Source organism: Sparus aurata, chromosome 8 (genome assembly GCF_900880675.1).
Source record: "Sparus aurata chromosome 8, fSpaAur1.1, whole genome shotgun sequence".
Lineage (NCBI taxonomy): Eukaryota > Metazoa > Chordata > Actinopteri > Spariformes > Sparidae > Sparus > Sparus aurata.
In genome coordinates this window covers 36,821,376-36,959,192 of record NC_044194.1, presented here as the reverse complement: position 1 = coordinate 36,959,192, position 137,817 = coordinate 36,821,376, and the positions used below count along the sequence as shown (strand labels likewise).

The window sequence follows — 137,817 nt, the reverse complement described above, 5'->3', positions numbered from 1 at the left end:
CTCTCCCTCCATAGTCATAAGCTAAGTTAAGCAACCCTGGCCCCTATTCTTACCCCACCTCATTGGACTTGGCCCTAAACCCAACCCAATTTGATTTGGCCCTAAACCCAACCCAAGTTGATCTGGCCCTGATCCCAATTTGATTCCTAACTCCAATCTTGGCCCCCAAACCCTAGTCTTGGCCCGTAGAACGACCCTAGAGGTCCCTTAGCTACCGTATATAGCCACCCAAAAACCCAATGAAGGCAAAATATATACGTGGTACGAAAGTTTAGGTTAAATAAATCAAACACCGGTCAAAGAAAAAGGATGGAAGTCAAGTAAAGGGAAAGGAAACAAAGAGGGAAAAAGGAAAAGAAAGGAGGGTTCATAAATTATTATAAATACAATAAATACAAATTCATGATTAAAACTATTATAAATACTATAAATATATAATAAAATTCATGGGGTAATACAATACAGTTCATTTGGATTAAAAACAAGTAGTTTAAAAACAAGTCAGTTCATAAAAGTAAATACACTAATTCTAAAACCTAAATTTGATGGATAAAAACAGAGTATAAAAAGGAGATACACAACAGAGTTCATTCAGTTTGGCGGGGAACTTCGAGGGAGCAACATCTCCCCAAATTATCAGAAGAACACTTACCTGTATGTCGGCCTAGCCTGAAGAAGTCCAAATCCGGACGAAACGTCGTGAGCGCCACCTAGGACATACAGAGAAAAGAACAAATAGGTTAACCAACTAAAACTAAGGGAGGGAATTAGAAACTATACCAAATTAAGCCAAACAATAAAAAATAAACCCTATGGCATTGTTGCCAAATTTTTGGAAGCCCCACCACTTTTGGGTGGGGAACATTTCATCATAAATAAATAGACTAAAAACAACTATGTTATATTATACTTAAAACCAATTATCGGACACCAAATTCATCATAAACTAAATACATTAAAAACAATTATTATACTTGATATAAATTTTAATTTCATGATATATAACTCAACTAGATTAAAAAACAATTATTATATAAATACACCGCTTAGCCTAAATAGAAGAAGATGGAGATGAGGAAGTGGCCATCCATATGGAGGACAGTGCATCGGGGGACAGGTAGCTAACCTGTCTCCTTTTTTCTTTCCTAACCTAACTCGCCAGTGCCCCTATGGGTATATGGCTAGTCCTCTCCCTCCATAGTCATAAGCTAAGTTAAGCTAACCCTGGCCCCTATTCTTACCCCAACCTCATTGGACTTGGCCCTAAACCCAACCCAATTTGATTTGGCCCTAAACCCAACCCAAGTTGATCTGGCCCTGATCCCAATTTGATTCCTAACTCCAATCTTGGCCCCCAAACCCTAGTCTTGGCCCGTAGAACGACCCTAGAGGTCCCTTAGCTACCGTATATAGCCACCCAAAAACCCAATGAAGGCAAAATATATACGTGGTACGAAAGTTTAGGTTAAATAAATCAAACACCGGTCAAAGAAAAAGGATGGAAGTCAAGTAAAGGGAAAGGAAACAAAGAGGGAAAAAGGAAAAGAAAGGAGGGTTCATAAATTATTATAAATACAATAAATACAAATTCATGATTAAAACTATTATAAATACTATAAATATATAATAAAATTCATGGGGTAATACAATACAGTTCATTTGGATTAAAAACAAGTAGTTTAAAAACAAGTCAGTTCATAAAAGTAAATACACTAATTCTAAAACCTAAATTTGATGGATAAAAACAGAGTATAAAAAGGAGATACACAACAGAGTTCATTCAGTTTGGCGGGGAACTTCGAGGGAGCAACATCTCCCCAAATTATCAGAAGAACACTTACCTGTATGTCGGCCTAGCCTGAAGAAGTCCAAATCCGGACGAAACGTCGTGAGCGCCACCTAGGACATACAGAGAAAAGAACAAATAGGTTAACCAACTAAAACTAAGGGAGGGAATTAGAAACTATACCAAATTAAGCCAAACAATAAAAAATAAACCCTATGGCATTGTTGCCAAATTTTTGGAAGCCCCACCACTTTTGGGTGGGGAACATTTCATCATAAATAAATAGACTAAAAACAACTATGTTATATTATACTTAAAACCAATTATCGGACACCAAATTCATCATAAACAAATACATTAAAAACAATTATTATACTTGATATAAATTTTAATTTCATGATATATAACTCAACTAGATTAAAAAACAATTATTATATAAATACACCGCTTAGCCTAAATAGAAGAAGATGGAGATGAGGAAGTGGCCATCCATATGGAGGACAGTGCATCGGGGGACAGGTAGCTAACCTGTCTCCTTTTTTCTTTCCTAACCTAACTCGCCAGTGCCCCTATGGGTATATGGCTAGTCCTCTCCCTCCATAGTCATAAGCTAAGTTAAGCCAACCCTGGCCCCTATTCTTACCCCAACCTCATTGGACTTGGCCCTAAACCCAACCCAATTTGATTTGGCCCTAAACCCAACCCAAGTTGATCTGGCCCTGATCCCAATTTGATTCCTAACTCCAATCTTGGCCCCCAAACCCTAGTCTTGGCCCGTAGAACGACCCTAGAGGTCCCTTAGCTACCGTATATAGCCACCCAAAAACCCAATGAAGGCAAAATATATACGTGGTACGAAAGTTTAGGTTAAATAAATCAAACACCGGTCAAAGAAAAAGGATGGAAGTCAAGTAAAGGGAAAGGAAACAAAGAGGGAAAAAGGAAAAGAAAGGAGGGTTCATAAATTATTATAAATACAATAAATACAAATTCATGATTAAAACTATTATAAATACTATAAATATATAATAAAATTCATGGGGTAATACAATACAGTTCATTTGGATTAAAAACAAGTAGTTTAAAAACAAGTCAGTTCATAAAAGTAAATACACTAATTCTAAAACCTAAATTTGATGGATAAAAACAGAGTATAAAAAGGAGATACACAACAGAGTTCATTCAGTTTGGCGGGGAACTTCGAGGGAGCAACATCTCCCCAAATTATCAGAAGAACACTTACCTGTATGTCGGCCTAGCCTGAAGAAGTCCAAATCCGGACGAAACGTCGTGAGCGCCACCTAGGACATACAGAGAAAAGAACAAATAGGTTAACCAACTAAAACTAAGGGAGGGAATTAGAAACTATACCAAATTAAGCCAAACAATAAAAAATAAACCCTATGGCATTGTTGCCAAATTTTTGGAAGCCCCACCACTTTTGGGTGGGGAACATTTCATCATAAATAAATAGACTAAAAACAACTATGTTATATTATACTTAAAACCAATTATCGGACACCAAATTCATCATAAACAAATACATTAAAAACAATTATTATACTTGATATAAATTTTAATTTCATGATATATAACTCAACTAGATTAAAAAACAATTATTATATAAATACACCGCTTAGCCTAAATAGAAGAAGATGGAGATGAGGAAGTGGCCATCCATATGGAGGACAGTGCATCGGGGGACAGGTAGCTAACCTGTCTCCTTTTTTCTTTCCTAACCTAACCCCCTAACCCTAACCCTAACCCTAACCCCCTAACCCTAACCCTAACCCTAACCCTATTGAAAACAAAGCTAAATTATGCTAACCAACCCCTTACTCTAGCCCTAAACTTAACCCCAGTGGAAATATAGCCCCCAAACTTAACCCCAATTGAAATATAGCCCTAATCTCAACCCAATTTGGAATATAACCCAAATTCTAATTGGTTTTAATGTCTAGCCCCATTGTGGCCCATACCCCAACCCCAAAACTTATCCTAATTTGGTTCTGGATCCTGATCCTGATGCCAAACCCTGGCCCCAGCCCGTTATTGGCCCTAGAGGCCCTAAATTGATTTGCCGTATATGGCCTGAAAATAAACACAAGTAGGAAAGGCAAAAGAAATATACGAGGTACGCTAATTTGGACACCGGTTGTGGGAAAAGGATGGAATACAGGAAAGGGAAAAGGAAATGAAGAAGGAGAAGGAATAGGGATAGTAGGGTAATTAAATTGATAGGGTGGATAAATTCATTAAAAACACAAATTGATAGGATAAATAAATTCATTTATTAAGACAAACATGATCAATACATAAATACAAATTCATGGGGTAAACAGATTCATTAAAAACAAATTGATAAGACAAATAGATTCATTTATTAAGACAAACATGATCAAAATATAAAAACAAATTGATAGGATAAACAATTCATTGATTACATTAATATAAATAAATTCATAAGCTAAATACAAGTTAAAAACAAATATGTTAAAAAACAAATTAGCTAAAAACAAATAAGTTCATATACAAGTCTAAAAATTAGTTAAATAACAAGTCAGTTTAAAAACAAGTAAGTTAAAAATGATTGACAAAGGCAGAGTATAAAAGGAAGAACAAGGCAAGAAATACATCAGTTTGGCACAGACTTTCGGAGGAGCAACATCTCCCCAGAGAACTTAAGCAAAGAGGGAACTTACCTGTATGATGGCAGCCTGAGGAAGTATAAATAAATACGAAACGTCGCGACGCCACATACAGAAGAAAAAGAAAAAGAAAACAAAGAAAGGTTAACCAACTCAAACAAGGGAGGGAATTAAAAAAACAAGATGAAAGCCAAACAAAAAAAGCAAAAAACAACAAAAAAATAGAAAATAGAAATAAAAACAACAAAAACTGATTGGTGTAAAATAAACAAACCTAACTAAAGAGGATGGGGATGGAGGGCTGGCCATCCCCATGTTAAAGAAGGACCGTGCACTTGGGGAGACGGGTGTTTCACCTGTCTCTCTATTCTTTCCCCTTCACTTAACCCCTACCCTCCAATTATCCTAAACCCAACCCCTAGTACTCCCAACCCTAACCCCTTCACATTAATAAATTAAAGGCAAACTAGCCGCTCTAAATTAAGGACAATAAAGTAAAACCCAATAAAGGGAACTTATAAAAAACAATACTAATAGGGAACAACAAGATGTGTAAGGGAGAAGGAAAAGGAACATGGGAGGGGAAGGATCTAAAATAATAGGCCAATTAAGGTAAACAAAACTCAAACAGGAGAAGTTAAAAAACAATAAGGCTAATTATAGAGGAAAAAACCTAAATATAGGACTAGACAAACATAAATAATGGATCACAAAAAATATAAATGAGGGGGGAATAATGATATAAATACATAAGTCTAATTATAGAATACAAACCTAAATAATGGGACAAAATAAACCTAAATTAGGGAAAACAAAAATCAAGTTCGGATAAAAAACAAACATAGAGGGAAGGGAAAGGAAAACAAAACGGGCCAGTGTGTCCTAAGGCCAATTCGGGCAAGGAGCACTTAATTTTGCAGCTCAGTGCGCCTGAGGAAGGCCAATAAAGGCCGAAACGTTGCGCCAAAACTGAGCATGGCTACGGCATTGTTGCCTAATTTTTTGAAACCCCACCACTTTTGGGTGGGGAACATTTATAGTGGCTTGCGGGGGCCACCGCCCTCTGGTCGAGGAGAGTGCATCCCCATGCCAAGGCTAGCCCTTGGTATGGCTTTTTTCCCCTCACGCCCCATAACACAGTTTCATGGTGTGTTAGACCATGGATTAAATTGGCTAACTAGTTAGCTCCACTTCGGTCCGCTATGCAATGGCATTTGAAGCGAGTTTAATGTTAATAATATCAGAATTTTATCTCAAAAACTGAATTTTTGAGAACATTTTGAATTCTGCTCTCATGGGAACAACTGGAGTCAATGTAAGAGTGGCATTTTTAAACATCAGATTTCCTCTTATGAAGCATAACACACACAGCAAGCCTCTAAATTAGCTAAAAACAAATAGCTTGGACTGAACCATGGGTGAAAGCTAACCACTTTTTGCATATAGGTTCAGTCTCATGCCAGATTACCTCAGCTGTAAACCCAAGCCAATAGTCCTGATGGTGGTGCTACAGCAAGCATCTAAAGTTCAAAACATTGAAAATTCATAATAAATCAACCCGCTAGAACTTCACACTTTCATCAAACTGTAGCCCCAATACTAAAGAAATTTTGTACATTTAAACCTATTAAAAATTATGAAGTCCATCACTCTGTTTTTTTTAAACTGTAAAACTTAAAACCTATCTCCTCCCACAATTTTTGCCTACAGTGCATGAAAATGTTTGATTGTGAACATTACTGTAAACATATACCTGCAAATTGATAAATAAATCTTCAATGTTCATGAAAAATTTAACATTTTTTAGAGTCATGGTAGATGATGTTTGACAAATATCAGAATTTTACCTAAAAAACAGAATTTTTGAGAACATTTTGAATTCTGCTCTCATGTGAACAATTGCAGTCAATGCAAGCAGCATTTTTAAACATCAGTTATTCACTTATGGAGCAAATCAATCATTTTTAAAAACAAATTACCAACATCTCCATGCGGCAATATGTGTATTTTCAGATTTTTGTCTTGATAACTGAATTTTTACAGTGGTTTCAAATCTGCCTGCACAACAGTGAATGGCTTACTCAATTTGTGAAGCCACTGTTGTATTGCCACTTGCCAATTAGCTCAGAGCGATAGATGACAGTCTTTGGTTCCAGAAGTTGTGAGTTCAAGCCTCAAGTGGTCCAAAATGAACATTGTTGTCAACTGTCTTGTCTTCCTATTCTCCTGTTTGTTGCTCAGAATTGCCTAAATTTGCCAAAAATAGCCCAGACCCGACCCATCGCTGCGCAGCAGCTATAATTTCAGTCTTATCTTTGTTTAACTGAAGAAAACTCTGACATATCCAAGCACTGATTTGTTTGATGCATCTACTCAGGGTTTGTATGGGATTATAGTCCCATGGTGATATGGTTATATACATTTGTGTGTCATCTGCATGACTAGGGTAACATATCTTGTTGTTTTCCATTATCTAAGCTAGAGGAAACATGTAAATGTTGAATAGTAGAGGCCCCAGAATGGAGCCCTGGGGTGCTCTGCTTGTTATTTTCATCCACTCAGGTGTGTAATTACCAAAAGAAACAATGTTCTCTATCATTTACATAGGATTTAAACCAATTTAGTGCTGTACTAGAGAGTCCCATCTGCTTTTCCAGTCGGTCCAGTAGTATATTGTGGCCTACCGTGTCACTGAGATCCAGTAATACTAAGACTGAATTTTTTTCATTGTCTGTGTTTAATGAATGTCATTGAGGACATTGACGAGAGTGGTCTCAGTGCTGTGATATGGTCGAAATCCTGATTGGAAAACCAGGGCCGGCCCAAGCCTCCATGGGACCCTAAGCAAAATTTGATTTTGGGGGCCCCTATTACTGCCAATAACAATGATTACTGTCATTATTATCATTACGAATACACTTGTAAAGCTAAATGTGAGAACTTTTTGTTATAGTTAGATTGTAATCCACAGTGATTAATGCCATGGAAGCAGACACAAGATTTGCAAATTTACAGAAAAATCTTTCAATTAATATTTGGCAAAGTCAGAAACTCCCCCTACTGGCGACACAGTAGTAGTCAATACATAAAACCTTAAAGAGCAGCCAAACATGTTTTACCCATCTATGGTTTTTAATCTGAAATGGTAGCAAATTCAGCTACAAGAGCAGCCTGGGGTTGATTTATTAATTCAAAGTGATATAGTACTAAGTGGGATACTGAATGTCATCTAGGCCAATTAAAAGTAACAAAATAAACTAATCGTTTAGTCAACTTGCATTGTTTGCATTTAATTTAGCTGTAAAAAGGCCACTATCTATTGCCCCTGTAACATAAACCAATGAAAATAATGGTGGTAACAGTATATACATTTTAGAGATGGACTTTAACATTTATTGTGCTCTTTAACGGCATCAGCCTGCTAGCAGAGCCACAGCACTGACACAAAACTGCCCACACTATATCTGATAAGACAAGACATGTATGTACTGACATTAACTGATGTTAACAGTCCAAAAAATATCTGAACTGAATTCTTTTCTCATACTTGTTTGCCTTGATAGTAGTTGTAATATTGTATTGCATTATATAGCATACTGTTTATGTATATGAACATATATACACACAGCACATACATATTCACAGATATATACATGTATATATACAACATCATAATTAATGTTCATGTATATACATATATATATATATATACATACATACATACATACATACATAGAGAGAGAGAGACTGAAGTGAAGGACAGTGGAGTCAGTACTTTGCCAGGGATATCGCTTGGCAAAGTACTTAATAAAACTTCTGTACTTAAAACAACTACTATCTGTCTGTCTGTCTGTGAACACATTTTGTCATTGGCATAGCACCATAACTGTGCAAGATTCAGTCATTAAACTTTACATGTGTATTTGAGAACGATGAAGGCCAAGCTTGAAGATGGGTGTGGGCTGACCCATGATTACTGATAATTCATATAATGGTGTGGTATTGACTACTGAGTACTGGGTACACATGGGTAAACATGTTAATGATCATTATGGCTGGTGTGTTTCTATTGCAAGATGGTCTTTAGAATTCCTTCTCGCAGTGTAACAGAATTCACTATTAACTGTTCTCCTGAACAATTTATGATTTATGTTTGGGACTCCAAACTGTAAAATATCATGCTTTGCAGAAAGGGTGAAAGATTTCGACACATATCACCTGGATTATTCAGTTTCCTCCTCATAAAGTACCAGAATTCACGATTAACTGTTAATCTGAACAATTTATTATGTAGCATATAGCATCTTTGTAATTCTTGACCATCAAAACAGGTTGGTTCAGGAAATATGATGCAAAATACATAATTCAGTTATGGTGGAAGGTGAAATGGTCGCCATGTGGCGTTGTTGCAATAGCTCCAATCTGAAAATGCTCTGGGCCCTAAAATGTACAACTGTACCAAGTTTTATGCTTTGATGAATTTTTTTGTTGTTGTTTTTTTTACATATCACCTGGACCACACATGTTTAATGATTTGAAAGGGTCAAACAAGTATTTTTGCTCCCTAATCCCAAACATTGACAGACAGCTAAATAGAAATGGAAACTTTGTCTAAAAATCTGTGACCAGTATTATAAATTGTTTAAATTGGGATGTAAACCAGTCTTCTGAGTGATGAAGGCTATGACAACTTTGTGTTGAAGTGGACTTCGCTTTTTGCAGAGTTGAAATGAAGGGGTCCTGGAACTACAACCCCACTCCAGCAATGTGAGATAGACTATTCTAAAAACAAAGAAAACTAAAATTATAATGAAAAACAGGGCCTTTGTAAAAACGTTTTTAAAAACAAATATAGAACCATTTAATTTTGTCCTGAAAATTGAATTTTCTGTTGTTATCTGTTTTCAATGCAAGCAAATCAAACACACACACATGTGCACACACATACACACACACACACACAATCCAGTTTCCTTACTACAATATGCAACATTAGGTTGATTATAAATGGTCTCTGTCCCTAAAAGGTGAACTGAAAGCTTTCATGATTGTTGAGCTTCATTGGTGACTGAGGAGGAGACCTGCATTAAATGTCTCTCTGTTGGCATGAGGGGGCAACAGCGCCTGTCCTCATATGGACTATGTTTCATTGCAGAAACCTGAGTGCATTGACTAATACTACACCACAACAGGAAACAAAACATATAAACAGGACCTATTGTACCTACTATAACCTCCAAACATTAACTTTGTTGACCTATTAGCATGCTATAATGAAATAAAATAAAATAATAAAAATGAGGGGGTGGCTTCTAAAAATCACTTTTCGTTATTTGTCACACATATCTGTATTCTTCGCAGTACTTTGTGTCACTAGGTGACTGACACCCTTAATGGAACTTGGCAGCACTTGACAACGGAAGGTGGTTGTGGGAAGGGGGTGTTGAAGCACATCTGTGCCTTGGGAAACAGAAAGTCAGACAAGCTTGACGACATTCCAGACTTAGATGTTTTGAGTGAATGGAATGTATCTGAATCACATGACCAGCTGGTGTAAATGGTAAATTGCTTCATCTTTCAAAAGCATAGCCACCACCACCACTGGCCAAGCTAAATATGTGTTTTACATAAGTAAATAACTTGTCAAGTGGAACTAAATGAGTAACTTGATGTGGAAAATGTAAGAAAACAATACAAAGAATTGAACCTCAGAGCTCACAAGTGTAACGATTATGTAAAAACACACCCACACAGGGTTTTAAAGCCTGCAACTCCCTTCCAGTTAGTAAGAACTAAAGAAGCCTCTTGGATGAGAGGTGAAAAGTCTTCAAGAAACTGAAACAAGTCCAGTTGCTGACAACACAGCACCTAGATTTACCATGAATTGGATGACTGAGAAACTTCATCAACAATACAAAGAACTGTGTTCTGATAATGTTGTTACGGTAAGAGGTGTTCCACAAGCTTATGATCCGAGAAATGAAACTAAAGAGTTATACTTATTTTTGGAAAATATTAACATCTAACTGACAACTATGTCTAACAATATTGAAAATTACTATTTGTGCAAAAATGGGGCTAGTATACTTCTACCTCATATGAAATCAGGTTATTGTGTGTATTACATCGTCTATTAAAAGACAGACGGACAGCAGAAACAATAACTCATTAAATGTGCGTATGGGCATGTTGTATTAAAAAAAAGAGAAATATGATTAACTGAAAATAGAGATTGTTGGCAGGTTATTCTGTATATTGGAGTTGTAACTGGGGAACACTGATGATACACATCGGTCTGCACATTTCATACTGGTCTATAGTTGTTTTGGGTGAACAGATTATAAATATGGGTTTTACTGGGTTTTTTCCACAATTGCCAACAATTCTATTGTATTGTTGTTCACTGTTTAAAAACTCTAACAAAAGTTAATGGTGACTAAACTGTTGATCAGAACTTCCCCACTTTCAGTGACATTATTTTGTCAAAAATCATAAATGGTTAAACCTAGGGTTTTAAAAACTTTTCCATGTTTGTAATATAAGGACCATGGGGATGTAAAACATTTACACAATGAACGTATTAAATATACATTCAAGATACATATAAGAATAAAGAATCTCACCACAGAGCATCTACCTACGTGATTTTTATTTTCAATTTCATGCCATAAATATGTAAACATTTTCAGAGAGCATTTTTTTGGTAAACAACACACAGACAGACTTAAAGACTTCATAGGGGGCCCTGAACCCTGTAGAAAAGGGTTCCCTAAACTTTTTCCCCTTGGAGGGCCAAAGCCAAAACCTGATGGTAGGCCATGTGCCAACAGCAACCAACTATTGCAATGCAATGTGTTATGAACACATGCAAAGAGTTACTAGGATCCCAAGCTCCCTCAACCGACTAACTTCCTGCATAGTGTTATTGTAATGATGTAATTAATAATCACTGACTTACATTTTAAAAGAGCATTTTTACCTCACAAAAATAAAATGGAATACAATTCTTGAGCTAATCTGAAGGCCACATGAAGTTTGGAGGTCTGTAACGATTGACTCTGCAGAAAATTGGTGACCTCTGTGCACTATGCGCCTCAGCATCAGCCGACCCCGTTACGTCATTTTACGTGGCCTACCACTTCATGGCTGAGTTGCTGTCGTTCCCAATCGCTTCCACTTTGTTATAATACCACTGACAGTTGACTGTGGAATATTTAGGAGCAAGGAAATTTCATGACTAGACTTGTTGCACAGGTGGCATCCTATCACAGTACCACGCTGGAATTCACTGAGCTCCTGAGAGCGACCCATTCTGTCACAAATGTTTGTAGAAACAGTCTGCATGCCTAGGTGCTTGCTTTTATACACCTGTGGCCATGGAAGTGATTGGAACACCTGATTTCAATTAGTTGGGTGGGTGAGCGAATCCTTTTGGCAATATAATGTATATTATATAAATTGGATCAGAGATTCTGTCAATGCAAATTGTTGTTCTGTTCTGTACATGCAACTATTGCATGTCTGTCTGTCCTGGACGAGGAATACCTCCTCTGTGGCTCTTCCTGAGGTTGTATTACTTTTTTCCCCTGTTGAAAGGTTTTTTTTTACTTTATGGCAAAATTTTCCTCACTCTTATCAAGGTTCTAAGGACAGAGGATGTCATTCACTGTACAGATTGTAAAGCCCACTGAGGCACTTTGATTGTGATTTTGGGCTACATAAATACAATTGATTTGATTTGTTTTGAACAGAGGAGGTTGCCTACGACATTACATATCACCCACCTACAACTCAGTTCCCTCCCCAGACAGCTTAACAACATTCATACCTGAGCTCACCAAGCCCTAGCAACCCAATCAAGAAACTGAAACACAGCAGCTCCTGACTGAGAACCTTCATCAGCATGTTAGCCCTAAAACATTTCCTCCACATTACACTGGGGAAGCAGGTCATGGTAAAGTCGGACCGAACAACTTTGGTGTCATATATAAACCTTGGTAGATTGAGGTCTCCATCCCTGCATGCAAGAGTCCGATGGATAATTTTGTGAGCTCAGTCCAAGGTCATGGTCCTGAGGGCATTTTATCTTCAGGTGGCCTGAATGCAGCAGCAGATCTACTGTCACAACGAGGTCCCCATCCTAGTGGGTGGCACCTTCACCTACAGATAGTGGAACAGATATGGTTTCACTTTGACCGCCTGGATGTAGACCTTTTTTGCAACAGAGGAGAACACGTAGAGTCCTCTGTGGGCATATATGCCCCTCGGGACAGATGGGCCTTTCATGGCCTCATTTCAGGCTCTATGTTGACTGCACGAAGTCTTCTGCACTTCAGACAAGCTTTTTGTGTCATATGAAGGATCCACATTGGACAGGCTTATTTCAAAGCAGCATCCGGCCCATTGGTTAATGGATCTAATGGCCCTGGCTTATGTACATGCGGGAGTGGATCCCCTTTGAGGACTGTGTTGCATTCTACAGGGGGAATGGCTGCGGTCTTGGGTGCTGTTTCAGGACGCTTCCTTAAAGAGTGTGTGATGCTACCGGTTGGACATCCTCGTCTTCTCTTGCCAGGTTGTATTGCCTGAACCTGGCTTCATCCACTGTTCCCTCGTTTGTGAGGATAATTTAATTTTTTGTTTGTTGCCCTGTCTGGGCTCCTTTTTTGTTTACACATTCTAGTCTGCCAGCATGGACTCATGATCCAGGATGTATTTTTCTTTTGCCATTTGACCTGAAGTCTCATCTGTTTACCTTTTGGTTGCTGGCAATAAAATGCATGATCTCACTGTATGTGTTATTGTTTCACTTATTCTACCTTACAGATTGTGCCAACTCACTCTCCTAGTGGCTGAAAATGTCAAACATTGTGTAGTTTCAGCTTCTCAAATTTGATGACTTGCTGCTTTTCATTTTCAGTCTTTGGTTTTGGACTGTTGCTTGGACAAAAGAAAAATTTGAAAATGTCATTTGGGGGGATTTCAGGATAGTTGCATTTCTTGTTTATCTTGTACATTTTCTCGTTGATGAGTAGTCTTTTTTTTTAGTAGTTTTGTCAGTGTTTGAATATAGCACAATTAAACATCTTTAGTATATTTCCCCAAGGCTATAAGTTGAGCACAATTATTTTGATTGAGTAAAGGATAGTCAGTTGAATTGAATTGAATTGAATTTATTAAAGTATCATTGTATAATTATGATTTGGTATGCTGAACTTAGATGTATTAGACTAAGACTAAGATCTAGAATGCAGATATTAGAAAATGTAAGCAATACATACAAGTTCAGATTTTTTTTTTAATTGTCATAAAGGAGTGAAATCAATTGAGTGAACTGAAAAAAAAGTTTAACTTATATTTTACAATTATTACAGTTACTTAAATATTCTTGTGTAATCAATTACGACAAACATTTTGAATACTTTCAACTTATTTGGTTTTACAGTAAGATTGGCAGCCTTGTCGCCCCTGCCCCTATCATCTTTCAATATTAAAGTCACAATGTTACTTGAAAGTGATAAGACACGTTTCGTAGAAATGTAAGCCCATTCCATCTATTTTGTCCTTGCAGCTGGGCTGTTTAGTAGAGAAGAGAACTGTGTAAAGAAAAGAGAAAGAAAAGTCAAACTCACTTCAGAGTAATGTTTACTACCAATTGAAAAAAGTTTCATTATTGCTCCACAAAACTAAAAGAGCAGTCATTGAATCATCTGGTTTAGACAGACACACTGGTATGTAGATCCTACTGTGACAAGGGGGGCTGATTCAACCCTTTTGTTTGTCAGAGTGTGTGTGTGTGTGTGTGTGTGTGTGTGTGTGTGTGTGTTCATGCGCATGTGTACGTGCGTGCATGTGTGCAAGAGAAAGAAAGAGAGAGAGAGAGAGAGAGAGAGAGATCCACCCTGTATTGTTACACTGGAGGCCAGCCAAAAGTGAATGAAAACACCTGACACAGATAAAAACCTGTCCTTCAGTGTCACCACCTGTCACACCCCAACACACAAAACAAACCTACCCTTACTGCAGGCCAGGACATACCACACATAACAGGCATACATGAGCTGGACTTGACTGAGCGCACCTTCCTGAGAGACGCTTGTGACTCACAGGACTATATAAAGTCTTGCCTTGCTCAAGTATGCAAGATATCTTTGCAATGGAAAAGTGTTTTCCATTTTGAGCTGTCACAGTATCAGCTTCAATACGTAAGAGAAGTTTGGTGTTGGAGTAATTACAAGGCAGGCCAAAGTGATAAAAAATACATAAAATTGTCATGATACCATGTAAAGGTTGAAGTTTGAAAGACAAGACAAGAAATGGACACGAAAAAGACAAAAGAAGATATGACACAGGTCAAACAGAAAATTATTTATTTTATATATACATGGAAATGAGAGAAACAGTGGCGCAGATAAACTCAGATATGAAAGGTCTTGTGCATTTTGGAACTAAAGCATGAAACTATCTTCAGTCTTTCTACAAACAATTAAGCTTATTTTTTGATGTAGAAGCATTTGGGAACTGACAGAGGCATTTGCTCTGCTGATTCCAGCAGGGCAGAGGCTGAAAACTCAGGTGAGCACAAATTAAACTTTTGGCACAGGGCAACCTCCAGCCCTTCCATTTTATATTTAACAGATGAGGTAGGATGCAGATAGGTAGCCAGTTGACAGAGGACTTTGTTATGGTGACAATAGATGCAGCACAAGGGCAACCACTAACTAGCCAACCACAGCCTCCATGGAGGAACATGGACAGGAAAAGGCAACAGGCAAAGGGCCCAGGCGACCATGGATTTACACTCATAGGACTGCATCCACTGCACAGAGGCAATCCCCATACTGATAACAATCGAGACAAGAGGCTACGAGCAAGACCAACAGTGTGTGCCCTCTTTGTTTGAACCCATTATCCTCCTCATTACAGTAAATCTAACACGCACAAAAAAACAGAAATCTTTTCTTAAATGACATCAACCATATGCAGCCTTGACACTATCCTTTGCAAATTTCCCAAAGAAATTTTGGCACAGTTTGGCTCAGTATTTATGATTATAAAAGCTCACTTTTACATGGTCATTTTCAATCTATTTTTAAATGATTTGTGATCCTTTTAAAGAAACCAAACTTTGAACCCACTGTTCTTAACATTTTCAGGCCAATTTCAACTCCCATTTTTATGCAAGGTCTTAGAGAACATCCCAGCTTTTAGCATTTATGTGTCATAATAACATATTTGAGAAGTTCAAGTCAGGTTTTAGAGCATAACATTGCATAGAATCAGCCCTCCTAACGGTAACAAATGACCTATTTTTAGCAGCTGACAGAGGAGAGAGCGCTGCTTTTGACATGGGAGACCATGCCATTTTAATTGAATGTCTTAGAACCTGTGTGGGCACTAAGGGCACTGCACTTACATAGTTGATTTTATTCCTACCTTTTAGAAAGAACCTATGCAGTCACCAATGTTGGGGGTTACTTGTTACAAGGTATTCCATTAGAGTACTGTATTGTTCTTGAGTACTTTTTTTCTGTAACAAGTAACATAACACGTTAGTTCCGCAATTAAAGCAATCTGTTTAGTTTATTTAGTTCGTTTTTCATAAAAGTAATCCATTACTGGAAGAAATTGCTGGCTTTTGAACTCATAATGGTAGGTTATGGTTAGTCGATATGTAATTTTGAAGATCAGAAGCACCAAAATGAGGAAGCATTCAAGTATTTGTAAAACATATGCTAAAAAAATGATTTACGAGATGCTCCACATTCATCTTATACAGAACGGAGCTGGCTGCTCCCCTAAAATAACATGAAGACTAACTGTGGCGGGAAATTCCAATTTTTAAATCCTAAAATCAGAGCTGTTTCTTACTATCTGTGGACTATGTGGCTGCATAGGGCCTCCGCACCATTAGGAGGACCCCTGAAGTTGCAATTCCAGTCTCAATATCTGAGGAGTGACCCAATGGAAAAGGTGTGAAAAGTACCTGGCAGGTGGTCTGCTGACCGCTAGAGGAGGCCGGCCTATGATAATGACTCCTTTCGTTACGTAACGAAAGGAGTCATTATCATAGGCCGGCCTCCTCTGAGCGGTGATAGGAGATATCTGAGAGGGGAGCGTTCATCCCCGAGGTGAAGTTCGGTGTGTCCAGCGGTGAGACAGCAGTGTTTCGCAACATTGTCGCTCAGAGTTAGACACACAAATTGCTCTGTTGTTGGTTGTAATAATCAACATAAGTGCCTCTATTTTGTCCAAGCTACAGAAAAACAGAGGAGACCGTGGTTGTGTTTCATTTTTAATGACAATGGGCCGGCTGCGGTTCGTGTTAGCTTGTATGTGTGTGCTAACGACTTCACATCGGACTGCTTCAGTAACGAGAGTCAGTACAAAGCTGGCTTTGCCTCGACACTGACCCTTGTAAAAGGATCAGTCCCAACCATACCGGACCCAGCAACTGCACCTGAGCCACCGATAAGTGTCGCTGCGGTTTGATAGTATTTACAGTTGCCGACGAGTACGGTGAAGTCAGCTGGAAATTGGCTAACTAGTTAGCTCCACTAAGGTCTGCTATGCAATGGCGTTTGAAGCAAGTTTAACGTTAATAATATTACAATGGAGCTTGGTTGTCACAGTAAAAAGTCTGGAAACATGTGCAGACTGGAGACAGAGACGATGTGAACAGTGTCCAAGAGTTTGGAGACTGTGTTGGAGACAAACACAGCTTTCGCTAGCTGTTAGCCATTAGCTACATGGTAGTAACTGTAACAACACATACAAACAAACTAACATTATTAAGACACACTAACCATTCTGAAAAGTCTGGCTGCAGCCGCAGAGTCTGTACTACTTCAGGAGCCTCTCCTTCTGGGTCCGATCCTGGGTCAAACTGGTTCGGTTGAACGAAAAAATCTCTGCGAGCCATAGTGTTACATCCACCGTAAACATTAGCGAGTGCTACCGTTAGCATAAGGGGCTTCCTCTCCCTGAGAGTGACGTAGCAGGAAGGGCTCCCCAAGAAGGCGTTGACAGACGGAGCTTATCAGCATTTAAAGGTGCAGGCACAGAAACAGACTGCTGAACAGAGCTCAGCAGAGCGACTTTTAGACAGCTGGAATTCAGGACCACAGATGTGTTTGGGGCAATACATATAGAATACAGAGTTGTTGGACCTCTGACAGCTGTGTGAAATTGATGAAAAACAGGATAATATGGGACCTTTAAAAGTGACAGATTTGAAATTGGGTGCATGCTTTAAAGGGACACTGCACTGTATATTGCAATGTTTGATATAAAAACATTATTAATTTCTGCATTAGTATAACATAACTCAACTATATAGTATGAATATTTGCTTAGGATAGGGTTAGTTTTGTCTATGCAGGAGCAATTCTGAAATATTTTGGAGCCGCAGACCAGGAAGCAGCACGGCCGCCTTCCGCACCACTGAACCAAGATGTTTAAGTTTGAAAATGTTTTATATTTTAAATTCCACACAATTCCACATTTTTGAGGAACACTGCATCAGTTTAATTTATCAACCTATAGAGGATCCCCATTGTTTACCTTGTATTATCATGTTCTATTAGTTTAACTTGCTTGGGTGGGTCAACTTAAGATGTTTGATTTTAATTTGAGAGAGGTTTTCACGACTCTTGCCTGTTTTCCTCTGAAAATGCAATAGATTGTTGCATCTTTGTGGATCACCTAAAAGGGCATAGTTTGATAAAATAGGGGCCCCCGAACAGCATCTTGCATAGGGCCCCCAAAAAGACAGAAATGGCCCTGCATAAAACTATGACTTTATTATTGTCAGATTTTGGCAGTGAAAGAGGACTCAGATGCAGGTTGGCAACGGTAAAGACAGGCTTTATTTTCTGATCAGTGTTTTCTGCAGACAGAGTGACAAAACAAGAGGCTATGGAAATCTTTTTGTCCACAAGACAAAAACACCTAACAAACAATGCACAACAAAAGAACAGAAAACGCTCCCGCAGGAGGAAAAGGAGATATAACTACTCTACTCTAGTATCAACAAGTTCTATGAAAATTATCCAACCAAAATCACTCAGCGAGGAAAAGCACACAGGCTATAAACTTAACTACACTATCTATGCTGAAAAAGGTACAAACCAAAAGCGCTCCAAATGGAGGAAAAACTCAACGCTATGAAATTAAACTGACCTGAAACAAACAAAAGACTGACCAAAAATTGATTAAATCAAAATCGCTCTTCTTCAGAGGAATACTATGAACAAAAAACAAAAGCTTTGCAATACTTAACTCGATCAAGACAAGGCTGTGAAATAAGGCTGGATGTACTCGACGGGACGAACGAAATACTCTAGCAACGAGGACAGGGGAAGACAAAGACTAAATAGACATGAGGAGGGGAACACAGGTGGAAACAGTCAGGGTTGAGGGATGACGTCAGACCGGTGACACAAGAGGAAGGGCAAGTGACCTGAAACGAGAGGAGAGTTAACTTTCAAAATAAAACACAAAATCCATCCATCCATCCATCCATCCATTTTCATCCGCTTATCCGGGGACGGGTCGCGGGGGCAGCTGCCTGAGCAGGGACACCCAGACTTCCCTCTCCCCGGACACTGCCCCCAGCTCTTCCGGGAGGATCCCAAGGTGTTCCCAGGCCAGCTGAGTGACATAGTCACACCAGCGTGTCCTGGGTCTTCCTCGGGGTCTCCTCCCGGCGGGACATGCCAGGAACACCTCCCGAGGGATGCGTCCCGGGGGCATCCAAAACAGATGCCCTAGCCACCTCAGCTGGCTCCTCTTGATGTGGAGGAGCAGCGGCTCTACTCAGAGCTCCTCCCGGGTGACAGAGCTCTTCACCCTATCTCTAAGGGAGCGCCCTGCCACCCTGCGGAGGAAACTCATTTCGGCTGCTTGTATCCGGGATGTTATTCTTTCGGTCATGACCCAAAGTTCATGGCCATAGGTGAGGGTAGGAACGTAGATTGACTGGTAAATCGAGAGCTTTGCCTTTAGGCTCAGCTCTCTCTTCACCACGACAGACCGATACAACGACCGCATTACTGCGGCCGCTGCACCGATCCGCCTGTCAGTCTCATGCTCCATCCTTCCCTCACTCGTGAACAAGACCCCAAGATACTTAAACTCCTCCACTTGAGGCAGGAACTCTCCCCTAACCTGGAGGGAGCAAGCCACCTTTTTCCGGTCGAGAACCATGGCCTCGGATTTGGAGGTGCTGATTCTCATCCCAGCGGCTTCACACTCGGCCGCCCCAGGACATGCTGGAGGTCCTGGCTCGAAGCAGCCAACAAGACCACATCATCTGCGAAAAGCAGAGATGAGATCCAGTGGCTCCCGAACATGATCCCCTCTGGCCCGTGGCTGCGCCTAGAAATTCTGTCCATAAAAATAATAAACAGGGCAGCCCTGCTGGAGTCCAACATGCACTGGGAACAGGTCTGACTTACTGCCGGCAATGCGAACCAAGCTCCTGCTCCGTTCGTACAAGGACCGTACAGCCCTTAACAGAGGGCCTCCGACCCCGTACTCCCGGAGCACCCTCCACAGAATGCCACGAGGGACACGGTCGAATGCTTTCTCCAAGTCCACAAAACACATGTGGACTGGTTGGGCAAACTCCCATGAACCCTCGAGCACCCTGCGGAGGGTATAGAGCTGGTCCAGTGTTCCAAGGCCAGGACGAAAACCGCATTGTTCCTCCTGGATCCGAGGTTCGACTATCAGCCGAATTCTCCTCTCCAGTACCCTGGAATAGACTTTCCCAGGGAGGCTGAGGAGTGTGATCCCCCAATAGTTGGAACACACCCTCCGGTCCCCCTTTTTAAATAGGGGGACCACCACCCCGGTCTGCCAGTCTATAGGCACGGTCCCCGACTGCCACGCGATGCTGCAGAGACGTGTCAGCCAAGACAGCCCCACAACATCCAGAGACTTGAGGTACTCAGGGCGGATCTCATCCACCCCCGGTGCTTTGCCACCGAGGAGCTTCCAGATTACCTCAGTGACTTCGGCTTGGGTGATAGATGGGTCAACCTCTGAGTCCCCAGCCTCTGCTTCCTCTATGAAAGGCGTGTCAGTGGGATTGAGGAGATCCTCGAAGCATTCCTTCCACCGCCCGACGATGTCCCCAGTTGAGGTCAACAGCTCCCCACCTCCACCGTAAACAGTGTTGGTGGAGATCTGCTTCCCCCTCCTGAGGCGCCGGATGGTTTGCCAGAATTTCTTCGAGGCCGACCGGTAGTCCTCCTCCATGGCCTCCCCGAACTCTTCCCAGACCCGAGTTTTTGCTGCCGCGACTGCCCGTGCTGCCGCACGCTTGGCCTGCCGGTACCCATCAGCTGCCTCAGGAGTCCCCCGGGCCAGCCAGGCTCGGTAGGACTCCTTCTTCAACTTGACAGCAACCCTTACTTCCGGGGTCCACCACCAGGTTCGGGGATTGCCGCCGCGACAGGCACCGGAGACCTTGCGGCCACAGCTCCGGACAGCCGCGTCAACAATGGAAGTGGAGAACATGGTCCATTCGGACTCAATATCCCCAGCCTCCCTCGGGATCTGGTCAAAGCTCTCGTGGAGGTGGGAGTTAAAGATCTCCCTGGAAGAGGGTTCCGCCAGACGTTCCCAGCAGATCCTCACAATACGTTTGGGTCTGCCAGGTCTGTCCAGCTTCCTCCCCCGCCAGCGGATCCAACTCACCACCAGGTGGTGATCAGTTGACAGCTCAGCCCCTCTCTTCACCCGAGTGTCCAAGACATACGGCCGGAGGTCAGATGACACGACCACAAAGTCAATCATTGACCTCTGGCCTAGGGTGTCCTGGTGCCACGTGCACATATGGACACCCTTATGCTTGAACATGGTGTTTGTTATGGACAAACTGTGACTAGCACAGAAGTCCAGTAACAAAACACCACTCGGGTTCAGATCGGGGAGGCCGTTCCTCCAAATCACACCCCTCCAGGTAACACTGTCGCCGCCCACGTGGGCGTTGAAGTCCCCCAGTAGAACGACGGAGTCCCCGGTTGGAGCACTCTCCAGTACCCCTCCCAGGGACTCCAAGAAGGCCGGGTACTCTGCACCGCTGTTCGGCCCATAAGCCGAGACAACGGTGAGAGTCCTATCCCTGACCTGAAGGCGCAGGGAAGTGACCCTCTCGTTCACTGGGGAAAACTCCAACACATGGCGGCTGAGCTGAGGGGCTATAAGCAAGCCCACACCAGCTCGCCGCCTCTCACCGCGGGCAACTCCAGACTAGAAGAGAGTCCAGCCTCTCTCAAGGAGTTGGGTTCCAGAGCCCAGACTGTGCGTGGAGGTGAGCCCGACTATTTCTAGCCAGTACGCTCAACCTCCCACAACAGTTCAGGCTCTTTCCCCCCCAGCGAGGTGACATTCCATGTTCCCACGGCTAGAGTCACCATCCGGGGATGGGGCCGCCGGGGCCCCCGCCCACGACTGCCACCCATATCCCACTGCACACAAAATCACGAGACAAAAAACTCCAGACAGGACACCCCTCACCGCGGTGTGACAATTATTGGAACATTCATTTTAACTCTATGGCCGTGATATTAAGAATTTTTTATCAAAATTGTTATCTACTGTATGCATGCAACATTACTACTTAGTTTTCAGATTTTAATATAGCCCTAAATCTCTGTTTTTGTTTTAAATGCACTTTAAACATTTGTATGTAGGTATGTGTTGTTTTTAAGATTTCTATGAGGAGGAAGCTAGAGGGAGTGGACAGTGAGAGAGCAACACAGTTTGCAGCTTGTGGGAACAGAAAACAAAACAAAAGTTGCAGTGTTAATCAGAACAAACACTTTCATCATATTTGTGTTTTTATTGTTTCTGAGTAAGCACTCACAGTTTATGGGTTCATTATTTGCATTTTTTACAATATATACTAGGCTGGGTTGTATTGTTTTAATTGAAACAGCTGTGCCAATACTGTTTGCCTCTGCTCAGTTCAGTGTTAGCAAAATAAAGAGGTGTAGCTATTATATTGCGTCTGTCATTACTATTATTAGGCTGCAGTGTTTCTGATGGTGAGCCGTAAAGAAAGCTACAAAATGACTGTAAAATCAATATATGCAAAGGTACATGCACTACATGCCGTCTGGACAATATAACCAGCATGGGCAATGAGTGGCAAAGAGCTTTTATTGTAATTTATGATAACTGTAAAGTGCTGTAACTTGTTACTTTTAGTATCTACTCAGTAGATAACGCAGTGACACAACAGGTTACTTTCCAATGGCAGTCATTTTGTAGCGTAATAAGTTACATTACTAATAACGTTACCCAACACTGGTAGTCACCATAAGTAATAACATACCATCTACAACTCACATTACCTTTGGTGTACCGCAAGGTTCAATTTTAGGTCAGATTCTTATTTTTGATCTATATGCTCATATCATTGAATGTCACAATGTTTCTTTTCATTGCTATACGGACAACACACAAATAAAGTTATTATTATTATTTGTCAGGCCTGGGCTGAAGATAGGACTCAGACGCAGAATTAAAGCAACCCTAACCCTAACCCAATCAAGTTTTATTGCGAAATATATTTCCTTCACTTGAACTCTTTTAAGCAATGTGACTTAAATAAATAGGCTATAAACCACAATCTCTAAACTGCCTAAGCAAGGAACATGAAACAAAACACAAAACAGACTGAGGCAAAAGACCTCCAAAAAAAAGGAAAAAATGTAACAATAATCGCTCACTGCGGAGGGAAAATAAAATAGCAATAAACTAAACTACTCTGGCACTCAGGCAATAAAAAATTTACAACAAAAATTCGCTCCAAGGAGGAGGAAGACAAAGGCTATAAACAAAACTACTTTATCAATATCTATGAAAGTTAAGAAACAAAAAGAGGCACTCCACCGGAGGCAAACAAAAGGGCTATAAGCTTAAACTTCACTTTACTGAAAAAAACTACAAACAAAAAGTCACTCACTTAAGAGGATCAAGAAAACAGAAATACATACACAGTATCTTGGTGTGGTCGTGGCTTGGGACAAGGGCTGGAGATGCAGGACGAACACAAACACTCTGGCACAAGACAAAGGAAGACGCAGACTATTTAACACATGAGGGAGAGGGGAACAGGTGGAAACAATCAGGGATCAGGGATGATGTCAGACCAGGGACACCACAAGACAAAAACCCAGATGAGACAAAACCTCACCACTGTGTGACATTATTAGGGCCCGAGCACTGACAAGTGTGAGGACCTATTGAATCTGTAGGGATTATTATTATTTTTCTTCCACGCATATAAACGCACTTTTGGAGACCTGAACATACCCCAAACCTCACAAAACTTGATACGTCACATCTGGTGAAAATGTGTATTATTCAACATGATTGGTGTGAATGTGGCCAGGGGACTCTATAGCGCCTCCTACTGTAAATCCCCGCCTCCTACATGCACATAAATTTTCGAAATTCAGTATGCATATGTATCATTGCTCACATATGTAGAAGGTGTTGCCCTGAATACGTCTATGCATCAATAACGTTTCATATCCATAGCACCACTCACTCGAAACAGGAAGTCAGACAAACATCATCCGATTTACATGACAGTTACAGATTGTGTTCTCCACATCATACACTACAACATGACATGCAAGTAACAGGTGAGCAGACATGGAGGTGAGCGCCCTCCGGCGGTGCCGCAGCCCGACGTGCGTGGAGTGAGGGCCCATTCATTGCTGCTTGCAGCTTTAATTAATACTATTAATATTATTATCATTAAGTTGCAGCAAATTAAGCCTTCCACACAAGTGCAACCACTGACTCACGAGCCTCCATAGATAATGATAGATGAAGACATGTGACAGGCAAGAAGCCCAGGCAACAATGGACATATAAACACAGAGCTGTACACACCACATAGAGCCAACTTTCATCCTGCCGACTGCAGCCTCCTTGGACAATGGACAGTCAGGGGACAAAAGGACAAGTCTAAAGAAGTTGCCATTCTGTTTAAAGCCCTTCCTTATCCCAGCATGCTGCCAATTCTTTTGAACACTTTACATATATCAACCAGGTACAAAATGGATATCCTACTTGGAAGCTTGGAGAATCATATTGTCTGGGTGCCTCTAACACAGAGTTTTCTGATAATCCCCTCATTTATCTTATAAATGGACCACCAATAGAGAAGCCACTGACCATTCACAATGACTGAGAATGACACATACTTGTCAGCATTTTCTTTTTCCAAGTCCCTGAAAGAAAAAGTCAACTATCGTTATATGTAAATGTATCAATATACTTTATACTATGGTTTGACCGATTATCTGCCTTGCCGATTGTCAGATCATATAATCAGCATTTCTGTTTTTTTTGAATCACATTTCTTCAAAATCAGATTGCTGATAAATTACATTCATCAATATGCCCTTTTGTGGCTGTGATGCACCATGTAATCTCTCAAGTAGTAAGTAAAGTCAACAAATAAATTCAGCAGAATTTTTTCTCTGGTGAAAATGTAAAATTGTTAAATATCATGTTGTATGCTGCACGCCTTTCAATCCTGCAGGTTTGGCTTGATGTACATCCTCCTACAATATCTATATGGTATGATAAACTACTATCACTTCTTCCATATGAACGGTTATCTCGGTTATGTACCGCAAGCAACCCTAGAGGATTTTGAGTGGTCCCCCCTTAGTAGATTCTTTAGCAGTGCCTGGCCAGCAATAATAAGTATTGGAGTAAATTAAGACTAAGCCCCCCCCCCCCCCCCCCCCCCCCCCTCAATTATAATTGAGAGAGATGGGGAAAATACTGGAAATATGAAATTGAGGTAAATGACCTCTCAAGGTCTCCAGAGGTTGGATACAAATTGCCTTCACATCTGAAATAAAACCTTGGGGTATGAAGATAATATGCTCAAACTTTCATGCATTAGTCACATAATGACCCACTAAAGATAAGAAATAATATAATGAGAACTAAAAAGAAGAGAAGAAATTAGATATGAAAAAGAGATTAAATTAAGAAGAGAGAGAATTGAGAGATACAAAGCCATGAGACACAAAAACGGACAGCAGACAAGACATGACACAGAGAAGAGAAAGAGAAATAAAGAAATAAGAAAAGGATAGACAAGAAGCAATTATGCCTGACAGAAGAGAACAAACACTGTACACTGAAATGAGAAAACATGATAGGAGAAATGAAAAGAGAGTGATGAGGCATGGTAAAGGAAAGAGAACATAAGCAGATTGGCTCACTAACTTGACTGGTTTACATGGCTGACATTCCTGCTCACATACATACTTTTCTTTGTCCCAATCTCATCTTTCAGTCAGGTGTGCCCAAAGGAAGAAAAAGGAAAGCAGATGGGTTAAGTTGGGAGGCAGGTTTGAATTAAATAAGCCTGTGTTAGCTGGTTTCCTGGTTGTGGCTGCAGTTTAGTAGAGTCAGTACCTCTCTGTGTCATTACACATACATCAATTATAGACCTACTTAATGGTTCTAGCAGTTGGCATGGTATACGGGTTTGAATTGTGTTCATGAGAGTAGTGAAAACGTATTTCTTTAATTTAATTTAATGGTCCTATCATTAAATGGGCCAAAATCTAATTTCACTGGAAAAAAAATTAGCTAGTTGCCCCTACTGATCCCCCTATTCCCCTAATGCCCTGCGTGCATTGCGCATGTATCCCATCACCTTTAAAAAGACACTCTACCAATGTTACATGCCAAATATATGAAAAAATGAACTTGATGTCTAAATGAATTGTCTAAGTTGTATCAAGCATATCACACATGTCCAAACAAGCAGAATCATTCCTTAACAGTCCATTGGATTTCAGGTATTTTCAGAGAAATGTTGAAGCATCACAGTAAATCATAAGTGACTTAGTGCTGTAACTGAATTGTCACTGTCATTTCTTATGTTGCACACATGTACACTACGCACACACACTCACACAAACAGACAGTTTAGGCAAAGTTCTGGTTGACATCACACTGTCAATCCATGCCCTCCCTTTTCTAACCATCCTTGAATTCCTACATTCTACCATCACTGGGAGAAGAGGAGGAGTAGGAGGGGTGATTGTAAGATGGTGGCTTAGGCATAAGCGAGTAGAGAGAGGGAGAAAAAAGAGGAGATGCAGGAGAGGAAGAGTATCAAGGTAAAGAGTAGAGGGGGAGAAGAAGTGAGGACAAGAGAGAAAGAAGTGTGAAAGAGGTGTTCAACAGAAGACCCTGCCCTGAAAAAGCTGTAGACAGTTCACAATTTCAAAAATTAACTTTTTTCATTTTGTGCTCTCTCCTCTTTGGAATGCATCCTTATCTAAAAGGCTTACATGTTGTAGTATATTACAGCTGCTTGCATAATCATGAAGGACTCCTGCCATAGAATACACTCACGCTCACGTGTGCACAGGCCCCAGTACAGGCTGGTACTGAAATGATTAGGTCGGGTTACCACAGGGTATATATCTGGTGGAGGAAGAAAAAAGGGGAAAACAAATTGTAACAATTTGTAGCAATTTGCATGTATTAATCACCTTTCTATTGGCCATATGTCAGCAAATTAAAAATGAGTCCACTAAGATAAACTAATGACACATTTTTTGAAATCGGTTTGCTCCATACACATATGGAGAATCTTCAGTTATTCTTCTCTCTCATTTTAAACTTGTAAACACTAAAAGACCTTTGTTTGAAATTATGGGGGTGGCCCTGAAGAGTGTGCCCTAACCCACTTCTAAGGGGAGGCGCCAAGGAGGCATCCTAACAAGATGCCTAAACCACCTAAGATGGCTCCTTTAGGAGCAGCATCTCTATTCTGATCTCCCCACAGATGTATGAACTCCTCATCTCTAAGGCTGAGTCCTGCCACCCTACGAAGGAGATCATTTCAGATGCTTGTACCCACAATCTCGCCCTTTCGGTCACTACCCACAGCTCATGGCCACAGATGGACCGGAAAATCCTGTAGTACTGCTGACTCCACACCACTCCGCCTGTCCATCTCAAGCTCCATTTTCCCATCACTTGTGAAAACATGAGCCCGATGTACTTAAACTCCTTTGCTTGGGGCAGGAGTTCACCCCCCAGACAGGAGCAATCCACCATTTTCTAGCAGAGAACCATGGCCTCAGACATAGCGGTGCGGCTCCTCGTCCCAACATCTTAACACTCAGCTGCAAACCGTCCAAGTGCCTGCTGGAAATCAGGGCTGAAGAAGCCAGCAAAACCACATTATCTGCAAAGAGCAGCGATGCAAATTGTACCAGTATTTCATTGGAACCAGTCGTTGGCCTTCTCCAAGTCTACAATTGGTTGGGTTAACTCACATGACCCCCCCAACAAGACCGCAAGGGTAAAAAGTTTGTCTGTTGTTCCATGACCAGGACAGAATCTATATTTTTCCTCTTGAATCCAAGGTTTGACACTTGGCCGAAGCTTTCTTTTCAGCACCCTGAAATACAATTCTGGAACAGTCCAGACCTCCACACGACACTGAAGAGGCGTGTAAACCAAGACAGCATAACAATGTCATCTACGCCTTGCTGCTAAGGAGCTTCTTGACCACTGCAGTGACCTTTGCCAGTAATATGGACAAGTTTCAGTTGTGTGAAACCTCTGCACAACTGAGGGGTAACAACTGTATGTAGGTGCAGTGGGTTGTTTGTATTGCCAAAGCAACACACACACACACACACCCACACACACACACATACACATGCACACAGAGCTTGGTCGGTCCGAAGGTCTGCCCAGATTATCTGATATTGAGAGGGTATCTAGGCTTAAACCTCCCGAATTGCTCCAGACCCATTGGGTCCACCCAGATAAATATCAACATGTTTGACCTCTCCCTTGTCCAACTGATGGTGTAACTTCACTACTCATATCTAAAATAGCAAGCAGGTAGGTCCACGCCATTTAAATCATGTAGGAACACCCTTGATGCAGTACAAGTCACCACTATGACTATGACCTCCGTAAAAACTCAAAATGATTATTGTCAAATCTGGGCATTGTTAGCTTCATACAGGTAGATTTTATAGCAGGGTTGTTGGTAGTTTTGTGAAGGTTGGCTATTTTAATTCATTTTTTTTATGCAGCTGCTTTTCTGGAACAGGTCTTTGGATACTGCTGCAGGAAAGGAAAGAGATGACCTTACAGAAATGCCACAAATTGTGGAGAACGACAATAATGGTGATCCAGATGTCAAGGGCAAAGACGCAAAGCATGGTGAACCATGTTCAGGACATCCAGGACTATGGCACGCTTTGTTGTTGTGCTGGCTGGTCCTTGGTTTATTTGTATGAGTATGAGTAAAGAAAAAAAATCCCACTTGCTATAAATTCTTTAAAAATTGTGATTTATTCAAAATGTTATGTATCTTGAAAGACTAAACATGGTGTTTCCATTCTGCATATACTTGATTGGTAATTCAATGAGATGAGACATTTTGTTTGTTGTGTTTATGAGGATGTCATGCACAAGTGTGCATAACTGTATGTGTGGTGGACCCCAGGAAGAACACCTAATGCTTATGCCGGTGCTAACTGGGATCCTTAAAAAGAAGGAAAGGAAGACATACTGCTATGGTAAATTTCCCAGATAGTCTCAGGAGTTGCTTGGATTGTTATTTTACAAAGGGGATGCAACACACCAATTTGTACTGAAGTAGATGATGGGTATCTATATTGACAAATTGTGTTTTGAGAATGAACAGCTATTTTTTAGATAAAAAGTAAAAACACATGATGTACACAAATACTGTTATGTTTTTAAACGTCAGTTGCACAGCAGTGGTGATATCTTTATGGGTAAAAGCAAAAGCAGACACCAAGGGTGTATCCGTGTGCTTGTGTTCAGTTTTGCCTCTAAGTTGCCACTCATCAGAGAGTCCGGGGCCTCTGTTATCTTTTTATTTCCCTGTCACATCTGTGTATGTACATGATTACATTTACCCTCCATTTAGCAATCATATAAGAGAGTATCAACTTTACAGTAGGTTACAGTAGATTTCAGCAGCTTCACTGCTCGTTGAGAAGCAAGAGTGAAGATTATTCCAAGTATTAATCTCAAATGTTTAAAACATTTGTTCCTCCAAAAAGCTCTGGGCTCTGCCTATGGCTGTTTCCTACAGAACTCCAGCAGCTACACTAACACTTACAGGATCACTCGTTAAGTGGAAACACTGATGTCTCTCCCTCCGCTCTGGCCTGTCAGTACAATTAGCCACACAGCTAATGGTAGTATTTTTTGCCTGATATTTGCATGAGAAATTCACCAAAATGCACCAACAGCCTGCTGCGAGGCAGAAATCAGTGACTGGAATTAGCTGAGGTGAAGCCGAACAGCTTGCTGTCACTCAAAGTGGCCAACCCTTGATATAGCTGAAAGCCATAATATGATTCAAATGAGTGAGTTAGACAAAAATTTACCAACACATTTTTTGAGACTATTAAGGTGATTCACTCAATTTTGGGGCGAGACTCAAGTGGCCATTCTAGGAACTGCACTTTTTGGCACTTCCATATTGGCTTTATTTTTCTGCCTCTGGGTTTGCTGCAGGAGTAGGCTACACAGCACCGCCACTGGATTTGTAATCCACTTTCAAATGAAAGTTAAAAGTAACATTAGATACATTTCTGAAGTAACTTACCCAGCACTGCTAGTGTATGCACTGACACTGTTAATTGGTACAGTATTTTGTACCCTAAATGGGTGGGTTCCTGCTGGAAGCAGTATTTAGCAGAAGCAATGGAGATGTGATATTAAGCTAGTAGGCTGGGTTAGTGGGTAGGTAACAGCATAGTATTAAGGCCACTAATGCAAATAGCACAACTGTGGGGGACCACAACACTACCACTGTATTGTGGGAATACTACTGTAGGGTGAAATGTTAAGTAGTCCTCCATTTATGGCGTTATGTTAACCGTCACGTCACGCCCCTCGTAGTATTCTCCAGTCCCGTCAGGTTGGAGGAGGAGAAGCAGGACGAGTTACACTCGCAGCTCAAGTCCCATACTGGATTTACCGGAATCCACCTGCCGCAAGCGCTTTTTTTGTCAGTGTCGTAAGAGAATGATAACAATGCGAGCTGACACAGGACGGCACGGGAAACAACCACAGGAGTGAGACCGACTTTCGTTGAAAAACAGAGAATAACAGACAGTTGAAAGCACGGCTTTGTTTTGAATCATTTTTCTCTCTCTCGGCGCAGAGGAGGAAAACAACAACCATAATTCCGGTGGATGGTTTTATCCGCAGTGCCTCAGCCAGCCAGCCAACCGGGGAGCAGAATGTCAAGACAGCAGCAGCAGCGGACGCCGTTAAAACACAGCGACAACGTGGTGGAGGTGAAAAGCAAAGTGAGTAGCAGACTAAACGGGATATTAAGCTTTTTAGTGATAACGAGAGGGAGTCTGGTTGATGCTGTCGCTCGGCCGGTGCACTGACAACATCGACCTTGTGAAGTCGTTGAGACATGCCTCTCTCTCTTTCGCTCTCTAACCTTCAAGCAAATCGTTTTACCGTTCAGCATTCGTTAAATATTCTGTGTAAATGACAGGCGAGCAGGGTTCGACGACTGAACACTACAAGCAGGCTGCCAGAGCCGAACCTGCTGTCACAGCGCCGTTTGGTTCCGCATTGATTCCGTTATTATATCCCTCTGTGTCAAAGCACCGATTATGCTCCTCAGGCTCTTCGTCTCTTCCTCTTTCTGCTGTGTTTCATTGTCATTCAGTCTATCTCTTCAGTTTCATTCAATTAGAATACTTGTCCCGCTAGACTGTGTTCCTGTAATACTGTAATACAATACAGTATTAGGCTACTGATAGTATCGTAGCGTTGTTGTCGACACTACACTAGGCTACAGAGTGTCTTAACAGACTATATTTACTATGCAAGTAAGGTACGTAGTTTATGTGCTTCGGTATCCTACAGGTACGACGGAGTGGTAGGTTTATTTTATTGAGTGCTGCTATTTTGGGAGGCGGCTCATTTTTTCAGTAGTGGAGGAAATAGGTGTTAACTTCATAAAGCTTGTGAGTTACATTCATTACATCCAAAACGTGGATAAGTTGTTTGTGATAACAATTTTTACATGATGATATACACTTAAAGTACTGAATTGAATTGCCAGTTTGGGTAATGCTTATTTTAACCTTCTCTCAGCTAATAATTGGCGTCCAAATCAGACTGGACAAATGCATCGAGTCCATGTTTTCTTGATTATTATTCCCCCCTTGTAAATCCTTAACAACACAATGTAGAGTTTTCAGTACCTATGACACTAATAAACTGTGCTTATTACAGAATACTAATGCATTAATCAAGTAACACTGTGGAAGGACACATTATTTCCTGTAATCAGGCTCACATGAACTTTTCAGCAAACATTCCAATTACTTTTCCACTTCTGTTTCTGAGCGAGGAGAGATTGCAGTGTTAGACCTTTACTGTCCTGCAGATCATTTGCAAGCACTTGACAAAAATATTGAAGTGGATCTTAGATAACAAATAAATTAAATGTGTCTGTTAAGAGACAACCTGCATTACTTCCTGCCAACCATGGCCAAAAATGACAAATGTGATCACATTTGTACAACAGTACAAGTGGCTGCTACTAGATGGTTAGTATGGCTACCAGTTTTTGTTCACCTTCGAAAGGGACACAGTTTAGTTATAAGTTAGTTTTAAGGGCCTGTAAAACAAGAACAGGGGTCGAAGGCAATACCTATTGCAGTGTAGTTTAAGAATGAGAAAGCAATGACAGATAGAGGCTCATGTATTTTTAACAGAAGAAAATCCTGTTTTAAACAACCTTCCAGGCCATTTGATAAGTCCCTGCCCCAATGCTGTGTGTTTGTGAAACATAGACAAGGGCCTAACCAATATGGATATTTTGGGGCCGATACTGATATTTGGTAGTAATGAATTCTGATAACCGATATATTGGCAGATAACATTTTTAAATAGAAAAAATATATAAAAACATATAACTTATTTTTTTAACCCCTGAAACATAATTCAGGCACTTGTGACAAATTATATGAATTGTAGGCAGAACATTTCACAGTTTTAGAATACTTTTGTCAAAAATGAGTGCAGGAATTCTTTTGACAAGCCCCTTTTAGTATTTTTACTTTTCAACAATGGAGAACTTAAATATGCATTGGCTAAAAAAAAAATAAAGTGGTACAAATGTATCACATTTGTTACCTGGGGCATTTTGAAACACAGACATTGCGCATTTTTCTATAACTTATATTCTTACAAATTAATTCATTATTATTTTTTATAAGGTAATGGTAGGTGTATAAACAGCAGAACAAGTAAAGTTACTGGCAAACCATTATTTGAAATGCACCACTCTGATAACTGTCTAAATGTTAATTCTATTGTATCATTCTGAACCATTTAGTCAATATGATCAGAAACACCTGCTTCTGCTTAACGTTATCAAGATAAGTCATCTTTTGCAATCTTTATTTTTTGGTGTGTAATAGTCACAAACAGGTAAGGGATGACCAATGCCTCTGCTCTTGGTTGCATGGAGACATCTGAACGTGATGTAAATGAATACAATGTCAAGAGAAAATCAACAAAACAAACATCTGGTGCGCTGCTGTGAATATACGATTGTGTATCTCTCACGGGATATTTAATATATCAGTCTGAAGTATCAGTCTCATATATTAAAAATGTAAGCATGACAGACACAACAAAGCACGTCATGACACATGGACAAGTGGGAAATTGAAGCTGGAAATTTATGGACTAATATTTTAGTTCACAAACTAGTTACCATGGAGGCAAACTCTGTGGTCCCCACAGTAAGAGATAGTGAGGTGAGTGTGACTGAGAAACTCTCCTGGGTAAGAATAAAATCGGAGCGCACTCTACTGGACAAATAACGCAAGAACGCAATTTCAAGAAAAAAAAAAAAATCAAGTCATACTCCCTGCACTTTATCAGGAAAAGTGTTAATATCGGTGTCTGGACAATAATGATTATTCTCAGATAGTCATGTGCTCAGATTATATAGCAGGCTAATCTGGGCACAAGAGGTTAGAGGTTGTAAACTCTAGAAGACTCTGAATTAGTCATTGGTGTGTTTTGGGTGTAACATAAATTATACCAACCAGGGTGTTTGGGGTCATTCTCTTTAAGAACCAGACGTGCCTGTTGGAGGAGCAGTGCTGCTGCATGTCCCTGTGTGTGTGTAGATCTCAGTCTGTGGATAAGGCAGGATAGGCCATAAAATCATTATGTTATCATTCTGATCAATAGTGGGCAGGATGCAGATGTATGAAATATGTTTTTAAATGAGGAAAATATTAATGACATTATTAGCAGCGATCCTCCATCAACACAAACAATATGTGTATCTCAACATTAGAATGCCAATTGGTTCTGTGTTCTTAGCACACAGTTCAGGTTCATACAGTAAAAAAGTTTTAAGTGAAGTAGCCATCCTCCTGATAAATTCTGAGATCCCATCTAAAAATGTTTATTACAAAAGCTAGTTAATTTTGATTTCACTGCAGTGTTTCCTCTTAAGCTTTTAGTTATGACAGTTAAATGTGCCAATATATTTGCTGCAATGATATTACCGTGCATGGAAACATTCAAAATACCTAAAAGCAAACTTTATGAAATCAGAGTGTACGCGTGTTGTCAACACGCCTGTGTAGGCGCATCTTAGTGTCTGAATAATGTGCTCTTTAAATAGCAGTAAACACACAGCGTGTCACAATTTTGAGACAAGGTGATGATCCAAATGCACAAACACAAGGGAGACAGGCAGGATAAGTAAATAAAGATAAGCTTTTAATGAAAAGCAAAACAAAAAAAGCTTTGTTTGAACAAATACATGTACGTGTGGACAGGGCATTTATTTCACTGTTCACAATGACAAAATAGCTCAACTGGCTTTTAGACGTACAAGTGCCTGGTAGAGTGGGATGGATTGTCTGGGACCAGAGAAGTTTGAGTCAATCAGCACAGCCTGAACTCTTCGAAACTTTTAAATTTCTCATGTAGACTGCTTGGGGCAAGCAAAGGTTAAAGAAAATGTTTTCTTTTTCAATATATACATATTTTATTTTAAATGCTTTCGATACAAACACACAGTAGACAATAAAACAAAAAACAACAATCAAGAAACACACAAACAAAATACACAAAGGTGGGTGGCAGCCAGAGTATCAATCACAATGCAAAATCAGAGTTTAGTTCATATTTGGGATATAGCATAGCAGCAAGACATAAGTCTCATCGAGCAATAACAAAAATGGTTTTCACACCCTCAGGAAGTAGTTATGAATCTGTTCCATTTCAGCAATAGAAAGCATTTCGTTGAGCCACCCTCTGAAAAATAGGGAGAATGGAGACTTCCAATTCAACAATATTAATTTCTTAGCCGCAACCATGCCCGTTCTAAGAATCTGCTTCTGATAGGAAGGAAGGGCCCTTTTACTGCCAGAGCAGCCAAAAATAGCCAGATTACAATGTTTAGGCATACAGTTGAACATCTCGCTCCAGAAATGACTCAATACCGGACAGTACCAGAATAAATGTGATAGTGATCCCTCTGCAGTACCATACCTCTCACACAGGGAGGAAACTGATTAAAAAATCTTGTTAAGTTTTATATTCGATTAGTGAAGTCTGTGTAAGACTTTGAACTGGATCAATCTGTATCTAGAGCTGAATGAGCAACTCTGTATAAAAACCCTCCTCCCACAGCTCGTCAACCGAGGCCATCCTGAGATGACCAGCCTCTACTGACAGCGACGAAGTGGGAGATTAAATGTTTAGAGTCAGGCTGAGAAAGAAGTAAATCATAAAAAAGTTGATTCTTTGGTTTGCTGTGAATTCCGGGATAGACTCCAGTAGGGCTGTAATCTCCTAGTCGACTGCTCGATTTATTGGTCGATACGTTCCGGCTTGACCAAAATTCGGATTGGTCGATTTTTGGCGTGTTGATTACATGCTGCTATGGCAGTGCGTAAACACACAGCGGGTCCTCTCCATCCCAATGCTGTGTGTCCTGCATATGGCATATCTGACTTCATCAAGAGGAAAGTACCAAGTGCTAATGGGGGTGTTTTCAGAGCACCCCTGTTTCACAGGTAACAGTGTGTCTTCAGAACACCCCCCTTGTTTTCACTATTTTTGGATTAGCCAAACCCCCAGAAGGCCTCGGTCCGGTGGTTTTTTAAATATTTATTTATTTTTAAGCATTTCATTTACAGTCATTCCTATTCTACCATGTCAAAGACATCAACAGTGTGGCAGCATTTTATAAAATAGAAAATGGAAAAAAAGTCGAATGCAAAGTTTGCAAGCAACAGTTTGTATCTCACAGCTCGACTACAAACATGCCATATCACCTAAAAACGGTAAGCTAACTCGTCTGCGTTAGGTTGCTCCATCCGTTTTAAGTATATGAACAATTGTTTTTCTTAAATTGGACTTGCCGTTTGTGTTTAAGAGTAAAAGTTTTAGGTTAATAGTTCGTGTCTCAGCCACGGAGCTGAGCTCCTGTGTTCAGTCTCGCTCTGTGCGAGGACACGCACAGAGCGAAATGATAGTGTCTGTAAAATATTATAACATGACAAAAACAATTGTCTAAATATTCCTCAATAGTTCTTGTGCTGATATCACTAGTTGACATAGTAGGCTATATTTTTGTAAATCATGGGCTATGATTTTGCGCAGATGCACGAGATGCAAAACGCTGTCAGAGCCAGACTCGAGTGTGTTTATTAACTAATTGATTTTTATTAATTAATTTCAGTGCAAAATAATAGGGTCAAAAACGATTTTATCTAAAGCAAATACACTACTAGTCTTCATGTTTATTTTTAAAGAATTAGGCGGAAGGCTACCAGGACTACCAAGTTTAGTGTCGGATACCGTATTTGAATAAATTATTTCAACCTACTCTATGACGTTCATCTCAATCTCATCTTCACCCAAATCGTTTCAGTGTCTCTAATATGTATGGCCACTTGATCTGATTGAATGCCTTCTGGGCATCAAGAGATGCAATGACTGTGTAATGACTGTCCAATTCAGTCACTTGGTAGGTGAGAGGCGGATTCTTGACATGTTTCCATCGAACAGAAATGAGAGTTAGTCTTAGGTTTCTTTTAGAGATGCACCGATCCAGTTTTTTCCGATCCAATCACGATACCGATACCTGAGCTGAGCATATCGGCCGATACCCGATACCGATCGGATACCATTGTTGAATTAATAATAAACTGTATACCTTCCACCATGTGAAAGGGACTAAAGGCACCAGACTTTCCTAACTATGACAAAATAATCAAACAGTTACTGAACATTGTAAACGTGTAAAATTAATAATAATAATAATAATACATTTAATTTATATAGCGCCTGTCAGGGTACCCAAGGACACACGTAACAAAGTGGAACAAACAAAACAAAGAATAAATGGAGCGCCTGTCAGTCAGCACGGAAGGAATATTGGCACCGAAGTCAGTAGCACCGTCCGTGTACAAACTAGCGTCTGGAGGCTCCGTGCACACAGCGGGCGACGCAGGAGACCAAGAGATCCAATCCAAGCGATGAAGCCTGGGGTGAAGTGACAGCAGAGGTCCAGGTGCTCCTGTGCTGAACACCTGAAGACCCCGCCAGCAACGGCGAAGTAGTGACCATCCAGCATCGCTGCGAGCCGGGGAGGCCGCAGCAGCAGAGGAGGAGACAAAGCAGCCCGGCGGTGAATAACCCTGAGGTTGTGGTGGAAGGAGGACCAACGGAGCAACGATGGACAGCCCACATATTATTGAGTACGTTGGTTTGAAAGTTAGCGTTGCTAGGCTAACAGCTGATCGGTGAGGCTAACAACTGATGGTGGGGCTTCTAGCTAATCAGCGGAGAAATGTGACGTGAGTAAGTGTAACGTCCTGCAAACAGGAAAACAAAATAAAACATAGCAGCTGAACCTGAGAATAAACTAATAAAGAGTTGGTCAAACAACAACTTGTGGAACAAGATGGAAAAAAGGGAATGTCGAAAAGCTGAGCGCAGGTGGCGAAAAACAAATCTCCAGGTTCATTTTGACATTTATAAAGAGAGACTTTACATTTTTAATTTAGAATTAAAAAAGTCAAGGCAGTCCTTCTTCTCAGACATTATCACCAAGAACAAAAATAATGCTCATGCCTTGTTTGCTACTGTCGACAGGTTAACAAACCCTCCTGTGCCAGTAGCAGCTGAACATCTGTCTACCAGGGCCTGTAATGAATTTGCATCATTCTTCACTGCCAAAATTCAGAACATTAGACAAGCGGTCAGTGCCACTCTACCAGGTACTGGAGGTGTGTTGTCGTTTTGTCCACCTAAACCCAACTCTAATACCCTGACACAATTTGATCCAATTAATGACAAAAACCTTCAAGACATTATACAGCATTTGAAGTCTTCCTCCTGCAGCCTGGATATTTTACCAGCAGGGTTCTTCAAAAAAGTTTCAGACTGCATGATTCCAGACCTGCTACAGATTGTTAACACATCTCTTCTCTCAGGTGTCTTCCCCCAAGCCATTAAGACAGCAGTCATTAAACCACTCCTGAAGAAGAGAACTCTAGACACATTAGTAATGAATAACTATAGGCCCATTTCAAACCTCCCAATTTTAAGTAAAATAATTGAAAAAGCTGTCTTTCAACAGCTGAACAATTACTTAATAACAAATGGCTGTTTTGATGCTTTCCAATCAGGATTTCGACCACATCACAGCACTGAGACGGCCCTTGTTAAGGTCTTCAACGACATTCATTCAAACACAGACAGCGGAAAAATCTCAGTCTTAGTATTACTGGATCTCAGTGCTGCGTTTGACACAGTCGACCATAATATACTACTGGACCGACTGGAAAACTGGGTTGGACTCTCTGGTACAACACTAAAGTGGTTTAAATCTTATCTAAATGAGAGAGGTTACTTTGTGTCTATTGGTGACTACACATCTGAACGGATGAAAATGACAAGCGGAGTACCCCAGGGCTCCATTCTGGGGCCTCTACTATTCAACATTTACATGCTCCCTCTAGCTCAAATAATGGAAAACAATGAAATTTGCTACCATAGTTATGCAGATGACACACAAATTTACATAACCATATCACCAGGGGACTATAATCCCATACATACCCTGAGTAGATGCATTGAACAAATCAATGATTGGATGTGTCAGAGTTTTCTTCAGTTAAACAAAGATAAGACTGAAATAATTGTTTTTGGATCCAAGGAAGAACGACTTAAAGTCTCTGCTCAGCTTCAGTCTGTAATGTTGAAAACTACAGACCAAGTCAGAAACCTTGGTGTGACTGTGGACTCAGACATGAATTTCAGCAGCCATATTAAGACAGTTACAAAGTCAGCCTACTATCACCTTAAGAATATATCCAGGATAAGAGGGCTTATGTCTCGGCAGGATTTGGAGAAACTTGTTCACGCATTTATCTTCAGCAGACTCGACTACTGTAATGGTGTCCTTACAGGACTCCCTCAAAACTCCATCAGACAGCTGCAGCTGATTCAGAACGCTGCTGCTCGAGTCCTAACAAGAACCAAAAAAGTAGATCACATCACTCCAGTTCTTAGATCTTTACACTGGCTTCCTGTCTATCAAAGAATAGATTTCAAAGTCCTGTTGTTGGTTTATAAAGCATTGAATGGTTTCGGGCCAAAATACATTTCTGATCTGCTGCCGCGTTATGAACCATCCAGACCTCTGAGATCGTCAGGTACCGGTCTGCTTTCAGTCCCCAGAGTCAGAAGTAAACATGGAGAAGCAGCTTTCAGTTACTATGCGCCACATATTTGGAACAAACTCCCTGAAAATTGCAGGTCTGCTCCAACACTCACCTCTTTTAAATCAAGACTTAAAACATTTCTTTTTGCCACTGCTTTTAACTGAAGCAATTCAAGTCTTTGAACTGCATTATTACTCTGAGTTTTTTTTTTTTTTTATAATGCAATTTTTAATGTCTTTTAAATGAAATGTTTGTCTTTTAATGTAATTTGTGTGTGCCTGTAAAGCACTTTGAGTTGCCTTGTGTCTGAATTGTGCTATACAAATAAACTTGCCTTGCCTTGCCTTGCCTTGCCTTGTGCTCTTCCAGTATGCGACACACTAACGCTGACGAATGACGTAGGATCTGCTGCGACGGAGAAAAAAAAAAACTGGCCCGTGGATCTGTTCATTTTATCGATCCCCGATCCAGCCGTTTTGTCAATATCGGGGCCGATATCCGATCTTAATATCGGATCGGTGCACCCCTAGTTTCTTTGTTGTCGTTTATTGAAATTTGCACATGAATACTGGTACTTACATTTTAGGACTTTGAGGTATATGGTGATATTTCTATTCTTATGGCTTAATGATGGCTTAACGAGGGCTTAACGGTAGAAATCCTGTACTCCCTTCACCTACTACCTAAAACTAACCTAAAATGATCTATATACACTAGGGGTGTGACGAGATCTCGTGCCACGATATTTCTCGTCGCGTTAAAAATCTGTCTCGCGAGATTTGTGAGCTATCCAAACTTCTATTTGTGACCTATGGGGGCAGTAATGCGCCTTTGCTACATCTAGCCTGCCAGAACCTAAAGAAGGAGAAGGAAAAGAAGAAGAAGAAGAGGAGAAGGAGGGGAAGCAGCAAGCAGCCAGAATGACGTCGGAAAATACCGGTATTACCATTGAAGATGCCCCCGCCACTTTCAAATCGTTTGTTTGGCAGCACTTTGGGTACTCTGCGGAAATGATAAATGGCAGTAGAGTGACTGATAAGACACGGACAATATGCAAGCATTGTATAAAAATAATGCCGTACACCGTGGCAAATACGAGCATGATGCAGAGACATATTCAGCACCACCAGAGCTCGGTACTCAAATCAACAACTGCACCAGTGAAGAAAACACTAACAAACCAGACAACGCTGAAAAACGCATTCGGACCTCAACTTCCACAGTCAAGCGCCAGAGCCACAACAATAACAAGAGACATAGGTGTTTTCATCGCAGCAGATATGAGGCCATTTTCTGTGGTAGAAAATCAAGGATTTCGGTGACTTCTCCACACACTGGAACCGAAGTACACCATCCCATCACGCACGCATTTTACCCGCACAGTGATCCCGAACCTCTATGGAGAGTCCAAGAGCAAGGTTGTACAGATCCTGAAAGACGCAGAAAGCATCGCCATAACAACAGATGGTTGGACATCGAGAGGTACACAAAGCTACGTCACAATTACAGCCCACACAATCAACAATGACTGGAAAATGGAAAGTGTTGTGCTACAGACTCGTCCACTTTCGAGTCCCACACAGGGGCAAACATAGCTGAGGTTTTACAGACAGCTTTTACTGACTTGGAGCTTAAAAAACCCAACCACGGCATCGCTATTGTTACTGACAATGCACGTAATATGGACGTGGCCGTGCGCGAGGCGGGATTGAAGCCTCACATTAAGTGTTTTGCGCACACCATAAATCTTGCAACCCAAGCTAGCCTCGGTGTTCCCCGCGTCGCTCGTTTGCTCGGGCGGGTGAGACGTGTGGCTGCTTTTTTAATGTCCAAGCAGAAACAACTACAATTGCCATCACACAAGTTAATCGTGGACGTTGCGACACGATGGAACAGCACGTTGGATATGCTTGCTCGTTACCTCAAGCAGCAAGCTGCCATAGCAGCAGCTCTCACCAGCCCAGAGATAAGACAAAACGCCCGAAGCATTGATACACTTGACAGCTGCGATGTCAGAGATGCTGAAGACCTTGTGAAGCTGCTGCATCCTTTGAAGACAGCCACCACAGTGTTGTGTGAGCAGAAGAGTCCAACAGTGTCTCTCATTGTGCCACTGAAGAGCATGATTGAACAGAACATGACACCAAATGATGGAGATTCCACCACCGTGACCAGCACGGCCCTCCAAGTTACAGACCAAGGGATGTCTCCCGTCTTTAGGAGCTAACAAATATAAGCTTCATAGAGTAAGCTGGGGAGCATCTTATTTTTCACTGAATCATAGGCTAGGAGAGCTGCCGCTAGCATCTCTCTCGTCTGACCCGTTCGGCAGAAAAGTTGCATTGAACACACCACTTCGACGTACTGCCAACTCCACAGTAGCGTGTACGTTCTGCGCTTGCGCAAGATGCAAGAAGCGGGTGGCTCTAGTGTTAAAGACGCTGAACTAGGGATTTATGCACCCAACTGTCTTTACTTTCGATCAAAACGAAACTTAACTATTTTAGACAAAAACAGCTGCATACTAAACATACAGCGAGGCATTACCAAACGAACACAGATTAATTCGTCCTGAACGGACATAATAACAGCTAGTCTCATGCCAGTATTCCAAAACATGAAAACAGGAAATGACGGAACGGAGTGCGTAGAAAACTAATATGCACACAGTATTCCGCCCCTCTGACACACCGCTCTGATTTGCTAATATTCGTTAGCTAACCCTAACCCACACCACCAATCAGAGTATCCAATGGCTCAGACGGCCGACAGCCAACCTCCTCAGACTTCGAACGTTGAATCGGATCAGACAAGGTCTGCGCGGCTCCGAAAGCTTCCAGCGCAGCTGAACACACCAAACAGATTTGTTCCCGATCTCCTCTGAGTCTCCCTAAACGCTTCAGATGGTTGAAACGGTGTGTTCCTGCCTTTAGGTGGAGGTGGTTGGCTCGACTCCCTGTTTTTAGGTTTCTTATTAGGCATGTCTTAGCGAAATGTCAGCTCATCAGACCCCTCTGTGTTAGAAGTTCCCGAAGCAGGTGAATTGTAATGTGAGACCAGGGTTGTGCACATGATTATAGAGGGGCAGGGGCTCAAAGTCAGAAAAGGGCTTTTTTTTTCAGGCCTTAATTACACAATATGTAGATTAATTAATGTAAAATTCATAAACAAAGTACTTATAGAAAGCTAACTACTTAGCTGTGTATCCTGTGTAGCTGTGTGATATGCAATTGCCTTTTCTTTTGTGTCAACAAGTTATTGTCAACATGATTTTATTCACATTATCATAATACTGAGGTTTGGAAGACATGCAATTCAGCTGCAATTCTTAAAAAGCATTAAATTTTAGCCTATTTATTGGAGGGCAAGTGCAAACTAGAAATGCATGCTACACATCTAAAAATGAGACAAACCAAGAAATGACTACTGTGACTGTTAGTAGGAACAGCAATGTTTACAACAGCAAAGTCGCAGTAAACTGAATATCTGAAAGAAGTTTAAGATTTGTGCCAAGATGGACAGCTGTCAGATTATTCTTAACTCTCATTAACCAGCAGTTAGCTTAACAAGCACAAATGGGCACTCTTCTGAAATATGATTCATATTTAAGCATGTTGAATAAGTGGAAGACGACTTGTTAGCCCCCACAAGGAAGTTAAGTTAATGGATTTATGACTCACAACGGTCCAAGTCGCTCTACTGTCACGTCTAATCTAATGTGCATGGTGGAGTTCTGATGAGGCAGCTCTCCCTCTCTCTCTCCTTCTCTCTCCCTCTCTCCTTCTCTCTCTCTCTCCCTCTCTCTCCTTCTCTCTCTCTCTCTCTCTCTCTCTCTCTCTCCCTCTCTCTCCTTCTCTCTCTCTCTCTCTCTCTCTCCTCTGCGAGAGACGGAGAGGAGCAGTGGACAGAGAAGCGGCTTGAGGCTCAACACACTCACAACGCCCTATTATGTACGGTAGATAACCGTGGCGTTTTTATACCGCTGTTTATTTTTTTACATCCCTATGCACAACAGGATTTTATTTATTCATTATAAAACACACAAAAATGGCACTAATACGAGGCAAAAAGGGCAGGGGCTCAAGCACTCCTTGGGCCTAATGTGTGCTCGTGCCTGTGTGAGACTATAAAGATATTAAATGTAAACCAGCATGGAGGAGCATCTGGAAGCGCGTCTACTCCATGCGCTGCTCACTAGCGAACCCAAATCAAAAATATTTTTAATTGAAATTGTGGATTTAAAAAAAAAATAATTTACTGGCCCAAGCCACCTGATGCACTACTTTATCTTCAAGCATCAATTCTAAACATGGTAAACTGCAGACGCTTATTTTTCTACTCTGTGCATACATGAAAGGATATTGAGGGGTGTGCCTCTCAATATCCTTTCATAGCAGCAGATCAGCTTCATTCTTCAGGCTGTGAGCCTCCCGGACTCATCCTCAACAAGACCCACCGCCATAAAATACTTTTAGCATGGATTCTAACATTATTATTTTTTTTCACCTTTAAAAAAAGAAAACATGAAAGGACAAATAAATTAACCTTGTCCCTTTGAAGGTGGAAAGTAGTAGGAATACTGCAGTGGGCGCTGTTTAGCTCATTTGGTAGAGCGCGTGTCCCATGTGCCGAGGCTCTGCAGCGGACCTCGGTTCAACTCCCGGCCCGGGTCCCTTTGCTGCGTGTCACTCCCCCTCTCTCTCCCCCTGTTTTCTGTCATATCTTCAGCTGCGCTATCAATAAAGCCATAAAAAGGCCAAAAAAATACTAAAAAAAATAAAAAATAAAAAAAGAATACTGCAGCATTGACATTCTGGCCTGGAAAAATTACTATAAGGCATTGTAAATAAAGGGATTATATTAAACTGTTTTTTATTGTCATCACTGGAGTAGATAAGGAAACTAAAGAATGTTAAGGAATTAGAGCCAGACTGATAAAGCCTGTCTGGCTCTAATTCTCATGCAGAACAAAATGTAAATCAGTTAACTTCTCCTGAGTCAAGAAGCTTGGTGATTTAGAAGAGTGAGGGTACAACACACCACTTCTTTCCTGCTCTATCTCTGTGTTGTCTGCCATCAGTCAGCCACAGATGATGTGGTAGCCCCACATGAAGGTCGTTCCAAACCCATGAAGACAGTATGATCAGAGAAATGGCCAAATGAAATAACTCATGAAAAATGTCTTATGTGAAATGACTTTTAGGCTATTTAGTTGTTAATGCTGCAATGTTTCATCATAAATTGCAAATACACCCACACATATATGTACTGAACTCTTTGCCCCTTTAAACCCATTTCAGCTAGCTGTAGTTCTTTGTTGCCATGTTTGGATGATATGATATGTGTATTTATTTATATATTTATTTGTTCATTTATTTATTTTCATATATTGTCTAGTCTAGTATGGTTGAGGTTGCTTCTGGAGATAGAGACATTTGTATGTACACATGTGAATGCGTGTACATGCGCAACGTGGTTTTCTTTCCAAGCTGCGGTTCATAAATACTGCTGCCTGTTGACATTTAACAAACAAAAAAAAAACATCCATCCATCCATCCATTTTCGTCCTCTTATCCGGGGCCGGGTCGCGGGGGCAGCTGCCTGAGCAGGGACACCCAGACTTCCCTCTCCCCGGACACTGCCTCCAGCTCTTCCGGGAGGATCCCAAGGCGTTCCCAGGCCAGCTGGGTGACATAGTCACACCAGCGTGTCCTGGGTCTTCCTCTGGGTCTCCTCCCGGCGGGACATGCCAGGAACACCTCCCGAGGGAGGCGTCCCGGGGGCATCCAAAACAGATGCCCGAGCCACCTCAGCTGGCTCCTCTCGATGTGGAGGAGCAGCGGCTCTACTCCGAGCTCCTCCCGGGTGACAGAGCTCTTCACCCTATCTCTAAGGGAGCGCCCTGCCACCCTGCGGAGGAAGCTCATTTCGGCCGCTTGTATCCGGGATCTTATTCTTTCGGTCATGACCCAAAGTTCATGGCCATAGGTGAGGGTCGGAACGTAGATTGACTGGTAAATCGAGAGCTTCGCCTTTCGACTCAGCTCTCTCTTCACCACGACAGACCGATACAACGACCGCATTACTGCGGCCGCTGCACCGATCCGCCTGTCAATCTCACGCTCCATCCTTCCCTCACTCGTGAACAAGACCCCGAGATACTTAAACTCCTCCACTTGAGGCAGGAACTCTCCTCCCACCTGGAGGGAGCAAGCCACCTTTTTCCGGTCGAGAACCATGGCCTCAGATTTGGAGGTGCTGATTCTCATCCCAGCCGCTTCACACTCGGCTGCAAACCGCCCCAGGACATGCTGGAGGTCCTGGCTCGAAGGAGCCAACAAGACCACATCATCCGCGAAAAGCAGAGATGAGATCCAGTGGCTCCCGAACCAGATCCCCTCCGGCCCGTGGCTGCGCCTAGAAATTCTGTCCATAAAAATAATGAACAGAACTGATGACAAAGGGCAGCCCTGCCGGAGTCCAACATGCACTGGGAACAGGTCTGACTTACTGCCGGCAATGCGAACCAAGCTCCTGCTCCGGTCGTACAGGGACCGTACAGCCCTTAACAGAGGGCCTCCGACCCCGTACTCCCGGAGCACCTCCCACAGAATGCCACGAGGGACACGGTCGAATGCCTTCTCCAAGTCCACAAAACACATGTGGACTGGTTGGGCAAACTCCCATGAACCCTCGAGCACCCTGCGGAGGGTATAAAGCTGGTCCAGTGTTCCACGGCCAGGACGAAAACCGCATTGTTCCTCCTGAATCCGAGGTTCGACTATCGGCCGAATTCTCCTCTCCAGTACCCTTGAATAGACTTTCCCAGGGAGGCTGAGGAGTGTGATCCCCCGATAGTTGGAACACACCCTCCGGTCCCCCTTTTTAAATAGGGGGACCACCACCCCGGTCTGCCAGTCCAGAGGCACTGTCCCCGACTGCCACGCGATGCTGCAGAGACGTGTCAACCAAGACAGCCCCACAACATCCAGAGACTTGAGGTACTCAGGGCGGATCTCATCCACCCCCGGTGCTTTGCCACTGAGGAGCTTCCGGACTACCTCAGTGACTTCAGCTTGGGTGATGGATGGGTCAACCTCTGAGTCTCCAGCCTCTGCTTCCTCTATGGAAGGCGTGTCAGTGGGATTGAGGAGATCCTCGAAGTATTCCTTCCACCGCCCGACGATGTCCCCAGTCGAGGTCAACAGCTCCCCACCCCCACTGTAAACAGTGTTGGTGGAGGACTGCTTCCCCCTCCTGAGGCGCCGGATGGTTTGCCAGAATTTCTTCGAGGCCGACCGGTAGTCCTCCTCCATGGCCTCCCCGAACTCTTCCCAGACCCGAGTTTTTGCTTCCGAGACTGCCCGTGTTGATGCACGCTTGGCCTGCCGGTACCCGTCAGCTGCCTCAGGAGTCCCCCGGGCCAGCCAGGCTCGGTAGGACTCCTTCTTCAGCTTGACAGCAACCCTTACTTCCGGGGTCCACCACCGGGTTCGGGGATTGCCGCCGCGACAGGCACCGGAGACCTTACGGCCACAGCTCCGGACAGCCGCGTCAACAATGGAAGTGGAGAACATGGTCCATTCGGACTCAATGTCCCCAGCCTCCCTCGGGATCTGGTCAAAGCTCTCCCGGAGGTGGGAGTTAAAGATCTCCCTGGCAGAGGGTTCTGCCAGACGTTCCCAGCAGACCCTCACGATACGTTTGGGTCTGCCAGGTCTGTCCGGCTTCCTCCCCTGCCAGCGGATCCAACTCACCACCAGGTGGTGATCAGTTGACAGCTCAGCCCCTCTCTTCACCCGAGTGTCCAAGACATACGGCCGGAGGTCAGATGACACGACCACAAAGTCGATCATTGATCTCCGGCCTAGGGTGTCCTGGTGCCACGTGCACATATGGACACCCTTATGCTTGAACATGGTGTTCGTTATGGACAAACCGTGACTAGCACAGAAGTCCAGTAACAAAACACCACTCGGGTTCAGATCGGGGAGGCCGTTCCTCCCAATCACACCCCTCCAGGTAACACTGTGGTCGCCCACGTGGGCGTTGAAGTCCCCCAGGAGAACGACGGAGTCCCTGGTTGGAGCACTCTCCAGTACCCCTCCCAGGGACTCCAAGAAGGCCGGGTACTCTGCACCACTGTTCGGCCCATAAGCCATGACAACGGTGAGAGTCCTATCCCTGACCCGAAGGCGCAGGGAAACGACCCTCTCGTTCACCGGGGAGAACTCCAACAGATGGCGGCTGAGCTGAGGGGCTATAAGCAAGCCCACACCAGCTCGCCGCCTCTCACCGCGGGCAACTCCAGAGTAGAAGAGGGTCCAGCCTCTCTCAAGGAGTTGGGTTTCAGAGCCCAGACTGTGCGTGGAGGTGAGCCCGACTATTTCTAGCCGGTACCGCTCAACCTCCCGCACCAGCTCAGGCTCTTTCCCCCCCAGCGAGGTGACATTCCATGTCCCCATGGCTAGAGTCACCATCCGGGGATTGGGCCGCCGGGGCCCCCGCCCACGACTGCCACCCATATCCCATTGCACCGGCCCCTTCTGAACCCTCCCGCGAGTGGTGAGCCCACGGGAGGGCGGACCCACGTTGCTCGTTCGGGCTGTGCCCGGCCGGGTCCCGTGGGCAAAGACCCGGCCACCAGGCGCTCGCCTGCGAGCCCCAACCCCAGGCCTGGCTCCAGGGTGGGGCCCCGGTGACGCCGATCCGGGCGACGTGCACATCCTTGCTGTTCTTACTGTCATTGGGGGCGAGTGAACCGATCTTAGTCTGACCCGTCACCTGGGACCTGTTTGCCTTGGGAGACCCTACCAGGGGCATTAAGCCCCGGACAACATAGCTGCTAGGATCATTCAGGTGCTCAAACCCCTCCACCACGATAAGGTGCCGGTTCAAGGAGAAAAAAACATGATAAAACAAAATAACGTGAGTTGTATTTCAGTATCATGTTTTTCAAGCACAGAATCACACAGCAGTGCTGGAACAGGTTTTTAACTTTTGTACTACCCAGCTAAATTGACAAACAGACTGGTAAAATATTGACTACAAGCTAGCCCATGGGGGCTGCAACAGCGTGATAACGTTACAGACCTTCAGTGCTATTATAAGAGGTGAAAAACAATTTTGGATCAATATGAGAATATGCAGCAAATTAAACTATAGCGGGCTGCCAGAAACTCGTTAATTCATGGGATACACTGAATCAAGTTTTTTTCCAGTGTGTATTGAATTACAAGTTGATCTTCTCCCATCCTAAACTGTGAAATAATAATTGGGAAACACAATTTCATGTCTTTGTTCATTATCTTCTTCAGTTTGAGGCAGAATATCGTCGCTTTGCTTTAAAAAGGAATGGTCCGGGTGGCTTTCGGGAGTTCTACCGCCTTCTCCAAACCATCCATCGCATCCCTGGTGTCGATGTACTGCTGGGATACGCTGATATCCATGGAGACCTCCTTCCAATCAACAACGATGACAACTTCCACAAAGCTGTCTCATCAGCCAATCCTCTGCTTCGCATTATCATAACCAAGAAAGGTAAGAGCAAGTTTCAGAAGAGGTTTCAGAAACAGTCTGAATTAAGCAATATTACCCAAGAGGGTGTGCTTTAACTTCAGTGCTGCTTGCGGACCGCATCACTGTCGTGCTCAAATGACGTTAAAGCACACCCTCAAGGGTAATATTGCGATTATACAACTAATACCAACAAAATTAAAATGTATAATCAAAATATATCCATTCACAATTTGCTCTCAAATTTTAAGGGTTTTTGCGAGTGTGCGTTGCGTTTCCATGGAAACACATGGGGTCTGACTAACAGCTGAAACAAAATCAGTCACGTCAGTAGACTCATATGTGTAATGGAACGTAGTTTACCCCTCCAGCAAATAATCCAACCCTTAGTAACGACCTAGCAACAGAAAGGATTTTCTAGTCCCAGATGAGTAAACTCTGAGCTGAGGTTAATGTTTTATCGCGGTCTCGGAATTTCCCGAACTAAATCAATACTGCACAGATAAACAGAAAATGCTTATTTTTATCGCCCAAGTTATAACAAGTTGTTGATTTTTTTTTTCTTTTATATTTTTTATGAAACGTTTTGACTGCGGTCACAGTAGTGTCTCTCACACTGAAGGGAAAATAAATTACAGCCGGGGCGTTTGTTTGTTTCAATCACTTAACAGACCAGGTGTTTATTTGGGACCAGGGGGCAATTTGGGACGGGCATTTAATTCCTTCCTCACATAAATCCGGGATGAAAATGTCACAAACTTCGCCAGCTTCTCTGCGAATTCTCCGGCATCCTGCTGGGCAATAGTAGTCTTCTGCAAGTGAAGTTGTTGCGGCGGAGGAAACGATTCAGCCGACCAGCACTCACAGATAATTCCTCATCTCTGCTGTCACTCACGGTGGCGTACATTTGTTTCTCCATTGCCCTGATCATTTTGCGGGACACTCTCTCGTGGCGTGCCCGTTTGCTGATAACTAATTCCCGCATGTTTATCTCAGGCTCCTCGCTAGCCTTCTTCCTCCCTCCAGCAGGCAGCCTGGTCCTGTTAATGTCCGCCTCGGAGAGCTCCGTTTTATTTTATCGCCAATCTCTCACTCTCTTGAGGTCGACAGAGAAATGTCTAGCGGCTGCTTCTCACGACTTTTCCTCTGCATATTTTACGGCAGAAAGTTTGAATTTCAAGCCGTATTTTTTTTTCTTTTTTGCTCCAGCTCTGACAGTTACTATGTTGTCATGGAGATGGATACACTATTGCCACAGACTTGGCGGAGTAATATTTTGAGTAATGAGTCAGGCGTGCTGTCATGCTGATTTGAGCACGTTCTAAATTTCTTGTTGACAAATCAGATAGCTTGGTCGGAACTACTTGTTGTATAATGAAGAATAAACTTAATGATAAGTAGAACAAGAAGTTTCCCAGCTGTTAAGCTCAGCCCCATGCTTAAAAGCAAGGAAGGACAACCAACAGGTAAAGCAAAACCCTAACCCTAACCACAGAGATGAGTCTATCTTCAGTCCAAGCAGTTCTATGTGTTCTAGTGAGTGGTTAAGAGAAACAGGGATTATACAACAAGCAGTTCCGACTGTGGCAACATTGTAACTGTCAGAGCTGGAGTAGGAAATGGTGGAAAAATAGGCTACAAAATGGATCGGTTTGTTGTTAATTTTGATTTATTTAGCGGTCTCAGTTTGGATGAATGGTTGGAGGAGGATGAGAAGAACCCAATGACAAAAAAGGAAAGATTTGTGCCTATGTCACATGAAGAGCTCAATCAACTGGAATTGTCCAGGAATAAACAGACTAAGTCCCGATCAACACCTTGGGCTATCAGATGTTTTCGGGAGTATCTGAAAAGCACTAAACAGGATGTAGATTTGGATCATCGTAATCAACATCTTGTTATAACTTGGGCAACAAAAATAAGCATTTTCTGTTTATCTGTGCACTATTGATTTAGTTCGGGAAATTCCGAGACCACGATAAAACATTAACGTCATCTGCCTTTCTGATACTGTTTTCATGCATTTCTCCCTTTGGGTATGCTGTGTTGTGAATTTCTTTTTCTGGGGCATGTCTACTTCATCAGATACTGCGCTCTAGGTAGGCAAAGAGAGATTCATAAGAGACACTATTAGAGCTTGCAAACCATTAACTTCAGAGATTGCCAACAAAACATTGTCAACTAAAGCTCCACTCACTTGCTTGTTCCAGACATTTGACAATAAAACACAGTCTTTATTCAACAAGTGGAGTTTGCTCTTTATGTTGCTGTAGATGTTAACACATTCTGTTATCTTAAGAACTTAAGAAGTAGGTAATCTGCTGAAGCACATGTGACATGCTTGAAATTCTTGTGAGAAAAGGTTACATTTATAAAGCTGAGGTTTGTCAACTTATTTCGCTTGTTGGGTTCTTGACATGGCCCTCTAAAAACAGCAGATTGTTGGAGGCTCCTTTATTGTTTTATTTATTGATGTATATTGTTTTGAGGAAATGTATATTTGTACTTGGCAGTGTAGGAAGACCAACCTATTTACATTTGAATATATTTTTATTCTTGGGCAGACATGGCATACTGTCAGCGCTGCATTGATTCTCCTAGCTGAACAATTGACTTGTATGTCTTCCTCTGGGCTGGGCTCGTTATCACGATATGAGACCTTATTTGGTCTCAGATTTTGGATTTCATTGTATTGTGATATGGCGTAAGTGTTGTCTATTCCTGGTTTTAAAGGCTGCATTACAGTAAAGTGATTTCACTTTCTGATCCAACCAGATTGTTTAATTGTTTGAATATATTTGCCGTTTTCCATTTAGTCATTTTATCCATGTTACTGATGGGGATATATTAAAAATCTCACTGTGTTCCTATTTTGTGTGTACCAGTAGTTTTCCCTACAATATTGTCACAGTACCAAAGTATTTGGTCAAATCTTTGTAATATTTCATTTTGTTACCCAGTCCTAGCATTTGTGAATAGCTTTTGAGAAGATTTTAAAATAAGGAGCATTGTGTATCGAGATCTAACCTGAAAGTGCTGCAATGCTATTTTAAGACCATATTGCCCAGCCCTAATGCCCTCCTAGGACAGAGATTTGTGCTGATATGTAAGCATGTAAGATTTAAGGTACATTGTAAACAGATAATTTCATGACAATGAATCTCAGATGATCTTGTAGAGTAATGCAACGAATAGTGTAACAAACAACTTTATATAGTGAGTAAATTAGTAATGCATAAATCTATTACAAGTAGGGGTTTAACGATTCATCTACTACATCAATGAATCGATTTATATTCCTACGATCCCAACTACATCGATCTGTGCTCGGCAAGTTGGCCTTCCAGGCGACATATATCGATTAAAAATCGTTTGAAATGGTAAAGAATCGATTCTATCGATACTAGGAAATTGCACATTGGATTTCAGCACAGCAGACTTTAAAGATGTGTGTTTTTTTAGCACTTTTAACGATAAAGACATGTTAAACGTTACTCAATTCAGTCTGCCTGTCTGTGACGTCATCGGCACGTGTCGGCAGCAGCGCGAATCTTAGAACAACAACAAAACGTAGCATGGCGGATAGCAGAGGAGACGGCAAGTGTAAGTGGAAACACTTTGGCTTTTGCAAAGACGGAGATGTTCTAATTAAGTCGCTCGCTGTTTGTAGAGTATGTAAAAGCCAAGTAAAAAAACGCGGCAACACGACTAATCTCTCCAACCACCTACTAAGGCACCATGGGATTTCACACAACACCGACCGTCCAGGCACCTCTTGCAGCATTACTGCTGCAGCAGCAGTGCAAGGTAACGTCAGCTCTGCAGAATGGCGATTGCACTCCGTTTTTGGTATTACTATTGTACTCTTTTTATGTTGTAAACAACAGCAGAAGTAGCAGGTACACCTACTGTTAATTCAACCTGAAGAAATGTTGGTTGCACTTACTGTACTCTTTTTATATTGAAAATGAGAGCAGAAAAGGTTAACCTCCTGGTTGCACTTCATTCAAATAAAAGGTTAATACATTTGCCATTAATTGTTGTTGACTTGTTTATATCCATAATTAATTTAAACCTGATTCCCTTGCAAGAAACAACAGGGATCTAGGAAACTTCACTTGTACTGTCCAGTATCCAGGTATTTATTTCATAGTCACACTGGCAGAATTTTTGGCTAAAAAGTTACTGAATCGATTTCAAGTCACTGAATCGTATTGGATCATATCGTTTTAAATGAACCAAGATCGTCCTTGAATCGTATCGGCAAGCACAAATCGTGATACGAATCGAATCGTTGTTAAAATGAATTGTTACACCCCTAGTAACAAGTATTATTACTTTTTTTGAGTAACCAGCCCGATGCTATTCAAATCTAACAAAGGTACAAACGAGTTCTGCAGCAAATGAAGGATATTTCTGTTGACTGGTATTAAAAACAAACTTCCTCTGTCCATCGGTTCATTGTTGATTAATTCTTCCATCATGTATTATTTCACTGATTATTGCATACTACACTGCTGTCAGCACCTTCTCTTGCTGTGTCTCTATGTCTTGTATAATTTATTATGGAATTATGCTAATATTCTGCTGAGTTGGCCGCTATTGTTGTTTGGAATCACAGACAGCTGTTAGTTTAATCAGATTAATTAAGTGGTCTGGAAGAGACAGGGAGAGGGAAAGATCTTTAAATAACAGGGTGTCTATGTCAGAGAGACGGGCGAAAGGAAATCAACACAGATGCTTATTTTAACACCCTCTTTAGTAGTGCAAGCTCAGCAGGCAAAACATGAAGAAATAAACCAATAAATCCATCCAAACCAACACAGTAATGCCTTAAACACACAAACACCCTCGCACAAGCATACACACACATTCACGCAGGCACACACGCACATCTTGCATTAGGAATAATGGTGTGATTCAATTTCCAGTGTGCACTTCATTAGCAAGGATTAGGTCCTGAGTTAGCCAACTAAAAATCTACTGACCAAATCACTTAATCTTTCCTTCCTGAAGTGTAATCCTGTTTTTATACATCAACCACATGAATGGAAAGACTCATACAGCTGAAGCCTGTATGCGATTGATATGGTAAGAAGATTTGGGAATTTATCAGGTTTTTCAGATTAAGCAACAGAAAAATCTACTTCCTGTGCTTTTATTCTTGATGACCTTTTCTCAGGGTTGTTTTGTGTGTTTACTTGTACAGAGATAGACAATATTTCAGTTAAATTGATTCAAATGGGTATTTAAGTGTGTTTGGCCTCCTCGTTCGTTTTATTTGTTGTTTATTTTTATTTTATTTAGAAGTGGAGACCAGAGTTATGTAGTGGCTGTTGATGAGAAGATGAAGCTTAGGTTTCTGCTGTATCGGCAAACCACAGCCATAAGCACACAGACAGGGAAGGAGAAGGTGAGGGAAACAGGTCGGTAAAAAACAGCCGGGAATGAAAGACAAACACAAACAGGGCTGACACGGCACACATTGTTACAATTTGTAAATTTAAGGGCATGTACTTGTGTATTTGAAATTCTTAAACATTAAACCAGCACTGGCCCTGAGTAATTTGGTGCCCTCGGCAAAATCTCAGCCAGCGCCCTCTTGCATCGCAGTCAATTTCACAATCAATTTTCATATACTTACACAGAAACTGCATGTATACATTCAAGATTTTATTTCTTTTAAGTCAAAAATATCACACCAAATAATAACTAAGGAAAGAAACAAGTGATAAAAATACAATATAAATAAGGCATTGTGCAAACATATTATCTCTCAGCCTCAGCAAGTGCCATCTCTCGCTTATCTATTGTCAGCCGCTTTGCAAAACGACCTCCGACTCCTGTTGCCATGTGGGTATTGTGCTCCTGGTTATCCTCTTGAACCTTCAGCAAGTGGCTTGCATTTTTACAGTCCTTTAGTCCTTCCTAACTACGTCTGTATTTTTGGAGAAAACCTTTAGCAGCAGAAGCAGTGCAAGCTATCATTTCTGTTTGAGTACATCAGCCAGCTTCTTTTGATTTGTTCAGCATTGACTAAGACTCTGTTACAAAAGTAATGTTGACAGTCAGTACGTTTACATGCACAGCTTAGTCAGATTACAGCCATAGTTCAACCACTCAATCAGACAACTGCAATTGTCCGAGTATACATGCCGGTGAGAAAATCAGATTATTGGCTGGAGCATGTCATACCCCGGTACAATAGGTGGTGCTGTACCCATTTCAACTAGTGGTAACAGAGCCACCTCCAGCTGACCTCTTTATGTCACCAGCAACAACAAACTGCCTCGGCATTCGAGAAAGATGGCGTACGAAGAGCGAGACAAAGCTACATCTTTGTAGATTTCCGATATGGTTTCCATGGTAATTACACAAACTGGATGCACAATGGTGCTCTTGCTTGCAGAGATTTCGGAGGAAAGATGTCGCCGTCCTTCTACTTCCGGCTCACGGCCCCGGGTAAGAAATCTCGCGCTTGCGCAGAATGCAAAATCCGATCCGATCTGATGGAACGTATACATGCAAGAGTAATGCGACTATAAATCGAATAATCTAGGTGTTTTAATCTGACTATGAGAAATCCGATCCGGTCCGATTTTGGTCAGACTAAGGTGTATACATGCATCTTAAAAATCCGATCATAGTCGGACTAACACAGTAATTCGGTTTTCTTGAGTGTCATGTAAACGCACTGACTCTTTGGGAAATGTGTAACTGCTTTTTTATTTGAACTGGTCCTCTGTGAACTAACTCTCATCTCACTTGTCAGTTAGAAGAGATAACCAGTCAGCAGGTCTATTGGTGCAGCCTTTAGTCCTGATGCTGTGTCACTCTGCTGTGCTGAGGTAGAGGGACAGGAGCACCTGATGCTGTCACTGGGCTGCTGGTGAAATATGTTAAGAGTGCATCTGAAGAGAGAAGAGAAGTATATGTGACCACTGCATGTTAGATTTTAATAAAAATAAACAGATGCTTGATGTGTGCTATACATACGACTAATATAGACTAATAATGAAAATGTGATGAGATTCATTCAACTTAATTGTCATTGAAAAACAATATAGTCTAACCAGAGTGCAAGTGCAGTGTAGATATTTCGCCTATGAATGATATGGGAAAGCTAAGGTGTGGAGTATTAACAGTAATACACTTTAACTGCACTTTAACACTGATGTAGTTGTAGGTTTACAACTACACTATGACAAAGGGGATGGAAAACTAGCAGCATTTAACTGGCATACAAGCAGGAAAGACACCTGTAGGATAACACCTGTACAGGCCTTACGTTAAACTTTCCAAATGTCCCTGATTTAAGGTGGAGCAACATTAACACACGTCAACTCAGCTATTTATTGATTATTAAACAATGCTGCTATTGTCTGAAGTAAGCTAGCAAGCTAACACTCTGCTCCAACAACGATAACTACGATCATTAAACTATTAATTTAATTCACTTCATCACATTGACGTTGCTGTACCTGTATCTTCTTCACGTTTTCCTTCCTCTTCTTTCCTTCTTTTCCTTCACTGGGTGCCAGATGTTTTCAGTCTTTTGGACCTTGTGGTTCCGCTACAGTATCAGTAAATCTCTCTCTTGGTCTTGGGGGACAGGTACAGTGCAATGAGCCAGAACCCAGAAAAAAGGCCTCTCCGTTATTTAATAGTCCTTGCTATGACTTTATATTGCTGTGGGCTTCTATAATATTTCGAAATAATAGTAGTAATGGCACTGGTAAAAAATATATCGATTTTTAAATTATTATTTTTTTTTTTTTTTCTCCCCCCTTTATTGGCACCCCCGTGGATGATGGCACCCCTAGCATTTGCCTATACTGCCTATGCCCAGGGCCGGCTCTGCATTAAACATACCATTTTCTTTCTCAGATATGACACATTTTTATCCACAGGTTTAAAAAAGCACTAAACTATATCACAGTTTTTGCCTAATGCAACTTGATCACTTTGACATGTCCTATTAAGTCTGGCAATGTGGACAGTATTTTATTTGTGTTAATCGTGACCAGTAGTTTGCACCAAACACAAAAGCATCTTCTTACCTCAAATTGTGTCTGCCGAGAATGACACAATGGAGGAAAAGAGCAATTAGCATACCCATGTGATCTAGAACTGGAAAAATATACTTACCATCTGGTTACATCTGAGTAACCAGTGGTCTGTGTTGGTTAGATAGAAAAGCTGAATTTAGGGCTGGGCATTTAATTGAATTTCAATTTCAATTTTGATTTTGGCTATAAGACGGTATATGGCAGAAATGCAGCCGTTGGTCGGGAAGAAAGGTAAAGCGAATTCTGTGGTGTTGAAACACTTCGGTTTCGAGGAGTCTGACTTGGAACAAATGAAGATATTGTGCAAGATATGTCACGCGACCGTGTCTGCACCTCAAGCAAACACGACCAATTTATTTAAACATTTAAAGTCCACACACAGAGTAATATATGACCAAGTAGTGAAGGAACAAAAAAACTCAAAAATGAAAAACTCCTCGACTCCTGCCACCGCCACACAGTCCTCAATGAAGGACACACTTTAAAATGCCACTGCATATCCACCCAGCTCCCACAGGCATAAAGAAATAACGGATCCCGTCACATACATGATTGCCAAAGACATGTGCCCTGTCAACACCGTTAGCGACCCGGGGTTCAATAAACTGATTAACACATTGGACAAGCGGTATGTGTTACCATCACGCCACCATATCAGCAGAATTGCACTGCCTGCCCTTTATGACGAATGTTGCGGAAAAGTTGCAAGAGAAATGTCAACAGCATTATATTTTGCCATCACAGCGGACCTATGGTCGAGCCGCACCGGGATAGTGTTTATTTTTGATTTTTACATATTATTTAATTCATTTTATTGATATATATTTCTCTTATTTATTTGCATTTTTCTTGTTTTTCAGGTCAAACTTATCGTGTTAAAAGAAATACCAGAGTTCAAAGCTCAATAAATGCTTGTTCTCAAATCAATGAATAATCGTTTTTAATAATCGTGATTATAATTTTTACCATAATCGAGCAGCCCTAGCTGTATTTAAAGACACTAAAATGAACAAAATATTAGATTGTGCTGAAAACAATTCAAACTCATTTGAAAGGTCTGCAGTGTTAGTGGCACAGGAGAGGAGGGGGGTAGGTGGGTTGGTGATTCTCTTCCTCTTCTACTATTTTGTACCTTATTATACTTTGACAGCTTAATAGCCATTCACACCTGGGCTCACCTAGCCCTTGCAACCTACATGAAGGCCTGTTGGTTCAACGACCCACAAGTGGTCTTTACGACTCTGAAACTCAGAGTTCACACGTTCACTCTATCAGCATGCTCCCACACAGGGATTAAAGGTCTGCAACCCCTCTCCAGTTAAGGCCCCCACGCACCGCCCAGACGTCCAACTGCCTTATCCGACCACTCTTCGACCAATCTGTTACCTCTTGTCTGACCCGTTTGGCAGAAAAGTTGCATTGAACACACCGCTTCGACAAGCTCCACAGTAACGTGTATGTTCTGCGCTTGCACAGATGCAATAAGCGGGTGGCTCTAGTGTTAAAGACGCTGGACTAGAGGTTTATGCACGCAACTCTCTTTACTTTCAATCAAAACAAAACTTATGGAGCCAGAACGGTGACTTTAAAATTTGGCATCCAAAAAAAAAATTGGCATTGAAAACAAAACCAGTACTGAAAAAAGAAACATTGTCATTGAAACATTTGTATTGAAAACAGTTGTATTGGCATTGAAACAGGTATTGGCACTGAAAAAAGAAAGTAATTCAAATAATTCAAATCCGAAAATCTTATCATTTTATTTTATTGGGATTTTTTTTTATTTTTCAATTTTTTCTTCATGTCACTTTTTTTTCAGTGACAGATTTTTTTTACAATGTCAGTTTTTTTTCAGTGTCACTGATTTCAGTTTCAATTTTCTGTCACTGTTTTGGCGTCGAGAGGGAGGGGCCTGAGGGGAGGGGCAAGTAGAGCGTGGTTTGCATATCATTTGAGAAGTTAATGGCTGCAGCCTGCGGGAAGGCGGGGCTGGACGGTCCAGCCATAATATACCATGTTAGGGCCCGTGTACCGGCCGTCTCTGGGCAACACAGAGTCCAACTACCTCGCAGACTTTTCTTCAAGCTCTCTCCTGATGTGCCCAAGTCTCTGTGTATCTGGTTCTGTCCCGGAGCTCCCGAGCTACGGTCTCTATATGCGTATGGAGTGTGGTAGTAGTACCGAGGCGCCGAGCACGGAGCATTAGCCACAGTTAGCACAACAGTAGAACAGCAGGCTGTTCTCGCTTGTTGTGTTGTTCCGAGCCGGGATGCAGAGCCGACTGCAGCGCTCTGGTCTGCTCCCCGAGCTCTGTGCCACCATACCGTTGCCAACCTCGTCCGAGTCTCTCCAAACGCTTCAGACGTCCAACGGTTGGGCCGGTGTGTTTCTGCCTTCAGTAAGAACTGAAGAAGTCTCTTGGATGAGAGATGAAACATCTTCGAGAAACTGAAACAGTCCAGTTGCCTACGATACAGCACTTACAGTTACCATGACCTGGATGACTGAAAACCTTCATCTACATACTTTTTTTTTTTTTGGACACTGTTTTGTGTCCTTGCACTCACTGAAGTTGTTCCTTATTAAGTTGGAGAGCTTAGAAATGTACCTGCTGCACATATATTTCTCAGTCCAGAGAAGGCATCTGCCAAATGCCCAGTCCAATTATCATCTGAATGAATAAGAGCATCACCATGGCCTTACTGTTCCGTTTGCCTCAGTAAGTGAATGTTCCTTTGACTGACAGAAACAACCCAACATGCACCCCTGAATTCTTACAGTAGCCTTCTACCTCCAAGATGTACCGATTGGCATCTGGTGTAAGTCTATGATGTGGGCTATACGGAGAGCTTATCTTTTCAGTGTAAGGTGATTAAGGTCAGACCCATGTCGAAGCTATCTAATGCCAGTTGCCATGCCAGACATGCCTGACAATGCCATGTCAGTTATATAGAGTGTAATTTGGAAAGTATTTTCAAATAACAAATTACTTATGTTTTTGTCAAATATCAGTGTTTTACATTCAATGAGGCAGTATTTGTATTTTGTAACAAAATATGTTTGATGTATTTGTGCCTGTCTATGTGTGTGTGTGTTACAGAGAGAGAGCAGCAGCCCATCTGGTGTTGTAAGCCATTAGCCAATGAGTAGGATTATCTTACTCTAAAAGACTTCATCAATCATATCAGCTCCACTCGCTGCCACTTTATATGTGTTCTGTGCTTTGTGTGCAGTGTGTCTGTGAGCGAGAAAGGGACAGAGGGAGAGAGTGTATGTATGTGTCTGATGTGTACAATGTAAAAAGGGTCCAAAAGGATTACATAGGGGAGGGTGCTGTCTCATACAGTGTATGAATTACGCCCATCTGCATCAGTACTGCAGGGTTAGCCTGGCTAATACTCTCATCCTGCAGTGGTAGCCATGGCAACAGTTCAGCACAAATATATATAAAAGTAGTGTTTTATCATTACAGCTGCATGGTAATGGAATAGTTTGTTTGTCTTCATATGAAATTGCTACTTATCATTGTTCATTTATGGGGGTAAACTTCCTGCCCTCTATCTGCAGTTTGTGCCATATCAGCAGAATTATGTGACATCATATGCAAACCATTGACTGTATGAAGTAGTGGACAGAGTCACCATGATGTCCTCAATAGGTTTCTCAGGAGCCAGAATAAATCCTAGTATGGATTGTTCTGGCCATCGTAATCTGAGCAATGCCTGACTCAGACTTTATTCCAGCTAATCAAAAATTTGGCAAAGAGGTGGACTGTAGGTGGAGCTGAAGAGAGCATAATTAGTCAAACAAGTTGATATAGCTGGAAGCTACCAAGATAGCTAAGGCTTACAGATTGCTTTTCTTTCAGAGGATGCCTTTACCTCGGCATTAAGGGTGCCATGATGCGTCAGAAAAGGAGGGGGGCTTTTATTTTATCCTGATCTTGCATTAGCTGCAGTGCGCACCGACAATCACCAAGTAGCACATGTGAACAGTCCAGACTACATTGAACACATCAGGGCCCTGAGCTTCTCTCTCCATTCACTTTAACCAGAGACACTGTTTTATTTCCTCATTGACTCCATAGTCATAGTCCATATCAAAGCGTGTGTCAAAGCACAATAATTAGAGGATTATTGTGTGTATGAATCAAAATCCTCCTTGGATATTAGTGTGTTACTCATGATTATCTAAATTAAGATTAGTTTATTGCACATAATGTGTAATCGTGCTTAGACACGCCGGACAAACCTATATTTTGTTAGCCTACAAACTAGATCTTGGTGTTGTAAATAGTATAGGCTATAAACAGTAAGCAACATCTAAAATTATCCTCACTTATAACGAATAAGGAATATAATGTAGCCTAATAAGCTTAACAGTGCGACCACCAGAGGTGCTGACTGCAGCTGCTTTCCTGTCTGTCGTACAAACACAGGTCTCTTTGATTTTCCTGTTTTATCACTTTTATTACTTTTACTTGTAATAACTCATTTAGCCTTTTTGTGTTTTTACATTTTGTGTTCCTCCTCAGTGTTGTGCCTGAACGTGTTCAATGAACGATCGTTCATGAACTCGTTCATATTTTGGGCGAACGTGAACTGAATGTACTGTATTTCTGCCTGATGAACGTTATTGTGAACGCGTTCATTCTGGCGTTTGTGAACGGCACGTTCTCACAGTTTAACTTCGTTCAAGACAGTGCCAGATTTCCACCAAGCCTTCCAGGCGAAAACAGGCTAAAACACATCGTGAACAGGTAGCGAAAAAACACCCAGTCTGGCTGTTGTCTATTAAAAGGATGCTGGACGAGAGTTTTGTGCACACAACTCGCTTTACTTTCGGTCAAAACGAAACTTAACTAGTTCAGACAGAAACAGCTGCATACCAAACATGCAGTGAGGCATTACCAAACGAACACAGATTAATTCATCCTGGACGGATATAACACTGGCAATACCAGCCATCACAGAGTCGCACCGCCGCATGCGTCATCAACATGTGAAGCATAGAGGCAAAAACAAATGAAGGCAGCAGCACTACCTCAGACTCTGCCTCCACCATTAATACGCCATCTATGATTAATGATGATATGTATGATTACTTAAAACTATTTTATGAAAAGGTCAGTCATGATCCAGGTGGGAAAAATCTGACCTTTTTGTGTAAACTTTGCCCGCCGGGTTTCAAGAAGCAAATCTGTAGATCAACAACGTCAACAGCGAACCTGAAACGGCACATTGTACTAAAGCACCCGGCGAGCCTTTCAATGTCTGTGCGAGAGAATGAAAAATCAAAAGACACGGCAACAGCGAGCCAAAACAGATCCTCTACCACCCAAATCACATTAACGGTGTACAGTAGCGGCTTCGTTGTCTTCATCTCCCAGCCGCAGCTGGACAACCTTCTTTGCAGTATATTGTGGGAGAGCTGCAGTTTCAGTGTTAAAACTGATAGAACAATTGCTGTCTGTGGTTCTAAATGGGCTGTGGCAATAATTTAGAAAAATAATAACTCGCAGCAATATATTGAAAAAAAAAAGAACTATGAACTAGTTCATTTTTGGAACTGTGAACTTGGTTCAAAATTTTGAATTATGAACTATGAACTGAACTAGTTCATTTTAACATTTGTGAACTGAACTTTGAACTAGTTCATGTAGAAAGTGAACTTTCCCAACACTGTTCCTCCTTCTTGTTTTAACTCAACTTAGACTAGACTTCCTTGTGTTTGGCTTGACTGTTGGTGTACTCTGTTTTAAAGGTACTATATAAATAAAGTTTATTACTATATTATTATGCTCTGGCAGATGATGCGGTGGATGCTAGAATTCTGGTGGACCTAACATTTAGGAACTGTAGGTTATCTCTGGTGAATAATCAATCAATGGACAACACTGAATAAAACTTAATGTTGTCTTATTGACACTTTCCCTGCTCTGACTCGGGCTCTTTTTTAAAGATGAATGTCCACACATGCACATATAGTCTTCTGTATGTGTGAGTTGTTTTTTTGCAAAAAAACTAAAACACATGACAACATGCTGTAGCAATGGCATTTATCTTAAGGGGTGTGATTTACACAAAGGAAGAAACAACTCAATGTATAAAATATACCGCATGTACATGCCATAATAGTTAAGGATTTTAAGTTACATAAAGAGTTTGAGTTTCTCCCAACCCACAAAATTGCATGACTTTTTTTTTCTTAAGGGAGTATTGGGATATTGCAGCTACCAGTTAAACAATTTGTTCATAAGTATCTCCTGCTTATCTTATGGTACAACACCCGATTAGCATTAAAGTGGACCTTTTTGTTCACTTGATGGGCCACCGTCTTCCAGCCCCCACAAGGTGCACACTGAGAGCAAGAGCCTTTATACAGTAACACTATAAATGTGCAAACAGCAACTGTGTAGCAACTGTGTCAGCATCTTAGGAAAACTGATATTGATGGATGACATTGTTAGCCATTATGTTGCGAAAATATCTGAGACACTTCAGAGGATCTTCAATAAACATCATATCCCATTTCAATTCAAACCTAACAACACACTGAGGCAGAAAGTTGTAAATCCTAAGTACAAAGCACCCAGGCATAAGCAGACTAATGTAGTTTATGCCGTTTAATGCAGCCAGTGAAGGCTGGTTGGGTCAATGAGACAACTGAAACACTTAACCACTCTGTAAAGACACTCCCACACAGAGTTTAAAAGCCTGCAACTCCCCTCCAGTTAGAAGCCTCTTGGATGAGAGGTGCAATGTCTTCAAGAAACTGAAACAAGCACAGTTGCCTATGATACAGCCCTTTGAATTACCATGACCTTGATGACTGAAAACCTTCATCAACATAAAATAATGACAGAAATAAAAAAAAATTAAGAAATGGACAATATTATATGGCAACAACCACAGTATTGGATAGCTTGATTCTGCACTCTACAGTATCCACTTTCCATCAGCCCATAATGTTACGTGATGCTTACTGTTGCTATGGCAACAAGTGACTACTGCCATCAGCGCATCTTAGCTAGTCTAGCAATAAAACAATACATAACCACAATGGACAGGCAGAGGAGTTAATACATTCGGAGACTTGTATTACGACGATGATCTAAGGGCTTTTAATGATCTAAGAGCTGAATATGATTTACCAGGCACATCATTTTTCTTTTACTTGCAATTGAGATCTGCCATGAAGGCATATGGTGTCCAATGGGGCGTACCTCTATTAACAAATCCATTGCATAGATTGTTTGCTGCACAAAAGCAAACACGTGGGATGGTTTCTAAAGTTTATAAATTTATCTCTCAACCTTGTGTCCCACTAGCAGTAGAAACTGTTTGGAGTAGGGATATTCCCTTTACAGATGAGGAAGAGATTTGCTGGGACACAGTATGGGAAAACCTACAGGATACTTCCAAAAACCCTAATCACCAACTAGTTCATTTTAAATGTATACATAGGATGTATCTCACTCCAAGAAAACGCCATGCCATGAAAATCATCCCATCTCCTAACTGTTACTTATGTACACTTAATGTTCCAGGGTCATTTTTACATATGTTTTGGGAATGTCCCGACGTATATGCCTTTTGGAGACACTTATGTTTCACTTTAAGTGACATGCTTGAAGTAACTATTCCACTGTCACCGACCTTACTTTTACTTAACGATGACTCTAGTCTAGAATTATCTCCACAGCAGATGCGCATATTATGGGCTGGTCTCACTGCAGCAAAGAAAATGTTGGCCTTGCGTTGGCAACCTCCTCACACACTGTCTTGGCAGCAGTGGGCCAACTCATTTCTGGACATAGTTATGATGGAGAGATCTGTGGCTAGGGTGCATGGAGCAAGTATGAAAACCCTAAAAGCATGGGATGTAGCTTACAATCTGATCAAGGAAAGAGTGCAGCGTTAACATGTGATTATTACTTTTATCATTTTCCTTCTTCGTCTTCTTTCTATGTTTGAATTATATTAATTTATTCACCTGTATGGGTGTGTATATGTATGTATATGTATATGGGTATGTATGTATGTGTGTATGTATGTATATATACATATATGTATATTTTCATTTTCTTCTATTTTACTTTTAATTTCTTGAGAGGTTCAGAGGTCAGGGGCAGGGGTTGGTAAGGGGGTCGCCATGGGCTGGGGGAGGGCGGGGACGTTTTGTTCTGTATATGTTTCTGTAAGGTGTAAGATTCTGTGATGTTTTAAATTTCAAACTTGTACTTTTATGGAATCTACACATATATTGCATCAATAAAAATTTGATAAAAAAAAAACAAACAATACATAACCCATAAAATTACAATTGGGCATATTTGAACAAAATCAACAACAGTTACCATTAGCCATAGTCCTTACAACCTTAACTAATGTGTTGTCTTGGGTTAGTTTGTAAAAAATAACAGCTTAATTCAATGAGGAGCTACATTAGCAATAGTGACAGTGGCATCGACAAGTATAACCACATACACCTGCACCACTGGTTAAAGTTACACTCAGCCCCAGCTAATTAACAGTGATCTCCACACTGCTTACATAACATACACCAGGCTGTAAGTTTCACTTATAGGCTTATGTAAGGACAAACAGTAACTTACCGTTACACATCTTTAATTCATCTAACTAAGAGCTGTTGTAGTTAAATATCAGCCAAAGCAGTCATTAGAATAGCTCCAAAGTAAGGATGGCAATGTGCCGGCCTGTCTTTCTAAAACGGAGGTGTAAAATTCCTCCTTTTCCAAAAGCCGCCTCTGAGGTATGCGTAAACATGTGACGTGACGTGAAGCTGGAAGTTGGGCTGTGAACGGTGACGACGAATTTGTCTTCAAAATAAGAGCTTTACATTGCACCTCATTGGAGTTTAGAACTGGGTTCTTAGCGGGGGCTTTCAATTTGAAAGTAGCGACCGGTCTTAGCTTGCAGACACAACAACAAGCTAACACAACCAAACAGCTACAGAGACAGAGGAGACGCTAGCATCTTCTGGATCTCGGCGGCTATCCAGTTGCTCATCTTAATGTCCGTGGATGAAATGATGGACTGACTGCTGTGGTCAGCTGTTTCCTGGTTTTAAAACTCCCCAGCTGTGGGTCGCACAACAGTGCAGGTCATTGACACCTCCACTGGCTACAGAGAGCAGGATTCAGGCACTCAGCGTCTACAGTTATCAAGTTCTACCCCCCCTTTTACTTACGCAGCGTCACCAGAGAGACATCTGTACAAGCTATCAATGCGCACAAATATAGAGAAACATATTTTGCCTCACGTTTCTGGCATGAGTTTGATTTTGGCAGAATTTGCTTCAGAGTACTTGTAATAACTCATTTTGTGTTTTTGTTTTTTTGCATTTTTGTGTTCCTCCTCCATTAATTCAGCTTTGATAAGACTTCCTCGTGAATGCATTCTAGTCATTTATCATTTGAGAATCCTACCTGGTAAACTGCAATATAAGTAACTGTAAATTGTAACTTACTTAATTTATTCCCTGTTTTACCTGGTCTAGCTACCTACAATGTAAACATAATGATTATGTAAACCAGTGGGTAGAAAAGATAGCATCTTAAAGGAAAGCATGATTGCTCTCTAGTTGTAGTTGGAAGTAGGTGGTAAGGGTAATGCCATACCCTCACAGCAGGAATTATGCTCTTTACTGTAAGCACAAGCTTATTGTAGACCTTCACTGGATTCAGCCATATGGTAGCCCCTAGGGCTCCAGATGGTGGGCACTAAAGAGTGAGGTCATTGTTCTAAACACATGCACACATACACATGCACACACTATGGGGGTTTGAAACTGGGCCGCCCATAACAGGGATAAAATGGGAGAGCTTTCTCAGGCGCAGCTGCTATAGGAGGGCCTGTGGAGGTCAGCAAAAATCATCAAACTGTAAGGCGAGTAATGTCTGTTTGCCTTTGGTGAAATCTGGACACATGAGAAATTCCCTTATCACGATATGTTTTTTTATATTGATCGATGACAATAATTATCTCGATACATAAGCATTTCCCGCATGCATTCTAGAATGTTATGTTGGACACTGCCACATATTCTTAGCTGAAATACAGAGAGAATTATACACAGCATGTCCCTGCCATTTTGTTAATGTACTGTGAAAACAGAAACCAAAAACTGTTTCTCTCTAAAAATGTTTTCAGAAACACAGTGTAGTGGCCTGTTTAGCTGTGATACCATGTTGCTTGATTCCAGCTTGGGAATAACACAGACCCCTTTCTGTTTTTTCTCTAGTAATGTAGCAACAATTTCAAAATATTTGTGCCTTTCTACTGAATAGACAGCCCAATTTTATGCAAGGACCATCTTTGCAACATTTAAGTACTTCTTGAAGTAAAAGTACCACAAATGTATGAGTAAGCCTACTCTGACAAGTGTTGCACGATGTAGTTTTGGGTAAGAAATGTAAATCTTAATTTTAAATGTAATTTTAATTTCAGAATAATACAGGGTTTTTAGATGTGGAAGTCTTGTCCTTCTCCCCAACTGTGGATCTAGTAGTGTTTCTTAGTTACTCACTCATTTACTTTTATGGGCAGTGATTGCCATGTAGAATTACATCATGGAGACCTGAATTCCTGTATTCCTAAACTGATTTTAAAAAAGATCGGAAACAGTTGTGAAAGTGGTGTCTGTTTAATTGGTGATAAAGCTCACACCGTAATTACAATTTACACCACAAGAATATTACAGAAGGCCCCTTTATCAAACAGTATCCCATCTAAATCACATTTTCCAAATAAGGTACTTGCACATGCTGAGTCGTAGTTGGCTATCTTCACTCAGAGCGCACGTGAGCAACAACAACTACAGCTTCTTCTGTAATTGGGTTGGTGATTGACATTCAAGTTATTACCGCCACCATCTGTTTGGGTGGAGAACTACTTGCTGTTGAAATGCGTCAACAGGAGAATGTGAGGCAAGAATCTGCCTACCTTTTGCCTACAGATGGTATTCAAGAGTAAGCTGTAAGTAAAATGATGAGGTGGAAATAGTATTAGGTATTAGGAGAGAGATGTTACCTATGGTACACATTGTTTAGGTTGTTTGCCAGTTTCACTGATTGTGTAATTATTTTGGGTTTTGTGTCATTATTACAGCTTTCAGTAAAAAGATTTATTTATGAACTTTGAAATTATGTCCAGACAGTTTACAGAATATGTGTGGTGTGGATGTGACTTTGTATTGTAACATTGTAGGATCTCGGCTTTATAATGTTGATTAGATGATTTTCGCATGTGTGTGCGTGCGCATGTGTGCATGTTTATTGGGGACTCGGTATTGTCTGTGCCTCCAGGCTTTAGTCTGGCCCTTTCTTCTGAGGTAATGCCTCTGTTCTGTCTGCCTGCGCAGGATATATTGCTTTCCGTTGGTCAATGTTGTTGCTCAGAGAGGGACCTAATGCCAGCCCAACTCACAGACACACACACACACACACACACACACACACTACAGAAAAAAAGGCTTGATGTGACAGAGAAAAAGAAAGAAAGAATGTAGCAGGTCAGACATTGGTCTCCAACAGAGAACCTGCTTTACTCTTTCTTTCCCGATTAAACCTAGTGAGAGCTGGCTAATAAATGGCATGTGAATATGTGTCTTGAATCTTTGATGTCCTGTCCAGCAGTCCTACACACTATAAAGCTAAAAATTATGGAGAAAAACAATAAGTTATTAGTTAGTCTTTACATTGGATGACTATTAATGCCATGTATGAGTGACTAAGCTTAAAGGTGTATTTACCTCAACCAGTAACATACCATTAAAATTATCTTTGTATGCTAAGCTCTCTTATGAACCACAGTTAAGTCAGCTGCGTGATTCCACACACATTAAATACTTACATGTATACAGAATAGCCAGATGCATGACTACAGCCCTGTATATGCAAAGAGACAGAGACTTTATATGCACTTGAAAATGTATATCACGGCAAAAAACATTCATGAAGTTTGGTTCTCCTGAAAATGTGACCAAATCTGCAGAAAAAAATAACAACTAGTCAATTGATTTGTCAAAGGGCGATATGGCCTAAAAAGATTGTTTCTTCCTTTTCAAAAACAAACTTCAAATGACAAAGAAATTATTAAAAGCATTGTTTTATTTTAATGTGTGGCAAATGTAAACAATGATGAATTAACCTTTATTGAAAGTGTGGATGCTGACAGAGCTGAGGACACCACATCCATCAGCATAACTCTTTCTCTTGGCCTTTGTGAAAGCTATTTGGCTCCCTGGTGCATACCCTACTGTCCTGATGGCTGCCATACTAGGCTCAGGCTTCAGCTGTGCATGCAGTGCAACTCAGTTTCTTTCACAGCTGCTAGCAAAGTATACAGTATGGCACCTACATGTGAACAAACTTATTATTATTATATTATATTATTCTAAACCTGCCATACAGGTGCAGTGGCCGAATCACACCAGTCCATCCTTCTCCACAGCAACCCAGTCTGTTAGTGGGGGGCCATTTAAATTGTAGGAATGTTTTACCTGACATTGGGAAACATGGTTTTATTAGATTTATGTCATATAAATGATGTTACCTAACACAGAATTACTGCCCTATAACCCTGACTACAAAGTTCCTGAAAGTAGCGACCCATTAATTAACATGAGTTTTTAAAGCCTGAAATACTGCAGCGGGTGCTGTATATGGATTGCAAGTGCCCAACACTTGCAGTTTATGTCCATATTGTTCCTGTTCTATGGTTGAATCTAAACAACCGTGCGAGGGGAAATTTACTGGCTTTTGCCATGTCACTATGGGAAGTCCGCTATGAGCCCTCCAGGTCAGCAAGCGGGTCATGTGACTAAAAACTATGAATTGGCTGGACACTTGCACGCACCATCTTTCTGGTGTGACAGCCGGGAATTCTGAAGAGTTTAAAACTATTGCACGAAGAGTTTAAAACTATTGCACATTGCAGCTGTAGCTCAGGAGGTAGAGCGGGATGTCTAGTAATTGGAAGGTTGCTGGTCCAACTCCCTGCTCCTCCTAGCTGCATGTCAAAGTGTCGTTGAGCAAGATACTGAACCCAAAATTGCTGCTGATGAGCATTTGGCACCTTGCAGGCAGTCTCTACCATCAGTGCATGAATGTGTGTGTGAATGGGTGACTCTGACAAGTGTTGTAAAGCAGCTTTGAGGTAAATTTGAGCAGTCAGTGGACTGGAAAAGCGCTATAGAAATAGGAAGCTGTTACTAAAAGGGAACACCCAAATGTTTGGATTCTACCTTTCTTCTACTGTAATGATAAAAACAATCACCATCAGTCCAATAGTAGGAAGCTACAGCGGATGGAGTGACACAAATTAATTGCTCCCAGTTCAATATCAAGTGAGGCTTAATTAGTGTCTGGGCAGATACTAGATGTTTATATTGTGTACATTGTATGCTTTAAGCTGCATTTATTTGTGAGTTTGTGGACCGCCAAGTCTGATTTGCTGCTGTTTTTACACTGTAAAACATTTTGGTTGCTGTTTTCCTTTTCTTTGTGCTCATCACCATTTCATCTTCTCCAGTTTGTGGATCCTAGTTTTAGCTTTGCCACCTTATGAGTAAATAAACTGCATTTCAAGGAACAAGCACCAGCGAAAAATTATTGGTCATTCATCAGCTGCTGATTGTTTTCGTTCTCTCTTTTGCTGCATCTGTGCACACCTCTGGTGAACAGATTGCTCAGAGTTAACTTTGTTTCCAAGCCATTGTTCATTCAGACACTTGTGTTGCAGTAAGGACGTACACCCCAGTGATCAGCTGTGATCCCAGTGATCATTATTGGATATGTTTTATGATAACAGTTGGTTGTGACGGTCAGTGCTCGGATTCAATTCCCTCTTGAATCTGTTTTCTGGTCTGGTTATTGGTCTGTAAGAAATTACATTGTTTTCCTATCTGTGATCAATGTGCTGTAAAGACAGGAGCAGGATGTCTTTACTGTTATTTAATATATTCTATGGATGAATGGAGGGATGGATGAATGGATAGGAAGATATTGTTTATGAATTGATGGATAGATGCTTGAGTGGAGGGTTGGATGGATGGATAAGATGTTTTTTTTAAAAAAAACAAAAACAGGTTTTTTGTATGTTATTTTAAAGGCCCCTCTAGGGACGGGCATTGGAAATTAGCTAAGGCTATAAATGCTATGATGCTTTCTGTTGGATTGTTGTACAACCCACATGATCTGTATCTGTCCCTATTAAATAAACCAAGAGAATGTGAGAGGAGGAGGGGCAAATGTCATGTTGCTTGAGGTGTCAGAAAGCCACAGTTGGGGCACATCCTCCACATTGGAGGATACAGAAATGTAGATAAGATGACGTTTTACTGTTCCATCTAAAGCATCAAAGTGTCACTGTCCCGGGAAAGACAGGATACACCCAAACATCAAAGGGTCATTGTTATGGAAAGAAAATGATTTATGTCTGTTGTAAATGAAGGTAACCTCCTCTCTGTTTCTGTACTTAAATGGTAACATTTTAGACAACTGGAGAGAATGCTTTTGCCTTCACTCCACGCTGTGTGTTATTAAAGAGATCTGATTCATACGCTGAAGTCTGAAGTTCTTCAGAGACTTAGCAACTCTCAAACCTCTCAAGGAGAATTTCCACTACAGGTCCCTGATTCCAGGGTTGTGCTCCGTTGAGATTACTAATAGCTCATAACCAAACCTGTCCTACCTGTGTAGGACAACAACATCAACAAAGACAAAAACCTTTTGGAGGAAAACTGTGGTCAGAAAAACAATTTGAGTTGTTTTGCCATAATGAGCAGCAATATGTTTAGATAAGAGAATGTGGGGCCTTTAACCCCAATAACACATACCTTCTACTAAGCATGGTGGTGGTAGTATTATGCAGAAGGGTTGTTCCAACAAGGGTACCTCACGATTCGATTTGATTTCGATTATGGGAGCTTCGATTCTTTGATTATAACGATTTTTAATGCTTTTCCATACAAGATTGATTTTGTCTTCATCTGTTGCTACATTTGTAAATTAATAGCCTATCAATTAACTCAGTTCCTCTAAAACTACACTAATTAAGTAAATAAACAGGTTTTTGGAACATTTGACTTGTATTTTTCAAAGACACAAAATATTAATTTTATGACTATGTAAACATTTGCACTTTGACCTACTTAACTTTGACCAGGGAAAGCTCCACTTGCACGAGAGCCCTCTCTATTGGCGGAAAACACTGAAAACAGTCAAGCCCTGGATTTAATGAGCTCATCAATTCAGTAAACAAGATATGTACCTCCATCAAATTTATTTAATGGAAAATGGAAACTTATTCAGTCTGTAATATGAATAGGATAACTTAACAAAAAAAGCTGCCATAGGGAACAAAAGTGCATTCTTCAAAATTAAATAATTCAACTTATTCAGTCTGGAATATGGACAGGATAACTTAACAAAAAAGCTGCCATATTCCAAGGGAACAAACTGCATTCTTCTAAACAAAAGTGCATAATTCAACTGAACTTATTCAGTCTGGAGCTTCAGTACAGTGAGGTGAACACAACACAAACACAGTAGAGTGGCACTCACACTCATCTTAAAGTAAACTGTCCATATTCCCTCCTCTCCCTCTTGTCCCCCTACATCCTCCTGTTGTGGGAGAGAGGCAAATGTCCACATTGTGCTACTCATCTTCATCAGACTCTTCATCGTTAGTGCCAGAATCTTGGACACACACATTCTTGTACGAGAATACCTGCTAGCAGGCTGCTAAAGCTGTTGCCATTTTGCAAAGAAACTAACGTTACTGCCCCGTTTGTTGTGGTCCCACTCACTCAACAGTCCAGGCGGCATGCGCGCTAAGGTTCCAGTTACGTGTTTTTTGTTCCGGTCTTGCGGCAAAGCATCGATGTGAATTAATCGATGCCAAATCGTCACACAAAGCATTGCGATGCATCGCCACATCGATGAATTGCATCCACCTCTATTATGCAGTGTTTGCCGTCATTGGTGCTGGTGATCTAAAGAAAATTAACTCAAGACTGCCATGACACACAGGGTCTTTACAGTGTTAACTTTTGACCGTGACTGTATGCATACTTGCTTCACTTGTCAGACGGTGATTGAATCATTGGCAATCAACCTATTTAGTTGTTTAGGTATTAGGACATGTTGCTCCCACAGTTCAACTTCATTCGTGCTCCACCCTCTAAATGGCTTCACTATTGGTTTGTTCTCTACAAGGCTCTGCCTCAACATCTCAAAAAGAATTACAGATTGCCTGCCCAAACAGGGTGTAGAACCCTTCCCACATAAAACCCCAGTGCTTGTCAGCCTGTTTTACTCAGCCACCTTGACAAAAAGGATTTTCCTATGAGCTTTGCTGAGTGTCAGAGAAAGAATATTTTTTATTCTCTCTCATGTCTTCCTACACAGGTACCTGCGTTGTGCAGTCGGAAGTTGTTGCTATCAACAATGCCTCCTTTAGTTTTGGTGTTCTCTGGCTCTGCACATATTTTCCATATATGTGGGCAGAGGAGTGAAACCAGCTGATTGGTTGATTCATGTTGTTTCCAGGAAAAAGATGGAAACTCACTCAGTGTTTGGTCCTTAATGGAGAGCCCTCTATGTAAATGTCATGCATAAAACACACCACAGCAATATCAGCGATATACTCTTCCAGTTGGGCGTTCTTGGTGGTGGAGTTAAAGAGTAAGGCTGTCATCTCATTTCAGCTCCTACAGACTTACCTTGTCAAGACTTACTGTAGTTTTGGGATGATTATTTAATATTTTAGATGTGGCAGTTCCTTTTTACTTTGTATTGCAGTGGTGTGTTTTGTGATTAAAAGAACGTTCCAATGCTGAAATAGCAGGTTTCCTGTAGGTTTTACAATATGTATGTATATTGCAACAATTAACCAATTAATTGATTCGTTTTTAACTATTAAATTGATTGCCAACTTATATGATAACCAATTAAGTGATTTTAGTAATTTATAAAGAAAAGTACAAATTCTCTGATTCCAGCTTCTTGCATGTGAAGTGCTTCTCTAACCCTCTCTGACGGTGAACTGAATATTTTCATTTGAGGAGGTCAATTTGTGTTAGGCAGGAAACACTTCTCCACATTTGACATGTTTTCTGACACTCAATAGATAAACAGCTAATTTAATAGTCAAGAAAAATAATTCACATCAGTGATGAAAAGAAATTGTAGTTGCTGTCCCAATGTAAATACTTGGTAAAAATCTGTTAAATGTTAGTTAGTTAAATGTTATTGCCTTTACTCTATATACATACAGACAGAAATCAGTGTGATCAGTGCCAGATATCAGCATGACATCTGACCTATGTCATCCAGCCTATTGAACACACATCATTGATAAAAGAAGCTGCCGGAGTACACTTAATCACTCATATGGTTCCCTGGTATTTTAATACACAGTGTGTCTGTTTGTGTATGTACGCATGTAAACTGTTAAAGGCAACTGATAACTCAAGAAAGCAGACATAAAGAATCATCTGCTGCTGAACAACAAACGATGGGATTATAGATCGAGATTAAACCTGTCTGTGTTTAATCTGTTTAAATCTCAACCAGAGACCCTGACCCTCCACAATTTGCTCTGACACAGAGTCTTCTACAATCCCTTGGTATTAATCTTTAACCAGTCAGGGATATTAGTGAGGGCTGCAGTCTTAGGGAAAGTGTCAGCATGGGGAAGGATGGTAGTTTCAGTGGGATACACAAATTCTGACGGGACAAAATATCGATCATACTCTAATATTGTTGTGAAAATTAGATAAAAAGCTTTTACATGCATTAATGACTATATATCACTAACATATGAGAGATGATTTGTTTTTATCCTATCATATTATACATTGAATCGTTTGCCTGAACATACCTCAAAAACCTCTACAAACTATTGAAAGCATAAAATACCATGGAACCACAAAGCCATCATACAGCCCAGGAAGGCTATTACTATCATAATGTAGTTAAACAAGTCCTATATCAATTTAACCTGAAAGGCCGGTCAGAACGGAAGAAGCCAATGCTCCAAACCACCATACAAAAGCCACAAAATGACGGTCCTCTTGTCTGATTAAAAAAATTTAGCTTTTTTTAATTTGCAAGAATATCTATAAAGAATATAAAGAATATCATCCCAACTGGAAAGGATACCCCATCCTTCCCAGTTGGGATGATATTCATGATGCCACCCTGGCAGCATCATAATATGGGGGTGCTTTTCTGCAGGAGGGACTGGGGCACTTCACAAAATAGATGTGGAAAGACAATTACATAATGTGAATATATTGAAGCAACATCTCCAGACATCTGCCAGGATGTTCAAACTTGGTTGCAAATGGGTCTTCCAAATGGACAGTGGCCTCGAGAATACTTCAAAGGCTGTAACAGAATTGCTTGAAGGACAATAATGGCAATGTGTTGTAGTTGCCATCACAAAGCCCTGACCTCAGTTTAAAATTCAAAATAAAACAAAGTTTGGGCAGAATTGAAAGGGCATGTGTTAGCAAGCAGGCCTACAAACCTCAGTTTCACAAGAAGAGGCTAAAATTCAAGCAACTCATTGTGAGTCTTTATTGCTTTTATAAATGGAATCATGGTCAGGAAATTTACAAATAAAGATATGTGATTGCAGACTGAATCAGGTTGTCCTCCAGTCCCTATATTTTGCTGCCATCATTTTACCCTCTACCTTTACAAGCCTTCCAGGGCCCGCTGCTGAGAAGCATCCCAACAGCATGATGCTGCCACCACCAAGCTTCACGGTGGGGATGGGGTGTTTGTGGTGATGTGCAGTGTTTGGTGTCCACCAAACATAACGTCTAGTCTGATGGACAGGAAGCTCGATTTCGGTCTCATCAGACCAAATAAGCTTCTTCCAGTTGACCATGGAGTCTTCCACATGTCTTTGGGTGAACTTTAGTGGAGATTTAATAAGGTTTCTTTGACAGTGGCTTTGTCTTTGCCAGTACCATAATCTTACTGGTTACTAATGAATTTATTTGTATGGAATGAAAGAACCAATGGAGGGAATAAGAACTTGAAAGATGAATTAATCCAATAACACAAAGTAACACATAACAAATACACTTTTTTTCACCAAGTTTAGGATTATATAACAGTGGAGCATATCTAAAAAAAATAAATGCTAATAAAATTCAAATCAGAAGTAAATCATACTGGTTAATATCAAAAACACTAATGTGGTACTGGCGTTTCTTATGTCATTGTGTTATAGGTTATTACCAAAACTAATTTTCTAGCAGTGTGGTATCAGGTAAATTAGCAAATTTTGAAGCAGTATAGTTTCATAATATCAAAATGGTCACGTTCTGAAACAAAATTTACACATTTAGGTAGATAGTTAATTCACCATTTCAGACACTTAGGGTGAATAAGGAGGAGAGCAGGACAAAACACACTCAAAAAGGAATGCCACAATTTATGGCCCTAGAAAGGTCTAATGGTCCATGTATGAGGATGTGGTCTCTGACTGCAAAGTTGTAAATAGGGGTGATGATGCTTTATTTCTCAGGACCTTGTCTTTCTTGACATCTTTTCTTTCTTAAGGTCAGAGGTCATTGGGTTTTTGTGTGTCTCTGAACAATCCAACACATGTATAGAGAGCCTTTCAAATAAACCAGGGTAAGAAGAGGAAAGGGAAAGAGACATATGACCATCGTGAAGTGTGAAATTGTAAAATTATATGAATATTGTAATCCAAATATTTATAAATTCCTCTTGCACATGCAGACAGAGTAATCGATACAGATTTACTCAGAGAATAATATTTTTCAACAGAATTGTAATAATGTTCCTCCAAACAAAAATGAAGAAAAAATATTCAGATGTCCTGTTCCACTTGATTAGATTATGTAGATAAACCTGTGATGGGGCTTTGCAAGTATGTGAATGACCCTATCTTATGCTTTTAGCACCTCTCCCATACCCTATGTGAATGAGTGCAGGGGTCACACAAGTGACATGCAGTTCTTGTAAAGCTTTGAGGTGCTCATTATCCTGCTGCAAGATAAAGTCAGGTCAAGTCATGGCTAGACTAAAGACTAAAATGCTTTCCAGTAACTGGATCAAGTTGCATCTAAAGTACAATCAGGAAGACCCAAAGTGACCTCACCAACAGAAGAGTAATATATTAAGCTAAGTTCTGTGAAAGATAGAAAGCAACTTCATCACAGAAACAGAATTAAATAGGTAAACAACACAAGGCTACAATCAGAGTCTTCAAGCATGCTGTATTCCCACAACCTATTTGGTTAATTATGATCAGTTCTGTAAAATCTAGATCTCGGTGAAGGTCTGGAAAGTGCACTGCCAGAGTTTCCTTTAATTCCTCTAATTGTTTACTACAATATCTTCATGTTAAAACTACTGTATGTATGGTAGGTCTAGGCAGCCTAAATCATGGTGATTGTCATGACTTAGTATGAATCCAAGACAGACAAGGTACCCGGCCTTCTAGTGTCAGAGATTTTGTCTTTGAACTTCGTTTATATGCTGCATATATCAATATGTGCATTTTTAATTTCTATAAGACTGGGATGGTTTCCAGGATTTGATAGCCCTTTATATTTTCAACACGAAAGAGCTCCATGTTCCCTCAATACAAGTAGGGCAATTTTCATACCTGTGGTATACATGTATATGAAGAGCAGCTTTCAAAAATAGTCTTATTAAAACGCATTTCAGTTTTTATATTAAAAACATGTAAAAAGTGGAGTACTATCACTAAGCTATTAGTATTAGCATTTCTCGTGCTATCATTAAACGTACATAATATGTTGAAGTTTTTCTATGGGGGTGCAACATTTTGTACTGTAGGCTAAAGTATTGAGTTCATCACTTCACAACAGTCATCAGGGCAGTTTGTCAGACCATTATAATGTTTTAATACATTTAATGTGAAAAAAAGATTCCCATGTCTGTGAATATTTTTTTTTTTTTCAAAAGACATTGCAATATAAATAATGAACTGTTCTCTCCATCCCTCTGTGTGTCTTCTTTAAGAGGATGAACCTATAGTTTTTGCAACCAACTCCCTCCAGAGGCGTAAAAAGGGGCTAGGCTTAACCGCACTGCGCACCACCGGCTCAGGCTCCACCCACTCAAGGAACAAAGCAGGCCTTATGATTGGCCTGCCACAGAACTTCAGACAGATCTCATCCATTATTGATGTGGACATCCTACCTGAGACACACCGACGTGTACGTCTCCACAAGCATGGTACACACAAACCACTGGGCTTCTACATCCGTGATGGGGTGAGCGTGCGGGTGACACCACAGGGTGTGGAGAAGGTGAGATAAATGATTTCATTTGACCCACTTACCAGTCTAGATTACATTACACCTTTACATTTTTACAAAATTAATGGTAAATTGATAAATGATATTGATAAATTAAATACAATAAACCCACCCTTTATCAACCAATGAGATGACTTATTGGAGACATTTTCAGGAAAAAGTCTCTCTTTAAGAAAAGAACAAATATGCAGTGAGAAAAGGGGGGTCATTATATTTAATGTCCATCTGTCATCTTTTGAAAAATTACGTGACAGCTTAATGTGGAGAATTAAGCATTTGATGGCAGTTTATGGATCTAATTGGGGGAAAAAAACTATACTCTGTAGCATAAGAATGTTTTTGAAGTTGCTATTTTAGGGTAAAATATCTACATATTGTTGCCCTAATACTGTTTCTTCAAGACAGTTCACAGTGGATCATTATGTTCTCTAGATGTTAGATGAAACATACCTGCTACGATCTAAATCCTGGCTTTCACAGGCTTCAAGTGCCCCCATAAATGTTCAGTCAGGTTGAGGTCACGTGATTTTGGAGGAGTCCATGACACTCAGGTCTCCTTGATCTTCTTTGGTCATCAAGTGATTCTTGTAAAGCTCTGAGTTGTGTTTGGTCTCATTATCTGCAATATAAAGTCAGGTCAACTCATGCTTAGACGTAAGGGTTCTCAAGGGATAGTGAATGGACCTCCAAAGTACAATCGTGCAAACCCAAAGTGACCACACAAGATCAATACATGAAGTTTACTTCCAAGATGGATAGAAAAGCAACTTCATTGACTAAATACAAAATATTACATACCAAAATTAAAAACACACCTATACCCAGTCAGGTTAAACAACACTGCATATTTTTTGTGTATATCAATAGACCAATCATTGACTGCCAGTCTCGTGTGATTGAGTTAAGCTCTTTATGTACACAGGAATGTTGCTACATTTTTGTCTTCAATTTATTGAGAAACTGTTCATAATTTATGAAAGGGGAGGGGTGCTGCAAAACAGGACACACTTCAATTTTTTTTTAGTACTGGGTGGGATTGTCTATTATTTTGGCTTAGGGGAAGGACACAACTTTAAATGGTTCATATTTTGAATTTGTTTTCTTTTTAAAAAGCTTTTTTTACCTCTGTACAACCCTGACATGATGCGCCTATTTACCACTACGACTTCTCCCCCAATATGTCCCAGATGGATATTTGCGATGCACTTCGTTTGGCAGCGGTGTGTGTTGCCCTTGAGAAAGCCAAGCATTCTATAACATCACAAGAAGCTTTGTGGAACACTGTCAAATCATTCTAGGATTACATGAGTCATTGGGTTTTGCACAACCTTTTGGAGTCCATTCCACTTAAATGCTTGCTGCCATTAAAAAAAGAGGGTGACATATCAAAAACTAAGATACAGTATGTTCTTAGTGTGTATATAATGGGTGTCACAATTTTAAATCATAAAATCAATACAGCTCTAGAAAATTTAGAGTTATCCTATCCACTGATGAATGTGGTTTTAATGTGGTTTATTTCCCTCACATTGACATTGTGGTGATGTTAACTGCTGAAGAGAGATTGTTGTGCGTTGTTGCTGATGAATTCATGCCCTTTACAGTGGAGATTTTGCAGTCAGCTCCTTAGTCACAGATACATAATACTTTCTACACTACACAATCTCTTCATCTACTGTAAATGTAGTAGTAACAGTGTGTTACATCATGTTTAAGTCAGAAACAGAGTGCCGAGTGCCAAATGTGAGCATAATTTCCATTTGGCTTGTACAACTCTGACGATTTGTACAGAAAATAATTTAATAAAAACTCTGCAGAGCATTTTGGTGTTGTTTATCTTTATAAATGTATTCATGTTTCTCTCCTCTGGCTGTCAATATACACTAGGCTATATATCGTTTTCAATCGTTTTAAGGTACATTTACAAGAGATTAAAAGTACCGGGGCAGTTAGTTTTTATAATTATATTGTTATTGTAATAATCTGCATAACAATCATAATAAGTGAATATTTATGTCTATAAGACATTATTATGCCATTATTATGTTTTATTGAAGTAATTGAAAAGCATGGACATAAATGCTAGCCATACATGAAAAACATATATCAGTCTGCCTCAATAAAGGCACCTCTACGTAAACAATGAGTCATGTGTTTGAACATTTGTAGACCGGGAAATTGTAGACCCAGACGGTGAGGTAATGACCTGAAGCCAGATTGTATAATGATGCCTCACACATTTGAGTTAATTAGAAATATCATCTGTTCTGCAGTCAACCAATACTAGACAACAAATAAAGAAAAACAAGGTTAATAATGTGATCAGAAATATTGGGGCATGCTGACTTCTGTTTGTGTCAGAGATTTTTTTACATAAAATGTAGGTTCTCAGGTTGTAAATCATGTTGCATAGAGATGTTACATTTGTATATTTTCTTTTTCCTTTTTCCTTCTGTAGGTTCCAGGAGTGTTCATATCTCGTTTGGTACGTGGTGGGCTAGCAGAAAGCACAGGACTGCTGGGTGTTAATGATGAGATCCTTGAGGTCAACGGCATTGATGTAGCAGGAAAAACTTTGGATCAGGTAGTGTCCAGCATTAACCTTCTTGGCGATCTGTCAAGCGATGGCAAAAGTTTCAATATGTCTCCATAATGGTTTTCAGTTTGTGTATTTAATCAGGTACTATATGAGGCATTAAATAAAGATGGATGGATGTTTACAACATTCATTAAAATCTTGCTTTACCTACTTTGTATACAGTTTTCATTGTAATCTGTTTTTGTTAGAAAGGCTAAAATATTCTACGTGGTGTTCTGTATTAATATTATTAACCACATTCGTTAACCTGTCAAAATCTTACCTGCACAGTTGATCATTGGTAGCTTCAGTTTTGCAGTAACAACTGATTTAATGTTACTGTTTTAATTTAAGGCTTTTCTCACTTTTCTTATAAAATGGTAAGTCAGTACAGTGACTTTAAACTTAACTAAGGCAGGTGGAAACCAGTAGAAGATTGTACATGGCATAAAGTGGTGATATAAGCACAGCTAGGCTACCTGCTTTGGGTGCAGGTTTAAAATTTCATATTTTTCAAATCTGAAGGAGCAAAAATTGTGATTCATGTGCATGACTTTGACTTTGTTGGGGAAATAAATCCTCCATCCACCCATCCAAAGCTAAGATCTATCTATGTATCTGTCATTTCAGGTTACAGACATGATGGTGGCCAACAGCCACAACCTCATTGTGACTGTCAAACCAGCTAACCAGAGGAATAATGTGGTGCATCGTGGGAGTAAAACCTCAATGGGGAACTCTGGCTCTGTGGGCTCAGCTGGATCTACCAGCTCTGCTCCATCGCATGACTCACCAAGCCCTGCCTCTCAGAGCAATCCAATTACTGCAAGGTATGACAGGGATAGAACACAGAGAATGTTTTTTTACTTAAGCTGCTGATAAAACATGTAGTGTACCATAGTGTATGTTGTGCCAATTTTTTGTAAAATATTACTGCAAAACAAGACATTAATGTTTTCTAGGAATGTTACGTATACCCAGTAAAAACCACATTTAGAAATAAGCAGACAGCTTAAAGATTCAGTAAACAAATGAAAGTGTCAGAAGTCAAAATGTTATTCTAAGCAAAGAGGGGTTTGATTAGGCAGACCCAAAGTGCCCACACCATCAGAACTGTTCATACAGCACAAAGAAACACAAAGGGCTTCACACAATGAGGAAGCACTTGTGCAAGGAAGCATCTTGAGTGAAACACATAAATAAAACACAGTCATTAATGAAATACAGGGACAAAAGATTGTCATTGAAGAAATACTTTATAAAAACAGTATAATTAATACAAATAATTACAGAACAGTGGCACAACAGCACGCACCCAGACAGGCACAAAACCCGCAAGTCAACCCCAACAACCCATACCACCCCAGCACGACCTTGCCTAGGGGTACATTCCCTGCTGCAGTCAGGTCTTTAAAGACCCCTGTCAGAAGGCCTGAGATCCAGACCTGAGACCTACAAGGTTCATAGGCAAAAAGCAAATCCGTTGAATTGGTAGGACAAAGACAATTAAGAGCTTTATAAACAAGTAAAAGCATCTTGTAATAGAATGTGAATCTCACAGGTAGCAAGCAGTGTTGCTGTATGTATGTATGTATGTATGCTTTACATTACATCCAACTGAGCATACATTACACAAACACTGTGCTTGCTACCTGTGAGATTCACAATCTATTACAAGATGCTTTTACTTGTTTATAAAGCTCTTAATTGTCTTTGTCCTACCAATTCATAAATTAATTTAATTCTGATCCTCATCAACACATGCAGCTGAGTTTAAGTAATTGAAATTGAATGATTTTCTTTTTAGGGAGAACAAAAAGTAGATCATTACAATAGGCAGTTCAACATGTAATAAAAGCATTACAGCATCTCTGTGTTGGCTTAAGTGAGAAACAACCACACACTGAGAAATGTTTCTTGGTTCTTTCTTGGTTATGTTTCTTTTGTGAGGCTCATAGCTCAGATCTGGATCAAAGTTAACTTCCAAGTTTTTAACTTTTTAGAGGGGTTTAATGCTAGTGCATGCAGTTTTACATTGAGTTTGTCTCTCTGGCTTCCATTACTATTATATTATGTTGGGACCCTCACCACATGGTTCTAACAATAGAGCGGCCTGCACCACCCCTAGTGTTCAGTAGATGGCACCTGATTGTCACTAGGTTTGAAAACTCCCATCTCCCATTGTCTGAGAGCACACCTGATGGCAATGTCAGTTTACTCGTGCAACTGGATAAGCAGGGAAGATAAAAACAGCTGCACACCAGTTTCCAACCAGTCCCTTTGTAACGTGTTGCTGGAAGCATCAGCTTTTGCCTGCGCAGGTATTACAAAAAGAGAGCAAAAAACGTATTTACTCGCCTAGGTATAACCTTTAACCTTGCAGTTCAAGCCAAAACTGCCCATTTTTATCAAACACGTTCTGGATCCAGAGGTGAGCTGTGCAATCCCAGTCTCTCATCACTGCAGAAGGAGGATGTCCCCTCAAAGCGATCCGCTTTTACCCGTTTTCTTCACCCATGTCGACTCTGCTGTTTCAGCAGCCGCCGTCAGCCCCACAAGACACTGCAATGTCCTTTTATTCAATAAAGCGAGCTTGATAAAAGGATGGACACATGCCAAAGCCCCCAACATTTCGGCCACAAGTGAGGCTTATTTAGTGTCTGGGCAGATATTAGAATGTAGCATGCATTGTATGCTGCATTGTTTGTGACTTTTTGGATCTATTTACTTCTAGTTTTACACTGTAAAAAACTGTTTGTTGCTTGCTGTTCTTGTGCTCATCACAAGCTGATTTGAGCCTCTCCACTCTGTGTAACTTAACTGTTAATTTTGCCACCATGTGGGGCGCCGTTTAGCTCAGTTGGTAGAGGCTCTGCAGCGGACCCGGGTTTGACTCCCATCCTGGGTTAGCATTTAGAAGCTAATGAGCCAGATATTTTTCTCAAGAATTAGTACAGAACAAAATTTTGGACTGAAATTTATCAGGTGGACAAAAAGAGGGCAAAGGAACAGATTGAATCAGCTTTAACCGATTGTATCATATGTCATATCAATGTGTTAAGCTTCTGTATAATATTGTCATTTCTAAATGAACTCTATTATCATTATTTGCTCTATTGTTACTACAGCAACAGCATTGCAGAGGGTGACAGTGATGATGAAGATGACGATGGCGACCTTATTCTTGAGAATGACTGCCTGGCACCCTTTGACTCCCAACGGGTTACCAACAGCAACAACACTAACCTCAACAGAGACTCGCCTAGCAATAGACCGCACAACTTCACTGTGGTTAGGCCCCTCCCACAGAGTTTGTCATTGCCCAATAGCATTGGAACAAACTTAAGTGACAGCTCCATGATGATATCCAATCAAAACGGAAATCCCACCCACACATCTAGTAGCAGTCAAGAGAGCATGAGAGAGGATGGCAACATAATAACACTGTAACCATTACTACACCACAGCTTTGATGTAACAGTGATGTAACAATGAAAAATACAGAAAGATGTGCTCCTGTCAGTCAGATAATGGACTGGATGGGCTCTGACTTTCTGACAGCACCTTCTACTAGCTTCCTGCTCCTTGGATCATGGGCGTTCATCATCCACAGGCATAACAAGACTGACTAGTATATGTCAGCAAGATATGACTGAGGTAATGTGTATGACTGAACAGTCATGGTTTGTATGCAAAACAAATCACAAACATCCATGGAAATTGTTTAAATGCTGTAATGTATTAACACATCAGTTTGGACTTACAGGGATGAACAAGAGTGGGGAAAAATTGCAAATGCTCCTGTAAAAGCCAAAAGACAGTTTGCTGTCAAAATGGTTGATTAATCATGTTTGCTCTGAAATTGTTTGTGAAGTTCTACAAAACCTGCACACCTACCATTGCACCAATCAGAAAAATCAACTTCTTATTGAATAGCTGATTTGTTGACTATAACAAGACAATGGAAGAATAATATCATGTAAAAAATTAATGGCTCTGTTTTCATGGCAGTATAACAGCCAGCACAACAGCACTCTAGCAGTTTGGTATTTTCCTGACTTTAAATTGTCTTTGCCTGTTTGTGTGGTATTTTGCTCTCCAGCACAGAGAACACAGTGTAGGCAGGAGAATACACAAGGCAGTAAAAAGTTAATGTTTGATATTTTGGCGGAAATTGGTCCTTCAACCATCTAAGAACCATGTCTGTTTGTAGAAAAAAGTCACTCTGCTAGCGATCTGATGATTATAAATAAAAACATTTAATGAACTACTATTTAATATTTAATCAGTTGATTATTTTCAATTGGCATGAAAAAAGAAGATACAGAGAAGCTGCAGAAGCATTGGCAGTGTCTACCAAAATGAAGTCAATGGCTCAAGTTTTTCTGGTAATATAGGAATATGACAAGTGTTGACTAATGTGTTTGTGGTTTAGCGAGAAAGAACAACTGTAGCTTTGCTCAGAGCAGACAGGTGTTAGTGATCGGAACAGAGGGAACATTTTGCAGTTGTTATCTAGTGGCAGTAAATGTACATTACAGGTTACAGCTTGACCACAAATAAACTACAGCTCCCCTTCACCGAAGAATAACTCATTTTAGAGTGACCGCTATCACTATCCCATGCTCATTATCTCTGCCAATGGTTGATCTTGATACTACTGCAGTCTGGTTGTGATGGTAATGGACTTCATCTGAGTGTGAGGACTTTAAAGGTGGATAGTCAGTAAATCAATCTGGATGTAGCAGTAATCATATGTTTATACATTTACAACAGCCAATTAGAGAAGTGCCGTTTAGAGCACAGCTGCTTCAGAGTTGTGAGAGAGATTTTGGAAACAGGACATTTGGTTCCATGATGAGCATCAATTCAAAAACTGTACTGAAGACAAAGATACATTTTACAGCCTGGCATTGCAAATATGAAAATACAATTATTTGCGAATCTCAAATATCATTATTGAGATATAAGAAAACAAAGAGGTGGGGAAGTCATGTACCGTATGTGTTAAATCAGTGATAAAGTGAAGTGATTATTTAAATGATTTTCACACTTAATGAAAGAATCTAAAAAGCAGAGACATCAGTCCCCCTTCCCTCAGCCACACAAACTTACATACATACTACATACACCATGTCTATACACAAAATACACTATTAACCATCATGGAGAGTCAATATAGGAAATAGGAAATTCCTGTCATGTTTGAATAGTGTGTGTGTGTGAGGCCAGGTCTTTGTTGTTGGTGGAGCTCGGGGGATATTGCCTTACAGTCAGAAATGTCGGCTGATTGCACTCTTTCTTGACTGTCCTTTTTTCACATCCACTTCCAATTACACCAAAATAATTTTGGTCTGACTGTCAAACCGAATCTGTATCACAACTTTTTTTGAAGTTTATGTTTTGGTTACATGATCAGTATGACGATTTATCCATTTGACAGCACATAGCAGAATGTAAACATGTGAAATCAAAATGGTATAATGTAGGCAAAGCATGCACTGTTGTGGTAATAACAGGGTAACTGAAAATATGAAGACCAATATGTTAGCAGTAAACCTCAGTCAGTACAGTCATGTTAATGTTCATTTCCACAACAACTACAATAATATAAAATTGGTATGATCAGAATGAATCTGCGTGACGATGTGTGTAAAGTAGATTCTATGTACAAACTTGTAATGAATCAACTGCTGTGCATGATTCTTAGAAGACAAAAATACTTCATTCCATATTTAAGGCCAGTCCAATACGAATCCAATTTGAACAAATTCTCTTTCCCAGCCTGAAGTTATTGGTAGGTGGTTGATGAAATGTTTGGAAAATTTGTCATACATCAAGGTTAAACACCCAGACTTTGAAGCACACTGAAACAGTTCTATAAGGTGATGAAAAACTTTAGGTGAGTCCAAGAGTACTCCATATGTTTTGAGAGCAGTATGAAGTCCCCCTAACGTGGGTTGAAAATGTCCCCAAGAACACAAATACCCTGGTTAGCCAATTGGGGGGAAATGACAGGTGTGGAGTCAGACAAAACAAAGTTATATTCCAAACAGGGGGCAAGTTGTGAAACTTAGACGCGAATTGTAAGTGTGTTTCTGTTTGATACCTCTGCGATGAGCTGGCGACTCATCGAGGGTGTACCCTGGCCTACGCCCATCGAGTAAACTGGATTTGGTGTCAGTCCCAGTAAGCCCCGCAACCCCGTAGGGGGAAAAAAAGCGGCAACATCCCGCGACCCTCACGGATAAGCGGAAAGAAAACGGAACGGAACCATGCAGACCGGGAATTTAATATAACAGACACTCTGAAGCAACTGACAGTGAGGGTAGCGTTCACTTTCTAGCCAATGGATTTGAGGGCATTAAGAAAGTTTTGGTCCAGTCAATTGTGTAGCCATTGGGTGTATGACCCAAAATGTTCAAAGTGACTTAATACATGAGAAATAGAGTTGGTCAAGTTCGATAGGAACAGTAAAATGTCTTCAGCATAAACAGAGATAGAGTGAGAATTTTACTTTCACTGAGATACTGCTGATTTTAATGTGCTGATGTTTTCTAACAGTGTGTGCTAAAGGTTCTAAAGAAAGTGCAAATTGACCAGGTGAGATGAGAGGGGATCTGTTCAGTGCACGCACTACGTTAACAAAAGTGAGACAAAAGACAAAGCGCTCTAAAACTGCCCATAAATAGTCCCAATCCACATGGTCAAAGGCTTTGTCTATATCCAGAGAAATAATGACAAATGTCTGTTTTTACATGGTGCTTTTTTCCAAAATATGTAACAGCAGAAGGATGTTATCTGAAGCCAAGCCCCCTTTAATAAAGGTGCGTAAGGGATGAGATACAAGTCTCCAGTTGTCTTGATAAGACTTTTGCATACAGTTTGAAGTCACAGTTAAAAAATTATATGGGCCTATAGCTGAAACATACCATGAGGATTTTACCCTTTTTTAAGAGAAGGAAAGTAAGCTCAGTGGAATATTCAAACCAAAAGTGAAAAGTTGACCAGGCCCACTAATTCCTGTAGGACCACGACCAACTCTGGAAAAATACCTTAGAATCCTAAAGATTTTGCTTTTGGCATTGAGTCCAAGGCAAAAAAATGTGTTATTTTGTGAATGTTCATCAATCACCATCCGCATTTCTGACCATGTTTATGGATCAATGTTGTATGGATTGCTTGAGTCTCCATGCCAAATGTTTGCTTGTTTTTTCTGCATTTTGATTGATATTTTGGCAAGTTCTGAGATCTAAGAACTCAGCTTTGGATGTTGTTAATGATTTAAGTCCCTTTCACATATGCACTGTTATTCTGGATTTAGCTGGATTTAGAGTTTACCCAGAGTAGCTGTATGTGTAAACACAAATGTCTGCATTATTTGCCACGGACCCTGCCAGCTCCCTCGTCCTGGGTGTCCGGGTGAGCCCAAATATGTTTAGAAATTGAAACACGAACATGTTTTTTATTGAAATGAACCTAGCAAACAGCTGGATGAAATTTAAGGAAAACCTGAAGAGTGCTTGATTGAAAGATAATTCAGGTGCACCTGACCTGAAGCTATAGCTTATCAAAGTCCATTGTCATCACTGCTTAATGCGCGCACACACACACACACATATCCAAAACACAATTACATTTTACAATCTAATGTATGTTATCGTCAAATATAAATGTAAAATTATAAAACAATTGAGATGTTCAATCTCAAGGTGGAAGGTTGTTAGTTGCCCACCATGGCTTTTTTTTTTTCATTTGCCCCTAGCAGGCTTATTTGTTGTGTACAACAAAATTGAGGAATGATACAATATTCTTATCCAGCGTGAGATGAAAAGGTCATTTATCTTTGTGTGACAAGGTATAACAAAGTATAGAACAGGAAAAAACTGTTAGCCTTGCTATTATTCCGTCTAACTCCCAAACTATGATATTTATGCAGTTTAGTTTGCTGAATAAATGTAGGTATAGACAAACCAAGAAATTATATGATCAAGAGCTGATAGCGTTTTGCGCTATATCTTAACTGATCACTGTTTGGAGTTGCCAGATATAGAATAATAATAATAATAACAAATAATAATTTAAAAGAAAAACTAAATGCACAATAATTCTGACAATGTTTCAGTTTGGTGTCTATAATAGTCAAGTAGTATGGAGCTGATTTTGAAAGCAGCCAAATTACTGCAAGTCACTGCATATTAACTATGTCAATAATGTGTTGTGGGAGACTTTTTCCGGATCATCTGTAAATAATCTGCTCACAAGTCACTGTCACCACCCACAACCATTTTATGCAGTGTGGTTTATGTGACACAAACCAAACACCATACTTGTAATCTATTTGCTGATACAACTGTATTCACTGTGTGTCCTGGACTGTGGCCAGGACATCACTTTACTGCAAGGCAGCCTTTAAAACCAGGAAAAGACAACACTCATGGAATATCACAATATCCAAAATCTTAGATGGTATAGTCTCATACCACAATAACATTATATTGTGTATTGCACAGCCATAATATATATATGTTGTATGTTTTGTGGGCACAACCAACTGGGAGGATCCCCCAGGATATACCCAGAACTTGCTGGAGGGATTATATATGTCACTGTGTCCATGTATTTTCCGCGCTGGCACGCCAGTAGTTATGTGGATGATGATTACCAGAGCTGAAGTGGGGGCAACCTGCTACAGCAACTAGAAGCATGGTCACATGGAGTGTTTGTGTAATTACCTCCAATGCCAGATGGGGTAGGCAGATATTTCACACTGCAGGTTGAACACATCTCTGTGTTTGACAAGCAAAGACTCAAATTAATAGTGACGTTCTCATCTGACTCTGGATAAGATCACAAACAGGCATGCATTTCACAAACAAACATCAGCCTGGGCCTGGATCTCATTTAACTGAATCAGATTAATACTTGTTACTTTGATGAAGTGCATGTCAAAAAGCACAAAGAAATGGTTTAACTATTGAAATGATAGATAAACTGAGTTCACACTGGTTCTCCCCCCACTCAGCACTTTCTGTGGATGCAAGACAGATTTAAGTCTGGAGAGAATGTTACATCTCCCTCAAAACCGCATAACTGATTACTGATATAAGTAAAAACTAAACAGGAAACCAAAATGAGTTTGTGATAATTAATTACAACCCCCTCAATGTCATATCACGGCTTCACTTTCTATATGAAGCCTGCTTATATTATGTTGGCCGGTCAGTTTGGACACACTCTGGATGGTTGTGTGGTTAAACTGAAACTGAGTTCTCCCTTGATTTTACACAGTTTTAGAAAACAGAGGAAGTGCCTTTTTGAGTAAGTATACCTGTGTTTCATTGGATGTAATTCCTGTGTGATGATCAGTACACATCTGAAGCACCTCAGTGCAGCAGGTTGTGTCAGAAGAAGGTTTATATTAAACATGTGTGCTACTGATAACCTGCAGTAAACACAGCTGGTTTCTGTAGGAATCTGTAACTAAACTGTGAATGTCATTTGGAGTTGAAATCTATTGATTATCAAAAATAAAGTATGATGGAAAGTGTATTTATGTATATTTGTGTCATCATCATTGTCAACCAGACTCATTGTTTTCCTTCATCCTTCCTTGTTTCCTCATTTCTTCCTGTTTTTGACTTTTCACCTTTTCTCTCCTTTCTTCCCGTCATTCCCTCCATTGGTCTTTATATTTTCACAAAAAAAAACTCTTAAATGTCAAACGGAAAACAGATTTCTACAAAGTAATGTCAAAAATCTAATCTAAAATAAGTGTCAGTCAGGACAATGCAATTTTACTCAATCCTTTTCTCCAAACTGCTCCAGCTCTGTCAGGTTGCACAGGGACCTTCTTCTAGTCCAGCCACACATTCTTTATTGGATGGAGGTCTGGGCTTTGACTGGGCCACTCCAGAGCATTCACCTTGTAGTCTGTAAAACTTTTCTGTGTAGCTTTGCAGTATGCTTCAAGTTATTGTCTTGCTGGTAAATAAATCTTCTCTTAAATCATCGTTCTCTTACAGGTGAGGATGGTTAGTTTGTGGTGTCCCAGCACATATTTCGAGGCATCAAATATTTGATATCATTGCCGGATTTGTCTGAATAGATAAATAAATCTCACCACCCGAGAAGCCTTTCTTGTTGTGGGGAAGCCCTGTGAGTCGATTACCGAGTGCAGTAGAGTTCTGCAGCTCGATGATCATTACTGCGGGACTCTACTGCACTCGTTAATCGACTCACAGGGCTTCCCCACAACAAGGGAGGCTTCTCGGGTGGTGAGATTTGTTTATCTATTCCGACAAATACGGCAACTATATCAAATGTTTGATGCCTCGAAATATGTGCTGGGACCCTATTTCTAATGTTGCTGAAGTTTGGTGCTGTTCTGAGCATTATTTGTGGCTTTTTGATGGCAGTTTTATATTTGGACCCATTTACTGCAATGTATTGTAGTCGTGCAGTCGTTTCTGAGGATGCTAAAACTATGTTAGCTAGCAGTCTGCAAACTTTATCTCTCGAGAGGGAGTCTAACACAGTTTCACGGTGTGTTAGAACATGGATTAAATTTACACCGGAATATCCCTTTAAGGCTCTCAGTCAATGGCAAACCTTCTTCAAGGTTCACACATCACTCTTTCCTAGCCTGATCCCAGCCACTGTATGATGATACCTAGCAGAGTTGTTTTGGCCAGAAATATGATCAGTTCAAACTGAGTTCATATCCACTACAGGGATAGTTAAACCAAGCACTGCTGCTATTTGCTTAACTGAGGCTAATAGAAGCTGTATGGCTGGAGGAAATGAGGCTTTAAGAAGTTGAGAGAGAAAAACAGAGAGGTCACATTGCTCAGATTGAGGCTTGACGGCTCTGTTACTTTATACTTCACTCCCCTATATACTCTATAGCCCCGCCCTGCTGGAACCCCAGACTCATACATGCACATACATTTATGAAATTCAGTATGCATATGTGTCATGGCCAGAACCGTCAGTCCAACAGGAAGTCCGCATTTTGATTTTTGCCGCAATATTGACGCATTTCCATGCCTCGTACTTTAATGAACTCATCCTACAGATTTAACACCATAGAATAAACATTCAGTCATTATCATCCTCAGACCTTGAAGATGAAATGTTATCAAAATCTTTATCCACCGTCATACCTGGTAGGCATGGTGGTGCACTTCATTTTGCTTTGCCATAAAGCAGGAAGTCCTTATAACTTCTACACACAATTTCCCATCTACACCAAATTGCTCACACATGTAGAGAGTGTTGCCCTGAATACTGTATGCATCAATACTGTGTCATATCCTTTGCGCCACCCACTGGACACAGGAAGTCAGACAAACATCATCCAATTTAGATGACATCTACTGCTTGTTTTCTACATATCATACACTACAACATGACATGCAAGGCGAGCGTGCCTTTTGACGGCGCCGCAGCCCGACATGTAAGGAGCAAGGGCCTGTTCATCACTGCTTGCAGCTTTAATTCTACTTTTTACCATCCTACATTTTTTTTACAACTGTTATTACAAGTTACTTTCAAATTGTGTTTGATAATGCTAATAAATTCATCAACTAAATTAGTATGTAATATTATAGATTAAGATAACTTTATTCACAAGATACCCAGGAGATAAACTATAAACAGTAAAACAGTAGTAGTAATGATATATTATTCTTAAATGTACCATTCTGCATAATGAGTACTTTCAATTGATGATAGAAGTATAATCTTAAAGTATAAAGGTGAATCAAACAAGCCCAAAATGGGCCCAGAAAAGTCACCAGCTGTTATCTATCAGAATCATTCAGAAACATTTGAGAGGCCATGCTACAAATATGATTCACACAACTTTCTATTATCACCAAAATTGATTGTTACTGTATGTATATTTTTGATCCAGCAGATTTGGTCACATTTTCAGAAGACCAATAATAAATTCTGATTTGAAGCAAACTACGTACTATGTGTTCCTGTTATTCATCACAGAATAATGAGAGCTGTACAAATCATTGGAACTCAAGACTGCGATGATATACAGGTGCATCTAAAAATGTTTTATATATATATATATGTATGTGTGTGTGTGTGTGTGTGTATGTAGATGTTATCAGACTCACATGATTACATGTAATCGTGTGAGTCTGATAACATCTACCTGAAGACCAAGGAGTCCTGCCTGTCATTGAGCATAGTTACCAGACCTAAACCCCATGGAATATTTATGGAGAATCTTGACTGAGAAGTCAAGCAGCCTGTAACCCTTTTCACACAGAGATTCTGTATTATTGCCACAATTAAGGTCATACCAAGTAAGATTGTGTGATCCAAACTAATTCCGCTACAGCTGATAAGCAGTAGTACAGCTGTACATAGTTTAGAATATACATATAAATATATATTTATATAACACCTATTACATGTGATGCACATCAGTTATTGAAGTTAAGGCTCAACTCAAAACAAGATGTTTCCGGCAGCAGTTTTTTTTTTGTGGCAGAGAGTAACCCTCTTTAGCTTTTTCTCTTTGCGGACCTTTCACATTTACAAAAATGCTACATAACACAATAAAGGAAAGGCAAAAACCCAAAATGCATTATATGATCTCTTTAAATTCAAGGACTTTTTTCACAGATTGAGCTTTTCATCTTAATTGTTGAGCTGATATTACCATTTGTAAAGACAGAAATAGTATAACATTTTAAACAATGCAAAATAGAAGTACTTTGACTCATAGTTTGACCCTATACTATTTATATTTTGATTATATATTATTGCTTGAATAGTGGCTTCAATGAGCTCTAATTGTTAAAACGTCATCACTTCTCCAAGAAAATGTGTGACTGGCCAACATAAAATGTGGCTCTACATTACAGTAATGTTCTCAATCACCTATTTGAACTGTATCATTTTAATGTTAGTTTCTGTTTTCAATTAAAATACTTTGCATAGATTTAAAAGCAACCTTATATAGGCACCTTTTCATATATCCACTGTAGTATGGTCTAACATTGACAACATGTTTTTATCAGGTTAATAACTGTAATAACTGTAATAATTTGTTCCAGCTGATAAAAGTGTTGTTACCCCTATTCTATCTCACAACACTGTTTTCCTCACAAATGCCTTTTATTAGATGACCTTCTCCAGTGAAATACAACAATCAGAAATTCTATTGACTGCTGTCCTCTAGTGGTTAAAAAGACACACTGCAGCCAGAAAGAGTGCGACAAAAAGATGTAAACACCATCTTTCATCATTTATTCAGAGCATCTTGTCCTTTTCAATTGCTTTATACACAGCAGGCTGGAATCTGTACATAGAACAATAATAATTAATGCATGGAAAACACAAATAGGCAAACATAATTCACTTAGGAAATACATTTATATTTCATATTTCAATATATATATATATACTATAACAACTCAAGCAGATCTTTCATGATAACTTGCTGATGGTCCAGTTGGGATGCAGCAGCACTTGTGTCACTTTCAATTGAGACTGGAGCCTGATTGCTGTGATCTAAACTGAAGTCTGTTATTTTGAATATGTTCTCACTGAAAGGTTAATTAAGTTCCTACATGAACACAGTCTGACTCTGAATGCCTCATCTCTCCTGGAGGAAGTGGATGAGGACTTCCTCTGAGCTCATGAAGTGACCAGTCTTGCTGAGCTCCTGCAACTGTAGTCTCTGAATGCCTGTGCACACACACACACACACACACACACACACACACACACACACACACACACACATTTGAAATATAGCACAAAGCTAACATCACAGTGCTATACCCATTAGTTTCAGTACATGTTTTTACAGTGTTCAATATTTAGTTAACATACCTCTTACGCATAAGTCAAATGCACTTGCTATTTGGCTACAAAACACCTGACTTTTTATAATGGCTTCTGGTGGACCTGCACAGTGTTACACTGGAATACCTGTCACAATAATGTATATAAAAAGCAAAAAAGGTGGATATTGTGCAGCGCCAAATAAAGTAAACAAAGGAGAAGAACAGACTGTCAACGCACTGAACTTTGCAAGCTCCTAAAGGTGTTAATTGAGTGTTCTGACCTACACGGTCCAACATGTTTTCCTGACAAAAACCTTGTGGTTGAAACATTGCATCAATAAAATCTTTTCTCGTTAAGTTTTGTGTGTGGATAATCTTATTTCACATATTGCATACACTCCATTGTTTTTGATCATTTAAGAAAGGTCCACATTAAAAATATTTATGACCTGTCTTGTGTTGTGGGAAATGCATTGTCCAGTAACTTTTTTTTTTTACACAACAGACACATTATGCAGTTGAGGAAAGTTAAAGTAATATTCAGTGTTAGTTAACCTGTCACCCAATATCTGATGAGCTACTGGAAAACCCTTTCTGCATTGCTCTACCTGATTGGCCATTGCTTGCCACTGTTTGTCTGTTTTGTCTCAATACTGACATGATTTGTAAGTTGTGCAAGAGCTGGTCACATTTTTCACACTTGGTCACTTTTTAAGTATGATTTTTGTCTTTGTTACACACATCACTGGATTTTCACAGTAAAATATGCTCTTAAATGTTGAATTTCTCCTGCAGAATCAATCCACTGATGACAAAATATGCATTTTTTAAATCACAGAATTACTTCAAAACAAGTAGACGTATGAATAATCTCGCAAACAGCTGTCTGTTTAAACAACTGACAGAGACAGAACTATAATGTTAGTCCAAAATGGACTATTATGTAGCTCTGGATTGGTCTCTACCAACTGCTGAGAATAATGACTGTCTCTTTAGTTGCTGTATGCTCCACTATGTTTGCCAACTAGTCTCCAACTGAATCTGTGTGCTGTTTACTCCTAAGTATGTATTGTACAGTAGGTTTATCCAAGATTTTCACAGAAAACAGCTACCTGCTGCTGGTGAGAGCGGTGGGACTCAACAGCTGTCAGTGCTGTAGCTTTAAGAGACAGACAAGTTCAGTAGAGCTGCAGAGCTTTATACTAACTCTCTGTGGGTTTGTCATTACAAGCATCACTCGTAACAGACTGAGAGTAAATTTTACTGTACCTCTGAGCACTGCATACAAGCCCTGCAGACTCTGCTTCAACACATGTCTGTCATCCTCTGACACAAACCTCCTGCCATCTAAAGACAACAGCAGAAAACAGGGTTAAACTGATAGTTGTAATTTTGATGAATACCAGAAGAATGTATCAGTTGATACTAAATCTTTCACGTTAGAATTTGAGCAGATCTTCTCCAGAACAGAATTGTCTTTCAGAATCATGTATGCAAGAAAAAGGCCTATATCTGTACCACAACCTATCTCACTGACACATTACATTTCACGTTTGCATATGTACACATTTACTTAGGATCTAAAAGGGCACCATGTACTTTTAGCAAATTCAGAATTTTAACATTTAAATATTAATGAGGTAATAGTACAAGCTCAGAATGTTTTATTTTTTCCATAACTGACTCTCAGAGGAAATTAAGTTCCCAGAACACTGTTTGAAGCTAGGAAGGTGACTGGGTCCGCCACATATAAACAAAGTAAAGCTCTATGAAATTGTGTTTTTTGTGAATTTACCATATTCAGTTATGAATATGATCGTTCTGATGAGTGTGTGTGTGCACGTGTGTCTGCATGCCTGTGTGCCTGCTTGCGTATGTGTGTGTGTGTGTGTCTAGGTAGATTTTCTGCCATACTGGAGACATGTTTGACAGCCTCATACAACAATGTGGCAGAGAGCCTGTAAACATGGGGTGGAAACATGTGAAACAGTGCAGACTACACTGGAAATAAAGAAAAAAAAACATTTTACTGAAGAAAAACACAACAATAACCATCTAACAATAAAACTATACTAGTGACTTGGGGAAAAACATTATGACTAACTACATTCATTTATAACTTTTCAAATAAACCGTCACATCAGCTGGTATCAATAATGTTTTCATTAGATGAATGATCATACCCTTTGTCAAACAAGCCAACACTAACAGGGAAAACTCGACTCTGTGACTGTCTCTGTGTCAACTGGATGCACCAAGGCTGCTGCTCAGTATAGAATTAATCACTTTCATACTTGTTAAATCTGGTTTAAGTTCACAGAACTTTTTGTGGAGATCACAAAGTTGACACATTTACATCAAGCTGAAGTTTGTGGAAAATGTGGATGAAATGACTGACATATATTTGACTCAGTTTATGCATTAATGAGCATTAACAAATCTTCAGTACATTCAGATTGGAAAACAATTTGAAAAAGGTACATATAGGGTTATGTGATTAGGTCACCGGGTGCCATCCTCTGAAGAAGGCTGTAAGAGGGACATGAGAGCTCAGCTAAAGCTAAGTGGACCATTAGATTATTCACATTTAGAAAATGCATTTAGGGGAAAAAATATGAGGTCAAGAAGTTAAATCCAAACTAACTATAGCCTAATGTAACATTTCTCAGTGGTTTAACAGCAGTGTCATGTTCAGCTGGTGCAACCAGCAACATAATTGCCCTTCCTAATTATACAAACCAATACATTTAGATAAGATTTTGAAATTTGACTGTATGGAAGATGATAATTGTATACATGATTGATTGATCCACATTAATTGAGTTCAGTTCTTCTGTTTTTAATAAAAGTGAAAAGAGCAGGAAGTCCCTTTAATGGTCAAACTCACATTTGCCCTTCAAGTACATCATGGACTGAGGACCCCAGTGGATGTTTAGCTAAAGGGAAAGAGACAACAACAATTTGCTTTGGTAAGTGGTTGTCATACAGGGAATCAATGGAAAAGTGAGTGGTAGTTGTAATTTACCTTCTGTGTATGAAAGCAGTCGGCAAACAGGGAGATGAATAAAGTACATGTCCAAAAAACTGTGACCTTTATCCTCTGGAACAAGAATATGCAAAAACATAAATAATTTACTCTTTGGTTGCTTATTTCACTCATTCTCTGTCCTGGCTCCTGGTGGTGGAATAAATACAGAGTCAGTAGCCCTTTTCACACAGAGATGCCACATTATCTCTGCAGCGGAGGTTCGCTAATTATCCACCTTTGTTTGTTCACACAACACCAAGCAGCTCTGGCATAGAGACGAATTGCTGTGTAATTCACACAGCAGGTCAGCGCTGCGGATCCTAAAGAGGTGTGATGGTACATGTCACGTCTGTGTGTTTTTCAATGTGTTTCCCCTGTTGTGATTGAGGTACTAACCTACCATGAATCCTGGAAAGGGACAAAGTTATATTTTTTGCTCTCAATTACATAATTAAATAATCACCATCAGTACAGTACAGGACGCTGTCTGACTTGGTCGGGAGGGCTGACTTGTCGCTGTGATCTTTTTACTAAGACCCTTACTACAACAACACAGTAGTGGAAGGAACCAAACTGTTTTTTGTCGGGGACAGACCCTGCAGAGGTGCAATCAGAGCCAGCCAATCAGAGCCCGCGCAGGATCCCTGCACTTGAAGGGCAGTGTGAATGGGGCTACTGCATTTCTTCTCAACTCTCCTTGTTAGCACTTTATTTATATATCATATCAACAACAAAAAAAGAAAAAACTCTAAGCACATATGAAGCAGTGAAAATACTTTAATGTATGTGTTTAAAAGGGTTATATTACGAATTATGAGTGATATCTAGCTCCCACAAGGTTTAAGTGGATATAATTAAAGTCACTTTGGACAAATGTATTGTCAAAATGTATTGAATATTATTTTGAGTAGCAGTGTTGTGCCTGAACGCGTTCAATGAATGATCGTTCATGAACTCTTTCATATTTTGGGTGAATGTGTACTGAACGTACTGTATTTCTGCCTGATGAACGTTATTGTGAACGCGTTCAGTCTGACGTTTGTGAACGGCGCGTTCCCACAGTTTAACTTCATTCAAGACAGTGCCAGATTTCCATCGAGCCCTCCAGGCAAAAACCGGCTAAAACACACCGTGAACAGTAATATGTAGCGGAAAATCACTCAGTCTGGCTATTGTGTATAAAAAGGACGCTGGACGAGAGGTTTCTACACGCAACTTGCTTTACTTTCGATCAAAACGAAACTGAACTATTTCAGACAGAAACAACTGCATACCAAACATGCAGTGAGACATTACCAAACGAACACAGATTATTTCGTCCTGAACGGACACAACACTGGCAACACCAGCCACCACAGAGTCGCACCGCAGCATGCGTCATCAATGTGCTAAGCATGGAGACAAAAACAAATGAAGGCTTCATATCTGTTTTTTTATTGTGATATATCTAAAAAGTTTTGGAGTGATGTTAAATCTAATTTTTTTTATGCTGCTAACTCTGTCCACTCTCTTACCCTTAAACATGTTATTTGCTATGTTAACCCAGAAGTTAATGCTCTTGAACACATGATGAACTTTGTTATCCTATGCAAAATGTTGTATTCACAAACAAATATTTGCAAAATCACGACCTAAATTTACTCCTTTTCTCCTGGAACTGAGCTCTTTGCTCAAATCTCTGATTTTGTTAAATAACAAAAAAGTAATACCTTACTGAGTCATAATGAAAAGTTTTTCCCTGAAGCCACTGTCTGAACTATCTATTTATTTATTATTTTATTTTTCACTTTCTTCTTCTTCTTTTTTAAAAATTATTTATTTATTTACTATTAGACTAAGATAAAGACTTGAGACAAACTACGGTGCTGTGTCCCAGATCACTCGTTATACAGTGCACTACTTTTGCTGCTGGCCATTGTATTCCACGGTCGAAATTATGTGCCCAAATATATATTCACTACATAGTGTCTTATTATGTAAATGAATGAAAAAAGTACTTTTTGCTACCACAAGGAAATGTTGCATGTCTGCTACATGAGGACTAGTGGATGAGCGACCAGGGGGATGATCTCAGACATAGCCCTTGTGTTTCTATATTTCTGGTATTTCAAAAGTGCAACTAACTCTGAGGACAATACAATTATAAGAGGCTTTTATATGCCTGTTAAAAATTCTTCTTTTTAGCCTTGATCTATTATACTGTCATTTGTTTGAGATAATGTTAATGTCTGTTCAAGTTTAGAAATTTACAGTGTAAAATAATGATGGTGTTGGTGCTATCATAATGACGGTAGTTGTTGAAGTTTGCATCAGCATCATTATTTTCATTATTTTCAAGCCCTCCTTGTATTTAATATATTTTTTTCTGTTTTGTAAAGCCCTAATAGCTACACTCTGTTAGTGAAAAAAAGGTATTTTTAAAGATTGTTATTAGTTGTATTATATATAAATGATAAATGCATATTTGGGTGTAAGATCAAAACCATTCTAAGATTTAGTTAATAAAGTAAAATTCAAGTATATATGTGGAAGTATTTTAGAGAATGAGCATTTGTATAAAGGTAAATTAAATTATTTTAAATGTAATTACTGTGTATTGAGTATTTTGAAAAAACAGAATTTATATGAACAAATAAATACATGAGTCGATTTTTCTTCAGTAAATTGGACAATTTTACACACATTAAATCAAACAAATAAAAATACATTTCAAATGTAGATTGTGGAATTACTCATGAAAATAACTTATGAAACAACAATAAAAGCTGGAAAAAGCAGACATATCAAAATGAAAACAGTTTTGAAGAAAAAGCTCAGATTTGATTTAATGTAAAAACAACACTGAAAACATGCACTTATTTCCACTCACCATATCTACTGCAGTGAGCACAGTCAGTCCAGTCAGCATGTGTGTGTATGATTCAGACCAATGTTCCAGGCTGCTTATATCCCCTATCTGCAGCAGTAACAGGTTCGATCCTGCACCCCGTGAGGCCCGGCAGGACTCCTGTTTACTAGAGGCTAAAAAAACAGCACAAAAACACAGGCAGACGTCACAACCGTGATCTGCAGTGAGGAACATCAATAGTATGGACCTGCTGTGTGGTTCAAGTACAAGTGGTGTGCTTTGTGTTTGTGTGTGTGATGTTGTCCAAGTGAGTAAGAAACAGAGGTATTTTATGTTGCTGCTGTTTTTTTTTAAATGTCCATTAGTGCTTTGCCAATATAAGGGAAATGACCTCATTTCTGAAAGCTCTGAGCGTCACTGAATCACCTTCATAAAACTCCACAGCCTTCATCATCAACTACCATGCATTTTTACTTAAAGGAACTATACGTTGCACCCCACCTCCTGTTGCTACTCTATCAAAGCGTCATTCAACCCATCCTTGTGTACTGTTCCACATGTTTCTTTAATATGCTTTCTGTCACCAACCAGGCCAAACTCACATGCATCACAAACACAGCTGCTAAAATCATTGGTCTGCCCACACCCAACCTCACAGAACTAAATAACAAGTCCATCACTTGCCTAGCAAACACCATAGCACAAGATATCACTCACCCACTGAACCAATATATTATCCCTCTACCCTCAGGGCGCAGGTACAGAACCACTAAGTTCAGGAGGGCTCGGCTGGGGAAAAGCCTGATCCCTGCAGCCATAGCTGCCCTGAACAGCAGGCCCTGCTGATCTGTCTGTCCGCTATTGTGCTGTCATATAAGTTGTCATTGTTGCTATTGTTGTTATGTATGTCATTTTTTTTTTGTTGGTGTGTATGTAGTGTCCGTTGTCGTCTGAGATGTGTAATGTATTGTCAGTGAAGACAAATCTCCCTACGGGACAAATCAAATCAAATCAAATTTTAATGAACTGGATTTGGTAAAACACTGACTATCTATTGATATGAAGCAAAAGAAGTAGATGTGTCCACATGGATGGATTTAGCTCTTAGTGGGCCCTAGGGGAAAAGTTTGCTACTTACTTAGTTCCCCTACTGACAGAACTTGCTTTAGCAAATGCACTACTTTGGATGATCTTTAACAAAAAAGGAAAACAAGAAAAAAAATGTAAAATCGAAGACAACTTAAGTGGTCCTCTCCCAGCAGGGTTCGACATAACCCATGGCCCGATGGCCCGGGGCCAGTAAAAGTGGGTGCAGGGCATGTCGATTGGGACGGGCCAGCGATTGACCAATCGCTGATTACACTGATTGGCCAGTCACTGCCCGTACGACAATCGTGATTCGCTAGAATGCATGCGGGAAATGTTTAGAGTGACGGCGGCGAAGAAGCGCTACGAGTCCGAGAGGAGGAAAAGGGGATTTCTCCCGAGGTGGAGGGATCAGTATACCTGGCTGAACCACCGCGACGGCGTAATGTATTGTGAAGTATGTCGGCAGTTTCCGGCGAAAGCCGACCGCGGTCAGGGGCGTCGCGCCCGTGGGGGATGTGGGTGTTTTCCCGGTTAGAGTGTTCAGCACAAACACTTTTTCTGCCGTTTATCCGCAGTTTTGAACAAACGCCTCACTACAGTCGCTCAGTTTCTCTGGCCGCTCTGTGTCTGCGCTCGCTGCAGCTGCCTCCTCTCCCCATCCCTCTCCTGTTGCTGCTTCAAACATGACACCGGCTTTGGGACTGACCGGCTGATGATTGGCTGTTCTGCCTTAAGTCCCGCCTCTCTTGCTGTGTTAGATTTATTGTTCAGCTCGTGCTGACGAGGCGGGAACTAACGGAAAATACCAAATAATAGTCGGGGGTTTATTTGTTTCAATCACTTAACAGACCAGGTGTTTATTTGGGACAGGCGTTTAATTCCCTCCTCACAAAAATCCAGGATGAAAATGTCACAAACTTCGCCAGCTTCTCTGTGAATTCTCTGGCATCCTTCTGGGCACAACACCTGAAAAAGGCGAAGAGGAAAAACGTGCAGTGTTAGTGGTCGCGTCTTCTTCCTTGATGTTCTTTCAAAATAAATTAGACTCGGCATTTATTTGGAACTGGCGGTTATTTACCAAAATATACACCTGCACCCAGCGTTTAAAGGGGACCACATGATGTGTTTTATAATGTTTTTATGTGTTTACAGCTGCTAATTTATGTAACGCTGTTACTGTGATGATATATGACAGTCAAATATTAAATATGTCTACAATAACCACATCCTGACATGTAACTGTGATTTTTGATAATCTAAGTAGCCTACTAATAATAACAATCATGACAAAAAATTAACAAAGACGGCAGATCAAGATAAGAAGCTGCAACTGGCAGTGAGCTGCTTTCTTATCTGTTAGCAGTGAAGTGATGTACTCCATGACAGAACATTATAGATTATGATAATGTATACAATAACATTTAATGGTAAAAAAAAAAAAAGTACAGTTGCAGTAAATATATGCAGCATAAATATGCAGCATATAAATAGTTTATTATTATTATTACTACTATTTTTCTGCATATTCTTGACTTGAATGGGAGCTGCTCTCAAGCATTTCTGTTTCTGATTCATATATTATGCAGTCAGTTTTCCATATTTTAAGTTAAATTAAATGAATCAAGACAGATGTCACATTTACTTGCCACTTGTGTGGTTATTATAGACACAGATTCAATATTTAAGTGTCATTTATCATCACAGTAACAGTGTCACATACGCTGTCGCGGTGGTTCAGCCAGGTATACTGATGCCTCCACTTCAGGAGAAATAATGGTACTGTTTGTACAGTGCTTTCAGAACATCAATCACCTGAAAAATGATAACAGAATTATAGGAGTGAGAGAAATGATACATCTCAAAATATTAAACATGTTGTAATTTCATTTTAGAAATTTTAATACTTGTTATTACGCAAACCCCTATTACTTTTTGCCATCATTGCCAGATCATACAGATTTTTCAGGGACAGACTCTCTAAACAATTAAATGGGAACAATTTCAATAAATAAACAAGTCTTTTTCTCTTCTTTTTTTTTCAAAAAAACAGTTATTTTCATTTTTCGTGGCTGGGCCACTAAAATTACACATGGGGCCAGTAAAACTCGAATCTACTGGCCAAGTGGGCCAGTAAGAAAAAAATGTTATGTTGGACACTGCCCAGTATAACCTTAACTTGCCTGGTCCTCCACGTTCACCAAGGTTTCTGACCAAGTCTCCGGTCTCCTGGTTGCAGTGAAAATCCTTTTGCTTTATTTTCATTTTTCTTTCCAGCTTGCATTGGACTTTTAGCTATTTTCACTGTCAATGCCGCAGGCTTCTGACATTCTTTCAGCTAATTTTTCTGCACACCCTCTAGGTGAGTATGATTCTTTCTCTCCAACTAACCCAAAATGTATGTCAACTGGGATATATGGATGACAGCCATACAGGAGGAGAAGATTCAAGTATGATATGGTTGTATGCTTGTACAACATGCAGGAGATGATCCTTCCATTGCAGTTTCTTGCTATGAGTCTGGTGCTGTTCAACCACTTGGCTGGATTGTCTTTTGGTTAGTATGGTGGTATTCTAGAGTGACTTACTCCAGCAATTGCTATGTTTACAGATTGTTCTCAAATTCACCACCCTCGTTATAATGTAGTTGAAACTGATATCCAAATCTGGGTATCAACTCATTGAAAATGAGTTCAGCATCTGTTTTACAGCTCTTAAAGCGAAACTCTCGCCAAAAAGCAACCGAGGCTTTATTTGGGATTGAATATGAGTCAAACCTTCGCGTGAAAGCATAATTACGACGAAAGAGGCACTTTTAAGATTTACCATAGTTTCGGTTTTGGGCACGTTAATTTTGAACGGGAGTGCATGGGGCACGACATGCTAGCATCAAAATCGCTATTTTTAGAACACTACGAAGGCTCGACACAACATGAAACTTTGCTTGTTGCATCACCAGGGTCTCTACTCATGAACACGAGCACTGAGAACATTGTTTGTGTACACAGAGTTTATGAAAAAGAAGGTTTTTGAACTACTCACATTAGCTGCTGCGCTCCTGCGCGTTGCCGTCATGCTAGACAAAGACCGTCATCCCTGAGTGCGACCTGACAGGCAGGAGAGTAATGGTTGAACCGCTCCTCAAGCGTGCCTGTCAGGTCGCACTCGGGGGTCAACACCTTTTGCCTGCCATGACGGCGACGCGCAGGAGATGCAGCAGCTAACGTGAGTAGTTCAAAAACCTTCTTTTTCATAAACTGTGTACACAAACAATGTTCTCAATGCTCTTGTTCATGTGTAGAGACCCTGGTGATGCTACGAGCAAAGTTTCATGTTGTCGAGCCTTCTTAGTGTTCTAAAAATAACGATTTTGATGCTAGCGTATTATGCCCCTAGCTCTCCCGTTCAAAATTAACGTGCCCAAAACCGAAACTACGGTGAATCTTCACCACTCGTGCCTCTTTCATCGTAATTATGCTTTTACATGAAGGTTTGACTCATATTCAATCCCAAATAAAGCCTTGGTTGCTTTTTGGCGAGAGTTTCGCTTTACGAAACCACACCTCGACCCCAGATAGCTAAATAACTATCGACCAGTATCCAATAGGGGTTGTGCCAAAATATCGATACTATGATATATTGCGATATTTCGTCTTGAGGTACGTTATCGATACACTGGTGCCAAATATCGATATTTAAAAATGTAAAAAAATAAATAAATAAATACATTATTTATTTATTTTTTTTTTGGCCCACCACCACCACCCCTCTTCGGAGGACAGCTTTATCTTTATTCAAACATAGGTATACAACCAAATAAAATAAAAAAAAATGATTTAAGTAGCTCTGAAACCCACACAATTAGATATTTAATGATAGCTGTAGTCAGTGTGTGTGTTAAGAAGAGACACTGTACAATATACTGTTTGTTTACTTGGCTGTCATTCATGTGAAACTGATTGACAATGTTTTGTAATTCCTGTGAAATGGATTCAGTGCAGTCAATAAATTCTGAATTTCTTCAGTGACACAGATATCGTGATGTATCGTGGATGAAATTCGAATTGCTGTATCGTGATATTATCGTTACCGTGGGCAAAATATCGTGATAGTATCGCATCGCGAGGTACCTGGTGATACCCAGCCCTAGTATCCAACCTTCCCTTCTTCTCTAAAGTCTTAGAAAGAGTCGTGTCCCAACAACTTTCAGGCTACCTACTCAATAATAATCTCCTGGAACCTTTTCAGTCAGCTTTCAGAGCCTGTCACTCCACCGAAACTGCCCTTACTAAAGTGATAAATGACATTTTACTTACTTTAGACTCTAACTCTACCTCAGTGCTTATGTTACTAGATCTCAGTGCTGCATTTGATACTATAGATCATGGCATACTGTCAGACCGACTTGAAAGTCAATTTGGCATCTCTGGCCTGGCCCTAGCCTGGCTAAAATCATACCTGTCCGAAAGAACACAATGTGTTACTTACAATGGTACTTCATCAATTTTTACTGCTGTGAAGTATGGAGTTCCCCAGGGCTCTGTTCTAGGCTCTTTGCTCTTTTCTTTATCCTCTTGGCCAAATTATTCGGAGCTATGGGATACATTTCCACTACTATGCGGACGACACTCAGCTGTATGTGCCCATAAAAGCTGATGACAAATCTCAAATCACGAAACTAGAGACCTGCCTATATGCAGTGAAGAAGTGGATGTCAGAAAACGTCCTGCTCCCTAAATTCGGAAAAAACTGACATGCTGGTCATCGCCCCCGCCAGACAGAGACAACATGTTGACAAGGTGACTGTAACTCTCGACAACTGCGTTATTTCTCAACCGTCAACAATCTAGGTGTTACTTTTGATTCTACACTCTCTTTTGATCAGCACATCACAGAAATAGAAATCATTTCCTTCTACCACCTGCGCAATATAGCTAAAATTAGGTCCTTCCTGGCCACCGCGGATTCAGAGATCCTGATTCATGCCTTTGTTTCGTCTAGGCTGGATAACTGCAATGCCTTATTTTCAGGTCTTCCACGTGAGAGCACTAAAAGTCTTCAGATGGTTCAGAATGCTGCAGCCAGAGTGACTGAACACGTACAAGAAAATTTGATCATATTACACCAATCTTAGCATCTCTGCCATGGCTCCCAGTGCATCTAAGATCAGACTTTAAGGTGCTGCTGATGACATACAAAACTGTACACGGCCTTGCCCCGTCGTACATGTCAGATCTCATTACACCATATATTCCAACTCGGGCATTACGCTCTCAAAATTCAGGGCTCCTGATGGTTCCCAGGATAAAGAAGAAGTCAGCTGACTGCAGGGCTTTTTCCTATCGGGCTCCTTTCCTCTGGAATAACCTCCCAGCTGACATCAGACAATCTGGCTCTGTTGACACCTTTAAATCTAAACTCAAACTCACTTCTTCAATTTAGCCTTTAATTAGCCCTGATATCAACTGTAAGCTTCTTCAGTGGGTCGGTGTCAGTCTCAATCAGTTCCTGTACTACTAGAGTTACACTGTGCTGCCGACGAGAAACAATCTGTTTATTCTAATAAATACTGCATTTCTCTAACCTTTGTTTTTGTTTTCTGTTCCCACAAGCTGCAAGCTGTGTCACTCTCTACACTCTCTATAGCTTCCTCCTCCTCCTCCTCTTCTCTTTCCTCGTCCTCTTCTCTCTCCTCCTTCTCCTTCTCCTCCTCCCCTCTTTCTTTCAGGCTCCCTTCTGATGGCCCACGGCCCCTGGGACCATCTACTGTTTCCGGGCTCCTGCTGCCTTGAAACACTGACTGATCTGGATTGTCACACCCTGGGCTCTGCTGGATCATTGCTCTCCTCTGCTTCACTATCTCCTCATATCTAAATTTCTGTAAATCTTGATGCCTCTCTCTGTCTATACTAATTATCTTGTGTGGCCTGCCCTCTTCCAGGTCATCATGGTGGACAGGAGGTCGTCTGGCTCGGGCTCCACTTGGTGATGCCTCGTCCTGCTTGGTCGTCTCCTGCATCCACTCACTTTACATATAACTTGTATCAGACTTTCTGTTAATGTAACTTGTAAACTGTGAATTGTTGCTCTTTTCTGTACACACAACATCTATTGCATGTCTGTCCGTCCTAGAAGTAGGATCCCTCCTCTGTGGCTCTTCCTGAGGTTTCTTCCATTGTTTTTTTTACCCTGTTAAAAGGTTTTTCCTTCAACATGTGAAGTTTTTCCTCACTCGAATCAAGGGTCTAAGGACAGAGGATGTTGTTCACTGTACAGATTGTTAAGCCCACTGAGGCAATGTGATTGTGATTTTGGGCTATATAAATAAAATTGATTTGATTTGATTTGAACATCCCTTTCACTGATAAACAGTACAAACAGCTGATAAAAAAAAAAGAAAAAGACTATCAATCAGACTGGAGGCATTTTATTACCTCTATTAGAAGCAGCTATACCATTTATAACCACTCTTTTTAACAGGGGTTGAAATGGAACATACAAATAAAATGTTCTTGGTCCTGCAACAACAATTTGATGGCTTAAAAGAACAGCAACAGCATGAGCAGAACACTGATTCCACGAGGCAAACAGCGCAAAATGAAATGCATAAAGCCATGATAGATGTACTAAAATAACCGGACACAGACATTTATGAGAGGGTAAAAAAATATTCAGGTATTCCACAGCGATATTTGGCATTGGCGAAAACAGTATGAGCGTGAAAAAACGTATTGACTCAATCACTACCAGGCAGTGAAGGTATTCATACAAATGGCTCCGAACGGTGTACCTTTTTGTCTGGATAGTTAATAAATCCCACAACGGCAGCGTTAGCTAAGTTTGTATCATCTTTGTAATCCTCACACGTATAAAAAAGTATGATTCACTTAGGTATAGGTCCCGCTTGCCGACATGTAAAAATTCAAGAGGACCTGTGTCTGTGATTGCCAAAACGGGAGGGATTTCAACAAAAGTAGATTTTTCAATGGATGTCTGGGTGTAAGGAACAGTAAATCCAACTTGGTCTTCACACATTCTTCAGACCGGTAATGAATGAGTGCCATGGATATCTTTCTATATTTTTAGCAGAGGTGGGAGTAAGTCACATACGTGCAAGTCATGAGCAAGTTTCAAGTCTTAACCTTCAAGTCTTAAGCAAGTTCCAAGTTACTGTGATGAAAATCAAGCAAGTCAAGTCAAGTCAAGTCATTGTTATTACTCAAGCAAGTCAAGTCGAGTCATGGTTAAGGTCAAGCAAGTCACAAGAAGTTCGTATGGATGTATTCTTCATATCAGTAGACACAGTAAACTGAAGAGGGTGGTTAGTCAACAGTATGATGTAATTGCATAGCTGATCAATTTTAAAAATGTTTTCAAACACATGAATACAAGAATAAGATTAGATTAATATCAACCCTGGAGCTGCACCATACTGCACATCCTGACAGCTGAGAATATTCCTCTAAGGTATTGTTCCCCCTCTCCTGCTATAAAAGGAGGCTGAAAGTCACAGGACATGTCTGTTCTGTCCTGAAATGTGTGTTTCTCTTCTATAAAACACATTCAACATCTCGGAGGCGACGTCTTTACACATACGGGCCCTTTCTCCTTTCAAATGGGCCAGAGCTCCGTGAGAAACAGTAGGAGAGACACAGACACAACACCTAAGGGAGAAGACGGTCCGTCGCGGACGTGCACGAAAAAACAAGTGTGTCGCACTGAATATGTGCAGATACGGTGTCGTGTTGGGTTGTGAGCGTGCATAAAGCGCAGGCCTACATTTGAAATAATGGCTTTGAGCGCACTGAAGACGCTATATCTGAAAAACACACACACACTTTAACCAAGACGGCGGCCAAAATCACTCAGGCATGAAATAATCTTTGAATCCAACTTTGATGATTTTCGGAGCTCCCTCCATGCTGCCTCTCCTCCTCTGATCCTGTCCGCCACAGTGCCACTCTGGCATGCCAGCCACCTGCCAGGCTTGGACGCACCGCGTCATACAGTGGTAGAGGGAAAAGCATTAAAAACATCTCAATATGCGCAAAACAAATGAAAGAAGGAAAAGCCAAGACTTTCGAGTCATCTGTTTCAAGTCTAAGTCAAGCCTCAAGTTATGAATGCCAAGTCAAAGTCAAGTCGAGTCTTTCATCAGTGTTTGTCAAGTAAGTCTCAAGTCCTCAAATTTGCGATTCGAGTTCGACTCGTGTCAAAACATGTGACTCGAGTCACCTACCTCTGACTTTTAGCCTAGAATATGTCTCTAGACAAAGCCTAGAACTGTGGCTTGGAGCTCTGCGATTCTTGGTGACTGACTTCGTTTTGAAGGATTTGCATAACTGTTTTACATCCCCCACTATGTTTGTAGTGGCTGCTTAAATGGGGGTAAACCAGACTGAACCGACTTTTTGACAAAGGCACCGCCATCCTGTAAAAGGCTGTGAAACCCGTTACCGTATAAATCCTGGTAAATCTCCCCCTGCTTGGTTTATATAGTATGACATATCTAGCATCATCCCGATTAAACAGAGTGTGTCATTTTCTAAATAGTGATTAGAAAAACTGCTTCATGGGCGTGAAGCGTAGTTTGACAAAGCATTTGCCGAATGCAAGGGGGGTATATTGAATTTGATTGTTTTTCAACAAGATTTCTATATCATCAATAATCGATTTGGAGAGCGATGTGTAGTGTGGCTTGTCATAACTCAGAGTGGGCCACTACGCCTTTTCTTGTCCAACACATTTTTACATTTGTAATTATCGACTTAGGCATGAAATTGCCGGGGTTACTGTCATGCTGAGGTTCAAGGGGAAACAACTAAAAGGATAGGAGTTGGACCCAAATGCAGTTATTCACGGGACTAGGATATGTGGGAAACAAAAAGCGAGCTTTATTCTCAAGCTGAACCAGGTACCAAAATCAGACAAAAGGGGACGAAAGACAAAGTAGCAACAAAACAGCAATTCAACAAAGTGCAAAGAAAAAGGGCAAAGTACAAATCAAAACCAAAGTTCAAATCAAAATGCAAAATGCAAAAATCCAAAACATACCTGTTACGGCCCCTTGGGCCTCTCATCCATGTTTTTCTGTAATGTATTTATCTCTGTTCTCACGTCTTGTAGGCCTGATCCGCTGTGTTCCTGAATGGGGATGTGCCAGCGCGCGGGGCATCTCCCAGCCGAGGACATAAAAGGGGCCTGGCCTTTGAGAGGAGCGGCAGAAACTTTGCTTTGTTTTTTTGTTCTGTTTGATGTGGAGATTATTCTGAAATCGTTATGTTTGTTTGACTTAATTAAAACAACAGACGTAAATTGGATGCGCCTTTTGTTCTCGGTGCGCCTTTTGTTCTCGGTGCAGCAGGCTGCAGCAGGAGACGCACCTTTGTTCTTCACTAGGCCTAAAACAAAAAAAATAAGGCCTGATCGCTTCATCAGAGGAACTGAAACGATCTGCTGTTTAAATATTTGCTATAATAATTTAAGATTTACGAGCGGAAAGTGGCGTGTTGAGCAGTCGGGTTGGATAGACGCTTTGATTGTTGATTGATGTATTTACACTTTCTATTATTTGTTATTTATCTATGTTCGCCTCTGTTTGGTTTTCAACAGCTACAGGAAGGGTGTTATTTGGAGTAAGGAGCGATGCGCAATCTTGTGCGCCGGAACGTCGGACAGTGAGGTGGTGAGTTCAGCGGCATATTTGCCAGGCCTTTACCTTTCCTTTTGGGCTTACTTAGTCGCGTGTTTTGGGGCGTGTGGTTTATTATTTTTGAACAGTTCCGTGTGGCTAGTGCAGTTGTCTCGGGGGCACTCCGAGGCATCGGTGGAATCGCCAGTTTCTGGATGTTTTGCCATACCTGCGGGCTTGGTGCTTAATTCATCCCACCACTGGCTTGTTCGAAGCTTCGCGTATAGTTAATTACGTGGGTTATTTTGTTTTGCCAAGGGAAATTGGTCATTGGTCTGTGCTTGTATTATCGCTGGACTTCCCGGATTAGTTTTCTGCTCTGACTTTGGGGTAAATTGTCTCATACACTGTTTTGTTCAGTAATTAAATGGATGCAGCTGATTAAATGATGACATCACTTGTGCAAAAGTTCGTGGAGGAACCTTCCAGGGCTGTGTTTGATGTATTGACCAAAGACCAGTTGATACAACTGGCTGATCATTATAAAATTGAAATCCCGTCTACACGACTTAAAGGTGATGTTAAAAAGACTGTGAAGTCGGCTTTATGTGATATGAGTTTGATTGAGGCGTCCGATTACGCCTCAATCAAACTCATATCTTTTTTTTGTGATCAAATTTTTTTTATTGATTAACTGAGATTAGCAGGATACAACACATATTTTACATAACAAAACAAATAAAAAACTCCAACAGATACAGAAATATATGCAAGACAGAGAGTGTTGGTTTCAGCAGCACATGGTGAGAGCAAGCACATATTAACTGGAGCACGTAGGAATGCCGGGACCAGCCTCAGCACTTCCACACCTCCTCGCAGGATTTAGACCACACTTTCAACTTTACAGTCGCATCCATCACAAGAACCATATATTACACAACACCTGACCTGCAAAATTTGCTTAAATCATAAAAGCCGCCAAATTAACCAAAAAACTTAAGCCAATACATTAACTTAAAATAAAACAGAAAAAAACAACAAAAGATGTGCCACCTTCCCTCCCCCCACCTACCCACCCACCCGTCCAGAAGTCATATACAATTGTATGGAGGGAAACTCTACGACCACACATTCACCTATACAGGGAACAAAAATAACTAGCCAGGATCAAGATATGATCATTCTAATAACTCCTTTAGTGAGTTGGCCACAGCCCGCCAACTATTCAAAGTGGATTCTTTTGCACCATTGATTCTGGCAGTCGACATCTCCATGAATACAACATCTAAAAAAGTGAGAATCCAGTGCTTGAAGGCAAGAGAGTGGGGAGGCTTCCACCGCAACATGATCAGCTTCTTAGCAGCTGTGATACCAGCAAGTACTGACCGCCCTGCAGCCCTCGACAGACCCATCCCAGATAAGTCATTCAGTAACAGAACAGGAACTGTCACTGGGATAGTTACAGATGTCAAGTCTGATAGTTGAGAGGCCACCTTAGCCCAGAACTGTTCCACCGGTGGACACTCCCACATCATGTGAATGAAAGTACCTGGAGAATTCAAATTAGAAGGCTGCAAGACGGATCAGTTATCAGTTTCATTGCATATAGTCTACGTGGAGTGAGATAGGTTCTATGGACATAATTAAAGTGAATCTGTTGGTGATTCGGATTGCGGGAAGCCTCCCTGATACTCGTCCACACCTGCTCCCAGTCAAAATGAGCATCCAGACTAGGGTGATCACTTCTCCATAACCTATCTAGTGGTAAGTCAGAATAAGAAGATGTCAGGAAAAAGGAGTATAATTTGGAAACCAAGCCGCTATTAACTCTTTGTGTTATGATCAATTTATAAAGAGGGTGAATAGATAAAGCTTGCTTTAGGGGAATACTGTGTGCATTAAGAGCATGTCTTAGTTGTAAATAAAAAAAGAATGAGGAAGGCGGTAAGGCATAGGTGTCTCTCACATCTTGAAAGGAGCGCAACCCTGACTCATTAAAAATGTCACCTAGATAGCGGATAGTACTGTTACTCCAAGGAGATGCTGTGATGGGTCTGCCTCCAATCATAAGACTCTTATTGTGGAGTAGTGGAGAGAGCGTGTGCCACTTGCAAGATATTTTAAACAGGGATTCGACTGTGTGCCAGGTCTGTTGTTGTACAACAGGGATATTAGGTGGGAATTGTAGTGCTCTAGCTGTGTCATTAAGGGGTAACAAGGCAGACTTATTCCAATTGATTTTGAAACCAGATAGATCACTGAACTCACTACAGATAGAGAGCAGAGTTTGAAGCGATTGGACCGGGTTCTCCATAAATACAAGTACGTCATCAGCATATAACGCCAGATGATGGGAGGTACGGCCTACTGAAATAGGCTGCATGGTAACGGATTGACGGATCATCTGAGCTAAGGGTTCTAGAGAAAGCGCAAACAGTGCTGGGCTCAAAGGACAACCTTGCCGAAAGGACCTGGAGACAGGAAACAAAGCAGAAGTCAGTTGTCCAGTGAGAACTAGAGCAGAAGGCTTGGAGTACAGGACCTTGACCATATGTACAAAATTCCCCCCAAAACCCATTTTTTCTAGCACAGCCAATAAAAAGCGCCAAGAGCCTATCAAAGGCCTTCATCGCGTCCAATGAAAGAACTGCCGATGGTGTATTCTTAGCTACTGTGGCATCTACTATATGTAGGAGACGTCTAACATTATCAGCAGCCATCCTGGTCTTAATAAATCCTGTGTGGTCGCAATGAACTAATGCAGGCATGTGAATTTGTATGCGTCTTGCAAGCACCTTTGCATAAATCTTAAGATCAGCGTTTAGTAAACTAAGAGGTCTATAGCTGGCGCAATCAACTGGATCCTTATCTTTCTTTAACAACAAAGAAATTATTGCAAGGTTAACATCTCGAGAAAAACAACCTTCGTCTATTGATGTTCTCACCATATCCAACATTAGTGGGCCAAGTTTATCCCAAAATGTAACATAAAACTCGGGGGGTATCCCATCAAAACCTGGAGATTTAGTCCTTTGCATGGCTAGTGCTGCCACCTTCAGTTCCTCCAAAGAAATTGGTGCATCCAGATTTGCAGCATAATTTTCTGAGAGCCTCGGAAGGTCTATCTTATCAAGAAATTCAGCGCACCCATCATTATCCGCTTGAATCTCTGATTGATATAAGTTAGAATAAAAGGTTCTGAAGGTTTCATTTATTTGTTTAGGGTCAGTTGTGATATTACCAGTATACGACCTAATGGTTGGAATATCTGCAAAGGATTCATTGGATCTAATTCTGGAAGCCAAAAGATGGCTGGGGCTCGAGCCGTGGAAATAATATCGTTGTCTAGTCTTATGTATTAGGAATTCTGATTGTTGTTTTAGAATATTATTTATTTCCTTCTTAATAATGTCATGTTGTATTTCAATCTGTATGGAATAATTAGTTTGTAATATTGAATCTAATCTAGCAAAGTCTGCCTCTAAGTTTTGTAGTGTAACAGCTCTAGCCCTGCACATGTTCGAAGAGAATAGAGTGGCGTTACTCCTGATGAATCCCTTAACAGCGTTCCAAAGAACTCTGGGATCTTTTACTGAGCCCACATTAATGTCTAAAAAATCCTGCAATTGAGCATTAAACTGTGATTTATAAGCCTCATTCCCCAATAGTGAAGAGTTAAAACGCCATCTAGCTGCTTTTTTAGAAAGACCACCAATTAAAACATTGCCGTAGACCCCTTTGTGATCCGAAAGCGCCATTGGAAGTAGAGTGACATTATTAATATTCTGAAACAGCTGAGGTGAAGAAAAAAGAAAATCTATCCTCGAGGAGGTTTTGTGCCTGGCCGAGAAGAAGCTGTAATCTGTCAAAGTTGGGTTAAAGGTACGCCAGACATCGATCAATCCTAACCTGGTCCTTATTATCAGTCGCACTAGACCTTTCAGATACCTGCCAGACAGCATTCATATCAGCACCAACAATAAATGAGTATTCAGTCAGTTGCAACATTTCCTGAGTGAGTGCACTATAAAATTCCTTATCAAATTTGTTAGGGGCATAGGCTGAGATAATAGCTATCTTCCTTCCATACAAATCTATTTTAGCAATCGTCATCCTCCCCTTATTGTCTGACCATGTATCCAAAACTTTAATATTCAAATTGCGTTTACAAATAATGGCCACTCCCCTACTCCCCTCTTCGAGTCTGCTGAGGAAGATGCTATAGTGTGATAAAATCTGTTGGCCATGCGTGTTGAGTCCTTCTTTAACAGGTGTGTTTCTTGAAATAAGGCTATGTCTATTCTCCTTCGTTTCAGCAAAGTTAACACACTGGTTCGTTTGTGGGGAATATTCAAACCATCACAATTCCACACCAAGATTGATAATTCACCCATTAAGTTGTATTATGCTCCAGATACTGCTCACAGATTTAGACAGAGTGGTAAGCAGCCGGTCCCCGAAATATAAAAAAGACACATCCCTAACAATATTCCTATAAACCCCAAGGTGGCACCTTAACCCCAATGACAAAACAAATACACCTAAAAACATAATATCAAACCATACAAAACAATAAAGAAAACAAAGACTTTGATGTTGATCCGCGATTGGTGTGAACATAGGGCCGCGAAGGAGCAGGACCCAACCCAATACTTAAATAACACAGTGAACCGTTGAGCAAATATAATGGACACAAAAAAACAGCAATAATCTCCTTACCAAAAACAAATATACTAGCCCAGCCCCTTTGTTGAAGATAAACAAACACAGTAGGAGACAGAATCATCTCCATCTCACATAGTGAAAAATAAATTAAAATAAAAAGTGCAATCCGGGCAGTGGGCTATGAGTCTGCATGGGAAGCAAATAACTCAGAAAGTGTGCAACAAAACCAAAAAGATTGTCCGCTTATCAATAACCATGAGCCAATCAGCGTGCGTCTTAATGTCTGTGAAGGATCCAACATGGCATTAGTAGCTAGGATTAGCCTGCAGTCCAGTCATGGCTAGCAACTTGTCAATAAACAAGTAGCATTGCGGAATAAGGGCATAATGAAAACTCACAGAGTGAGGTGTAGCCATAAAAGCTGGCTGTGGATATAGTTACCAACTAGATGTCTGTATCATCACAGTCCGCTCCAGGCGATCCTCTCAGCAGCAACGTGATATATTCCTCGGCTTTGCTCGGGGATTGGAAGGCTTCCACCGCGCCAGCTTTGGATTTGATCTTGAGAGTAGCCGGGTAGATCAGGAAAAACTCGATGCCATTAGCCCTGGCTTGATCCATGGTCGTGGAGAAGGCCAAACGTCGCTTCACTGTATGGGCGCTGTAGTCCGGTGAAAAACGTAGTTTCCGACCATCGATGACGGGAGGCTTCCTTCTTGCAGCGGCGAGGATATCTTGTCTGACTGTGTACCGAAGGCAGCAGAAAATCAGAGTGCGGCTCCACACGTTTGTAGCCCCGGTACCGTTGTAGATGCGCTGCGCCCTCATAATTTCTCTCTGGAGGTTGCCAAGAGAGGGAAACCACTCCGGCAGTTTTTGAGTGAGAAACTGGATAGCATTAGATCCCTCCGTCCCTTCCGGCAGCCCGTTGATCCTCACATTGCAGCGTCTGCTCCGGTCCTCCATGTCGGCTAACTTAAATCGCATAGTTTCCAAATCGGTATCATGTTCAGCTAGCTTGCTGGAGTTAGCTCCCACATTAGCTTGCATCACGCTAACCTCCTTTCTTATTTTACCAATTTCCTTTTTTTTGCGATGTGAAGTCCGCCCGAATACCAGACACCTCGCCTTGCAGATTGCCGAGGCGAGGCCATCCACGCTGGTTAGCTTGGATAGTACAGTGTCCATTTTAGCTTCCAACTCGGCCATTGCGCCCTTACCCGATCTCAAAATCACCATCAGGCGAGGACTGCCCCGTATAAAAACGTCACGGTTCTTTACTCCACGTAAAAATAATCTGTTGTTCCGGAAAAAATCACTCAAATGATCTTTATAAACAAAATTGTAAGCGATGGGTTGAGGAGCTGAAATCTACGCAGCCATCTTGTGCAGCCACTCGCCGGACTCCAATCAAACTCATATCTTAAAAGTCATATCTTAAAAGCATACGAGTTGATTCCAGAGGCTTATCGACAACGTTTCAGGAACATGAGAAAACGGTCAGATCAATCCAATGTGGAGTTTGCGAGGGATTTGCGCTTGCAGTGCCAACGATGGTGCGTGGCCGCTAATGTAAAAACCTATGACACCTTCATGGATCTCATTGTTCTTGAGCAATTTAAGAGCACATTGTCAGAGGCGTGTGGCGACATATGTTGCGGAGAAACAAGCTAAGGACGAGGCTGAGGCTGCGATTTTGGTAGATGAGTACGAGTTAACTCACAGAGCTCACGTGCGCTTAGAGGGACAAAAAGGTGTTGTCTCTTTTTGCAGAGATAAGAGTCTGAGGGTTAACACGCCTCAACCTCCTGGAGATCGTTCAGTTGGTAAATCTGACGCAGAAATTTGCTATTACTGTCATGGGAAGGGTCATTGGAAAGGGAGCTGTCCAGTGCTGAAATCTAAGTCCAAGCCTCGTTTTTCTTATGTGAGGCCTGACATGTTGGCATCATCACCTATTAACTTGGATGTTAATTCACATCTGGTGGGACCGTTTTCTTCTTACTCTCCGTTCACTTCAGATGGTTTTGTTTCCTTGTTGGGCAGTGAGAAAAAAATTGCTGTCAAAATCCTGCGTGATACAGGAGCGTCAGAATCTTTCATTTTGGACTCTGTTCTGCCATTTACATCCTCTTCAAGTTCAGGCAGGTCTCTTTTGGTTCGGGGAATTGATCTAACTACCTTTGAAGTCCCTTTACACAAAATCATGCTGTACTCAGAGTTAGTTGATGGGAAGGTTGAGTTGGGAGTACGTCCTGCCCTCCCTGTGGACTCTGTCTTGGTGATTCTAGGGAATAACTATGCAGGTGGACATGTTTGGCAGAATAAACCTGTGCCAATAGAGTTGTCTTCTCCTCAGAGAGATAAAACTGATAATTGTTCCAAGCAGTTCCCTGATGTGTTTGCAGCTTGTGCTGTGACCCGCTCGGCGACTCGTGCAGCTGCAGAACCCAAGCAGGCCAAGGTGGCTGCAGAGAAAACTAGGTTTGCCTTTTTTTTGCCTAATTTTCCCTTGAATCTGTCCTATGAAGACCTCAGACACAGACAACTTGATTAATCCCACCAGGGGCGATTGGTTTCAGACCTGGTTAAGGAGCAGCAGGCAGATCAGTCCCTGTGTTTATTGTTTGACCGTGCTGGCCCAGCTGACACTTTTGAGAGCTTGGCTCATGGATACTCTGTTCAGAATGGGCTGCTTGTGAGAAAATGGACACCTTCCACTGACACTTCGGTGGCACATTCAGTATCGTTTGGATCCAGGAACGCTGCACAACCCAGCCGTTTCCTCACTGCCTGCAAAGGAAGAAAAGAATCTTCAGAAGGAACGAAACCGTCCCTTCAGTCGAGTCGACATATCGCAGTGAACAGCCTGCCGTCAGCATTTTAGGACGCTAACACCCGGGCGAGCTGGAGCTCCGAGTTAGACGGGCACCCACGCTACCGCAGCAAGCGGCATCCAAGTAAGAGGCTTTTGTTTTGGCAGAAACAGTATATAGCGTGTTTTTCTTTGTTGTGCTTTTTATTTTGTTGTAAAAGGACCACCGAGTCCAATTTATGGTTACCTGTACTGTGTGCTAACCGTGTTTGCTACGCTCGCTAGGAGCTCATTCAGGCTAATCCAGCCTGTACAGTCTTGCCGCCAGGTGTGACCACAATACGTCGTATTCCGGCTCAATCAGAGGACGATAAACGAACCTCGATTCGCTTGTCGGCCATCGTTCGAGGGAGAGACGACCGCTGTGCACCACATGGTCGTTGTGTTTCTTTCTTTGTTGTCTGCTAAGCCCCGCTTAGCTTCTTCTCTCTCTTACTAACACACACACACACACACACACACACACACACACACGCCGAGATACACGTAATCTTATGGGTGATCTGTTGTAACGTATAGTAACCCAGCTACAACATAAAACGTGTGTCCAGCATTTCCCCTTTATTGACTTTCAAGATGGACTTCTCTCGATAGCACAGCTACCTTTTTGGAACTGTGGGTATTATCCCTCTATAGATTCACGTCTCGTGTGACCAAACCGCACACGAGATCAAAGTAGGTGGTTTGTTTGGTGGAGAAAAGCTTTAATAAACCCTGTTGATTTTAACTGAGCAGCATCTGTGATTATTGTGCACAACCCCATATTGTAATAACTGCTGGTTGAGATGGTCAGTGCTCAGATTCACGCCTTCCCTCTTGTCTAATTATTGATATTTTCATAATATTAACAAGTTGACTAACTTTCAGGCTATGAGACTAAAAGGTAAATCATTTAATTATTGATCCCTGATTTCAGGGTGGTGCCTCGTGTTCATTAATGACTCATAGTTACCTAGGTTTCATTAATCAACTATAATAATCTGAATTAATGAATAATAACATATTAATTGATAATCAATAATCAATAACGATTCCCAACAGAACATAAAATGAAAGCATCTGTTGAGATGATCATCGTTTCACTGTGGTTGGTCAGATGTTTACTTATCCCACTATTTAAACAGATGCTTTGACAGTTATCAAATCTTGACGATGGCAGATTTACTTGTTTTGGAGGAACAATACGCGTGCGTTAGATGTGAGCGTGTTTTCAGAGACCGCAGGGATCTCCTCATGGAAAGTGATGCTTGGCTGATTAGTCGCTTTCGGCTCCCAAGGCATGTTCTTATTGATTTATGCAACAATTTAGATGCTCGTTTGAATAGGGAAACCAGGTGGTCAAATGCCTTACCTGTACCAGTGCAGGTGCTCGCCACGCTGGGGTTTTTGGCCACCAGGACCTTTCAGCGGGAGATCGGTAACAGGGCTGGGGTCTCCCAGCCAACCATCAGCAGGGCGATGCCAGCAGTGTTGGCTGCAATAAAATCCCTCTCCCGAAAGTACATTAGGTTCCCATACAATGATGCCCAGCAATCTGTGATTAAAAGGCAATTTTATGAGATTGCTGGGTTTCCAAATGTGGTTGGAGCAATTGATTGCACTCATGTGCGTCTGAAGGCACCATCCATGAATGATTACGCATTCATCAATCGCAAAAACTACCACTCGATACATGTACAGTTGATTTGTGATGCCAAGCTATCACTTTTAAATGTGGTGGCCAGGGGACACACACGATCTTTTATATTTCAAAACAGCTCCTGCAGCTGTGGCTGCAGGAGGGTGCATTGCAGAGCCAAAGTCATCTCCTCGCTAAGTGGCTACCTTCGATATATTGCATTAAACTAAACAAGGTATTAGATGATTAACATTTTGGTATGGTTCTTCTAGGTGACAAGGGTTATCCTCTAACGGAATACCTAATAACCCCGCTGGCAAACCCTGTTACAGAGCAGGAATGCAGATTCAACAGTGCGCGCACACGCACACGGGTCACAGTGGAGCGCTGCTTCAGGTTGCTGAAGGGCAGGTGGTGCTGTCTCGACCAGCAGGGGGAACACTGCTGTATACCCCAGAGAAAGTGTGCGATATTATTTTGGCCTGTTCAGTTTTGCACAACATTGCATTGGTGAATGGAGTGCCTTTTGATTTAAAACGTAAAGTATACCTTAAACTCTTGCAAATGCTCTGCAGTATTTAATCAGTAATGTGAAGTATTCTAGGTGGAATTGGCTAAAGGCATACTAAACACAGACAATGGACAACATTTAGTCTGCCTGATGCTGGGCTTAAGTGCAGCAACACGCCTTTTGATGGCCAGCTTTCAATCGGACCATTTTTTCTTGACCTAAATGTGAAGAATTGTCTTAATCAATTAGCAGGCATAAGCTTTTAGGCTGCAGATGAAAAGATTCATTTAAGTCGTTAGGCATAGGTTAAGTTATTGAGAATTGTATTCAAACCTCAGCCGGAGTCTGTTCCTCTACAGAAATGCTGTTGACTGCCTCCGTTATCTTCTTCCACACAGCATTTTTATGAGCTCCTTTGATTTCACTCTTCAGACTGCCAAAAAGCACATCTTTGTTTTGCTCCACCTCGGATGTCAGGATGCCGATCTCCGTCTCGGAAAAATTCCTCTTCTTACCAGTGTTTCGTCTCTCCATGTTTAACCTCAGTGGGCGAGGCCTCCGAACCAGGAATATTGAAGGGCGTAACATGTTAATGACAATCGAATTCAGCCGCCGCATTTATCAAGACCCACTCATGCATACGCTGAGATTGGATACGAATTTTTCATAAATCACATGTGTGTCCTGTCGTATGACCAATTCTGCGCTCAGATCTGCACTGTGTAGACCAGCTGGGGCCTGCCAGGTTTGTTAACAAGTTTGGCCTCCTCAAGGGTTACTGGCAAGTCCCGTTGACCGTCTGGGCAAGAGAGGCTTCTACATTTATAACATCACAGGGTTTGTTCTCCTATAAATTAATGAGTTTTGGGTTGAGAAATGCACTGGCCACTTTCCAGCGTCTAGTGCACACAGTTGTTGCCGGTCTAGAGGGCTGTGCAGTGTATTTAGACGATGTAGTGGTCCATAGCAATAGCTGGGGGGCGCACTTGGACATTATTAGAGCTCTTTTCCATTGCCTTTCTGACGGCCATTTGACCATCAACGCAAAGTGTGAGTTTGCGAGGGCGACTGTCACTTATTTGGGAAATGTGATGGGTCAGGGACAAGTGCGTCCTATTCGGACTAAAACTTTGGCCATTGACCGGTACCCCTCACCCACCAGTAAAAAGAGTTTATGCGCTTTTTGGGCATGGTAGGGTTTTACCGCAGTTTTTGCCCGAACTTTTCCTCTGTGGTTGCGTCATTGACTGACCTCTTGAAGTCGTCTGTGAAGTTTAACTGGACTCCCCTCTGCCAATCAGCTTTTGAGAGTGTAAAGCTCTTCTCACTTCCTCCCCTGTCTTGGCTGCTGAACCGGCCGTTGAAACTGCACGTTGATGCTTGTCAGGTTGGAGCTGGTGCTGTGTTGCTCCAGGAGAATAAACAGGGCATTGACTATCCAGTCAGCTTCTTTTCCAGGAAGTTTGCTTCCTATCAGTCAAGCTACTCAGTCATTGAGAAAGAAGCACTAGCGTTAATTTGGGCACTTCAGCATTTTGATGTATATGTCGGGGGGGGGGGTCTGTTTCGCTTGTGGTCTATTGTGATCATAACCCTCTGACGTTTCTCCAGTCGCTCCAAAATCCGAACCAGCGGTTAATGCGCTGGGCTCTGTTTCTACAGCCGTTCAACCTAAAGATACGTCACATTAAAGGCCCGGACAATGTGATAGTGGATGCTTTGTCCCGTGCACCCACGGATAAACATTTCATGTTTGTTACCCCATGCTTCCCTCTCTGTCTTCTTTGTTTTCCAGGGCCCGGATAACAGATGTTAAGACAGCTGGGAAGTGATTGTGGGGTATAGAGGGTAATTTGGTGTATAAAGGGGACTTTACCTAAATTCTGTGACTTTTTTTTTTGTGTCCCTGTAATCACTTTGTTGCCCGTTAGACACATTTGGTGACCTTGGTGAATGTGTTGTAAAGAAAGTGGTGATTTTTGATTAATAATAGTTGTGGGCATAATGTCTTGTGATACCCTACAAGCCTCTTGTTGGGGGGGGGGGGGGGGGTGTTACGGCCCCTTGGGCCTCTGATCCATGTTTCTCTGTAATGTATTTATCTCTGTTCTCACGTCTTGTAGGCCTGATCCCCTGCGTTCCTGAATGGGGATATGCCAGCGCGCAGGGCGTCTCCCAGCCAAGCACATAAAAGGGGCCTGGCCTTTGAGAGGAGTGGCGGAAACTTTGCTTTGTCAGTTTGTTCTGTTTGATGTTGAGATTACTCTGAAATCGTTATGTTTGTTTGACTTAATTAAACACCAGACGTGAATTGGATGCAAAGTCTCTTCGGCCGTTTCTTTGTTACCTGAGCCGGTAACAATACCAAACAGGAGACGAGGCACAGGGAGAACATCAGGCAGGACATGAGCAGACGTAGACAGTGACATGAGTACAAACAACATAAGCACTGAACGGACAAGGAGTGCAGGGAAAACACAGACTAAATACACAAACACTAATGACAAGACAAGGAACAGGTGAGGAGAGAGAGGAGGGAGGAGGCCAGGTGAGGTAACGAGGGGGAGGAGCCCCAAAATGAAGCCTGGAGGGTGGTGGGGGTCAGGAGGAGGGCCAAAGTCCAAACGAAGACGGGAGGGTGGAGGCCAAGGCTGAAACCCTCAGACGGGTGATGGCATGGGTGAAGTTTGAGCCCCTTGGGAGGTCGACGGCGGGGGCGAAGGCTGAGACACTCGGGAGGTCAGCGGTGGGGGCGAAGGTTGTGATCCTCTGGGAGTCGGCAGAAGCGGCGTGGGCTGGGGACCACTGGGAGCCGGCGGACAAGGCATGGGCTGGGATCCACTGGGAACTGGCTGAGAAGGTGTGGGGTGGGACCCACTGGAAACCGGCGACGAAGACAAAGGCTGGGGCCCCTTGGAGGCCGACGTTGAAGGCGTGTGCTGTGACCCACTGGGAGCCGGTGGAGGTGGCATGGACTGGGACCCACTGGAAGCCGGCGGAAGTGGCGTGGGCTGGGACCCACTGGAAGCCGGCAGAAGCAGCATGGACTGGGATCCCCTGGAGGCCGGGGATGTGGGCTGGGACCCACTGGAAAGCGGTGACAAAGGCGTAGGCGCTGGCCGGCAGTCTCTGGAGACCGGCGATGAAGGAGTAGGTGCAGGCTGGCAGTCCCTGGAGGCCTGTGGCGAAGGCTTCCTGGAGGCCAGTGGCGAAGGCAAAGTCTGTGTCTTTCAGGAGGCTGGTGGTGAGGACGAGGGCCCTTAAGAAGCTGGTGGCGAGGAAGCCCTCTGGAAGCCTGTGGTGAAGACAAAGGTAGGGCGAAAGCACTCTGGAGGTCGGCGGAGGTAGCTGGAGGCAGGCGGAGGCGGTATGGGCTGGAACCCACTGGAGGCCGGCGAAGGCGGCGTGGGCTGGAACCCACTGGAAGCCGGCAGAAACAGCGTTGACGAAGGCTGGGGCCCACTGGAAGTCGGTGTGGGCTGGGACCCACTGGGAGCCGGCGAAGGTGGCGTGGGCTGGGACCCACTGGAAGCCAGCGTGGGCTGGGACCCACTGGGAGCCGGCGGAGGTGGCATGGGCTGGGACCCACTGGAAGCCGTCGACGACGAAGGCTGAAACCCTCTAGAGGCTGAACCGCCGACTGGACAACCCTTCTGGACCTTATCAGGGCCACCATAGGAGGATCACTGGGGAATGTTGACCTGGGAGCTGAAGTAGGTTCACATGAAGGTGTCAGCCTGGGAGCCAAAGGAGGTTCACATGGAGGTGTCGGCCTGGGCGCCGACCGAGAGTCGCTGGCAGCTGTCGGCCTGGGCGCCGACGGAGAGTCACTGGCGGCTGGACTCAACCGGGCCTCCAACCAAGGAACAGGAACTGGTGTTGGTCGTGCCTCTGACTGGGAGCCCCCGTCAGGTTTCGGCTGGACTGCCAACATAGCAACCCTGGCAAGTATCGGCAGGACCACCGACCAAGTAACAGGGACTGGACTAGGCCGGGTCTCCGACGGCGGAGCAGGGACAGGACTTGGCCAGTCCTCCGAACGGAAGTCTCGGACAGGACTCGGCCGGGCCTCTGACCGAGGGGCTTGGACAGGACTTGGCCGGGCCTCCTACCGATGGGCTGGAACCGAACTTGGAACAGGAGTAGGCACCGTCTGGACTGCCGACTGGAAACCCTTGGCAGGTGTTAACCGGGCCGCCGGCTGAGGACCACTGGCAGGTGTCGACCGGGCCGCCGACTGAGGACCACTGGCAGGTGTCGACTGGCCGCCGACTAAGAACCACTGGAAGGTATCGAACGGGCTGCTGACTGAGGACCACTAGCAGGTGTAGACCGGGCCGCCAACTGAGGACCACTGACAGGTGTCGACCGGGCTGCCGACTGAGGGACACTGGCTAGTGTCGGTCTGGGTGTCAGCCACACCATCAGCGGAGCAAACCTGGCAAGTGCTGGCTAGGCCGCTGACAGTGGAGCTGGGGCTCCAGAGCCAGACTTCAGGGAGCCAGAACGCGGCCGAGAACGTCGCTTACTTGGTGGGGGCACTTTGTAGGCCAGGCGGGTTCCGCAAAAAGGGGAAACTGAGGGTTTGTCCAGGATTGCGACTGAGGCATGGGCTGGTAGCTGGGCTGTAGCTGAGGCTGGAGCCGAGGCATGGGCTTGGGCTGGTAGCTTGGCTGTGGCTAAGGCATGGGCTGGTAGCTGGGCTGTGGCTGAGGCATGGGCTGAGGTGTGGGTTTGGACTGTGGCCTGAAGAAAAGGTGGCTAGTAGCAATTTGACGAGCCCTGCTAGCAGGATTGGTCATAATGTCCTGATACCATTTAATTATCTCCAGGCCAGTACCCGCTGGGTCCATTTTTCTTAGTCTGTTCATTCTGTCATGCTGAGGTTCAAGGGGAAAAAACTAAAAGGATATGAGTTGGACCCAAATGCAGTTATTCACGGGACAAGGATATGTGGGAAACAAAAAGTGAGTTTTATTCTCAAGCTGAACCAGGTACCAAAAACAGACAAAAGGGGACGAAAGACAAAGTAGCGACAAAACAGCAATTCAACAAAGTGCAAAGAAAAAGGGCAAAGTACAAATTAAAACCAAAGTTCAAATCAATATGGAAAATGCAAAAATCCAAAACATACCAAACATGAGACGAGGCACAGGGAGAACATCAGGCAGGAACATGAGCAGACGTAGACAGTGGGATGAGCAGACCCAACATAAGCAATGAACGGACAAGGAGTGCAGGCAAGACACAGACTAAATACACAGACACTAATGACAAGATGAGGAACAGGTGAGGAGAGAGAGGAGGGAGGAGGCCAGGTGAGATAACGAGGGGGAGGAGCACAGAGGAGAAAACATGGAGGGAACAATACTACAGACAGAGGGAGACAGAGGGAAGAACACAAGAGACACTTAAAGGACATAGTGGGGCATGGAAAATCAAAACGTAAGACACAACAAGACACGATACAAAGACATGGAAATCAAATACAAGAAACTACAAGACAAAACCAGACACAAGAACACGACACAAAGAACAATAATCCAGAGTTATGACAGTTACTATGTATTTTGAAATAAATTCTTTCAGTAATCTAGAGAATCATAGAAACCAACAGATAGAGATATAGTATATGTCCTTTGTGTGTTAATAGTCATAGATAACCAAATCATCTTCTGCCACTGGGAAACTATTCCTCACTAGTGGATATTTGACTTCAATAACACTGACTTCATATGGTTCGTTCAGAACTCAGTTTAGCTAATTTAGTCCATATTGCCATATCTTGTTATTTGGATATACAGTACATGTAATGATTTATTACTAGGCGGTGTGACATAAAACCTGTTTTTCTCCATAGCTCTGGTAGGCATGTACCACTACTCTTTCTTTCAATGGTCTTTTTATTATTGACAAAGCATGAATAAGACAATCACTGCACAGGAAGATCATTTTTGATTTTTTGTCCAACATCCACCCACGACACAACATAAACCGAACATGGACATACTCATACAGGGCATGTACCACTACTCAAAAGTGTGCCTGTAAGCAGTTAGCACACATGTTTTTATCACACATCAACGATATCTTTTTCAGGGAGCCACAAGTTACATTTCTTTGGCCATCCCAGCCATTTAACAAGGACCATGTTATACGACCTAATTTCTTTCTGGACAATATTTTTTCTATCTTAAAAGTTTTGTTTATATCAATAATGGCCTTGGGATCCTCCCGGAAGAGCTGGAGGCAGTGTCCAAGGAGAGGGAAGTCTGGGTGTCCCTGCTCAGGCAGCTGCCCCCGCGACCTGGCCCCGGATAAGCGGAAGAAAATGGATGAATGGATGGATGGATCAATAATTGGTAGTTGTAGCTCTGCCTCATAGAATGTACCTTTCCCGGACTCACCCGCACAATCTATTATTCTGTAAACAGGCGGATCTCTAAATAAATTGTTAAGACCGTTTTCTCGTTGTCTTTACTTGTTCATGTGTTGCCGTTGTTTTTAGGGGATGCTGACAACCGACCTATCCAGTCATTGACGTATGAGGATGTATTGACATGTTTAATTCTTTACCTCCAGTACCCTGAAAGACAGTGGATTGTAGAACACCAGATGTCATCAATAATACTTTTATTTTGATTTAAAAAACATGTTACCAAAGGACTGTAGTTGAGCATTTACAATGTTTACAATTAAGTCGCACCGTCCTTATAAATAAATAAATGAAATGAACCTGTTCAGCATTTCAATTATATTTTTAAAGCTTAATCTAATAGTAAATAAATGTACCTTAATAATCCCAAATCAGACAAACCACTGTGATGACAAAAAAACTGAACACAGAGGAAGAAATAAATAAAATAACTAGTTTTAACATGTTTTACATTGATTCAAATATACAGTTTGTTCAATAAATTCCATTGATATTTCTAAAGAACAGAAATTACTTCTCACAAGCTTTTAAAATATTTATACTATATATTGCTGGAACTGTCAATGCACATTTCCTCTGAATGTTGGATGCTCAACAGTTTTAAACTAAAACCACTAGAACAGCAACATTGCTCTTGATAAAAATGTACCACTTAAAATGATATACCTCTGAACTCAACTATATGTCGATCTGGTATTAACAATAAAACAATGATATCAGAAATTCACTTCCACTCAGTAGAACTACAATTTGGACCCGAGTTTCATATTCACCAGTAAACTTTTGAAGAACATGTTGATGTAGAACATTACACTTTTAGCAGAACATTATATGTAGATGTAGAACATTACACAAACATCAATAATGTCTATACCTTTCCAAACCCCACTGTATGAATTCAGATATCCCTGTTGGGCCAACTCAAACACAGCTATTTCCTTGGATTCTAACCAGTTAATGTTTTGAAGTATGAGGTATCTCCACAGTGTGACTTTAGTGGGCCTTGTTCTGAAAGATGGCCACGACAATCTGTGTAAGGCAGTGTCCAAACTCATCCAGGACCATATGCTCAGCCTGGCTAGGGCTCTGGGCCTCCCTCTCAGCCTCCTTGGCTCTGGCCAGCTGACAGCCACACACAGCCTCCACCACAGCAGGGCTTATCACTGATACGGGAGATCTGAACACATACAAAGACACACAATCACAGGGGTAGGGACATTCCTCTCGTGCTAATGTTACACTGTCACCTGCATCCCAAACCTCTTGCTTTTCTTTGAAATTCAAATCAGATTTACTAAACTCTCTCAATTTGACAATCTGGCAAAGTTTCATTCACAAAAAAATACTCCTCCAGCCTGTGGCTGTTTGGGATCAGAAGTTTTTAATGGAAAGGTCATTCACACCAAATCAATCATGGACCTTCTTAAAATAAACATGTAAAATCTTCTTCAACTGGGTTCAGGAAATGTGCATGTTACAGTTTGTAATGGCTTGGTTTGCTGCAGACTATATGATGTTGAATTTTTTCCCTCCATGTCTAAACAAAATATGAATATTTACTGCTGGGCTCAATAAACATCACAAGTCTTTCAAACTTTTATCAACTAATTTCTGACATTGTCTGACAAGAAATCTGGGTTAATTCCACAAAAACAGTGAGATCATTAAGCCTTCTAATATAATAATTCAGGACAATCCTATTAAGTTTACGTGCATAGACAAGTCTTACTATTACAGCTGTCATGTTGACTGCTTTAATATAGCAGCCGCAACAACGTAGTATGGGGGTCACACTTAACCTACTCACTTGTTGCCATTGACAAACTTCTCTTTGACGCCCATTTCTGAGCTGTTGAGAAAGTTGCTACATCCAACACATTTACAGCTGGAGGTACACTTGATGTTAGCCTGCAGACACAAAAAAGTACAAAGTGTCTTAAATAGTCAATTTTATATAAACAATTGCATGTGACTTGTGGAGAGAAATTAGTCAAATTTCTCTTTTGACCCCACACTGCCAAAAAGGTGGACAACAAAATAAATATAAACATGTGTAAAGAGGACTGAAAGGAATAAAATGTACAGTCAAAAGTTGGCTGTGAATTAAAGGTCAATCAGTAGACGTTATACTGTAATAGTGATAAATATGAATAATAAGTAAAACTAAATGTATTATCATTAGCCAATTAGCAACTGACCCAAGAATTGTGTGATTTGGGCTGATAAATTACTTGCCTCATGTTGTGAAATGTATATTATTGGCTACTTAGCACAAAGTGCAATCATGCTGTGTTCCTATGAAATTGCAAAAGATACACCAGTGACAACATGTCCGGCTTTACCCATGTGCAGCAATTTGATGTCATGAGAAACCAGTGTGCTTTTCTTTTATTCTTCTGTGGTTATAAGTGAATCACAACATACTTTATAAGTACATACACCACCTACTGTAATGGACTGTGTAGATGTTGTGCTTTTCAAAAGAATGAAAGCAATCTACACCCTCTCTACTAGATTCCACCAAATCCTACATTTACTGGACATTAAGAACACCTGGTTGCCTGATCATGAGATACAAAACAAAAATAAAATAGGTATGAATCTTGAACAATAGGGGTGTCACGATTCTCCAAATCTATGATTCAATTGAACCTTTGATTTTAATGTCCAGTTGATTCAATTTAAATTTTCATTTTCAGCACTGAAGCGATGCTACAGATTGATTTAGACTTCTGTGCACTGACACCTGTCATTTACATCTTTTATGAGGTGCACCTGAATGCACCATGAAGTCCCTCTGCGTGTGTCAATCAAGCAGAGGAGAGAAGCATGGATACTTCTATGGATATAAATGACACCAAAACATGGTAGAGACATTCAGCAGAGTTTTTTATTAGCTAAATGACTTTCGGTACAAACTTTCGGTGTGGCGGAGAGTTTTGCAAGATTTACCTGCCAAAAAGGAAATTATGCCCACATTCAGTGCTTGGATGACTCTGTTTTTGACACAGACACATTCTTACCATCACATGTACAGTAACTGTAAGAACTGTGTACTCGAGAAAATGAGACACATTATGTATCTGTGACTAAGAAGCTGACTGCCAAGTCTCCGGTGTAATGTGCTTGAACTCAGCCCTAAAACAGAATACTCTCCCTTCTCTGTCTAGCAGTTAACATTGCCACAATGTCAACGACAGAGAAAAAAGCCACATTACAACCACATTCATTAGTGGACAGGATGACTACAAATTATCTGAAGCTATACTATGTATTCAACATCACAAAGAATTTAATTATCAATAGGAAAGACTTGCAGAACTGGAAGTAATGCTTGGTGGATTGTGGATACAGCAATCTGAAGTCGACTGTCGAAACTAAATGCTCATTTGGATCAATTTTCGATTTCACATCGAAATTGTGACACCCCTAATGAATAAGTAGTATAAATATACCTAAATGTTCAGTTTGTGTGTGTGCGTGTGTGTGTGTGTGTGAGAGAGAACCTCATAGCACTCGCAGTAGTTCTTAAGGCAGCCAGAGCGTTTACAGTTGCAGCCTTTGTTGTGCCAACCTTTAACCCCTCCAGACTTCCCACCAGCAGCCTTAGACCTGAAGGCATCTGGGTTACGACCTAAACATGACTACAGTGACAACACCAGCAATTATTACATGAAGAGAAACAGGGTAATGACTTATTTAATGGTTAACATCAGTCAATCATTAATTAACATGTATGTGGCTAATCAGCTTTTAAATACATAAGCAGAATTCTTTTCATCACAATCTTGACAAAAGCCAAATAAGAAATATAACAAAGATTTACTGACATGGTCTCATGTATAGAAAGAGATATTAGCCTCCAGCACTATTGTCTGCACAGCTGTGTCCACAACTGGGCCACTCCAGGTAGACTTGACGTACAAATCTTAGACATCTTTGTGATTTATTAGCCTGTAACACATACCAGTATGACTCCTTAAACTAACTCTGCTGTTTGTGCTTTGTCAAATGCAGAAATACTCCTCCAAAGCTGCTCTATTTACAGTGGGGGTCAAAAGTCTACATCCACTTGTAAGGAAATGTATACCACAGCAGTCTTGAGTACCAATGATTTCTACAGCTCTCATTGTTCTGTGATGTAATGAGAGGAACATATACTACTTTGTCCCAAAAAACATTCATGAAGTTTGGTTCAATCATGAATCTATTGTAGGTCTTCTGGAAATATGACCAAATCTGATGGATCAAAATTATACAATAATTCTAATATTTGGTTAACTGTCTCTTGGCCATTTTCACCTCAATTAGGTGCTTTTGATTGTATTACCGCCTTTGGCGCGCAGATCCCTCTTACAGGCATTACAGGTGGCGATTTCTGAGGTGTCGTCCTTCTTTGTGAAATGCAGCCAGACTTTGGATCGTTTTTGCCAGGACGACATTTCTCCACAGTGCATTGCATGTAGCAGCTCAGCTCACCTCTGCTCTGCGGCAGCTTGTGTGTGTGATGTCATCGCAAATTTGCGAGTAGGGTACGTTTGTTTACAGTGGCGGCACAGCCCGGGAAAAATCGATAGCGGAATCGTAAAGGGTTTTTGTTAGCGATTCCAAAGAATCATTTGACTCAGAACTGGTTCCCAAACGAAACCGGTTAACAATGCGCATCCCCACCATTGATGTTGCAAAACATAGAAGAGTCGTGACTTCGCCTTTGACCTCTTTTGGCTGTTGTCCAAATAGTGGTTCCAACCAAGTATCAAAATGAAGTGTTGAAGTGTTCTCATGACCAGACAGGGCATTTGGGAGTCAAGAAAACTTACTGTCACATTTTGCGTTACTACTTTTGGCCTCGTCTTAAGCGTGATGTTGCAGCTTACATTAAGACTTGCCACAAATGTCAAGTAACGGGCAAGCCAAAGTCTATTAAGCCGGCCTCACTATGTCCAATCCCTGCAGTGGACAACCCGTTTGAACATTTAATAATCGATAGTGTTGGACCATATACGGTAGTGCGACAGCTGTCTGAACAAAACTATCTCACTGAGATTCCAGATCGCAGGAAAAAGAAGCCAGCTTTGCCACATAAGCTTTATGAAACCATATTATGTGTGTACTGTTGTGGCTTCCCTGACTGACTTGCTGAAGGCTAAATCAACATTAATTTGGTCTGCCTCATGCCAGGAAGCTTTTTGTAAGGTTAAAGCTTTGTTGTGTTCTGCTCTAGTTTTGGTAGCTCCCCAACTGGATCAGCCCTTCAAACTACACCAGACACACATATAGGACTACATACAAGCTGTAGGCAGCAGAGAAACCCCTCCTTGCAGATCATCACACATGTCTATAGTCCTTTTAACTTCACTGTTGCAGAATCATGCTTATCCAGCAACACATAAAAGCTATGCATTATAAATTCCTGAGGTTATTTCAAAGATCAGAACTCTGTGTGTGATTAGAAAAAAGTTGAGGAGGTGCAGGATTGACCTGCGCAGTGAAATGTATTTCTGAACAGCCCTTTCCACACCATCTGTTGAGCAGTGCTATACGCAAATTGCCAAGAAAAATGCATAGCAGTGCAGCTCCATGACTTGCACTGAAGAGTTGAGAATGTTTAAACTTTTATGCGAGTCCAGAAACTGCTAGAGAAACACGACATGCAGAATCTCGTGTCCATCTATATTTTTTCAGGCAGAAATCTGGGAAGAAGCAATTGTGGGATGAGAGAAAGAAAACACTACATATGACTTAACAGTTTATATTTAAATTGTCTTGGCAAAATATTGTATACCTCACACAATATAAGTTTATTTAATTTGCCGTTAATTTATCCATTTATTTGGCATACTTCCCACCTAACAGACAATTACATACAATACCAGAAAAATGCCAGCATATACCTGCTAATGTTAATCTTGCTTTGTAGGTGTGATTTGCTCAAACAACTCTGTCGAGGTTGCCACTATTTATATGCTATATTAAATGTATATACAGTACAAATGAAACATTAAAGCAATGCTAGCTCTGTTATAATTCTTTTTGACTATTCTTCCAGAAAATAACAAGAAGATTTAAAAACAGTATCATTAAAGTACCAGATCAATATGTAGTATTGGACAGTTAAATACAGTTCAGATCTAACTGATACCCATATCTACTCATCAGTGTCAAAAAAACAAAACCATGTGTTTGAGACAAACAACAAAAAGTGAGATAGAACATGTCTTCCCTTTGGTGTTCCAGTAAGAGTGCTAATGAATCAGATCCACTAATAACTGAGACCCATCACCCTGGCTGAAGCACCAATTAGACATGATCAATGCCAACAGCCCTACTCACCATGACTTACTGTCTACTGCTGCTCAAAAATCAGCAGTGATCAACAGTCGATGTTGTTTCAGCTGTTACTAACTGATTAGCAGTTAGCTCACGCAGCAGTAAGCCATTCAGTACCATCCCATAGCTGGATGATGATCATAAAGATCACCAGTATTGGTCACTATCAGCACCCTGATTGCACAGTGCAAGCAGTTCAATGTCCTTATCTTGTCTTTTTCAGTACTTGTCATCATATATGATAATTATTGTGTTACTAACAAATTAATACTACTAATTTATTTAACCTCAAACTTTTTGCACTGCAGTACTTTCACACAGAATGTTTCATTTTGTGAGAGACAATGACTTGGTGAGTCAATCATTCATCCAATTACCATTATAATCATTCACTGACTGTGTACATTCCACTTGATTTATCTCTTATTACAATAACGACGTCCATATAATTGTTTTTCTATTATTAGTAGGTGTGTAGTATTACTTTTTCTAATGGTGTCAGTAGTCCGTTTAACTTATGGCATCCTACAGAGTAGCCTACAAACATTTCCGAATAGTCATTTGATTATGGTGCAATTTGGCTAAATTTAGAGTGAATAGACCTGATTTACTGACAGATCCAGGATGAAGGCCATGTTAATTATCTTGGATTTAAGGCTGCTCCAGGCATTTGTTGGATCACATGTGAATGATATGGATGAAAAAGGACTCAGCTGGCCAAAGAGGAAAAATCAGAGACTGTTGTGCCCACATCTTTACAGAGACCTGTCTCCACCTGCATCAGGCTATATACATATATACATATATATATATATATATATATATATATATATATATATATATATATATATAGATATAGATATATATATATACATATATATATATGTGTGTGTGTGTGTGTGTGTGTGTGTGTGTGTGTGTGTGTGTGTATGTGAGAATAATTAAAGATGTAATGATGTGATATGTCCAAACTGACAATAAAGTCCATTTGTATAGACAAGTTATGCAACTGATTATCAGTTATAATATATAAGATAATATAATTAGGGCCGGGACTCGATTAAAAAAATTAATCGAATTAATCAGAGGCTTTGTAATTAATTAATCGAAATTAATCGCATTTTAATTGCATATAAATATTTGACCTGAGAACAGTGAGAAGCAATTTTTTTTCACATGGATTTTAGTATACCATTGAATAATGACTGAATACAGAAGCTTAAGCAACAAAACACTGTTTTTTGTTTTTTTTCATAGTTTATAGTTGTAGTTTTCATTAAGGTTCTCTAGTCTTCTAGTTTCAGCTTTATAATTTATATTTGATATTTGAGTAAGTCTATTTAGTTATTGTATATAATTCAGCCTTTTATTGTATTTGTTTCTTTTACCTACCTCATTGTTTTTGGATTTTGATTTATGTCAAGTGGCTGTAACACTTTAATTTCCCTTTGAGATTAATAAAGTAGTCTATCCATCAACCAGTGTCTCATATAACTGGCAGTTTCAAAAGTGGTATTTTTATTAAGCCCACTCTGTAGTAGTAGCTATATCTACATACATTTTAAGCTAATCATTTTGACTAATCACCATACTTTGGTTTTGTAGAAATTGCATTTTTGCTGTATCCTGTGCTGGTTAAAAATTACAAAAGTAACAATTCAGAGTAATGTTTCTCTGTTACTGTATTTGTTTATAATCCAAGTTTGTCTTTTGCATCCCTCGGGATCAACTCGTCTCCGTCCTCCTCACCCTCTGCCATCTTTCCATCAAGTAACGTAATTCACTCAAGCTAACCTGTCTGTGCAGCAGACACGTTGTTAGTCCGTGGTGTCACCGTGCTACAAGTGCTTCTGTTGGCTCCACATACACGGCCATGTGTGGCGGTGGCATCACCGACTTATCCTTTCATTTCAGACCGTGACAGAAAGCTCCGCTGCGCTGAACTTCAGAGGCGTTCATAAAAATGTAGCTTGTGTGGGCGCTACCGCGCTACTTGGCCAATAAAAGAGCAAAGCTACTGAAAAGCTATTTCATTCAGAAAGTAGCGACGCTACCACCACGCCGCTACTTGTAGCGACGTTACTGCCCAATACTGCATGAACGCTATGCATGAACGTTAGTTGGTGCTCCAGTATAATCGGTACCCCTGAAACTCATCCAGTGAGAAACGTTCCGTGGTGCAAAAATTAGTGCGATTAAAATGCGTTAATTTTTTTAACGCGTTATTTTTTGTGTAATTAATTAATCGTAATTAACGCATTAAAGTCCCGGCCCTAAATATAATATAAAGATATAAGTGCCTTCCTCTCTTATAGCCTCACTACAATTAACCAGGAAAGAGGACGTAACTCAAAGATAAATGACAACCAATAAATAAAATATGCTACAGACACCGCAGCAAGTGAAAAAAGCAAATAAATAAGAACAAGAAGTAATAAAATATGAAAATATATAACTTAAAACATCACCAAAGTAGATAGCATAGAGATGTATAAAGCATATAAAATCCACAGTGGTGCACATACACAGCTACATTGCATCGCAGTGGATGTACTAATCTGTCTGAATGGCTCTTGTTTTTGCCTGGGAACACACCTGTTAGGCATGAAAATTTTGGGTGCATTTGATTTGTGTCACTTAACGTTCTTTTCCAGGTGGTGCATTAAATCACTGATTGATAAAAGTGGATGTAGCCTTTTTCCTTTGTTACTACTAGGGTACAATAATGCTAACCTTAACCCATAATGATGTCAACTTCAATATTAGAGCTTTAGTGTTTTACTCTTAATGGATGTGACCTAAAAAAGTACAACAGATTTTGTTTTTTTTTGACATTTTGTAAGAGTAGCAAGAGTAAATGTAATCTGTTACTCCCAACCCTGTTTATTAGTGGCTTCATTAACATGACCTTTTAAAGGCTCACTGTGAAGCACATAAAAAAATGGTTTATCTATTTTTGAAGCTATACCAGTACATGGTTACCAAAAGCATTGCAAACCTCAATTGCCTTTTGACGCTTCATTTCATGCTCTGCATTGTTGTGACAGTTAGAACAGTCGCAGTTGCTGCACATCACTCCATAAGCAAAACACTCACAGTAGCTGAAAGAGAATAAAATACATATTAACCTTAAACAATTGATTTGAAAGATGTAAAGTGTGTGTTTGCACTTCTTCTATTTCTCTTGTGAGTGAATTTGGGAAAAAGAGACAGAGAATTCATCGTAAACATCCCTATTACACCAACCAAATCACACCTTTTGATTAATGTAATATATATAAATATATAAAAATTTGATAGATAGATAGATAGATAGATAGATAGATAGATAGATAGATAGAAACAGGGTTCTCCCCAGAAATTTTTAGTATAGCGGCGCACCGTCAGTCGGGGGGGAGGACGCTCGCCACCGTCAGTGGGGGGGCGGATGGACGGACGCTCGCTCGCTCGATCATCGCCGTCAGCCGGGGGACGGACGGACGGACACTCGTCACCATCAACCGCGGCAGCCCACAAACACCCGCTATAAAGCAGCTAACATTGTTGAGTATAGCGGCGCTGACCTAGCGGTATAGCGGCGCAGCGGCGCTGTTCCACCGTCTGGGGAGAACCCTGAGATAGATAGATAGATAGATAGATAGATATTTAAAAATCTCTACAATACAAATGTTTCTATTAAAATCTGTTATCTCTCAAAACTGTCAATAGCTATTTTCACTTGTCTCAACACCTATCCAATGGCCTGTAAATGGCATTTCAATTAGGCGTGACCAGTGAACATAGCAGCTTACAACAAGTCTTCTTAGAAATGTCTGTCATAGTTTCTTATCCTCTGTGTGTGTCTGATAAAACAGAGCCACACATTTTACATCTGCACTCATATGTTAAATATTATACACAGATGGAGAGTAGAACAAGCCCTCAGGAAGAACGCCTGGTTTTGTAGTGGGAAACCGTGTCATAACATTGTCATGTGATGCACTGTGGCCCAAAAAGACTTTTTCCACCGTTTGCTAACATTTGCTTCAATTATTTTATCCCCATTCAAAATGCTAAACCGGAAGTCTCTAGGGCGCATTTATGGGCCCTACAACATGGATAACTGAAGTCAAGCTGTATTGGTTTCAAGCGCCACTTAACAGCTTTCATAGGAATGAATGGGACTTTGTTTCCAATGTTGTATCAAAGTTTTAATGATGAT

General features: G+C 41.0%; 2 protein-coding genes across 6 annotated transcripts in view; one reads left to right on the top strand and one right to left on the bottom strand.

Annotated features, from left to right (window-relative positions):
* The first annotated feature begins 30,293 nt into the window (after positions 1 to 30,293).
* On the top strand, positions 30,294 to 90,323 carry pard6a (par-6 family cell polarity regulator alpha). The gene is made up of 7 exons (XM_030425888.1): positions 30,294 to 30,581; positions 30,671 to 30,818; positions 48,566 to 48,788; positions 77,895 to 78,184; positions 80,652 to 80,777; positions 81,402 to 81,601; positions 83,900 to 90,323. Exons 2-7 carry the CDS (start codon positions 30,702 to 30,704, stop codon positions 84,219 to 84,221), a joined length of 1,278 nt encoding a protein of 425 aa, XP_030281748.1. The 5' UTR covers positions 30,294 to 30,581; positions 30,671 to 30,701; the 3' UTR covers positions 84,222 to 90,323.
* A 37,143-nt stretch (positions 90,324 to 127,466) lies between these two features.
* The window catches only part of tesmin (testis expressed metallothionein like protein), a 31,214-nt gene continuing 20,863 nt past the window's right edge, over positions 127,467 to 137,817 (bottom strand). For all 5 annotated transcript variants that reach the window (XM_030426808.1, XM_030426809.1, XM_030426812.1 and 2 more), the window contains 4 exons: positions 136,615 to 136,717; positions 130,793 to 130,930; positions 129,094 to 129,194; positions 127,467 to 128,463 (listed from right to left, as the gene is read on the bottom strand). In XM_030426808.1, the coding sequence (XP_030282668.1) occupies positions 128,280 to 128,463; positions 129,094 to 129,194; positions 130,793 to 130,930; positions 136,615 to 136,717 (526 nt within the window). In that variant the 3' untranslated portion in view covers positions 127,467 to 128,279. The remainder of the gene's footprint in view (positions 128,464 to 129,093; positions 129,195 to 130,792; positions 130,931 to 136,614; positions 136,718 to 137,817) is intronic.

Coding starts and splice junctions, on each gene's coding strand:
- pard6a (XM_030425888.1), top strand. CDS start 30,702: ATGGTTTTATCCGCAGTGCCTCAGCCAGCCAGCCAACCGGGGAGCAGA. Junction 30,819..48,565: donor TGGTGGAGGTGAAAAGCAAA/GTGAGTAGCAGA, acceptor TATCTTCTTCAG/TTTGAGGCAGAATATCGTCG. Junction 80,778..81,401: donor CAGGAAAAACTTTGGATCAG/GTAGTGTCCAGC, acceptor CTGTCATTTCAG/GTTACAGACATGATGGTGGC.